The sequence below is a fragment of the Rhineura floridana genome, chromosome 2 (genome assembly GCF_030035675.1).
Source record: "Rhineura floridana isolate rRhiFlo1 chromosome 2, rRhiFlo1.hap2, whole genome shotgun sequence".
In the NCBI taxonomy this organism is placed as follows: domain Eukaryota; kingdom Metazoa; phylum Chordata; class Lepidosauria; order Squamata; family Rhineuridae; genus Rhineura; species Rhineura floridana.
Window position 1 is genome coordinate 232,409,935 of NC_084481.1, and position 125,540 is coordinate 232,535,474.

At 45.1% G+C, this 125,540-nt stretch overlaps 1 protein-coding gene across 1 annotated transcript; it reads left to right on the top strand.

The window, feature by feature from the left end:
• Positions 1-24,327: 24,327 nt before the first annotated feature.
• On the top strand, positions 24,328-106,839 carry LOC133378047 (maestro heat-like repeat-containing protein family member 2B). Its single transcript, XM_061612826.1, has 37 exons — positions 24,328-24,435; positions 26,382-26,474; positions 27,348-27,494; positions 29,642-29,711; positions 31,513-31,629; positions 33,405-33,478; positions 36,336-36,458; positions 37,497-37,610; positions 39,558-39,696; positions 41,065-41,105; positions 43,117-43,249; positions 45,628-45,689; positions 46,213-46,320; positions 48,028-48,147; positions 49,377-49,502; positions 50,980-51,132; positions 52,311-52,337; positions 56,296-56,418; positions 61,527-61,606; positions 63,157-63,292; positions 65,567-65,662; positions 68,402-68,503; positions 68,986-69,109; positions 71,355-71,464; positions 72,359-72,511; positions 75,216-75,370; positions 79,603-79,765; positions 83,463-83,653; positions 85,723-85,860; positions 89,723-89,834; positions 90,716-90,862; positions 98,530-98,703; positions 99,843-99,998; positions 101,065-101,196; positions 103,624-103,726; positions 105,524-105,589; positions 106,631-106,839. Exons 1-37 carry the CDS (start codon positions 24,328-24,330, stop codon positions 106,837-106,839), a joined length of 4,425 nt encoding a protein of 1,474 aa, XP_061468810.1.
• The last annotated feature ends 18,701 nt before the right edge of the window (positions 106,840-125,540 follow it).

Here is a 125,540-nt window from a genome sequence, read left to right on the forward strand (position 1 = left end):
TTGTCTGAATTTTGCAGTACGGTTCTCCAAGCAAACAATGTTTACCAAAGTGCACATATAAGTGGAAAATGTGTATAAAAGTGAATATATTCGTGGAAATAACATACAAAGTGCAACTTATATTAGGAGAAAATGTTTGCAGAAATCTGTGCATCTGCGCACAAAAATGTGCTTAGCAGGAAACATTCTCACCCAAATGCTGCAGAACTGAGTGTGAGGCTGGAAAAAATGAGAAACGGACAGACCCAAGATTGACAGAACTTTCCATCCCTGCTCACAAATCACTTTACTCAGTAGGGAAGGGAGCCTTCCGCTGGCTTCTGCACCATCTTCCCCTGAAGACATGGTTCGCCCGTCGCTCTTGGACCTGCTTCACAACCATACCAGAGCATAAGACTGCAAGATCAGGTACTGGTGCTTTAAGGATTGCAGACTCCTGTCCTGGGTGTGTGTGTGTGTGTGGAGCCACTGGAATGGAATGCCTTGTCAGCCTTCTTAAGCCTTCAGATGATTCTGGCCCTTGGTTGAAAGGACAGCTTCTACTCTTTACTCAGCAGGGCCAACTGGGCTGGGCTGGGCTGGGCTGAGCTGTTCCAGCCCTGTTGCCACCACTGCCTTAGCAAACGCCAGTAGTGTAGTGGCAAATTCAGAAGCGCAGGGTCCCTTCATGTTAGTCGCAGCCACATACCCTCCCCCTCCTTTTGCTGCTGGATTGAGAATGAGATCCTTGTTAATGCACTTTTCCACAACAACAGAACCAATAAGTATGAAAGAGGAGAGTTTTAGCTACTGAGAAGAGTCTTCTCAGTTGCTGCCTCGCTTCCTTTCACTCTGATTGGCTCCAGTCGGCAGGAAAGGAGAAAGAAACATGTTAGAAGACTCCTCTCAGTGGCTTAACACATTCACCTTTCATGTTGGTTGGCTCATAGGATGCTAGAGACATAGGGACCCTGCTGGGACTCTGCTCCTAAAAATGTAAGGGGTCTAAGATCCTCTGAGACCCTGGATGACTACACCTCTGGCAAACACTGAGCGCAAGCAGCACATCATAGATTTGGGGCGTTTATTTCCCGCCTTCCCATTAAAATAAGTCATGACCCAACCAATGCCATCACAATTTAGAATCTGGCAGCTGAGTGATGCACCCGAGCGCTTATAAACTCAGACAAAAGTGCTCTGAATCCTTGAACATGCACATGACGTTACCAAAGTGCCACAACAATCCCAGTGCTGGAGGACTCTGCAGGTAGCTTCGCTTCTGCCAGCCGTTGTCTCTGCTTCCAGCAGGAGGAGCCCACCTCTGGTAAATGTTGGAGAAGTCAGTTGCAAAGGTGCTAAGCTCTCCATCACAGAGGGAGTAGTCTTGTGCTCCATCCCAAGTGAAGTCTGAGGGGCCAGACATTATTGGGGAGTGGACCTTCCTTTCCACCAGCAGAGAGGGAGGTCCACAGCCAAAGAGGGAGGTCCACCACTAGAGGCTTCACCAGTGCAGTAGCGGAAAATTTTGCCGCCATTGCTGTTCTGCCGGTGGTGCTCTGCCAGCAGTGGGGCCAGAAACAGGGTGTGCTGAGGGAGGCATAAACCCACAGGATTGTAAGCCCCTACTACTTTCCCCAAATGCCTCCAAATCAGGCTAGGACCTATGCCAGCTCTGGAACTGGGGTAGCAAATTCCCTCCCATTGGAATCCCCCTTAAAGTTTAAGGGGCTTAAACTAGCAATGATAGTATGCCTCTGAATACCAGTTGCTGGTAACCACAAGTGGGGAGGGTCATTGTTGCTCTCAGGTCCTGCTTGCAGTCTTCCCATGGGCATCCGGTTGGCCACTGTGAGAACAGGATGCTGGACCAAATGGTCCTTTGACCAGCAGGCTCTTCTGATGTTAGGCTCTTCTGTTATGTCCCCAGCTTATTTGTTCATTTATTGTTTCCTGTGAGTCATTCTGACTTGTATGGTTATTGCATTGCCATATAATAACAACAACAGCACACATATAAAATAAATCGGTTCAAATCCAATACAGATACCAGCTGGGACTTTTGTGTACACAGATACACAGACTGTACATTTAGTGAATAACCATGGGCTGCGAAAAAGACAAATAATTGGGTGTTAGAACAAATTAAACCAGAACTGTCACTGGAAGCTAAAATGATGAAACTGAGGTTATCATACTTTGGACACATCATGAGAAGACATGAGTCACTAGAAAAGACAATAATGCTGGGAAAGACAGAAGGGAGTAGAAAAAGAGGAAGGCCGAACAAGAGATGGATTGATTCCATAAAGGAAGCCACAGACCTGAACTTACAAGATCTGAACAGGGTGGTTCATGACAGATGCTCTTGGAGGTCACTGATTCATAGGGTCACCATAAGTCGTAATCGACTTGAAGGCACATAACAACAACAAATACAGCTGAACTATTTGTGTACACAGATACACAGATCCCTTAAATAATATACAGGCACCATCTCTGTTATCTTTTCGGCGCCTATTGAAGACTTTCCTCTTTCAACAAGCCTTTTAAGTAGAGACCTCATCCCAGTCTGCGTCTGTGTTGGAATTGCTTTTTAAGATGTTCTTAAACTTTCTTTTTAAAAATGTTTTTAATCTTAGAAGACGTTTTCATACCTTTTTTTAAGCAACATTTTTGAAGACGTTTTGTTTTAATGTGTTTTAAAGTTTGCTTTTATGATGTTTTAATGTTTTTAGTGCTTTTGTTTGCCGCCCTGGGCTCCTGCTGGGAGGAAGGGCGGGATATAAATCAAGCAACAACAACAACAATAATAATACACAGATTGTATTTTTCTTGGATGAAATGTGTGAATGCCTCTTTTGTGAATGCCAGACAACAATATGAGATCTTTTTCATGGCTTGCCTTTACCTGAATTATATAAATTCCAGGATTATTAATATCAAACCAAGGCTGGTTAGTAGCTATAGAATGGTGTACAGGATAGCAAACGAAGATATCAAAATGTATTTGATATACAGAATATCATGGTTTAGATTATCTAGAAAAGAGTACGTTTTTCTGGTTATCAAACAGAGGCTCTGAAATCCTGATCTCTCAAGTATGAAATAAAGAAGAAGAAGCTCATGACATTTACAATATTGGGTTGTGTATCCAGTGTTACCTATAGAAAAGACCCATTGAGATTAATGGACATGACTTTGTTGTTATGTGGCTTCAAGTCGACTATGACTTATGGCGACTCTGAATAAAACCTAGCTGGATACAACCCCAAAAAATGTGTTGACAGAGAGACGTGACTGATATTTGACACTGGCATTTTCAGTGGAGGTAGGTCACTGGCTATGGGGGCAAAATAGCTGTCTGATTGCTCCGCCACATGGCTAGATCAAATTTTCAGTCTGTGATGTAGTTTGTGGGAGAAAATCTAAACTTGTCATAGGATAGGAATCAATCTGGGTCTGTGACGCATATGGATGGGGGAGAAATTTGATCAAGTTTGCATTTAAAGCTGAAATCTATCAAACTCGCACTTTCCAAAAGAATAAGAGAACCGAAAACACAGCCAACCTTTGAAATTTGCAGTTATCTGAATTTTGTGATGCAGTTCTCTAACCAATGTTTACAAAAATGCATATATTAGGGGAAAGTGTGCATAGAAATGGATGTATCAGTGAAAGAACATTCAACCTCATTTTATATTAGGAGAAACGGCTTGCAAAAATGTGTATAAATCAAAACTGCATACAAACAATTGTCTAGTAGGAGAAATTTGCACTAAAATCCTGAAGAATCTTCATGGAGATTTTTTTTTAAAAAAAAAAATCACAAATTTCTTCAGAAATGTGGAGATTGGAAAAATGGGGAACTGATGCAGCAGTTGCAGAGTGGCTTTACAACTGGATTGTGCATGAGGAGTCATTGTGAGATTGTGAGCAGAATGAAACACCCAGTTGTGTCGACTGGCCCTTAGTTCAAAGGAGGCTAAGCTGTGACTCTCCAGATGGACTTCAACTCCGATCATTCCCAGCTAGCATGGCCGGTGGTCAGACAGGGATGATGGGAGATGTATTCCAGCAACATTACAAGAGCCTCAGGTCCCCTCCCTTGGCATCCATCAGATCACACAAATAAGGTCTCTTTCGGATCTCTTCCTAACAAAGACCCAGACGTTCAGCAGAAGTTGGTCTGAGACTTTCTCTCTCTTATTGCATGGTGGCATCTTCTGTAATCTGAGTCTGGGCACACCTTTGTTTGAATGCCAAGGGTTGTAATTCGGAAAATAACAAAGAGAGCGCATTACAGCATGTTCAGATTGCTCCTCTAAATAACCGTAGCTGAGCTCTCAAAAAAACATTTGGATAATATCACCAGTCCTTGCTCCTGGTTGGGTGCATTGACATACATTGGAAATGTAGGGACTGAGCCAAATGAAGACCAAGAGTAAGCAAGTGCCCCTTCGCCTGTTCTATATTTCTGAATCCAACCATATACATTTGTTTTATACTTACTTAGAACTGTGGTCCACCTAGGATGGATCTGCCTGCTTTGATTGGACGTGACTTTTCCAAGAAGAACAAAAAACTTGGAAATGTTAGGGACTGAAGCTGAGTAGAGATCTGAAGTCCTGAGGGGAAAAAGGACTTTTTTCTGAATGTTTCATAAGAACATAAGAAGAGCCTGCTGGATCAGGCCAGTGGCCCATCTAGTCCAGCATCCTGTTCTCACAGTGGCCAACCAGGTGCCTGGGGGAAGCCCGCAAGCAGGACCCGAGTGCAAGAACACTCTCCCCTCCTGAGGCTTCCGGCAACTGGTTTTCAGAAGCATGCTGCCTCTGACTAGGGTGGCAGAGCACAGCCATCACGGCTAGTAGCCATTGATAGCCCTGTCCTCCATGAATTTGTCTAATCTTCTTTTAAAGCCGTCCAAGCTGGTGGTCATTACTGCATCTTGTGGGAGCAAATTCCATAGTTTAACTATGCGCTGAGTAAAGAAGTACTTCCTTTTGTCTGTCCTGAATCTTCCAACATTCAGCTGCTTTGAATGTCCACGAGTTCTAGTATTATGAGAGAGGGAGAACTTTTCTCTATCCACTTTCTCAATGCCATGCATAATTTTATACACTTCTATCATGTCTCCTCTGACCCGCCTTTTCTCTAAACTAAAAAGCCCCAAATGCTGCAACCTTTCCTTGTAAGGGAGTCGCTCCATCCCCTTGATCATTCTGGTTGCCCTCTTCTGAACCTTTTCCAACTCTATAATATCCTTTTTGAGATGAGGCGACCAGAACTGTACACAGTATTCCAAATGCGGCCGCACCATAGATTTATACAACGGCATTATGATATTGGCTGTTTTATTTTCAATACCTTTCCTAATTATTGCTAGCATGGAATTTGCCTTTTTCACAGCTGCCGCACACTTTAAACTTTAAACTTTCCATTTTAAAAAAAAAATGGGAGGGGAGAAAAGAACAAAACAGGAGAGGGGTTTCAATTTTTTCCATTTTCCCCCCACTTCTATATTTTCTCTATCACTAGAAGCTAAAATGATGAAACTGAGGTTATCATACTTTGGACACATAATAAGAGGACACGATTCACTAGAAAAGACAATAATGCTGAGAAAAACAGAAGGGAGTAGAAAAAGAGGAAGGCCAAACAAGAGATGGATTGAGTCCATAAAGGAAGCCACAGACCTGAACTTACAAGATCTGAACAGGGTGGTTCATGACAGATGCTCTTGGAGGTCGCTGATTCATAGGGTCGCCATAAGTCGCAGTCAACTTGGAGGCACATAGCAACAACAACAACATATTTTCACATCTCTAAAGCTGGGACCTTATTCATGCAAAGTAGGTGCTCAGCCACTGGACTTTGGCCTGACCCCGAATCTGGTTTCCAATCTGCATCTCATAAGAACAAAATACAAGCCAGGCAAGGTCAGACCAAAAGGCCTTATCTAGTCCAACATCCTGATTCCCACCATGGCTAACCAGATGCCTTCTGGGAAGCCCGCAAGCAAGAAATCAGCACAACAGCAGTCTCCTGCTCTGCTTTCCCAGTGACTGACATTCAGACTCATAATGTCTCTGCTCCCCTGTGCAGAAAGGTTACAACATCTGGAGCTTTTTAGTTTAGAGAGAAGGTGAGCAAGGGGTGACGTGATGGAACTGTATAAAATTATGCATGGAGAATGTGGATCGAGAGAAGTTGTCCTCCCTCTCGCATAACACTAGAACGTTGATGCAGCGACATTGGAGGCAGGTGGGGTGGGCGGGCCTATTTGAACTCACGCTGCCTGCATCGGGAGGCGGTGTTGGGGAGCATGATGACGCAAACTGGGAGGTAGTCTGATGCCCAAGGGCCCAGTCATGCCTGGTGCCTGCCCTAGGAGGCTGTATGCTTCTGAACACCAGTTGCTGGAAAGTGCAGGAAGGGAGAGTGCACTTGCGCTCAGCTCCTGCTTGAAGCTTCCCACAGGTATTTGGTTGGCCACTTTGAGAACAAGGTCCAGCAGGTTCTTCTTATGTCCTTATGTTCTTAAGGATTTCCACTTGCAGAATGGATCTTTTCCCCCCATCCTCCCCCCCTCTAAATCTATTCTAGGGGTTCTCCCAATCCTCCAGAGCAGATTGGGGAAGGGTGGGGTGCACACAGGGAGAGAAGAGGTGGGGGGAAGTCTCATTGTGCAAGTGGAAATCCTTGTGCTGATACTGCCAGTGCTTTTTTGTGATGGTACGCACCTCTTTTTCCCCCCTATTTTGCTGCCATCTCATTTTTACACACACACCCCAAAAAAACACTGGATACTGCCCATAATATTGTACTGTTATAAACAGATTCATGTTTATATTATTCATACTGCTGGTTTTTGCTTTTGATTGTAAATCCTTTGTGTTTTTGTGGTTGGTTTGTTTTTTTAGTGGAAAGCAATGTATAAATTTGAATTAACTTAAACCTAGCCTAATTCACAACTTTTTTGATCCTTTTCAATGTCATTGTTTCTCCTGACAGCTGTTTCCTCCTGCTTCCTGAATTAATCCCATGACAGGCATACAGAATAGGGCCTTTTCAGCTGTGGTCCCACAAATGTGGGATTCAGTCCCTTGGGAGATCAGGCAGCCCCCATTCTGCAATAGTTTCAAATGTTCCATAAAGACTCATCCATTTCCTATGGCCTTCAGTAGCTGTTGGTACCTTGAGCTGTAGACGTGGTTCTGTGGTCTGGTTTTGTTTGTGCATGTGTTTTGAACCCCTATGGTGGGTTATTATCTTTAGGTTGGCTCTATTATTATTATTATTATTATTATTATTATTATTATATCCTGCTGTCCCTCCCAGAAGGAGCCCAAGGTGGCAAAGAAAACCCTAAAAAAATCTTAAAAACAGACTTTAAAATATTTCAACGTAGATCTTTAAAATGGTTTAAATGGATGCATTATTGATTTATGTTTTAACAAGTGTTTTCTAAGCTGCTTTGAGAAGTTTTTTTCCTTGAAAAGCAGTTTATAAATCTGTTAAAATAAGCGGCACAGATGGTCCCACTCCATCAGGAATTACACTGTGAATGCTATGATGTCGTGACGACACTGCAATTGGCATGATGATGTCACCAGAAGTCAGTGAATAAAAGCATGTGAATCAACACAAGCAATCAGATTTAGCTATGGGATGTCATTACTGAAGGTAATGGAGGGCACATGCTAATTTTGAAAGGAGCCCCCCCCCCCAAAAAAAAATTGCACCAAAATAAGGTCAAGGTGTTTTTAGGCAGTGTCAAAAAAACACTAACAAAAATCATTCCATTAACTTTGGCTCCTACTTGATATTGATCATATGCTTTAAAAAACTGCCCCCATCCCTGCAACACCACCCCACAGATGTGGCCTCGGCACTTTATTTGCTCTGTCCCATCTGTTTTATTTCTCTTTGTGTGTGAGCGCACGTGCAGCAACCCCCAACTGCGCTTTCGAAGCATGGCATCAAGCCAACATCTTCCTATTTTGTAGCTCGCTTCCAATTTCCATCTTATTAAAGACATGTCCTAACTTTAATGTGTGTAACATAAACAGCATCGCAAAGAGGAAGAATTAAAGGAGCCTGGGACTGAGTGTAGCTGCGAGGGCTGGGAGGTGGGGGGAGCGAGAAAGAGAGAGGAATTTCACCACATACTTATTTCATTTGGGGGGGGCAGAGGGGGCTGTCTGATGTTCGAGCCGAAGATGAACTGCACGATGCTTTTCCGCAATACTGCTTTTGGACCCTTTTGGCCTGAGCCCTTTGGGAATTTCCACTTGTGTTATCCTTCTTGGCAAGTTTGTGATATGATATCCCCCTCCCCTAGTAATCCTCTTTGTCAAGCCCGTCATGTCCATTGAAAGAGAAAGTTGGAGCAGAGCTGTGGCGGACATCTGGAGAAGGTTCATTTGCTTGAAACTGTGAGCCTCTCTCCATCATGTACCCCTGAGAAAGAGGCTGGCGGACCGCATACTTCTGCAAACTGTTCCCAGAAAGACCTAATTTCCTGATGTCCATGTGGTGTCAATAATGGAGGCCTGAGATGGAGCAGCACTTATGAAATATTAAATCTCCGCTCAGGTCTACCGAAATTCAGACCACCTGTGAGCGAGCGGCTTGCGCGGGAACTAGCACTTAGGAAACTTGTGGCATATGTAGCTGATAAGGCATAATCAATGTCTTTTGGCATGTTTGGCACAAAAACTTCCTGACAGTAGTGTAGCGGGGATCCAAAGAGAGGTGGGGTAGAGGGCAGGGCATTGCAGGAGCTTTTGAACACATTGCTTCATTTTTAGGATTCATACAGTATCAGATCACAACATTATTAAATTTACTGTCCTTGGCTGCTAAAAGGTCATTATTATTCATCTATCCATCGAGGAGGGAACAGAAATGGCTGAAGTTTCATGGCATTTGAATTAGATCATGTTGGCCCACGCCAATAAAAACAGCCTCTCAATGTTGTCATGTAATGATTTAATTCCTTCATTGATACTGGGAGGCAAAAGCACAGAACTCTGCAAAAAGTCTTCAGTCAGGACTGGTGGGCCATTAAATCACTCGGCTGCCCCCCCGCCCCCGTTGAACAGCAGATATTACAAGTCCACCACATTTCAAGTAGGGGTCTATACACATCAATGTTTTCAAGTTGCCAGATCTCCAATAACTTAAAAAAAAAAAATAGAGAGAGTTTGCCTAAGTAAATAGAAAAACATCTGGGATCTTTTCTGCCAGTGGACGTTTGACCTCAGAGTGGATTCCAAGATCTGAGGGTTAATTAGCAAGGCTGTTTTACAGTTTGCCAATGTTTGGACAAGTGGGAAGGGCACTTCCTGGAAGACGGAGGGGTTGATGCAGCATTTGGGGGAAAGCTTATGCACTTAAGAAATGTTAAGATGGAACCCTGCTCAGCCACAAGTGGTTAGGGGATGTTGCTTTCCCAGCCACCTTTGCAACAGCAGGTCTGCCTCACTGCCAACCAGTATTCTGTCTCCAACAATGCTACTCAAATGCCTTGAGAAGCTTAAGAACGTGTGAAGAGCCTACTGGATCAGGCCAATGGCCCATCTAGTCCAGCATCCTAGTCTCACAATGGCCAACTAGATGCCTGTGGGAAGCCTGTAAGCAGGACCTGAGCACCAGAGCACCTTCCCCCCACGCAGTTTCCAGCAACTGGTATTCAGAAGCATACTGTGTCCAACTGTGGAGGCAGAGCAAGGCTATCATGGCTAGTAGTCTTTGGTAGCCTTATCCTCCCTGAATTTGTCTAATACTCTTGTAAAGTCCTCCAAGTTGGTGGTCATCACTGCCTCCTGTGGGACCGAGTTCCATAGCTTAACTATGCGCTGCGTGAAGAAGTAATGCACTTGCCCTGAAGAACTTTAGAGAAAATATATGATATAATTGCACCTTTTGTTTGCCCTCAGCATCCAACAACAGGAGTAGCTGATGGGGAAGAGCAGCTGTGCACACTGGGCCTCTCAGGTACCAGCATTGCTGTGGCTTACTGGGAGGGTGGGCGCAAGGTGGCAGGGAGGTCATCGCTGTGCAGATGCTTTGTTGAGAGCACCAGATTGGCTTCACTGTTGCGTCTACACAGTGCTGACCTCCCTGCCACCTTGCCCCTCTCCTTTCCAGTAAGCCACAGTGGGGTTGCACTCCCCCTGAAGGAGCAAGTTCATAACTTGGGGGTTCTCCTAGAACCGTCTCTATCACTTGAGGCTCAGGTAGCCTCGGTGGCATGGAGTGCCTTCTACCAACTTCGGTTGGTGGCCCAGCTACGCCCCTACCTGGCTTCAGTTGTCCATGCTCTGGTAACCTCCAAATTAGATTACTGCAATGCACTCTACGTGGGGCTGCCTTTGAAGACGGTTCGGAAACTGCAGCTTGTGCAAAATGCAGTGGCCAGATTGGTAACAGGGACCAGACGGTTCAAACATATAAAATCGATTCTGGCCTGCTTGCATTGGCTGCCTGTATGTTTCCAAGCTCGATTCAAGGTGCTGGTTTTAAACTATAAAGCCTTACATGGCTTAGGACCACAATACCTGATGGAACGCCTCTCCCGACACGAACCCACCCGTACACTACGCTCAACATCAAAGGCCCTCCTCCAAGTGCCTACTCTGAGTGAAGCTGGGAGTCTGGCAACAAGGGAGAGGGCCTTCTCAGTGGTGGCCCTCAAATTATGGAATGATCTTCCTGATGAGGTGCACCTGCTGCCAACACTGTTATCTTTTCGGCAGCAGGTCAAGACTTTCCTCTTCTCCCAGGCATTTTAGCATGTGTTTTAAATTGCTTTTTAAAAATGTGTTTTTAAATTTGTATATTTGTTTTTAATGTTTTAATTGTTGTAAACCACCCAAAGAGCTTCGGCTATGGGGCGGTATATAAATGCAATAATAATAATAATAATAATGATAATAATAAGCTCTGACCAGGGTGGTGGAGCTGTATTCTTCTCAGATGCAACAGTTTTAGAGATGGGCAGGCAGCTGAAGCTGGCTTTGCCAGCTCCAAACCCAAACCATGATCCCTCACACCACGCTGGCTCTCTGCTACTCTAATAAAATCAGCACCTTGGACAGCTTTTTGAAAGTTCAGACTAAAACCAGGTGCAGATTCCACTACCCTGCTGACAACGCAGCCACCAGCCTCTACTAGTTGAGCTATAGCGCAAGCGTGTCTTTCCACATATCAATAATGCAGTAAGTTTGGGGAAACAGAGCAACTAATAAAGTGGAACAACTTGTGGATGGTCCAGTATAAATGCACTAGTGCATCAGTGACATGGTGCAGAAGACACCCACAAGAAGACACCAGTCTGGAGGGGGGCTATGGAGATCCTCTGCCCCCCTGAACTGACAGGCAGTTTCCTTAGAAGAGGGACTGGCTGTTAAGCCAGTTAATGTCTGTAACATAATGGCAAACTACATGTGACCTACAGAAATGTATGTAACGAAGCACCAATTGCGTTTTTCACAGAAAGGTGCCTTAGGAAGCGCATTCTTTGCCATCAGCCAAGCCAACTCCACTCAAAATTGCAGCCTCCAAAGGCTCCTTTTCCATTTTAAAAGGAGATGTTTGGGCTTTGTCATAGACCAGGAATGGGAAATCTCTGGACTACAACTCCCATCATCCCTGACCATTGGCAATGCTGACTGGCGCTGATGGGAGTCAGAGTTGAACAGCATCTGTATGTAAGAACACAAGGACGTTAAGAAGAGTCCTGCTGGATCAGGCTAGTGGACCATCTACTCCAGCACTCTGTCCTCACAGTGGCCAGCAGGATGCCCCAGCAAGAAATCTGCAAGCAGGACCTGAGTGTCCCAGCAGTCTCCCCTCCTGCAGTTCCCAGCAACTGCTCCTCAGAAGCATACTGCCTCCAACAGTGGAGGCAGAGCATAGTCATCGGGGTTAGTAGCCACGGATAGCTTTATCCTCCACGAATTCGTCAAATCCATTTTGTCTACTAATGTGTGTATATTCAAGTGTATATGGCTGGTAGCTTCAGGACAGCCACTCTGAGGCAGTAATCTCTGCATCATAGAATTATAGAATAGTAGAGTTGGAAGGGGCCTGTAAGGCCATCAAGTCCAACCCCCTGCTCTATGCAGGAATCCAAATCAAAGCATTCCCAACAGATGGCTGTCCAGCTGCCTCTTGAAGGCCCCCAGTGTCAGAGAGCCCACTACCTTTCTAGGTAGTTGGCTCCATTGTCGTATGGCTCTAACAGTTAGGAGGTTTTTCCTGATGTCCAGTCAAAATCTGGCTTCCTGCAACTTGAGCCCATTATTCCATGTCCTGCACTCTGGGACGATCAGGAAGAGATCCCAGCCCTCCTCTATGTGACAACCTTTCATGTACATGAAGAGTGCTATCATATCTTCCCTCAGTCTTCTCTTCTGCAGGCTAAACATGCCCAGTTCTTTCAGTGTGCCTAGTTCTTAATGGTGTCAACAATGCCTGGGTGACTGAAAGGTCCCCATTGGTCAAGGTTAGGTTGCTGTAGTAAAGTAAGATGTCATCATCACCCATATCACAATGAAACACCTGGCTGTGCTTGCTTTTCACTTAGGCTGCAGTCCTCTGCACACTTACTTAGGAGTAAGCACCACTGAACTCAGTGGGACTTACTTCCAAGTAAACATGGGCAGGCTTACTCGTTACTTTGATCAAAACTCTTAGCCAGATGGCCTGTGAATTCAAGTGGCAGTTGACTGGCCGCATTCATCATGGATCCATCTATGGATTTAAAGACAAAGAGAGGTAGGTCACTCTAAATCATCCTTCCACAAGCTGGGGCCCCTCCAGCTAGTTTGGCCTACAACTCCCATTAGCCCCGGCCAGTGGTAGCTCCTTGCATAAGGAACAGCTGTTGAGGTATATCTGGCCTCTCTCTCTTCCTGTTGTGGTACATCTGGCCTCATGTCTTTTCATCTTCAGGCAGCTGGTCAAGACATATCTTTTTTGGAGGAGAAGAGACCTGACTACTGCTGCTGCTATTAGCAACTGTCATTCCGTTATTTGTTTTTGTGCACATTTAGTGGATTTATGGGTTTTATGTACTTTCGTCTACTTGCTTTAATTGGGAGGCATTCAATGCTAGTCCTTCCCAAACCCATTAAGGTTAATAGACATGACTCACTTAGGTTCATTGATTTCAATAGGTCTACTCTGAGTGGGGGCAGTGCATAAATCATCTAAATAAACAAATATTATTAGGTCATAGAATCATAGAATAGTAGAGTTGGAAGGGGCCTATAAGGCCATCAAGTCCAACCCCCTGCTCAATGCAGGAATCCAAATCAAAGCATTTCCAACAGATGGCTGTCCTGCTGCCTCTTGAATGCCTCGTCAGAGAGCCCACTACCTCTCTAGGTAATTGGTTCCATTGTCATATGGCTCTAACAGTTACCAAGTTTTTCCTGATGTCCAGTCAAAATCTGGCTTCCTGCAACTTGAGCCCATTATTCCGTGTCCAGAACTCTGGGACGATCGAGAAGAGATCCCGGCCCTCCTCTATGTGACAACCTTTCATGTACTTGAACAGTGCTATCATATCTCCCCTCAGTCTTCTCATCTCCAGGCTAAACATGCCCAGTTTTTTCAGTCTCTCCTCATAGGGATTGGTTTCCAGTCCCCTGATCATCCTTGTTGCCCTCCTCTGAACCTGTTCCAGTTTGTCTGCATCCTTCTTGAAGTGCTGAGTCCAGAACTGGATGCAGTATTCAAGATGAGGCCTAACCAGTGCCGAATAGAGGGGAACTAATACTTCATGCGATTTGGAAACTATACTTCTGTTAATGCAGCCTAACATAGCAGTTGCCTTTTTTGCAGCTACATCGCACTATTGGCTCATATTCAGCTTGTGATCAACAACAATTCCAAGATCCTTCTCACATGTCGTATTGCTGAGCCAAACATTCCCCATCTTATAACTGTGCATTTGGTTTCTTTTTCCTAAGTGTAGAACTTTGCATTTATCCCTGTTGAATTTCATTCTGTTGTTTTCAGCCCAATGCTCCAGCCTATCAAGGTCCCTTTGAATTTTGTTTCTGTCTTCCAAATTCCATGTGACGTTGAATGTGCCTTTGCATCTAAAACAAACAGGTTTTTGTAAATGCAAGTTACTTCCGCTGGAAGGAGGGGGCTCTGATAATGAATGGGATCCAAACAGGCATGGGAGGGGGAGAGATTTAACACTTTCCTCCCCTGTGATGGTCCTGAGGAAAATCTCCTGAATCTCCGAGTATTTGCTCGGGAATTTGCCTTGTATTGGCCCTAAGAGGAATGATTTTGTAAAAATGCTTTCAACAAACATGTATCACTAAACCTTGCCATTTTGTCTCCTGACCCTTTCTGCTGCTGGCATATGAATGGCATTTATAACATCAGAGAAAATGGATGCATAAAGTGATGCCTGGCACAGAGGAAGCAGACAGTGGAGATGCTTTTCACCCTTTCTCATAATACTAGAACTGGGGTGGGGTGGGGTGGGGTCAACCAATGAAGCTGAATGTCGGAAGACGCAGGCCAGACAAAAGTAGGTGCTTCTTTGTGCAACACAGAGTTTGCTTATTTAAGGTATTTATATGCCACTTAATCATTACAATTTCTAAGCTGCTAAACTAGGGAACTTGCTTCCACAAGATGGCAACCAACCCTGGGGGATTTAAAAGGTAATTAAACAAATTCATGGAGGGCTCAGGGGTGTAGTCATCCAGGGTCTCAGGGGGTCTTAGACCCCTATTTTGGGGGGAGCAGGGTCCCTGTGTCTCCAGATCCTATGAACCAATCAGCATGAACGGGGAGTGTATTAGCCACTGAGAACGGTCTTTTCACTAGCTAACACTCTCCCCATTCATGCATATTGGCTCCTACGGACGTCTTGTTGTGAGAGATGGCATTAACAAGGATCTCATTCTCAACCCAGCATCAAAACAAAAAAAGGAGGGGAAGCTGTGACTACCATGAAGGGACCCTGCTCTTCTGAATTTGCCACTACACTGCTGGTTTATATTTGGCTGGTCTCCACAGGGCTCCAAATCTATCCCAAATATAAATGCAGCTGGGTCAAAAGTGGCCCTGTGCAGTGATAGCTTATTGCTGCGAATCCACAGAGAGAGAGAGAGAGAGAGAGAGAGAGATGACGTTGAGTGGGGGCACAGTCATAGGAGGGGAGACACCTGAGGAAAGAAGGCAGTGGTATCAGGAGAGTGCACAGTTCAATTCCTGGAGAAGCCACCTACCATGAGTCAAGTCCACTAGGGACAAGGGAGAAATTCAACTCAGTTCACATTTCAAGCTGAATCTACCAAATTCGCACTTTCCAAAACAATATGACCACTGAGACACGGTTGTCCTTCAATATTCACACTTCTCTGAATTTTGCGATGCAGTTTCTCCAACCAAAATGCATATGTTAGTGGAAATAGCATACAAAAACTGCATTAGGGGGGGAATGCTTGGGAAAATGTGTACGTTAATCCAAACTGCATATAAAAGTGTGTTTATTGGGAGAAATCTATGCTAAAATGCTGAAGAATTCTCATGAGGATTTAAAAAAATGGAAATGGACTGCCTTCAAGTCAATCCTGACGTATGGCGACCCTCTGAATAGGGTTTTCATGGCAAGTGGTATTCAGAGGGGGTTTACCATTGCCTTCCTCTGAGGCTGAGAGGCAGTGACTGGCCCAGGGTCACCCAGTGAGCTTCATGGCTGTGTGGGGATTCGAGCCCTGGTCTCCCAGGTCGTAAACAAACCCATAAATTGCTGGAGAGCTGAATTTAAGATTGGAAAAATGAAAGTCTGAGAGAAATGGACAGATCCTTCTATCCCTAGTTGCCACCCCTTTGCAACAGACCCGTAGGGTTTGGGGCAATGAGGGAATTCCAGCGCTGACATCCCCTCCCCCAACTCCTAACAGCTATTAATCACTTCCGGCCATGTGAAGTACCTCCAGCGTATAAGTCTCTTAATACCAGTTGCTGGGAATGACAAGCCCTCCTGTACTCATGCCCTGCTAGTGGGCTTCTGCCATTACCTGGTTGGCCACTGTGAGATCAGGATGCTGGACTAGATGGGCATCTGCCCTGTTCCCACAAATGAATTGAATTGAATTGAAACTTTATTTTTACCCCGCCCTTTTTCCAAACTGGAACTCAGGGCGGCTTACAAATAAAACTACATGTAGTTAAAAACATAGAAAAACATACAATTAAAATACAATTAAACTATGCACAACCTTAAAACCGTAAAAGGCACTTAAAAATCTAAAAACAATTTAAAATAATACAGATAATAATATAAAACAATAAAACAAGCCTTGTAAAGCCCAATCCTAAACACCTTCTATCCCAAAAGCCTGTCGGAATAAAAAAGTCTTTACTTGCCGACGGAAGGATGGCAAGGAGGGGGCCATTTGTGCCTCCCTAGGAAGGGAGTTCCAGAACCTAGGAGCAGCCACCAAGAAGGCCCTATCTCGCATCCCCACCAATCGCACTTGTGAGGGTGTTGGGACTGAGAGAAGGGCCTCTCCTGAAGATCTCAGGGCCCGGGCAGGCTCGTATAGGGAGATATGGTCTGACAAATAGCCTGGACCTGGGCCATATAGGGCTTTAAAGGTCAAAACCAGCACTTTGAATTGTGACCGGAAACAAACTGGCAGCCAGTGGAGTGGTTGTAACAAGAGAGTTGTATGGTCCCTGAAACCAGCCCGTTAACACTGGCTGCAGCTCTTTGTACCAGTTTAAGTTTCCGAACAGTCTTCAAAGGCAGCCCCACATAGAGCGTGTTACAGTAGGCTGTTCTTATGTTAAGAAACACAGGGAGGTGTGGAGTTGCTTGTTGCATTATAAAGGGCATCTGTAACTTGGTCTGCCAAGTTTTGCAATGAGGAATGCCTCGGATAATGATCATCCCTGTCCAGGGGGTGGCATCTGACAGCTTGAAGAAGAGGCACTATTATTTATGGCTCTTCAATACAGAACCCCATCAGCAACTACCAACAGAGTTACTTTGTTGCCTTTCAGAGATTTACGACTATATCGGCTTCCATTTGGAATGCATGCAAAATGCCAACCTGGTGGCTCAAGGCATCTTTAGGTTGGTTGGACAGCTGAACATTAAAGCAGCCATCAGTGCTTTGGTGGAGATCCTGAAGGAGGTAAGAGGAATCCAGGACACAAAATCAACAGCATGGGGTGTCCAAAGGCTTTATTCTGAATCCCACTGCAAGAGTTTTTAGCGCTATCTGGACTGACCTTTCTGGCTGGTTAAAACTGACAATTGTGCAAAATGCTATTTCTTAGTGTAGGACCACTCATCACAAAGAACACCTAAAAATGTCAGTTCTGTGTCAGAATGTCCCTCCTGGTTAGTTAGGTCCTACTATGTAGTTCTATGGAAGTGCGTATGATGCTTTTATCCAGGGCCGGCACCAGGCATGACTGGACCTCTGGGCACCAGCCTGCCCTGGGTGCACAGCTCCTGCCTGTTCCACCTACCTCTCTCCTGTGTTCTGCTGCTGCGTGCCATCAACCAAGATGGCGGTAGGGGCATCAGCCCCTGAAAAAAGCCTCTACTGCCATCTTGATTGATGGCAGCCCTGCGTGCACAGCGCATGCAGCAGTAGAACACAGGAGAGAGATAGGTGGAGTGAGTGAACGGGCAGGCAGCCTGGAAGCTCCGTCCCTGTGATCCATGGCAGGGACCCTGCCGTGGATTGCAGCAGGGGAGCGCTACTCTCCCACCCTAACAAGGGGCCCTTCAGGGGCCACTCTGGGCTGCAGGGGCCCTCGGCCAAGGCCCGACTTGGCCACCCTTTGGCACCGGCCCTGCCTTCATCATTGAGGTTTCAGCATTGCCTTAAAATCCATCTTTTCACCTAGGGTTTTAGGGTAAATTAGGCTGGATGGCGAGACCAGCTAAAATTGACATTTTCCATTGCTGTAGCAATATAGTCATTTCATGGGATAGTGCTTTAGTTGGTTTTATCATTGTCCTGTGATTAGTTTTACTGTTGTTTATTGATCTTGATGGACAAAGGACAGTGTTGAAATGTAGCAAAGAAATAAACAGACTTGCCCCCATGCACTTGTGCCTCTAGGGGTGTTTACATGTTACATTAAACAAACGTGCGCCCTGTGAACGAATAGCTGAGCTTGTATACTGGTACATTTATTCACATGTAAGATTCAATGAGTGAACAGTCTGTTTACCTGCGTGCACAATACCTGAGCTGTACATATAATCAGTTGCACACTCCTTCACAGAAACACTTGTACGTGTGTAGAGAAAGATATTAAAAGCCTGCTTAAATAATTTTAAAAACTCAACAGGAAGGGGGCCAAGCAAATTTTCCCTGAGAGGGTATTCCAAAACCTTGGTGCCAACCCCAAGAATGCCTTGTCTCTCATGATCACTCACTTGGCCTGTCGCAAGGAAGGCGCAGAGACCGGGGCCTCCGGGGCATATCATAATGCCTGTGCAGGCTAATATGGAACTAGGCTCTCCCTGAGACACCTGGGGTCCAAAATTGTTTAGGCGGTGCAGTTTCATAGCATTCAGGTTCCTGAAATGAATGACTGGGGGTTTGCCGGCATAAACCACAGGCTTTTCTGAGTTGTGCATGCCCAATCTGGGGTGGGGACCTCCAGTTCCTCTTTCTGGCCCTTGGGATACTACCCAGGCCACCTACTGGCCCTGCTCTGCTCTGTCCTCAAGTGCTTTATCCTGGCTTAAACGTGTTCTTAAACTGTAGCAATGCCTCTTGCTTACTCTAATGGAGCTCTCTCTCTCTCTCTCTCTCTCTCTCTCTCTCTCTCTGTGTGTGTGTGTGTGTGTGTGTGTGTGTGTGTGAGAGAGAGAGAGAGAGAGAGAGAGAATTCTGGCTTTTGCATGGCTGGGTTGAAGCTCACTGCCGAAGGAAAGCATCAAACCTATCACTCTGCCCACTTTTGCCTCTGGACCTGCCCACCACAGCCCTAGAAAGTTATCCATGGAGGAAGTTGCCCTTTGGGTTGAAAATGTTTCCCTTCTCCTACCCTGGATAAAAAGCAAAGCCTCTTCTCAAGTCACCCATGGATAGAAAGACAAGACTTCACGAAAATAGCATTCGCAGACAAACCGACCGGCGATCATTCCTTTATACTTCCTGCTTTCTTAGGAAGCGCCCGAGAGAATCAGCCGACAAGCCAGGGCAGTCCTCCTCTCCCTGGCAAGCTGTCATTTCAACGATGTGATGTACGAGCTTCAACGGAATGTCAGGACAGGGACGCTCCCTCACCGAATGGTGTTTCGGACCCTAGCAAGCCTGGCTTCTCGCTATGGTATGGATCCCTCCTTGCTCTTCATTCATTCATTCTTCAAGGATGCTCTTGTTATTGTTTAAAGCCCTAAACAACTTAGGCCCCCAAAACATGAAAGACCACCTCCTTCCCTGCAGACCCCCTCAGATGTCAAGATCAGCAGAGTGGGGTCTCTTGGTAGTTCCACTGCCCTCAGAAGTTTGGAGGGTGGCACCAGAGAGGGTGTTCTCCCTGGGAGCCCCTAAGCACCTCCTTCCCTACGGACGCTCTCGGGTGTTGAGATCAGCAAGGGGGCACTTTTGGTAGTTCCGCCACCCTTGGAAGCTCGGGGGTTGGTGGCCTGGGAGAGGGCCTTCTCTGTGGTAGCCCCTAAGTTGTGGAACTCCTTCCCCACCTAGATGCGTCTGGCCACTTCATTGTATATATTTCGGTGAATGCTGAAGACGCACCTCTTTAACTTGGCCTTTGACACCCAAGATGTATATTTTTAGGACCCACCCTATTCTCTGTGACGTAGTTTAGGTTGTTTTTAACTGTTTTAATTGTGTGTTTTAAAACTGTTGTAACCTAGAAGCTAAAATGATGAAACTGAGGTTATCATACTTTGGACACATCATGAGAAGACATGATTCACTAGAAATGACAATAATGCTGGGAAAAACAGAAGGGAGTAGAAAAAGAGGAAGGCCAAACAAGAGATGGATTGATTCCATAAAGGAAGTCACAGACCTGAACTTGCAAGATCTGAACAGGGTGGCTCATGACAGATGCTCTTGGAGGTCGCCGATTCATAGGGTCACCATCAGTCGTAATCAACTTGAAGGCATATAACAACAAACCCTGGGACCTCTGGATAATGAATTCTAATAACAATAATAAGTCAGGGGACACCAACCTTTCTGGACCAGACAGCACATTTCAAATTCTGAGAGAGTGTGGGGGGCACCAGTCACAAAATGGCTGCCGTGGGTGCGGTGGCATAATACAAATGGCTGTCATGGGAAGTGTGACTTAACACATAATTAGAGAATAGTCATAGTGAAGCTTTTCCCATAATTGTATTTCCATACTAGAAAAGGCTTGACCTGCTGAGTTTCTGCCATCGTACAGCTGTTAACAGCACAAGAATCTCATTTTTCCGCAATGCCAAACCTAAACCAAAACCCAGGCTGCCATCCTATACCCACTTAACTGGGAGAATGCCACATTAAACACAATGATACTTACTTCTGAGTAGACGTGTATACCATTGTATTGTCAGTTAACTATACAGTGAATTCTTAATGAGTCCTTGGTCTTTAGCTCCTGCAAGGCAGGAAACATGCCTAAGCCTCTTTGCAAAGTTTTCGTATTTGCATTTGGGGGGGAGACAGAGGGATTCTTTAACCCACACTTATTGTGTGGTAGTATTTGCTGCCCTGGGCTCCCTGTGGGAGGAAGGGTGGGATATAACAACAACAACTTCTAGGCACTACCTGATCTCAGGTGAACCCAGCACAGGAAAGATTCATCTTGGTTGCTAGGGAAAAAGAAAGGGCAAACTATAGAGATTCTAAGGACTAGGAAAAAAACACAGAATCGGGAAAAGTGCACTGAAAGGAAGGGCAAAAGAGCAACTCTTTAGGACCCCAAGGATTCTTATGCCTGGTGTCTAAATAATTCAGTTATTAATCACAGCTCTGACTTCACACACTGAACATAAGAAAAGCTTGCTGGATCAGGCCACTGGCCCATCTAGTCCAGCATCCTGTTCTCACAGAGGCCAACCAGATTCCCCTATTGAAAGCCCCAAAGCAGGACCTGGTCACAAGAGCACTCTCCCCTCCTGTGGTTTCCAGCAACTGGTATTTGGAAGCATATTGCATCTGTTTATGGTGGCACGGCACAGCCATCATGGCTAGTAGCCACTGATAGCCTTTTCCTCTGGACAGGCAAGAGCAGCCAGGCTGGCTCAGTTCACAGATATCACGTAGAAAGGTACCTGCACAGTTTGCTCCGTAACTTTCTTTCTAGGCAGGCTAGGAACTAATTTTTTTTAACATGAAAACTCATATCCTGGGCTACCTGCTGGGAGCACCATTAAAGGCACCCATGGATAATGGCTTGGTGACCGCGTCCTAAGTAGCAGAATTCCCTCCCCACAGAGATGCATGTGGAAACAGTTTTTGTTGTGTGCTGAAGACACACCTCTTTACACTGGCCTTTGACAAGTGAGAAACATGCATGTTCTTGGACTCACCCTATTCTGATTATAATTTGTTTTGAACCAAAGTCAGGATCATTCAGACCATGGTATTCCCGATTTCTATGTATGGATGTGAAAGTTGGACAGGGAAAAAAGCGGATAAGAGAAAAATCAACTCATTTGAAATGTGCTGTTGGAGGAGAGCTTTGCGCATACCATGGGCTGCGAAAAAGTCATATAATTGGGTGTCAGAACAAATTAAACCAGAACTGTCACTAGAAGCTAAAATGATGAAACTGGTTATCATACTTTGGACACCATAATGAGAAGACATGATTCACTAGAAAAGACAATAATGCTGGGAAAAACAGAAGGGAGTAGAAAAAGAGGAAGGCCAAACAAGAGATGGATTGAATCCATCAAGGAAGCCACAGACCTGAACTTACAAGATCTGAACAGGGTGATTTATAACAGATGCTACTGGAAGTCACTGATTCATAGGGTTGCCATAAGTCGTAATCGACTTGAAGGTACATAACAACACGTGTTGTAATTGTTGTGACTCGCCCTGGCACCTTATGGTGAAGGGCAGGCAAATCCTCCTCCTCATTTAACTAAACATTGCACGTGTTCTCTTCACTCCTGCAGAGCTCAAGTGTATCCCATTTTTGTCTCTGACCCTTGTATATATAAGGCTGATCGTCAGGTGGCCCGTGATAAGTCACATGAAAGAAGAGATCTGTTATGGTGAGTGGCCAGGGGTGGAGGTGGGAGGAGGATATTCCAGTTTATCCAGTACAATTTCTGACCTACAACTCCTAATTGTACCTTAAATATGCTTTCATTTGGATTCCTGCATTGAGCAGGGGGTTGGACTCAAAGGCCTTATAGGACCCTTCCTGTTCTACGATTCTATGATGCCATGATTTTAAGAAATATCAGCATCTGTTTGGAGGGAGGCAATGAGAGAACAGCCCTTCCCTGTGGGGGCCCCTCTGGTTGCAGAATGCTCTCCCCAGGGAGGCTCGCCTGGCACCGATACATCCTTCTTCCACTGCCAGACAAAGACGTTTTTCTTCTCTTATTGGGGCAACACCAGCAGTCAGTCTTCGCTCATGGTCAAGCTTACACTCACATTAAGTTGGTCCAGTCTGAAGTAATCACTCGTTCTTGTTTTTACTTTTGTTCAGTTATGGAAAATTTCTGTGTGGCAATAAACTATTACTACAAAAACTGGAGAGAATGTTCATTCCCAAGAGAGACGGAATCTCAGCTTTGCAGTCCTGTCATTCCCATCTATCAGCGTCTGGTCAGTGATTGGCTGAATGATGAGGAACCAAAGGTGAGATCTGGGACAGCTTCATCTTACATCCACACTTTACATTTAAAGCAGTATTATACTACTTTGGCTTCCCTCTAAGAATCCTGGGAATTGGAGTTTGTGAAAGTTGCTGAGAGTTGTTAGGAGATGCCTATTCCCCTCACAGAGCTACAATTTCCAGAGTGGTTTTACACCCTCTTCCCAGGGAACTCTGGGAATTGTAGCTCTGTGAGAATAGGCATAAGATGAAATGTGTAGCACCAGGACCCATAGGAGGGCCTTTTCAGTGGTGGCTCTATTCTGTGGAATTTTTCCCACTGAGGTGCATCCAGCCACATTATTGCTTCCTTTAGGAAACAGGTGAAGTCATACCTCTTCTGGCAGGCTTGCAGATAAAGGTATCAGTGACTGAAATAACGTATGAATAATGTGATGATGATGATGCTTATTATGAATTGTATTGATATAACTGTTCTTAACTTTTACAATTTATGGATATTATGTTTTGTATGTTGTCTGTTATTTGTAAACCACTTTGTGGCCATTGGCAAAAGGTAGTATGTAAGATTCTTAATAAACAAAGAAACACCAAGTAGCCAATCACATTTGGTTTTGTGGCGATGGCACAAAGCCAATTCAGAATGAGGGCAGGAAGCCTTGTTTCCACTCTGAATAGGTATCAGGGTGCCAGCTGCGCTGTGAACACTTCTGCCCATCTTTACAGTGCTCTAAAAAGGGTGAGTTCATTTCATAGGAGATGAAAATGTTCATAAAACACAAACACACACAACCTCCGTGTCATAGGTCAGTGTGGATTAGTAAAATGAGCAGAGGATGGTGAACGGTTTAGCCACACACCAGGACACAAGCAAACTATAGACAGAATGGTTTCATTTCACTTCGTTCAGCATTTAAGGCCCTCCTCCGGGTACCAACCCATCGTGAAGCCCGGAGGGTGGTTACTAGATCTAGGGCCTTTTCTGTGGTGGCCCCTGAGTTGTGGAACAGCCTCCCCGAAGAGGTACGCCTGGCGCCTACACTTCTATCTTTCCGGCGCCAGGTAAAAACCTTTTTATGCTCCCAGGCATTTTAATCTTTTAATTTTCTTAATCTTTTTAATCTTGTAATACTAATCCTTTTATCATCTTATATTTTGTTTAATTGTATTTTGTTTTCATTGTGTCTTATATGTGATTTTATTATGATGATGTATGTATTTTATCCTATTATGTTTACCGCCCTGAGAGCTACTTGCTATGGGCGGTATATAAATGCAACAAAATAAATAAAATAAATAAATAAATAAAATTCATCTTAGGACCGCAGTCTTCCTGTTGGAAGCATGGCAACAGGGCTTCTCCTGCTATGGGTCCAGATGATTTTCCTATTAGGATTCTTTTCTGTTAGGGGATAGCTGTTGCACATCCTTGAAAGAGGCACTCCGCTATAAGGAAAATATTTCCATTTGTCTCCTCTGCAGGTTAAGGAGGCACTGCTGAAAGCTCAGTGGCCCATGCTAGGAGTTCTGGTTCGTCATAGACGGAAGCAAGATGAAATAATCAGAAAGATACCACAGGTCCTCCGGGAAAGCAGGATTTTGGACTCGTTACTTGTCGCCAAAGTAAGGGGCCTGTTGTTACTATAACACGGCCTTAACCCACCTGATACCCTCCAGTTGTTTGGCCTGATGGAGTGCCATCAGCCCCAGCCAACACAGCCGCTGGAGAGCTGCTGCTAGCCAGTGTGGACAATACAGAGCTAGATAGGCCAATGGTCTGACTTGGTATAAGGCAGATTCCTATCTTCCTAATAGGGATCTGCTAGAATTGTGCTCAATTCGGATTTGGTACCAAATTTTCCATTAATTTGCTTATTCTCAGTAGCTGAGGATTGGGTTTCAATTTATTTATGTATTTATTTATTGCATTTGTATACCGCCCCATAGCCGAAGCTCTCTGGGTGGTTTACAACAATTAAAAACATTAAAAAGCAATTTAAAAACACATTTTTAAAAAGCAATTTAAAAACACATTTTTAAAAAGCAATTTAAAAACACATTTTTAAAAAGCAATTTAAAAACACATGCTAAAATGTCTGGGAGAAGAGAAAGGTTTTGACCTGGCACCGAAAAGATAACAGTGTGGGCACCAGGCACACCTCATCAGGGAGATCATTCCATAGTTTGGGGGCCACCACTGAGAAGGCTCTCTCCCTTGTTGCCAGACTCCCAGCTTCCCTCCCAGTAGGCACCCGGAGGAGGGCCTTGGATGTGGAGCATAGTGTACGGGTGGGTTCGTGTTGGGAGAGGCGTTCCATCAGGTATTGTGGTCCCAAGCCATGTAAGGCTTTATAGGTCAAAACCAGCACCTTGAATCGAGCTCGGAAACATACAGGCAGCCAATGCAAGCAGGACAGAATTGGTTTTATATGTTCGAACCGTCTGGTCCCTGTTACCAATCTGACCGCTGCATTTTGCACAAGCTGCAGTTTCCAAACCATCTTCAAAGGCAGCCCCATGTAGAGTGCATTGCAGTAATCTAATTTGGAGGTTACCAGAGCATGGACAACTGAAGCCAGGTTATCCCTGTCCAGATAGGGACGTAGTTGGGCCACCAACCGTGGTTGGTAGAAGGCACTCTGTGCCACCGAGGCTACCTGAGCCTCAGGTGACAGAGATGGTTCTAGGAGAACCCCCAAGCTACTAACCTGCTCCTTCAGGGGGAGTACAACCCCATCCAGGACAGGTTAGACATCCACCATCTGGTCAGAAGAACCACCCACTAGCAGCATCTCAGTCTTGTCTGGATTGAGCCTCAGTTTACTAGCCCTCATCCAGTCCATTGTCGCAGCCAGGCACCAGTTCAGCACATTGACAGCCTCACCTGAAGAAGATGAAAAGGAGAAATAGAGCTGCGTGTCATCAGCATACTGATGGCAATGCACTCCAAAGCTCCGGATGACCACACCCAATGGTTTCATGTAGATGTTGAACAGCATGGGGAACAGAACTGACCCCTGCGGAACCCCATACTGGAGAGTCCAGGGTGCCGAGCAATGTTCCCCAAGCACCACCTTCTGGAGGCGACCTGCCAAGTAGGAGTGGAACCACCGCAATGCAGTACCTCCCACTCCCAACTCAGCCAGTCTTCCCAGAAGACTGTAGTGAATGCAGTGAATTTCCACAGCTATTTTTGAAAATGGACTTTTAAAAAAAATCCACCTCTAAAACATGAATTGTAAGAATGATCATTTATCGATATTTCCTTTCAAAACATTGATATTTTGAAAGGAGACAATATTTCCTTCAAAATATCGATATTTCCTTGAAAAATATTGATTTTAATATCAATTTTTTTCCGAGCGAAAAAGAATGACTCTGTAAAAGCAGCGGCTAGCGGATACAGAACGAACTCAAATGAATGCCAGCCTGTTAGGTCAATGGGATGCTTTTGAACCGGCACCAGCCAAGAGGTCCCATCCCTAGGTCCTAATAGTAATAAGGAAACAGGGACTGTTCCACTGAGCCTTTGCTTCTAATCTGTGCAGATGTTGACTCCTTTTTTTTAGAGCCTTAATCTTTTTTTGGATGTCTGCGAGGAGTATCAAACCTCAATACCAAAGAAGATATTCCAGGATGTTTGTGACTTTGTATTCCAGCAGGTAAGATATCAGGGAGCTTGCGATTTCTCTGACCCTAATCTTGGTAAATGGTAGCCCCGCAGGCCCAGGTCAAGCAGGACACCAGCTCTGATATTACCTTTGAAAACATGATGGCTTCTTCATGTAGCGTGTTTCAGAGCTTGGAAAAGTTACTTTTTTGAACTACAACTCCCATCAGCCCAATCCAGTGGCCATGCTGGCTGGGGCTGATGGGAGTTGTAGTTCAAAAAAGTAACTTTTCCAAGCTCTGCGTGTTGTTTGCACAAAGCACCTCCTGTTTGTCTGGGGCCCAATTGAAACCCACCTCAGAGCCCTCGGAAAAAGAGTTGACTTGCCCTACAGTTCCATTGATGGACAGCCCAAGAGCTCCCTCTACTGGCAACCTCTCTAGCCACATACCAGGCTGCAGAAGGATTGCAAGCTACCTCTCACAGGAAAGTTAGGGATGATTTCAAAGCAACCTTCCAAAGGATGGGCAAATCTGTCCATTTTGGTTTCTCTCAGTTTCCCAACTTTAAGTTCAGTTTGCCACATTTCCACACGTGTTTGCAATACATTTTATTTAAAGTCCTCGTGAAAGGTCATCAGCATTTGAGTGCAAATTTCTCCTAAAATCCACATTTGTATGCATTTTTGCAAGCAATTTTTCCCAATAGAACGCAATTTTCATATTATTTTCACTAAGCATTCCTGACAGATGTCTGTCCAACTGGAGAAGTGCACTTCCAGATTTGGAGAAGAGAAAGTATAGAAGGTTTGCTGTTCCTATATTGTTTTGGAAAGTGCAAATTAGATAAGTTTGTATTTAAATATGAACTGAATCAAATTTCTCCGCAGTCCCTATACCTACCTAAATTTCTTTATCTGTTCTAGGCTGTACCACGTGATACTTCAGTACAACAATTAAAGATGCCCCAGAAGGTTATGGAAAAGTTCATCCACCAGGGTTGGAACCAAGGAACCCAAAAGACCACAGCAGAAAGAGACGTCCAAGAAGGAGAATCATCTTCATGTGATCTGGTAGCTTACATGGGAACACAGGAAAAGGCCTTATTTTGAGTCAGACCACTGGTCAGTCTAGCTCAGTACTGTCTGCACTGACTGGCAGCAGCTCTCCAATGTTTTAGGCAGGGGTCTTTCTCAGCCCCTACCTTGAGTCACCAGGGATTGAACCTGGATCCTTCTGCATGCAAAGCAGATGCTCTGACACTATGGTCTATGGTTCTTCCCCTACTTTGTATCTCACTTATTTATTTAATAGGCTTTTGGACCTTTTATTTAAACCTATGGGCCCGTCCATACACTGTATAATCTGCAGTGTTATAGCTTTGGTCCTCATTAATTCACTGTCATCCATATGACGTTGCAAGCTAGTATGGATTTTCAAGTTCACAAATCCGCATTAGAAATACCACAGAAAAAACGATATGCTTTCCTAAACCGATAATCAATCGCATGAACGTCCATGTGCAATGCCGAAGACTTTCCTGCAATAGGCAGTCCATGGGCATTCCTCCATCATATGCCAAGCCCCCTGTCTCCTTCCCATCCAAGAGCACATCCACAAACCTGCGCATGAGTGGGAATTTAAAAAAAAAGATATAAATTTCTGCGCTCTTCCAAAAAAGTGTGCAAAAAGCAAATCACCATTATGGCCCAATCGCTGAAAAGGGGTGGACTTAGGGGAGTGGCCAGTGCTAAAGCAATTTAGACAAAAAAAACCCCACACGTATAGATGCTTGATAATTGGGTTTTCACAATAATCCGATTATAAACAGGACATGTATGGATCTCGAGACCAGCAACCAAATATGGAAAACGTGGATGTTGTGCTTAGATGTGGATGGGCCCTTAGTTTATTTAAAGGAGTTTCATACAGCTCCAGAAGTTAACAAAGCAGTTCCCATTATAAGACCCATAAAATTCAATAAAACAAGATCACAGCAACCAAAGGCAACAGGAACTGACAACAGTGATCAGGGAAAGCTTGAGCTAACAGATAAGTTTCTAGTTTTATTTATTTTACTATTTGATTTATATCCTGCCCTTCCTCCCAGCAGGAGCCCAAGGCGGCAAACAAAAGCCCTAAAAACATCAAAACATCATAAAAACAAACTTTAAAACACATTAAAACAAAACATCTTTAAAAACGTTTCTTAAAAAAAGCTTTTAAAACATCATCTAAGATTAAAAACATTTTTTTAAAAAGAAGCTTTAAGAACATATTAAAAAGCAATTCCAATACAGATGCAGACTGGGATAAGGTCTCTACTGAAAAGGCTTGCTGAAAGAGGAAAGTCTTCAAAAGGCACCGAAAAGATAACAGAGATGGCGCCTGTCTAATATTTAAGGTTCTTCCTGTTGTTGTTGTTGTTACCTAAGGGGTCAATGGCTCACCTCCTCCTCCTGCCTGTCTTTGTTGTTTTGGGGGGCCATGGCAGCTCATTGGTGCCACTACCACTACCTCCTCCTCCACGCTCGCTCATCCTTCCAGCAGCTGGAGGCTGTGGCTCTGGGTGCTGCGCCACGAGCCCTTCCACAGCCACCATATCGTGGACTCACACAGCTGAAAAGGCCCTCTCTCTTGTCACCACCTTCCAAGCTTCCCTCAGAGGAACGACCTGGAGAAAGGTCTCAGAAGATCTACGGTTCTGGATAGGTTGATATTGTGAGAAGAGTATTGGTGTCCTGAGCCATAAAGAGCTTTTTAGGTCAAAACTAACACTTTGAATTGGGCTCAGAAGCATAGTTGATGGCAGAAACACCCTGCCATTGGTACCTGCCTGAGCATTCCACGTGCTAGGCACCATAGTCCCTGCTCTACACCTCCACCAGACAGACCTCAGATGTTACCCATTGTAGGGTCAGGAGGGCCCTGCTACACACTGAAGTGTCCTGGATGGTCTTTTTAAAAAATATTTTGAAATTGTTAACCACTTAGAAGCTGCAGCAAACCTTTCACTATACGATGACGAAACTCTGTAAGGGCCCAGATAAAATTGCTCTTGGGCAGAGCAGAAAAACAGATCCGCCCTGCAGGCCCCCAGTTAATGTACGTATTTTTGGAACTAAATCCCAGTTGGAGGGCCTTGTTAGTGATGGGCCCTTTCCTGATCTGAAAAGATGGCTCCTTCATGCTAACAGCTTCCTTTTCCTGCTTCCCACAGTCACCTTCTGAACATCAGCAGCTCTGCAAGGATCATCGGAACATACTCATGGATGCATTTGGCCACTTAAGTAAGGACCTGAGGAGTGAATCTGTGGCCCTCTAGTAGGGATGGGTGAGAATTTCAATTCAGTTCGCATTTCAAGCAGAATGTATCAAATTCGCAATTTCCAAAACGCAGCCATCCTTCAAAATTTGCACTTATTAGAATTTTAGGATGCAGTTCACCAACTAAGCAATATCTACAAAAAGGCATATGCTAGGGGCAAATGTGCATAAAAATGAATATATGAATGAAAATAAAAAGGCCTGATATGATGAAAAATGGCTTGCAAAAATCTGTAAAAACTGCCTACAAAATGTGTTTATTTGGAGAAATTCGCACTAAAATGGTGGAGAATTTTCATGAGGATTTTTTTTAAAAAAAATTGCAGATCGCTGCAGAAATGTAGAGAACTGAATTTAACATTAGAAGAGTGAGAAACTGAGAGAACCGAAATCGATAGATCTTTCCATACCTACCCTCTAGGCATTGCTGGACTACAGCTCCCAGCATCCCTAGCCACATTCACCATGTTGGGTGGGGCTGATGGGAGTTGGAGTCCAACAACGTCTAGAGCAGCCTTTCCCAACTAGTGGGCCACCAGATGTTGTTGGACCACAACTCCCATCTTTCCTGACCATTGGCAATGCTGGCTGAGGCTGATAGGAGTTGTGGTCCAACAACAACTGGTGGCCCACTAGTTGGGAAAGGCTGGGCTAGAGTGTCACAGGTCCCATATCCCCAGACCAGAAGCCTGAAAGGCAGACCTACAAGTCTCATTTCCTTCTTGGTTTTCCTCGGAAAATCAGTCAGTTTTGTTTTCTGTCAGTTTCTTGTTTTTTTCAGTCTTAAGTTCATCTCCACACATCTATTTGCATTTTTTAAAAAGTCCTCTCATCAGCATTTTAGTCCAAATTTCTCCTAATATACAGGGCCGACACCAAGCAGCAGCTAGCCCCTCCTTAGGGTGTGGGGGTAGCACTCCCCTTCCACGATCCTCGGCAAGGTTGACTTCTGACCCTGCCACAGATCACACAGACGGAGCTCCCAGCTCCCCTACAGATCGTGCAGGCCTGCAGCTCCTGCCTGCTCCACCTGCCTCTCTTCCCTTTCTGTGAATGCCCTGTGCACTCTGCGCACAGCTGCCATCAACCAAGATAGCAGCAGAGGCTTCTCTAAAGGCCTGATGCCCCTACTGCCATCTTGATTGATGGCGGGCATGTGCGCGCACACAGTATAGCGTACATGCATGCATGCCATCAATGAAGATGGTGGGGGGGGTATTAGCCCTTTAGAGAAGCGTCCACCACCATCTTGGTTGATGGCAGCGACCTGCACACCCAGCACACAGAGCATTCACAGAAAGAGAGAAGAGGTAGGTGGAGCGGTCCTGCACAGTCTGTGGGGGGTGCTGGGAGCGGGGGGCCCAGGGCAGGCTGGTGCCCAAGGACCCAGTCATCCCTGGCACCAGCCCTGCTAATATGCATATCTTTGGGTGCAGTTTGGCCTGATATAATGCACTTTCGTACGCTAGTTTCACTAATATATGCACTATCATTCACACTTTACCCTAACATGTGCACTTTTGTACATATTATGTGGCTGAAGAAATGGACTGCAAAATTCAGAGAAGGGCGACTTTCAAAGGATGGCTGCATTTCAGTTCATTTTGGGAAATGTGAATTAACCGGGTTCACCTTTAAATGCGTACTGAATTTCTCCCCATCTTAGGTCTTAGATACTTGCAAAATAATAATGAGGACTTGAAGTCAGTAATCAGGATTCTGAGAGGCTTGACTCCCCTGAAGATGTCCTGTCTTCCCTTGCAGTCTGCTGCTGTCCTGCTGATGCTCTGGACTTCTTGCAGACTCAGATGAAGGATGATACCGAACGGATTCGTGTGGGATTTTTAAGGAATCTAAACATGATTGTCAGCAGCGATGAGCGTAAGCAGCAAAGGCCACAATCCAAATCACCCTCATAGATGCATAGAAGAGTAACGCTTAGCATTCAGTACAGCCCTTTGGAGCAAGGCCGGGCAGGCTTCAGTCTTGGGGCTTTTACTTTGTTGTTTACGGGAATGCTCAAAGTCCATCAGTCAGTGCAAAATACTTGCTCCGCGGGACAGACACAGAGCTTGGAAAAGTTACTTTTTTGAACTACCGTCAGCCCCAGCCAGCATGGCCACTGGATTGGGCTGATGGGAGTTGTAGTTCAAAGAAGTAACTTTTCCAAGATCTGGACAGACACATACCTCACGGTGCAAGCCAGTGAAAGAGACCACCTGGGAAAGGGCCATGGGTCAGTGGTAGAGCAAATGCTTTGGTTGCAAAAGGTCCCAGCTCCAGTCCTTAGAATCTCCAGGTAGGGTCAGGAACGATCTCTTGGAGAGCTGTTGCCACTCAGTATAGACAATCCTGATCTGGATGCATCAGTGATCCGACTCAGTAATGAGAAACAACAGACAAAATGGCAGGAAACCCCCAAACAATGAAAATGGTATCAAAATGATTTCTGAGTAGACAAAGGCAAGACTGCATGTAAAATGTGTGTGTGTGGGGGTGGGGGTGTTAGGCAGCCTCTGTTGTGTAACAATGTTTTTTTTTAATAATATGTTTTTAACCCTTTTTTTAAAGATGTTTCTAAAGCTTTTTTAAAATGTTTTTAACATTGTTTTGTTTTAATGTATTTTAAGGTCTTTTTATGATGTTTTAAAGTGTTTTTAGCATTTCTGTTTGCTGCCCTGGGCTCCTGCTGGGAGGAAGGGGGGGATATAAATATAACGACAACAACAAACAACAACAATAATAATTGCAAACCATTTGTTCAAACGCTTCAGATTATTATGATGAGCAATTCTCCATTTTGTTCTGATGAAGCACGAAACGGGATGCAATCCCTGAGATCTTGTCATACAACATAATTTGGTGTAATGGTTACACAACACTGACTCCCATGTTCATTTTACATGCAATCACTTTTTATACCATTTTCATTGTTTTGGATTCCTGTTGTTTCATATACCCTTGGGGACCTTCTCCTTTTGCTTCTGGCCGCATCTGCGCTAATATTCAAAGCGGTATCATAGCACTTCAAACAGTCATGGCGTCCTCCAAAGAATCCTGGGAAGTGTCATTTGTGAATGGCACTGTTAGGAGACCCCCTCTTCCCCTCACAGAGCTACAGTTTTCAGAGTGGTTTAACAACCAATCCCTCCTCTTAAGGAACTCTGGGAATGGTAGCATTGTGAGAGGAATGGGCGTCTCCTAACAGCTCTCAGCAGGATCCTTTGGGGGAAAACATGACTATTCAAGTGGTATAAATGTATAGTGCAGACTGAGCCTCTGACTCAGTGTAAGACAGTCTCTCATGCTCCTGAGTTGGTGGACTCTCCTTTGTTAGAGCTTTGCAAGCAGAAGTTAGATGGGCACCTATCAGGGATGTTGTAATAGTAGTTTCCGGCATCAACAAGGGGGCTGGACTAGATGGCATTTGAGGTTCCTTCTGACTTGATGATTCTATGCCCCTAGCTCCAACTTAACATGAAGTTTGGCCTTTCGACAAAGAGAGAGAGAGAGACTTTTTTGAGAGCTGGAGACACTCTGAACCGGTTTTGTGGGGTGTGTGTGTATTGTTTCACAAACCTTAGTGTGAGATATATCTGGTGCCATTCATATCAGAGCCCCACTGAAATCCTCTGTGCCTCTCCGGTCTCTTCTAGCATGCGGGACCAGAAATAAGAAGCGCCCAATTGTGGAAGCAGTTAAATGTCTTCTGGATGACCACCGTGAAGGGGTAAGGCCAGGGAAGGGGCTCTTCTGGAGCACTGGAATCTCACCACCTTAACACACAGCTTTCTTGGCAAACAGTACTGGAAGCGAGGATTGCCACTTTTTTTTTTTTTTACTGACCCTCAGGGTGCTGGGGCCACTGCTTATATCTGCCCCGACACACATACTCTGCTACCTTTTTTTGACTGGAAGGATCTAGATTCCTTGGGCATCTAGCACCCTCCAAGCAGTGTCAGGGGCCATCCTTGGGCCATGGTTCAGCGGCAGAGTCTCTACTTTGCCCTCAGAAGGTCCCGGGTTCAATCCCTGACACCTCCTGACAGGGCTAGGAGAGACACCTGCCTGAAAACCTGGAGAGGCACTGCCAGTCAGTGTGAACAATCCTGAGCTAGATGAGACCAATGGTCTACAGCAGTATAAGCAGCTTCCCGTGTTCCCACAATGCCTCTGGCCTCATATTGTTCTGGGGCAGGAGTAGCCAATGTGGTGCCCTTCAGTTGAACAGCAACTCCCATCATCCTTTCCCATTGGCCAAGGTGGCTGGGGCTGATGGGAGTGGGAATCCAACATCTGGAAGGCACCACATTGGCTAATCCTGCTTTGGTGCATTGTGGGAAATTAAAAAAACAACTCAGCCCAGCTATCCGGTGTTACTTTGAGCATGGCTACCCGAACTAGGTAAGCCCATCAGAGGTCACCAACAGAGGTGGGGGCCTACCAGGAGACACTAATCCCAGCCACCACCCTCAAACATGGAACCAGCCTTCTGGCCCTGCTCTTATGCTGTCAAGTAGGTGAAGTTTCCTCCCCTTTTACCTCCAGGGCAGGAAAAAGCTTCACCAGTTGAATTTCTGCATAGGGTGCTACTAAGGGCAAAAAACACACCTGTGGATGAGGCAGCACAAATGAGGCCCAGAACTCAATGAAGTCCTAATGTACCTTTGTCTGGACTGTACGATTTCAGATTGCGACTGGAGGTTCACACTTCACCATGCTAAAAAAGAAAAAAGTTTCCTGCGTATTATACACTGTTATGATGATCAGGGAGAAGATTTCCAGGCAGCCCTTCTTTCCAACACAACGGTTGCCTGTCTATGTGCAGGGGCTTCATTGATGTTGTATGGAGAAGCACTGTGGCCCCCAACTACAGGCTGATGTGGTCCAGTCCAGCCACAGGTGGTGTACTTCATTTAGGCTAGAGTTACTTCCGGCAGATACTGTGGTTAGGTAGGCATCCCCTGGAGACAGCGATAGGGGAGAAATGTGATTGGCATTTTAATGAGAATGTACCTAATCAGCACTTCTTGATTCGACACATGACCTGAAACACAGCAAAACAGTGCAAAGTTTGAATTTTGCAATGCGGTTCTCCAACCAAATGACATGTACAAAAATGTGTCTATCAGGGGAAAGCATGCATAAAAGTGCATTTATTCATGAAAATGCATTATATTGAGGGAAATGGCTAGTTTAGCAAAAACTGCATGCAAAAAATGCATTATATTGGGGGAAATGGCTTGCACAAATGGCTTGCACAAATAGTGTAGATTAGTGAAAACTGCATGCAAATAATGTGTTCTTTAGGAGAAATCCACATTAAAATGCTGGCAAATTTTCATGAGGATTTTGTAACAAAAAAGAAAAAGCAGATCACTGTTGTGAAGGTGGGGAACGGAATTTAAAACTTGAAAAATGAGAAACGGACAGAAACCAAAATGGTCAGATTTGGCCATCCTTACCTGGAGGGATGAACAGTTCAACATCCCTGTCATCCCTGGTGTTGCAAGATGTGTCCTGACATCAAGAGAGCGGCACACGATGCCAGCTGGGCCTCACTTTCCGAAGAAGTAAAGGTGACATTTCTGGCGCCGCTTTCGAGAGATGCAGAGCTAAAGCTAATGGGCCAAGCAGCGGGCACAGCAAAGACAAACTTACTTGAATTGTGCGTTGCATCCTGCTAAACAGATATCCCTGACGCTAAACAACAAACGTTTTACCGTCTCAAATGTTAATTGTTCCACTTACTCCAACCATACGGTGGCAGGGGTGGTAGTGATGACACACTGAGCAAAGCAAGCGGCTAGCGCAAGGCACCTGATCTTGGTCAACATTCTTCAACCTCTGACTGGGAGGAAGGGCAGGATATACATTTAATCTATAAACAAACACAAACAAACCTTGGGGTCCCAGGTGTTACCGGACTACAACGCCCATCATTCTCAGCCAGCTAAGCTGAAGGGAGTTGTGGCCCAGGAACATGGGGGGATCCAAGATTGAAGAACACTGGAATAGATGACCATTGGGTGTCTCTCCCGCCATGAGTTCCAGTTTTGGAAAAATGGCGGGGTATAAATAAAGATAATAATAATAATAACAACTGTACACTTGTGTGATTTCTACAGGGCTCAAAACCAATGGTAATCAGGGCAATCCCTAGTGAATAGCCGATTGTGAGTCCAGCTGGTAAGATGGACTGAGACATTCTAGACTACATTTTGGCATGCTTCCCTACAGAAAAGGGAAGGACCAGTAGCTCAGTGGCAGAGCACCTTCTTTGCATGCAGAAGGCCCCAGGTTCAGTCCCCAGTGGCATCTCCAGGTAGGGCTGGGAGAGACCTCTGCCTGAAACCCTGGAGAGCCGCTGCCAGTCAGTGTAGACAATACTGAGCTAGGTGGACCAAGGGCCTGACTCGGCGTAAGGCAGCTTCCTCCATAGTGTTTCTTTTGTAAACCCGGGTGCAGAGCTAGAATCCTTCACCGGCATATGCTGAGTTTCAAAAAATGACCACCAATCATCTGAACGCAACCTTCAAATTTCTTTAATGTCTGGCAACATGACGTTACTTTCCCCGCTGCAACAGGTGAGAAAAGCGATCCTGTGCTTTATTAAAGAGCTTCTTCGTTCTCAAAACGTCGAGGGCTGTGCCGTGTGGGAGATGGTTGCCTATGTCTTCAAGCAGTTCACTGTGCCCATTGGCCAACCAGTAAGTGGGGAACTAGACCATTAAAAAGCCTTTAGGGAGGCAGTGCAGGGGCGTGGGTCTGTGGTCCCTTTTCAAGGTCATTGTTGCAAGGAGAGGCTTGACTCATTTGGGACACCCATAGGTCTGTGGCTGGCCTGCGTCTATGGCAGGTGTGGGGAACCTTTGGCCTTCCAGATGACTGAATGACAACTCCCATCAGCCCCAGCAGGCACAGTCAATGGCTAGGGGTGTAGTTCAGCAACATCTGGAAGGCCAAATGTTCCCCATGCCTAGGCATGGGAGGAGCTCAGGAGGACCAGCTGGCGAGAGGCTGGCTTCACCCTCCACCATTTGCCAAGTGAAGTAGTGTCTGGGAAACCAATGTGGATCAATGCCCCTGAATTCTGAGTAGTTTATTTGTTTCAGTGGCGGCTGCTAGCTCCATGTCTGTGGGGTAGTGGAATCCGCTCCAGGATTTAGTCTGAAGTTGTCCGGTTTGCTGAAGGACCTTGGACAGCTCCCTTACCATTCAGACTCAAACCTGCATCGTGTTCCACTGCACAACTGGCATGGAGCCACTGGCCACCACTGATTTGTTTGTTTGTTTACAAGCAATGGGAAGTCAATATTCAAGCTGGGTTTGTAGGAGACTCAAGATGTCAGGGGTGGGGAGCCTGTCCAGATGAACATCAGGAAAAACTTCCTAACTGTTAGAGTGGTACCACAATGGAACCAATGCCCTCGGGAGGTGGTGGGCTCTCCAATGCTGGAGACATTGCAGAGGCAGCTGGACAGTCACCTGGTGAGGATGCTTTAATTTGGATTTCTGCATTGAGCAGGGGGCTGGACTCAATGGCCTTGTAGACCCCTTCCAACTCTACTATTCTATGATTCTATATTGCTGGACCGCAGCACCCATCATCACTAACCATTGGCCATGCTGGCTGGGGCTGTTGGGAGTTGGAGTCCAACAACCTCTCGAGGATCACAAGTTCCCTGTCTCTGCTATAAATGCATCTTCTTCTTAGCTGAGCCATTCTCTTGCATCTCTTGCTCAAGCACGGGAAAAGCCCTGTCGCCAACCGGAAGGAAAAAGAAAAAGAAGAGCGCGTTCAAGAACTTTGCATTGATGTCTTGGAGCACTTGAACACTTCTGCGGAAGGGATGAGTAAAGTGAGTGATTTCTATGGGTTTTGTATCAAGAAGGTAAGAAGAGCCCTTCAGGATCTAGCCGCTGAGCCAAATCAGGCCTATTCAGAGGTTTGGGGGCTTCTGCCGAGTCAGGTTGAGACAATCATGGATAGCTATGGGTCATATTGGATGACCCAAAGCAGTCTGGGGCCCTCAGGGGATGGGGCATCAGGCAGGAAGAAGAGGTAGCCATCGCAGGCAGAAAACCCGTGAAAAGGCTGAGACCTAGAAGGTTGGTCCAAATGTCCTGCTTGAAGATAAGTTTTCCTTCCCGCCTGAGCACAAGATCAGTGCCTCCACTCAACAGTTATGAACAAAGGCATAGATCCTGTGGGATGCAGGTACTGGGAATCCACTTGCAAAAGAGCACCCCACAGAATTAATCCCTCTCCCAGCCATATGTTTAATTAGGATTTTGTTTCCCCCCATTAAACATTAGCTCTGCCCCCAAACTTATTCAGGAGTGGCTCTGAGGTGGGGTGAGTAGTTCTTGGATTGACCCAGGGTGGGTCAGCCTGATGACACCTTCCCGGATCAGAGCCATGGGTCAGCTCGGAACAGGAGGGTTGTGCACAGCCATAATAAACGTATTTTTGTACAAATTCATTGTCTGGAGTACTACGTGGCAAAATTTAGGGAAGTGCTTAACTTAATTTTGTTGTTGATATTTAACCAATTCGAATTGTCCGTTGTGAATTTAAATGTCTTTATATTTAAATGTATAGACCAAAAGCGAGAGTGAGGGCAGGAAGCATTCTCTTCACTCTGATTTAGCTTCATGCTGCCACTGCGAAACCTGTCTGACTTGGCTATATGCTTATGTCACAAAGCACCATCAGAGTGAAGGCAATGTTCCTCACCCTCACTCTGGGACAACCAAAGGAAAAATGGGACAAAGCACAACTTTGAATAGTGAAGAAGTGGAAAACTATGTGATCAGGGCATGAGGGGATTTTATGGAAACCTCTTCACCTGGTTCCTTTTTGAGCCAGAAATTGTAGTTTTAGAAAAGGGGCAGAGAACATTTTTCAGCCTCATTGAGAAAAGAAGGCTGAGGGGTGATGTGATAGCACTCTTCAAGTAACTTGAAAGGTTGCCACACAGAGGAGGGCCAGAATCTTCAATAGTCCCAGAGTTCATGACACAGAATAATGGGCTCAAGTTACAGGAAGCCAGACTTCGGCTGAGCATCAGGAAAAACTTTCCAACTGTTAGAGCTGTCCAACGATGAGACCAATGACCAATGGAAGTGGTGGGCTCTCCAACGCTGGAGGCAGCTGGACAGCCACCTCTCGGGGATGCTTTAAGTTGGCTTCCTGCATTGAGCAGGGGGTTGGACTTGATGACCTTAGAGGCCCCTTCCAACTCTACTCTTCTATGATTCCCTTTCGAAGAAGCTTCTGAGGGCCGCGTGCCAGTGTTGTGTGGGGCCAGATGCATAATTGGACAGAGGCACAGATGTACAGTGAGAGTCAGAGGTTCCCCTATACACCCACCGATATCTTTCCATCCTTAAGCAAGCAAGAGGCATTATCACCGTTCAAGGGCTTGTTCCAGCCAGGCAAAAATCACTCAAGGAGGGTGTGGACTCCTGTGGGGGGGGGAGGTCTAGAAAGAGCTCAGAGGGCCAAATAGTCCTGGAGGGCTGCATTTGGGCCCCAAGGCCTGAGACTTTCCACCCCTGTTTCTGAATATTCAGCTCAGCCCTATAGTGGGCCCATTATAAAGATTGTTCCAATGAAATGAAACACAGTGCCAATCAGGCCGTGGAGACTGGTGGCTCCAGAGTCAGTGGGGCAGTGAATCCACTCCAGGTTTTGGTCCAAACTTTCAAGTACCTTGAACAGCTGTGGCTCCGCCGACATCAGAGCCAGCAGCCTCCAGTGCAATCTGGGTAAGAACTGCATGGTGTCACCCTCCTCTTTGCAGGCTCTGTGGCCAAAGCTCCTCTTCTTTGTGGTGCCAGCTGTGTACACTCCGACTCTGACCCCGCTCTGCAGATGTTTGAAGGAGCTGGCCTTCATTCGGCAGGACGATTCAACCCTTTTCCTTGGATCCTGCAAAGGAGGTTTGTTGAAGGAGGTTATTAAAGGTCAGCCCACGTGTTGGAATGAGGGGGTGATACAGGTATGGCAGTGTGGAATCTACCCCTTTTGCTCTTCCCACCAGAGGGCCTCCTCAGTAGTAGAGGGATAAACTTAAACAGCCAAGCTTACTGATGAACAATTCTACAACAGTCCCAGCTGTCCAGAGGTTCCATCAGAATGATCCTATGGCAGAGTCAGCCAACCTTTGAGCACATTTGGAGTTCGGTGCGTCAGTCACATTTGGGTGTCAGTCACAAAATGGCTGCTGTGGAAGCACGGAATAGCACAAAATGGCTGCCATGGTGAACCTGGCAAAATGCAACTTAGCTGCCACATTATAAACAGCAGAAGAAGGCGCCAAATGATGCAGACATGCCCCTTCCATCAGCCCTCCATCTGTGGGGAAAAGTCACGTACATCAGCCACCGCTGTGCTCCCTAACAGAGAAGTTATTTTCACCTCTCATCTGTTAGAACAGAATGGAGGCTGGGTGTCCAGTCCTGGCATCCATTGAAATGTGTGGATGTTTACTGGGGCGTATTCTGTGTAAGAGAGTCCGAGCCAGTGCAAACAGGAACTGAGCAGGAAGAGCAAACAGTTCCTCATCCATTCTGGAATTCTGAGGGGATATTTGCCAAGTCCTTTCACAGGCACCATAGGAAGTATTGGCAGGCACATTGGTGCCTGTGAGTGCCACACTGGTGATCCCTGTTTGATGTTCTTCCTGACATGCTAGTTTTCTACATGTAGGGTAGGGAGAAGCATTTGTCTGGTGGGGAGGAGCATTTTGTTCAATGAGTCCTCACAGACAAACTGCAGTCATGTGACTCTGATGTGGTACACCCCAGATTTGGTCTCAATCTGCACTAGACACTTAAAGCAGTATCATACCACTTTAAACAGTCATGGCTTTCCTCAAAGAATTGTGGGAAGTGTAGTTTGTTAAGGGTGGTGAGAGTTGTTAGGAGACTCCCTGCTTCCCTCCCTGAACTACAATTCCCAGAATCCCCTGGGAAGAGGGATTGATTGTTAAACCACTCTGGGAAATATGGTCCCCCCCAGCTCTATGCTTCTATTTTTCTAAGCTTAACTCGGTATTTGGAGAGAATCACGTGTTATCTCTATTTTTCACCATTAGTAAAATGAGGAATTTATTAAATAGCTATTTTGTAAGTCATATGCAGTCAAATGTGTATGTCTGTTCACCAAGTGCTTTCAGAACACCTGCAATCATTTCTTGGAAACTATCTCATTGGGGAGATTTGGGAGGTATATGAACAGCAGAAAACCATCCCATCCTTCCAAGACTGCTGTAATGAGTTTTCTTCTCACTCCTCTTTCCTTTCTAGTGTGTCTTCCAAGTGCCCAAGGACTGGTGGCAAGGCTTCTGGTGAGGAATGCTTAGAAAAAGCCATTTTTCTTCCTTGAAAAAAAAATAAGCCTATGTGCTCAAGGTACATTTAAATACACTAAATCCCCTTCCACTGGGTCTTGTTGTTATGTGCCTTCAAGTCAATTATGACTCATGGCGACCCTATGAATCAGTGACCTCCAAGAGCATCTGTCGTGAACCACCCTGTTCAGATCTTATAAGTTCAGGTCTGTGGCTTCCTTGATGGAATCCATCCATCTCTTGTTTGGCCTTCCTCTTTTTCTACTCCCTGCTGTTTTTCCCAACATTATTGTCTTTTCTAGTGAATCACGTCTTCTCATGATGTGTCCAAAGTATGATAACCTCAGTTTCATCATCTTAGCTTCCAGTGATAGTTCTGGTTTAATTTGTTCTAACACCCAATTATTTGTCTTTTCCATGGTATGCGCAAAGCTCTCCTCCAACACCACATTTCAAATGAATTGATTTTTCTCTTATCCACTTTTTTCACTGTCCATCTTTCCCATCCATACAGAGATCAGAAATACCACTGTCTGAATGATCCTGACTTTAGTGTTCAGTGATACATCTTTGCATTTGAGGACCTTTTCTAGTTCTCTCACAGCTGCCCCCCCCCCCAGTCCTAGCCTTCTTCTGATTTAGTCTCCATTTTGGTTAATGACTGTGCCGAGGTATTGATAATCCTTGACAAATAAAGCATCAGAATCTCTGCCACAAAAGTGGTTCTGGATCCCAACTTTGCAATGAAACAACATTCCTGTTTATCTAAATTAACAATTAATTAAATCTCGCTGCTCCACCGGAATAAGCCATATGGACCTTTCCAGGACTGTGCTTAGTTGAAAATGGAAATGGGCTGCCTTCAAGTCGATTCTGGCTTACGGCGACCCTATGAACAGGGTTTTCATGAGGCTGAGAGGCAGTGACTGGCCCAAGGTCACCCAGTGAGCTTCATGGCTATGTGGGGTTTTGAACTCTGGTCTCCCAGGTCGTAGTCCGACACTTTAACCACTACACCACACTGACTCATGTAGAAATAGTTCCCTGGTCTTCAGAGAGGACACAGAGCAGAGTCTTCACTAACCTGGTGCTCTTCAGCTGCCATCAGCTACAGCCAGCAAGACCAATAGTCAGGGATGAAGGGAGCTGTAGTCCAAAACATATGGAGGGCACAGGTTCCTTCCCTTGTACAAAGGAATCTGATTTATACCTAGCTGGACCAAGTCAATATTGTCTACACTGACTGGCAGCAGCTCTCCAGGGTTTCCAACAGGGGACATTCCCAGCCCTACCTGGAGATGCTCTACGATTGAGCTACAGCCCTTCTCCCCCCCAAAAAAATACAAGCATAGGAAGGTGCTTTATTCTGAGTCAGATCATTGGCCCACCTAGTTGAGCACTAACTACACTAACTGGCAATGGCTCTCTGGTGTTCCAGACAGGAGTCTTTCCCAGTCCTTGCTGGAGGTGCCAGGGACTGAACCTCCAGATGTTCCAGGGTTGAGCCTGGGGCCTTCTGCATGCAGATCATATGCTCCACCACTGAGCTAAGTGTGCTGACAATGGTGGCCTTCATGAGTTTTAGATGTTGGCAGTCACAGATGGAAGGATGAGTGTTTGGATCCTGGTTCCAGAATAGAGTTGCCAGGTTCAGGGCCTGAGACTGATCCTGTATCTTTAGGAGAAGAGAAAGTCAGCCAAGTGCAGGTGTTCTTGTAACAGTGTAATGGGAAAAACCACAAGGTGGAATTCTCCCTTCCCCCTGCACAACTTTTAAAGGTACAGAAGACCTCTTGGAGGCTGGGCCTGGCAACCAAGAGGTCTTCTGTGTCTTTAAAAGTTGTGCAGGGGGAGAATTCCACCTTGTGGTTTTTCCCATTACAGGGTTGCAAGAACACCTGCACTTGGCTGACTTTCTCTTCTCCTAAAGATACAGAATCAGTCTCAGGCCAGGAACCTGGCAACCCTATTCCAGAGCCCTTTCTTGTGCTTCCTCTCCTGCCAACAGGTCCTGGCCTCCAATCCTACCCAGAGAGGGAGTTGGGCCTTGCAGCTCTTGCACGCCCTGCATGGCAACATCCACACAGCCATCACCAAGCTGTGGGCAAAACAAGTCCCGTTTCTTTGGGAATCCTTCCAAAGCAAGGCGATTGCACAGACAGGTAACCTTACACGTGCATGGTCGAGTGGACCCTGAGAAATGCGTCTTCCCAGCCAAATAGATGGAATCATCCCTTTTTTCTTTCTACCCAGCAGTAAAGTCCAACTGCTGGCTGTAGGGTGGTTGTGTGTCCTATTTTACAGAGGACAGTCCTCTGTCTGTTTGAAGGTGTCCTCCATTTCAAGGGCTGTCCAGTCCAAGAAAGCTTTAAAGGTAACAAATCCTATGAAGAGAGACCTGCAGGGCCCATGAAGTTGTTCCTTAAAGAGTTAGCACCTGGACAGTAAAGACACAGGTCCCTGGTCACAGTCTTCCCTACAATGGTGAGATGTATTGTAGGGTCATGCACAGACCCCCCTCCTCACCATAGCTCCAATCTTGGGGAGGGAATCAGGCCAACGTACCCTGGGGCCACCTGGGGGCCACCCGTCCTGCCTCAGAGCCACTCCTGAATAAATTCGGGGGTGAGGCTAATGTTTCATTAGGGCAGCCTTTCCCAACCAGTGTGCCTCCAGATGTTGTTGGACCATGTGACGATCCCACCTTTGGCTCCACCTGTCAGGTTCCCACCTGCTTGTGGCTACCGCCTTTCACTAGGCACCACCTCAGGACACCACCAGTCAGGATTGTCGTTTTTATTTTTTCTCACTCCGCTCTAGCACAGATCTCTCAAGATCCCACTGCTAGGCAGCACCACCAGCCACTCCCTGTAAACAGTACTGCTAGAGACTTCGCCTTAGTCTCCCTATGGCTTGTTACTTTGTGCCTGGGTGCCCTTGCTGTCCACAACCCCCTTGTATCTTTGTCTATAAAGCATGCAATCCTGGGTTGCTCTGGATACTTGACGTTGTTACAATTTCTCCCTTCACCGCTGCCACCCTTAGATACAATTTGCCTTCAGCCTTGGTAATTACCCTGCCCTCCCTTCTGGTCTGTGTATTAGCCGAGGATCAGGCTGTTGGTAAACCAATAAAAGTATTTATTTGATAACACTAGGAAATAACAAGATTACTTTAGGAATGTTTAACAAGCGTATGGCTTCATACAGTGTCACTCTTATGTTTCCAGTTATATATATTCTGTCCAAATATCAGCCTAATAGAATCCAAACCTCCCTGAGAACTCTGTCAACTCAATCCCAACTGCCTCCCACTTCAACTCCTTTCCAATCACTCTCCTCTCAACTCCCCTCACTTACCATATATCCCTATATAAACCCGCACTTACCATATTTACAGTTTTTAACATATAAGGACATCACAGACCACAACTCCCATCAGCCTCAGCCAGCATTGCCAACGGTCAGGAAAGATGGGAACTGTGGTCCAACAACATCTGGAGGCACACTGGTTGGGAAAGGCTGCATTAGGGTTTTAACAAACCTAATCACACATATGGCGAGGCAAGGAAGGAGATGTTGCTTTTCCTCCCTTCACCTCCTGACCGAGAGAGGGGTTCAGTTCTGTACAGGATTGCTCCCTCCGCACATGCGCATCCTGCAGCCCCCAGGATTATTCCCTCAGCTCACAGCACGGGGCTTCCGGCAGGAAAGCCATTTGCAAACCAGCACCTGCAGTGATCCTGTGGCAGGATGGAGAGCTGTGGCTGCCGCTTCTTCCTGCCTGATGCCCCGCCTCCTAACAGCCCTGGGTTGCTTTGTTCATGGCTGTCAGAACCCGACTCAGCCTAACTTATCGGATTTCTGTTTAAATTATAGAAATACAATACAAAAGGAGCCCAGCCCTGGGCTCCTGTTGGGAGGATGGGCAGGGTATAAATTTAAATATATAAAATATAGCAATTGCTTCTAGATTTGCACCTATAGATGTAAAATAGCATATGCACATTTTATGCAGATCATTGTCCTCTTTTGGGGGAATGTGTTTCCTCTTCCCAGTTGCTGGGAATCGCAGGGGGGAAGAGTAGGGTTGCCAGGTTCAGGGCCTGAGACTGTATCTTTAGGAGCAGAGAAAGTCAGCCAAGTGCAGGTGTTCTTGCAATTCTCCCTTCCCCCTGCACAACTTTGAAAGATACAGAAAACCTCTTGGAGGCAGGGCCTGGCAACCAAGAGGTCTTCTGTATCTTTAAAAGTTGTGCACTGAGAAGGGAGAATTCCACCTTGTGGTTTTTCCCAGTACAGTGTTGCAAGAAAACCTGCACTTGGCTGAATTTTCTCTTCTCTTAAAGATACAGAATCATTCTCAGGCCCTGAGCCTTGCGACCCTAAGGTTCTGAAAATAAACAGATTGCTGTCTTACTATTGTGATATACCCATTAGAAACAGGCTTGCTCTTGCTTTAGTAATTCTCTTTTTTGCCTTGTGGAGGCAAAATGTGTGTTCTAACTCAATTGGCACAGTCTCTTCCCCAACAGAAAGCACCGAGATCCAGAGAAAGAAATGGGAGCAAACGCTGCTGCAGGTAGGAGATTGCAGAGCTTTCACCTGGGACAAACTGGGGTGAGGGCATTTTTGGCAGTGCAGGTTGAACAGAAGAGCAGGCCTATACCCTGTCCTCTTATCCCTTTGGCAGCCATTAAAGAACACATAAAGTTCTTGGATCAAACTCAATATGGTCTGCTCCACGGGTAGCCAATGTGATGTTCTCCAGACGTTGCTGAGCTCCTAAATACCATCAGCCCAAGCCAGGGTAGCCAATGGCCTGAGGATGATGGGAATTTATAATCCAGCAAAATGTAGAAGGTCTGAGGTTCCCCATTCCTGATCTAGAAAATGGCCAGTGTATTCTTGATTTTCAAAAGTGCAGCCTCTGATGATACTCTTGGGAATTTTGCAGCTGCTAACCTGTGTCTTCCACCTGACAACTCCACAGTTTGCGGGGCACTTTCTGGCAGTTTCTTGAATCGCTACCCAGTTTTCCAGAAAAGAAGTAGAAAAATGGTTGTAGGCAAAATAATTTGTTCCTTCTTTTCCTTTCTCTATAGTTCCTGAGAAGGACCCTGGAAACCATCGATGACAACACTTGGACCCAGAATCTGAGCAGAGAGTTGGAAAGTCAGATGGCAAGCTATGCCCAGCAGTCCGCTGAAAGGGTGTGTTTCTCTCCAGACGCATAGTTTCTAACGAATTTGCTCAGGAGTTAACAAACAGCTTGAGGGCTGGATTAAGCAGAGTCCTGCTGGAGCAGGCCAAAGGTCTATCTAGTCTTGCATCTTGATGCTCTCACAATGGCCAACCAGATGCCTAAGGGATACCCACCAGCAGGACCTGAATGCATTAGCACTTTTCCCCCTTATGACTGTCAGCAACTGGTTTTCAGAAGCATACTGCCTCCAACAGTGGAGGTAGAACATAGCTGTTGGAGCTAGCAGCCATTGATGAATGTATCCTCCATGAATTTGTTTAATGATCTGTTAAAGCCACCCAAGTTGGTGGCCATCTCGGTCTCTTGTGGCAGCAAACACCAGACTCTAACTCTATACATGGTGTGAAGGAGAACTTACTTTAGTCTGCCCTGAATCTTCCAATGCTCGGCTTCATTCTTTGTCTCTGGGCCGATTCAGATGTTACTTCCCTTAATATGGAGGATAACAGTTGTGACTTGGGGTGGATGACTCTTTATCTCTCAACCGTATCACTTTCACACGTTTTATCCTTGATTCCAGTCCATTCATACTCTAATCTGCAATTTTTAACCCTCTCAAAATAATGTTTTTTAAAAATGATAATTGAATACGTACATCAGTGAATAGTTGCTGTTGTTATGTGCCTTCAAGTCAGCTATGAGTTATGGCGACCCTATGAATCAGCGACCTCCAACAGCATCTGTCATGAACCACCCTGTTCAGATCTTGTAAGTTCAGGTGTGTGGGTTCCTTTAGGGAATCAATGCATCTCTTGTTTGGCCTTCCTCTTTTTCTACTCCCTGCTGTTTTTCCCAGCATTATTGTCTTTGCTAGTGAATCATGACTTCTCAATATGTATCCAAACTATGGTAACCTCAGTTTCATCATTTTAGCTTCTAGTGGCAGTTCTGGTTTAATTTGTTCTAACACCCAATTACTTGTCTTTTTCGCAGTCCATGGTATGCGCAAAGTGCTCCTCCAACACCACCTTTCAAATGAGTTGATTTTTCTCTTATCCACTTTTTTCATTGTCCAACTTTCACATCCATACATAGAGATCGGGAATACCATGATCTGAATGATCCTGACTTTGGTGTTCAGTGATGCATCTTTGCATTTGAGGACCTGTTCTAGTTCTCTCACAGCTGCGCTCCCCAATCCTAGCCTTCTTCTGATTTCTTGACTATTGTCTCCATTTTGGTTAATGACTGTGCCGAGGTATTGATAATCTTTGACATGTTCAATGTCAGAACTATCGCTAGAAGCTAAAATGATGAAACTGTGATTATACTTTTTACACATCATGGGAAGACATGATTCACTAGCAAAGACAATAATGCTGGGAAAAACAGAAGGGAGTAGAAAAAGAGGAAGGCCAAACAAGAGATGGATTGATTCCATAAAGGAAGCCACAGACCTGAACTTACGAGACCTGAACAGGGTGGTTCACAACAGATGCTATTGGAGGTCGCTGATTCATAGGGTCGCCATAAGTCATGATCGACTTGAAGGCACATAACAACAATTTTCAATACCTTTCCAAATGATCCCTAGCATGGAATTTGCCTTTTTTCACACCTGCCACACCCTGGGTAGTCCTCCCTGTACTGATGTGCCTTCCATGAGCTGCCATATCAACAGCTTGCCTATCCTTTCCTTATTCTTCTCTTTCAGAATTTCCTCTATAAATCTCTGGGAGTTTCACTGACATGTTGTGTAGATCCAATCTTTGTTCAACGCCGGATGCAACACTTGGTCGAAAATGCTAATTATATGGAAGCGCTGGAGAGAGAGGTGAGCTGCTGGTAGGACCATCCTTCCACTTCTGCACTTTCTGGATAGTTTCTAGCTTTTTTATTTATTTGTTAGATGCCTAGCTTTTCACCCAAGAATGGCTCCCGAAACATCTCACAATGAGAATCCATGGAAAAATACAATATCATTAGGGGCATGTTGATGAGGGGGAGGCACCCCGGCCAGTTGGTGATATTGGTCATGCAGGTTCTCCTCCCCAGTGCTTACGTGGCTTTACATGGCCATGCTGGCCTGAGCTTGTGGTTCAAAATGGCTGTGTGCAGCCTGTTGGAAGTGGGGCAAGAGCAACTCCTGTTTTGTTCTTTTGTTCATGTTCCAGAAGGGAGATGGAGAGAGGGTCCTCCAGCTGGCTAGTCTCGCCTACCTTTACCTGTGCCGTTCTCTGCCTAACTTCCTTCCATTGTAGACTGATATGCTCAGGGCAGCTGACCTGCCCCTCCTTCCTTTGTCTTCTTCTTTGACTGTCCAAGGAGAGAGGAGACATCTCTGTCTTTGTTCTCTCTCCTGAGCGATGAGGGCAAGACCCACGTATGGGCATTGCACCTCCAACTTAGTTAGTTAAACTAGGCATGCCTTTCTTATCTACTATGTATTTCTATAAATAAAGTAGCTTTTTTAATTTTACTAAGTCTCAGTGATCTCAATGCAGAGTAAAAGCCTGCTACTTAGGTAAATATACACCCTGACACACACGCAGCTCAGACCACTGAGGATCTCTGCATATGTATACATATTTCCATAACACTGACTGGGGATCATGGGAATTGCAGTCCAAAACATCTGGAGGGCACCAGATTGGAGAAAGTAGCCTAACGGGGTTGCGTGAAGGCTAACCTGGACTGTGAACTTTTGGCACTGACCACAGCCCAGACAGTGTTTGTCTCTGGGATTTGTATGTATATTATTGTATTTAGAGCTTGGAAAAGTTACTTTTTTGAACTACAACTCCCATCAGCCCAATCCAGTGGCCATGCTGGCTGGGGCTGATGGGAGTTGTAGTTCAAAAAAGTAACTTTTCCAAGCTCTGGTCACACTTTGTTATTTATATACTGCTTGATTGCTGAAGTTTCTAAGCAGCGTACATAAAAATTACAAAAAGCATACACTGGATGAAATCAATTAAAATTAAGCATAAAAACAGAAACCCCTGGGGCCTGACAAAACTTACTGACTGGTCCTTTTGTTGTTGTTTTCATTCCACTTTACAGAAAGTCATCAAGATCCTTTCTTTTTCTGCCATGGGACATTTAGATCTAACCTTGGCCACATTGCATGCATTTGGAGCAGGGATGGGTCTGAAAATTAAAATATCCTCTATCGTCAGCCGCTACAAGGTAATGGAGCAGAGCCACCTCTTCTATATTATGCATAGCGGATTTAAGGGCTAGCTTCTCTTCTCAGATACATTGCTCTTATATTCACCCTGTGTTTATCCACCACCTACCACCTCAGCACCCTCACATTGCCAATTTGGGATGTTCTAGAATTCCACCCAATTCGGATTTGGTACCGAATTTTCCATTAATTCGCTGATTCGCTGTTGTCGTACACTGGATTTTAAAAATATCAGTGTATAGAATATTGATATGTTATTGTTATTTTCTTCAATTTATCAATATTTCCTTTCATTTATCAACATTTCTTTTCAAAATATATTTCCTTTAAAAATATCAATATGAATATCAATGTTTTTTCTGAGGGGGGAAAACGAATCAGTAAAAGCCGCCGCTAGCGGACAGAGAATGAAGTCGAATCGATACCAGCCTGTTAGGTTGACAGAATGTTTTTGAACCGGCACCGGCCAAAATATCCCATCCCTAGTGCCGATATACCCTCACTGCAGAGTATAAGGGATGGGGCCATTTCTGGTAGAGGAGCTCAGATGCACTTTTCATCACTAGATTCCGTCCCTGAGCTTGTCCATGCCTTATGTTCCACCAATCTCTTGTTACAGGTTTGTCTCTAGCACTTTTTAGCGTTCCTTTTATTATTTGTAAGTTTGATGGTTCACCCCTCCAAATCCCTTTTCTCCTCTGACCTTTCTTTGGATGCTCCATTAGACTGCTCACTCTCCAAGCAGGATGGAATTCATCCCAACAATTCCTCTCCTTCTGTTCATTCTGCTGCTCCTCTCAGCTTTCCTCTTTCTAATTCCTCATCAAGTCCATGCCTACCATTTGGCATGTCTACTTCATCTCTGCAAGCCGAAAAGAGAGGTGTGCCCTCCAGTCTGACCTGGTTTATTGTTGTTGGAGACTCCTGCAAGGACTTATGCAGACCTGACACCATCTCTGCTTCACCCCTCCCCAATCCAGACGAGTGAAGCTCCGCAAATAATCTTAAAATAAAAGCATGAGATTTTCGAAAGAGACAGGAAATGAATTATGAACACGCGTGCACATGCACACAAAGATAACAAGGAACGAGTAATTACGGAGCAATTAAGGGGCTCTTTGTCAGTACAGCCGCTGCTCTGCAAGCAATAAAAGCAACAGAAGCTATAAGGGAAAAGCTATTAATTAAAGGCACTATCTCTGAAAAGCATTAAAAACACTTTGAGAGTTAATAACACATTGAGCAGGCTGGTGCGTCAGTTGTGTGCTAGGTGGGAAAACGATAAGACGCTGATCAGGTCTCCAAAACTAAACGAGGACAATGCTGAAAATGCTGGATAGCAAGAATTTTGCAATGGTGTTGTCTGAATTCTCTGTAAAAAGTGAACGTGAGGCTGGTGATTCTAGGCTCCAGTTAAACAGGTAGTGTGGGATGGAAAAGAAGCGATCGTGCCTAATAACCCTTTCTGTTGCTCAGGACTACCAGCAAGGCAGACGGGGTCACGTCCACCAAATGTTGATGCTCGCATACGGCAAAGTGGCTCTCCATGCCCCAAAGGAGCTCCTCCTCCCTAGGGTGGAGGCCGACATAATGAAGAGAGTCCTCTACTATTACCGGAAGAGCTGCCAGGCAAGAAGTTTAAAAGGATGGGCGGTCTTTGCTGCAGAACCAGTTCCAAAGGGTGGCAAGGGTGGGCATTTGTCAGGGCCCCAATATCAGCAGGTGGGCCCATGTCCCTATGTCTTCCAAGAAGATTAGATGCAGCCTAGGAGAGCTCTCTGTGTATATGTCCCTCCTCTTCCAGGTTAAGGGAAGGCACCAAGGCCAAGGGTCTCCAAAATGCAGCCAGCACTGGGGGACTGACTTTGCCAATCAGGAACAGTCCTCTTGTGACCTTTCTGAAATTTCTTTCCTCTTGTCCAGGCCTTTGAAACCTTAAGACTTAACTAAAGGAGAGGAACTGTTGCTTAATGGTGGAACGCCGGCTTTGAGTGCAGAAGTGCCCCAGTTTGCTCTCAGGGCTTGAAGCAACACTTTGATGGGAACTGCCTGAGGCCCTGGAGAGTCGCTGATGGAGTAGATCATACTGGGCTAGATTCAGCAGCCAGATCGCTGCTGATGGTTCCATTTTGAGCAGGTGTGGGAAACATGTGGCCCTCCAGGTGTTGCTGAACTACACTTCCCATCATTCCTGGTCATTGGCCATGCTCTCTGGGGCTGATGGGAGTTGTCGTCCAGCAACATCTGGAGGGCCAAAGGTTCCCCAGCCCTGATTTAGAGCTCAAATGACCTCTATTTTGAAACAGCTGCACTGGTTGCCAGTTTATTTCCAGGCCCAATTCAAGGTGCTTACATTGTTGTTTAAAGCCCTAAATTATTTAGGTCCCAAACACCAGAAAGACTTGAAAGGTATACAGCAGCTTCCTATGTTCCTATACTGCTGCAAAACACTTTTGGTAGGAAGCCTTTGAGGTGTGCCTAGAAGGATCAATTCATGTAGAAGCCAGCAGCCTTCGTGTTAAATTGCAGGGGAGGGTTCGCTTTGTCTGTTCAAGCACATCTCGGGTGTGTGACCTGGATGGTCATGAGTCTGGAAACCATCTGGTGAGGAATGGTTGAAACAGCTCAGTATGTTGAGACTGGAGAAAGGAAGATCAAGGAGAGATGAGGGTCACCATGTTTAAAGGTGGATGGGGTGGAGGGGTGGATAGAAAGTTTCCATAAATGGAATGTGCTCACTGCTGTGGTCAGTTTGTATTTTGCAATTTATAAAAATACTGCTTGGGTTTTGCATTTCATTTGTCCAGGTGCTGGGTGTCAGCATTGAAAACAAGGTAAGTTGGGAATGATCTGGCGTTGAGCATTCTCTTGCTGCACCTATTCTTTTCAGACGCCAGACGGCTTCCTACCCCACTGCGGCCATGTCAGCATCTATGCTATCGATGGCTACGAGCCACGACAACTATGTTCGACCTCCACTGTCGGAGGCAATATGTCTCTGAATGCCAGTTGCTGGGAATCACATGTGGGGAGAGGTGCTCTTGCGCTCGGGTCCTGCTTGTGGGCTTCCCCAAAGAGGCATCTGGTTGGCCACTGTGAGAACAGGATGCTGGACTAGATGAGCCACTGGTCTGATCCAGCAGCCAAGCTCTTCTGATGTTCTTATTAGCTATCGTTCCCTTAAAACTGATTATGGAAACTGTAAAGGGTCATAATTAACCGGGTGTTTTTTGGGGGGTGGCACATTTGGAGGGAAGGAGAAAAAGCCTTCACTGATAGTGCTAGAGCATCTGCTTTGCATGCAGAAGGTCCCAGGTTCAATCTAGGTAGGGCTGAGAGAGACTCCCTGTCTGAAGCCCTGGAGAGCTGCTGCCAGTCAGTGTAGGCAATACTGAGCTAGGGGTCTGATTGGTATAAGACACCTTCCTATGTTCCTGTGTCCCAACACTTTCATATGGGGGATATTGATTAAGATGTCCAGAAATCCCCCCCTTTTAACTTTAAACAGAGCTAATCTCCAACTCAGCATCTTGGCTGCTTTGAAATTGGGGGCCAGGATGCCCCATAGGAATGAGCCTCTGCCATCGTTCTCAGGGACATTCAGCAGGAGGGAGATGGAATATTATCCCAGTTATTCACAGTTACAGCTGTTATTCACCAGTTAAACCAAGTTAACAAGTTAAACCAGTTAAACTGCAAAATTCAGTTAAACCAGTTAAACTACCAAGTTTAACCAGTTCAACACGTCAATATTCAAACCAGTTAAACCAGTTACAACTGGAATTCACTATATATGAAAAATGGCCAAGTATCACGGAACAACTTAAAAGCAGGATGGTGTGTGGACGTACGATCCAGTGTAAGGCCACCACTAATGCGCTGTTATTGCTTTGATGCCATGTTGCAGAATAAACCTGCAAAAAGGCACCAGTCTGAAGGGGCCCACAGTTCCCACTCCAACTTCCCCTGCAAGAACCTGTTGCCATTTCTCTGTGTATCGTCATCTGCCGTGAAAATGCTCTAAAACACAGTATAAGCAGATACATGACTGCAACTTGGAGGAAGCGGATTATCTGGATCCATTTCAATCGGGCTTCAGGCCTGGACATGGGACTGAAACAGCCTTGGTCGCCTTGGTAGATGATATGAGGAGGGCGTGGGATAGGGGCGAATGCACCTTCCTTGTCTTCCTTGATCTCTCAGCGGCTTTCGATACCGTTGACCACGTTATCCTCCTGGACCGCCTGAAGAGGTTAGGCATGGGGGGCACTGTATTGCAGTGGTTCCATTCCTTCCTCTCCGGTAGGTACCAAAGAGTGGCATTGGAGGATGAGGTCTCGGATCCTTGGCCTCTCACTTGTGGGGTGCCACAGGGTTCCATCCTCTCCCCAATGCTGTTCAACATCTATATAAAGCCGCTGGGGGCAATCATCAGGAGATTTGGGCTGCAATGTCATCAGTATGCAGATGACACGCAGCTCTATCTCTCATTTAAATCTTCACCGAAGTTGGCTGTAGAAACCCTGTCCAAGTGCCTGGAGTCGGTGAGTGGCTAGATGGGAAGGAATAAGCTGAAGCTGAACCCTGACAAAACCGAGGTACTGTTTGTGGGAGACAAGGGAAGGCTGGGGGATGTGGACCTGGTGCTCAATGGGGTACGATTGCCCCTGAAAGACCAGGTCCGCAGCCTGGGGTCATTCTTGACTCCCAGCTGTCCATGGAGGCTCAAGTCTCGGCTGTGAGCCAGGCAGCGCTGTATCAACTCCATCTGATACGGAGGCTGCGCCCCTACCTTCCCAACCATCTGCTCCCATCAGTGGTACACGCCCTGGTCACCTCTCGCCTAGACTACTGTAATGCGCTCTACGTGGGGTTACCCTTGAAAATGGTCCGGAAGCTGCAACTGGTACAGAATGCGGCGGCTCGTCTGATTAAAGGCAGCCGCCGGCAAGATCACATCACTCCAGTGCTGAAGGAGTTGCACTGGCTACCGGTTGTTTACCAGGCCCAATTCAAGGTGTTGGTTTTGACCTTTAAAACCCTACACGGTTTTAGCCCAGTCTATCTGAAGGAGCGCCTCCAGCATCGTCAGGGATGCCGCTCAACAACATCAGCCTCAGAAGACCTTCTCTCGATCCCACCGGTTAAAACAGCTAGACTGGTGAGGACTAGAGAGAGGGCTTTTTCAATAGTGGCCCCCACCCTGTGCAACTCTCTCCCAAATGATCTCCGCCATGCCCCTTCTATGATGAGCTTCCGCCGGGCCTTGAAGACCTGGCTCTTCAGGCAGGCTTTTGGGGTGGGTTAGGTTTTTACTGTTATGGTTTTAAATTTTAACGTTTTAATGTATTGTTTTTTATCTTGTACGTCGCCCAGAGTGGCTGGACAACCAGCCAGATGGGCAACTAATACATTTAATAAATAAATAAATAAACCCTGATCATCTAACTTGAGGGACAAATGGGGAGGGATTAATGGGAGGAAACGTTCCTTCAGGTACGCAGGCCTTGGGCTGTCTAGGACTTGCTGAACTCCTATGCATATTGAAAATGAAATGGACTGCCTTCAAGTTGATCCTGACTTATGGCGCCCCTATGAACAGGGTTTTCATGGTAAGTGGTATTCAGAGGTGGTTTACCATTGCCTTCCTCTGTGGCTGAGAGGCAGTGACTGGCCCAAAGTCATCCAGTGAGTTCGAACCCTGGTGTCCCAGGTTGTAGTCCCGCACTTTAACCACTACACCACACTGGCTCATATATATATGTCATATATATATATGGGCTACATCTCCCATCAGCCCCAGCTAGCATGCCTAGAGGCACCCCGTTTCATGCCAGCTGGTGGATCTTGGGGTTCTAGTATAACACAAAGTGGATCCCGCAGGCCTGAGGTCTGCCTGCCCCAACTGTAAAGAGCTGAAGGCAGCATATGTGGGTCACCCCCACCACCCAGAATTGTATCATTGCACAAATAGGGATGGATGAATCTGCCAAGTTTGGTTTTGTTCAGTTTTTCATTTTTCCAGTTGTAGGTTGTTCTCCACTTTTCCACATCACGTTCCTTTTAAAAAAGGTAAATCTTCATAAAGCCACGGTTCACAACAGGACTCTCTTCCAAGTTGCTGGAACAGAGCGGGGCAGGGGATAAGTGGGGAAGTGTGATGGAATTTGCTGTATTGGCATATTTACTTGTTAATAATTTGTAGTAAGTAAGAGTTATTTGTATTATGGCTTTATTGTGTACTCTTTACAATACTTCTTGTGGGTTTTTTCTGTACACCGCTTAGAGATATTATTTTATATTAAGTGGTATAGAAATAGTCTAAATAAATAAATAAATAAAAAATCATCAGCATTTTAGGGTGTCTCCAAATATACACAAGTTTGTATGCAATTTTTTGTCTAATACACACATATTTGCAAAGCAATTTTTCCTAACGTGAAATTATTACATCTTTTTGTGTTATTTTCACAAATATATGCATTTTCATGCACGCTTTTAGCCTAATGTGTGCATTTTTGCACATACTCCCTTGGCTGGAGAACTGCATTGCAAAATTGAGAGAAGTGTGACTTTCAAAGGACGGTTGTGTTTAGGTTTGCAAATGTCCAGTTTCAACTGAGTTAAATTTCTCCCCCATCCCCACACAAGAACTTGCTTAGGGATATTAGGGGGAGACCGGCCCATGATCACCAAGTGAGCTTCATGACTGAATGGGATCTGAAACCGGGTTTCCCCAATGCTAATCCAACACCCTAACCGCTACACCACACTGTTCTTTTGGCAATGCAGGATGCAAATCTCAAGCTGGCCCTTGTTCAGAGCACCACAGATATCTGCCAAGCTATCCATGAGACCCACAACTTCCAGAACTTCGAGTTAACTTCCAGGAAGGAACTTCTGGATATCTTGCTGGTGAGGAACAAGGATGGCACGAGGATGCAGTTTTCCTTCCCATCTTATTGCCACTTTCTTTAAAACATTGTTTTTTTGTTCCAAGAGTGTCTCAGGCTCCTATGCTGAAACCATTCTTAGGCTGCTAAGAGGGTGTGCGTTTATGCCACCTCACATTCTTAGAATCATAGAATAGTAGAGTTGGAAGGGGCCTATAAGGCCATCAAGTCCAACCCCCTGCTCAATGCAGGAATCCAAATCAAAGCATCCTCTTGAAGGCCTCCAGGGTCAGAGAACCCACTGCCTCTCTAGGTCATTGGTTCCATTGTCGTATGGTTCTAACAGTTAGGAAGTTTTTCCTGATGTCCAGTCAAAATCTGGCTTCCTGCAACTTGAGCCCATTATTCGGTGTCCTGCACTCTGGGACGACTGAGAAAAAATCCCGGCCCTCCTCTATGTGACAACCTTTCATGTACTTCATGCACTTTCTTCCTGTGGTTGCTTCAGACCTGATCTCCTAGAGAAGCCCTCCCCAACCTGGTGACCTCCAGATGTTGCTGGACTATAATTCCCATCGGCCCCTAACCATTAGCCACGTTGGCTGGGATTAATGGGAGTTAAGAGTCCGGCAGCCCCTGGAGGAATACAGGTTGGGAAAGTCTGCCCTAGAGGAACTGCTCCTGACTCTACTGGGCCGTAAGTGAGGCTCTGGGATAATAATTGCAAAATGTCCCACATAGATGTACATAGCTTGGACACATTCCATATGTCTGATGGTTAGGTACTCTCATTATCGCAGAGTGGCGAAATTGGGAATGAAGACACTGAGTGAGCTTTTGTGTGTTTGCATCTTTGCTAAAGATTACACCTTCCCTGCAAATTAGTCAGACAGAAACTTTAAGCTTTAAAATAAGAAACAACTACTTTAAGAACATAAGAACATAAGAAGAGCCTGCTGGATCAGGCCAGTGGCCCATCTAGTCCACCATCCTGTTCTCACAGTGGCCAACCAGGTGCCTGGGGGAAGCCCGCAAGCAGGACCCGAGTGCAAGAACACTCTCCCCTCCTGAGGCTTCCGGCAACTGGTTTTCAGAAGCATGCTGCCTCTGACTAGGGTGGCAGAGCACAGCCATCACGGCTAGTAGCCATTGATAGCCCTGTCCTCCATGAATTTGTCTAATCTTCTTTTAAAGCCGTCCAAGCTGGTGGCCATTACTGCGTCTTGTGGGAGCAAAATCCATAGTTTAGCTATGCACTGAGTAAAGAAGTACTTCCTTTTGTCTGTCCTGAATCTTCCAACATTCAGCTTCTTTGAATGTCCACGAGTTCTAGTATTATGAGAGAGGGAGAAGAACTTTTCTCTATCCACTTTCTCAATGCCATGCATAATTTTATACACTTCTATCATGTCTCCTCTGACCCGCCTTTCCTCTAAACTAAAAAGCCCCAAATGCTGCAACCTTTCCTTGTAAGTGAGTCGCTCCATCCCCTTGATCATTCTGGTTGCCCTCTTCTGAACCTTTTCCAACTCTATAATATCCTTTCTGAGATGAGGCGACCAGAACTGTACACAGTATTCCAAATGCGGCCGCACCATAGATTTATACAATGGCATTATGATATCGGCTGTTTTATTTTCAATACCTTTCCTAATTATTGCTAGCATGGAATTTGCCTTTTTCACAGCTGCCGCACACTGGGTCGACATTTTCATCGTGCTGTCCACCACAACCCCGAGGTCTCTCTCCTGGTCGGTCACCGCCAGTTCAGACCCCATGAGCGTATATGTGAAATTAAGATTTTTTGCTCCAATATGCATAATTTTACACTTGTTTATATTGAATTGCATTTGCCATTTTTCCGCCCATTCACTCAGTTTGGAGAGGTCTTTTTGGAGCTCTTCGCAATCCCTTTTTGTTTTAACAACCCTGAACAATTTAGTGTCGTCAGCAAACTTGGCCACTTCACTGCTCACTCCTAATTCTAGGTCATTAATGAGCAAGTTGAAAAGTACAGGTCCCAATACCGATCCTTGAGGGACTCCACTTTCTACAGCCCTCCATTGGGAGAACTGTCCGTTTATTTCTACTCTCTGCTTTCTGCTTCTTAACCAATTCCTTATCCACAAGAGGACCTCTCCTCTTATTCCATGACTGCTAAGCTTCCTCAGAAGCCTTTGGTGAGGTACCTTGTCAAACGCTTTTTGAAAGTCTAAGTACACTATGTCCACTGGATCACCTCTATATATGCTTGTTGACACTCTCAAAGAATTCTAATAGGTTACTGAGACAGGACTTTCCCTTGCAGAAGCCATGCTGGCTCTGCTTCAGCAAGGCTTGTTCTTCTATGTGCTTAGTTAATCTAGCTTTAATCATACTTTCTACCAGTTTTCCAGGGACAGAAGTTAAGCTAACTGGCCTGTAATTTCCAGGATCCCCTCTGGATCCCTTTTTGAAGATTGGCGTTACATTTGCCACTTTCCAGTCCTCAGGCACGGAGGAGGACCCAAGGGACAAGTTACATATTTTAGTTAGCAGATCAGCAATTTCACCTTTGAGTTCTTTGAGAACTCTCGGGTGGATGCCATCCGGGCCCGGTGATTTGTCAGTTTTTATATTGTCCATTAAGCTTAGAACTTCCTCTCTCGTTACCACTATTTGTCTTAGTTCCTCAGAATCCCTTCCTGCAAATGTTAGTTCAGGTTCAGGGATCTGCCCTATATCTTCCACTGTGAAGACAGATGCAAAGAATTCATTTAGCTTCTCTGCAATCTCCTTATCGTTCTTTAGTACACCTTTGACTCCCTTATCATCCAAGGGTCCAATTGTCTCCCTAGATGGTCTCCTGCTTTGAATGTATTTATAGAATTTTTTGTTGTTGGTTTTTATGTTCTTAGCAATGTGCTCCTCAAATTCTTTTTTAGCATCCCTTATTGTCTTCTTGCATTTCTTTTGCCAGAGTTTGTGTTCTTTTTTATTTTCTTCATTTGGACTAGACTTCCATTTTCTGAAGGAAGACTTTTTGCCTCTAAGAGCTTCCTTGACTTTGCTCGTTAACCATGCTGGCATCTTCTTGGCCCTGGCGGTACCTTTTCTGATCTGCGGTATGCACTCCAGTTGAGCTTCTAATATAGTGTTTTTAAACAACTTCCAAGCATTTTTGAGTGATGTGACCCTCTGGACTTTGTTTTTCAGCTTTCTTTTTACCAATCCCCTCATTTTTGTGAAGTTTCCTCTTTTGAAGTCAAATGTGACCTGGTGGATTTTCTTGTCAATTGGCCAGTTACATGTATGTTTAATTTAATAGCTCTGTGGTCACTGCTCCCAATCGGTTCAACAACACTTACATCTCGCACCAGGTCCCGGTCCCCACTGAGGATTAAGTCCAGGGTTGCCGTCCCTCTGGTCGGTTCCATGACCAACTGATCTAGGGAATAGTCATTTAGAATATCTAGAAACTTTGCTTCTTTGTCATGACTGGAACACATATGCAGCCAGTCTATGTCCGGGTAGTTGAAGTCACCCATTACTACCACATTTCCTAGTTTTGATGCTTCTTCAATTTCATATCTCATCTCAAGGTCTCCCTGAGCATTTTGATCAGGGGGACGATAGATCGTTCCCAGTATTAAGTCCCTCCTGGGGCATGGTATCACCACCCACAACGATTCTGTGGAGGAGTCTGCCTCTTTTGGGGTTTCGAGCTTGCTGGATTCAATGCCTTCTTTCACGTATAGAGCGACTCCGCCACCAATACGTCCTTCCCTGTCCTTCCGATATAGTTTATATCCAGGGATAACCGTATCCCACTGGTTTCCTCCATTCCACCAGGTCTCCGTTATGCTCACTATATCAATGCTCTTCTCTAAGACCAAGCACTCCAGTTCTCCCATCTTGGTTCGGAGGCTCCTAGCATTAGCGTACAGGCACTTGTAAGCAGTGTCTCTCTTGAAGTGTCTTTGGCACTTGTGGTTAGGCCTGTGGTAATTTTGCTCTTCTGAATTTATATCCTGTGCCCCTGCTCTCACAATGCCTACTTCTAGGCCTACCCCTTTTAAAATTTCATCATTTCTTTGGTTTTTATCCCAGGGGGGAGGTTTATTCCGAACCGGACCTTTCTCAGCTCCTGTCGGGTTTCCCCCCTCAGTCAGTTTAAAAGCTGCTCTGCTACCTTTTTAATTTTAAGTAAATTTAAGTACGTACTTGATAGGAAAGAGTTCTACATCTAGCTAACTAGCTAAGTTGGAGATGCAAACACTAAGCCTAGTGTTGCCCTCATGCTTGGAGGAGAAGGAGAGACAAAGAGAATATGTCTGCTCTCCCTCTCAAGAGAAAGAAGGAAGAAGGAAGGAGATGTGGTCAACATCCTATGCATATCAGTCTAGCAGGAAGGGAGAGTCAGCAGGAGATCAAAGGATAGCAATCCGGAGGTCTCCTCTCTAGCTATCCTTTTTAACCCCATGCAGCTTCAACCACAAGTTGGGGTTGAACCACATATTCCAACACTCATCACATCTCTAGACCAAGACAGGTCTACTATAAAAACAGAGCTCACAGCCATTTTTTCAGCTACCTGAAATGACATGCATGCATACCAGTGAGCTGAATGCTGCCTTTGCTGCACTCTTGTCCCTCCCTCCACCTTCAAGTGGGCTGACCACCCAATAAAACGCATGCATGCGCACACACAAATGTTTGTCCATTCATGTATCCATCCATCCATCCATTACTCATTACTAAAATGTGTGAACAAAAATGCACAACTGCTCCGAGGACTGGAGAGTTAGGTTTCCTGATGACGTTACAGGACCCAACCAATCAGCACTGTGCACAGCCACCTCCTGCTCTTTTTCCTAGAGCTCAGCCTTGTAGTACAGATCTGTGTTTTGGCTGAATGTAGTGAGGGCCCTTCCAGATCAGCCTCGTTGCTCTTAAAATATTACATCTGTGTTTTTCATCCTTGGTTTGAGTGCCCACTGCTGCCTTCAGGGTAAAAAAATCACTGGCTGCTTAATCCCTCCTTGGTATCTGCTTTGACCATTAAGGCCACAATGTGTCCCAGGAAGAAAACTCTCTGTCCCTGAAGGGTATTGTTGATTCTTTTTGTCCTTTTTCTTCTCATGTTCTTAGGATTTCATCAAAGAGGAGCCACTGGATTCTTTGAATACCCCACTTCGTTCCAAAGCCATAACTGCCCTTGCATTCCTGAGGTAGGCTGTTTCCTGACAATGGCAACAGTTTCTTAGCCCTGTCAACCTAACAGGCCGGTACAGATTCGAATTTGTGCTTTGTCCACTAGCTGCGATCTGGTTTTTATTCTCTTGCAAATAATATTGCTATAATCGGCGACAATTTTAAAGGAAATATCAGTAATTTTGAAAGGCAATGTCTATATTTGCCAGGAAATATCAATAAAATTATCATTCTTAATATTGATATGTTAGAGGCTGACTTTAAAAAAGTGTTTGAAAATAGCCGTGGAAAATCGCTACATAAAAATCCGATCTGCAAAATAGAGGATAAGCAAATGAATGGAAATTTTGGTACCAAAACCGAATTGGACAGAATTCTAGCACACCCCTAGCTGGAGGATAACCCTGTGCATTTCATGTATAGCCTGCCTGGTACCACCTTTGCCAGCTGCCTCTAAATGCAGTGCAGGACATTGCCCTGTTACAGGAGAAAGGAGAATAGCTCATTGTAAGTTCAGCTTAAAAAATGGAGTGAATTCCACTGCCCCACTGACATGGAGTCACTAGCCACCACTGCTCTCAAACTCACTCCTTCATACACCAGTCACGCGCAACCCAGCACAACTATCCTTCCAACATTAGTTCTGCCTCTGCAGGTCCCAAGACACTGATATTCACTAGCCACTCTATTTTTCTGTTACCCTCCCAAAGTGCCCTCCCCACTCCTTTTTCCTCGGGCCTGCCCCTCTTTTGTGGAATAGCATCCCTGTCAAGATACGGTAGGTGCCCACTCTCCTCAGTGCTTTCCGGAAACAATTGAAGATATTCTTGTTTGGCCAGCCTTTTCCAGTATTTATCAGAGCTTGGAAAAGTTACTTTTTTTGAACTACAACTCCTGGCTGGGGCTGATGGGAGTTGTAGTTCAAAAAAAGTAACTTTTCCAAGCTCTAGTATTTATATTGCTTGTAAACCACGTTTCAGTTGTTTTTCTGTACCGCTCCGAAAACTGTTTTTATTGTACGTTTGTCAATCACCGTGAGACGCAGGTAAAAGATGCAGCTAAAAGATCCATTAATAAAGCAACAATACATAATAATAATTCTCCCTTCCCTCCAAGCTAACAGCCTTATCATGCACAGTACCAAAAAACCAAAAAAACACACATGCACACAATAAGGACTTGGAGCAAATTAGAATCACAATGACCTCACATGGAAGATGCTCTTGATGGATCTCATCAGTTGGTTGGCTGGCCAACCTTCCATTACTGGAGCAAACAGGACACTTAGGAAGGATTAACACCAGCTACAATTGACCAGGCACGGTGATTGGAGAGCTTTGCTTCCATCTCCATTCTCTGCCTTTGGAGCTGCAGAGCTTCCAGTGATTCTTTGATTCATACTAGAGGTGAGCAGAAAGGATAAAGCCAGCCTTTATTCTTACCTGCCTGTACTGATGCTATAATTTGCAGATGGGGGTTGTAAATAAATGGCACACACAATGGTTCACATTACTATTCTTTAAGAGATGTCTGTGAGCCTCTGTTTATGTAACTTTGTCTTTGCCAGCAAAATGAAGCCATGTTTGACCATGGAGGAAATTCGCAGTCTCCTTGATCTTAGCATCAAAAGTTTGTTTTCCCTTCCTCCCCTGGAGCAGCTGAAAGAGAAAAGGGAGACAGCAAGAGATGCTGTAGACATAGAGGTACGTGGTAAGAGTTTCTTTCTAGATTCCCTTTTCAGGCATGCTTGTGGGTGTCCTGGATGCATTTAAGCTGGCTACTGTGTGGAACATTTGGATGCAGGAGAGCTCAGTTCAGCTGGCATTTTAATCCAACCCCCCCCCCAATTCCTGGAACAATACCATTTGAATTTTTTGGAAATTCTTTTGTCATTTTCACTTCTCTGTATTTTGCAGTGCAGTTCTTCAGCCAAGAAATGTGTACAAAAATGCACATGCTAGGGAAAGGTGTGCACAAAATGTGTATGCTTGTCACAATAACATACAAGAATGTATCGTATTAGGGAAGACTGCTTGCTAAAATGCAGGAATTGGGCAAATTTGCGTACCGAAATATTTCTACTTGGAAAATTATCTGCACAAAAAGGCATACATATTTTCATGCTGACTTTTCAAATAAATAACTGATAAATAAATTGCGGACTGATGCAGAAATGGGTGACCTGAACATAAGATTGGGAAAGTGGGGAAATGAGGGAAATATTTGACATAGCACTAAGTCAAACATTCCAAGGATTTGGAATCTACTTGGATTTTCCCTTGTGCAATGGAACTTTCTCTCCCTCCCACATGCCCCCTAAATCTGTTCTGAGGATTCCCTCAACCCTCCAGAGCATATTTGGGGATGGTGTGGTTGTGAGCAGGGAGGAGTGGGTGGGACATCCCCTTGCTCTAGTTGAAGTTGTTCTACAAGCACAAGAATTTAGTTAAGGAATACCGCCCACTGAAACTGACAGATTTGTCCATCCCTAGCGGAACAGAACACTGCACTAGATGGAGCCTGGAGCTTTAGTTCTGATGCAGCAAGGCTGTTCTTATTTCTACTTTTCATCCTGGACAATCTCTTTGTGCTCATATTTTCTGCTCCTGCATTTATGGATATAATTCATCGTTTCACACCTGACCTTTGAGGCCTCAGTCTTCCTCTGACTAATCCTGTATTTTTTACAGACTTTGGATCTCTGGAATGCCTCAAACTGAGCACAGCTCAGGGCAGAAGCAGTGATCTTTTTGCCCATTTCTTCCCCTCATTCAGTTATGAGGATATCTTTTTTTAAAAAAAACTGCATTCCACAGAATACAACAGAAAAGGCTATTGTATACACAATGCTGGCCACAGGCTTAACTGCAAAATGAGTTACCCGGGCAGGCTGTGAACTGAGGCAAAGGGACAGAAAAGGAGAATCCAGGAATGGGGCAGGTGCACTTTCCTCAGCATCTCTGCCACAGCAAGAGAGATATTCATCTCTGGTCCTGCTTAAGACCAAGTTAGACACAACTGAGGCAGCATGTGAACAGTCCCAGCATATTTGTTTGCTTGTTTATATTTATTTAAATCAAGTTCTTCCACAGCAGATTGCAGATTTGTTGAGAGTAGGGCAAGTTTGGTGGTTGTGCATTTTGCACACAAAAGGTCCCCAGCTCAAATCCAGGTATCTCCAGTTTAAAGAAGGATCAGGTAGCAGGTGACAGGAAAGGCCCTTCTCTGCCTGATGTGCTGGGGAGCCAGTAACAGCAGGCAGTATTGGGCTGGATGGACAAGCCATCTGTCCTGATATAAGGCAGCGTCCTAAACTCAGAATGCCCTTCCTCATGTTGCTGCTTTGCCTGTAGGGGAAAAGATCCCATATCTTTTCTCCTACAGAGGGAAAAGTAACTTGGAGTGGGCAGTTATGATTGGGGGAAATGGCCACTGGATTGGGCTGATGGGAGTTGTAGTTCAAAAAAGTAACTTTTCCAAGCTCTGGTGGGGAAAGAGTTAAACATCCTTCTTTCCCCAGCATGTGATAAATTTTCCCCAGTGGGATTAATACAGGATCTTTGGATGGAGCAATATTCGTTGGAGAAACGGCATCAAGGAAAAGGTCTAACCCCATCTCCCACCCCAGGGCTGTGCTCTGGCCTCTGGGAAAGGGCTGTAGCTGTCGCTCAGTGGCAGAACATCAGCTTTGCATGCAGAGGGCCCCAGGTTCAATCCCTGGCATCTCCAGGTAGAATTGGGAATGACCCATCAGAAACCCTCTGGAGAGCTGCTGCTAATCAGTGTCAACACTACTGAGCTAAATAGACCACAGGTCTGACTCGGTATAAGGCAGCCTCCTATGCGCTGACTGGGCCATATTGGACATCTGCTGCTGCTATTAAACTTTTAAAAAACTTCTCGCCATCCAGTGATGGATGATCTGATGTCACGTCTGGTTTGGCCCCTGGGACTCACGACTTACATTGTGGTTTCAGTTACTGTATGCTTGTTCCATGGATGCCCTTGGAAAACTCATGAAGAGCATCGTAGAGGAACACCCAACGTCTGAACTGATGGACGAAATGTTCCAGGTGAGCAGCCATGTGTATCCAGGAGGAAAACAGTCATTGGTGTTTGGAGGTCTGGACTAGGCAGCCCGTTTAAGGCCTTTTCAGGCAGCTGAGCATGCTGAAAAGCCTCCCTACGAATGGGACCCCCATCTTACCTAGGGAGATGGTGAGCTCTCCAACTCCGGAGGCCTTCAAGAGGCAGCTGGATGGATGAGTATGCTTTAAGTTGGATTCCTGCACCAAGCAGGGGGTTGGACTCGATGGCCTTATAGGGCCCTTCTCCAACTACAATTCTGTGATTGTCAGGTGATCCTCCTCTGTTAATCCACTCAGTAATAAGTGAATAAAGTGATGAAACTGAGGTTATCATACTTTGGACACATCATGAGAAGACATGATTCCCTAGAAAACATAATAATGCTGGGAAAAACAGAAAGGAGTAGAAAAAGAGGAAGGCCAAACAAGAGATGGATTGATTCCATAAAGGAAGCCACAGACCTGAACTTATAAGATCTGAACAGGGTGGTTTATAGTAGATGCTGTTGGAGGTCGCTGAATCATAGGGTCTCCATAAGTCGTAATTGACTTGTAGGCACATAACAATAAGTGAGCATGTTTTGCCCAAGCTGCAGCTTCTGGACTGTCTTCAAGGGCAGCCTCACATAAAGCCAGGGGTGTAGACATCTGGGGTTGCATGGAGTCATAGACCCCTTACTTTTTGGGGAACAGTGTCCCAGCCAGGTCTCTATGTACAAGCCAGTCAACACAAAAGTGGAGTGTGTTAGCCACTGAGATGAGTCCTTGTCCTTCTGTGCTGAATAGAGCCAATCAGAGTGAAAGGAGGTGAGTCAGCCACTGAGAAGACTCTTCTCAGTAGCTAACAAACACCCTCTCCTTTCATGCTGATTGGCTCTTAGGGATGTCTGTTGTAGTGGTGGACAGGAAGGGAGATGAAGGAAAGTGGAAAAGGGCGTGGCTGTGACTATCATGAAAAGACCCTGAACTTCTGAATCTGCCACTACACTATTGCATCCAGGTGGTTACCATCACATGAATCAGTGTGGCAAGGCTATCTCTGTCCAGGACTGGTTGTAGCTGGTGAAGCAGCCAAAGCAGGTAAAAGGCACTCCTTGCCACTGCGACAACTTGCAACTCCAGAGACAATGAAGGCAGGGACCTTTCCTATACTTTTTCGGCACCTGCTTAAAAACAATTTTTGGGCAAGTCTGTCCAGGCACATAGATGCTGATGTCTTTTAATCTCTTTTTAGTCTACTGCTGTTTTTAATCATTTTTTTAAAAATGTTTTAATTTCTTGTTTTTATTGATAATTTTAATTTTTTGTGTGTGATGCATTTAGGGGGTTTTCACAATCAAGTGGTAGATAAATTTTAATATATATATATATATATGATGGATCTTGGAGCACCCCAAACTATGAACTTGTTCTTCCAAGGGAAGGGCAACCCCATGCACAACATGCCTTCTGTCTAATTCCTGGAACCAGACACTTCCAATGCCAAACCAACAGGGTTTCTGTCTTGTCAGGATTCAACCTCAGCTTTTTGGCCCTTATCCAGCCCACCACTGTGCCCAAGCATAGTCTAGGACCTGCAGAGCCACACCTGATTCCAATGTCAAATAAAAAATAGCAGCAGTACAAAATTATCAGTAGCAAATTGTTGTTGTTGTTGTTGTTATTGTTGTCATTATCATTATTACTTACATTTATCCGTCGCTTTATCCATGGGTGGGGAACCTTTGACCCTCCAGATGTCGCTGAACTACATCTCCCATCAGCCCCAGCAAGTACGGCCAATGGTCAGGGATGATGGGAGTTGTAGTTCGGCAACATCTTTATACAAAGAAAGTGTCTCAAAGCAACTTGACAAAAATAAAACACACCGCATAAAAACAATTTAAAACCAGAAACACTGAAGAACAAACAATATAACATAAACTGCTTATCCGGCAGCATATTAATAAGGACAAGTCCTACCCACCCCACTAAAAGGTGAGCCCCGTCATAGGAGGCTTAATTACCAAATGCCCGAGAGAACAAAACGGTCTTAGCCTGGAGGATGGTGCCAAGTGTGTCTCTTTGGGGAGAGCATTTCACAGACAGGGTCGGGGACACCACTGAAAAGGCCTGTTCTCCTTTAGATCACATCATGGAGTGCAGCAGGCTCAGGTGAATGGAGATGTCAGGGACTGAACCTGGACCTTATATATACAAACAAGTGTGTTTTTGCATTGAGCAATGGCCTGTCCCAGTGAAGTCTGGCCTTGGCAACAAGAGATTAATTCTGCACAGTTTTCATTCTGAACACCTAAATGACTCCCCCTCTCTGCTCATCAGATGATCAATATGATGAGTGGGAAGGAGCCATATGCATCTTCATCAGGGCTCACCCATCCTAGCTCTGAGGGCTCTTTTTTTTCCCACCACCAAAATTGGTGGGGTCTTGGGGGCCCAGAATAATTAGGATCAGGCCCCTGAATTGCAGGCTAGCCTCCCATGCTGTAGAAGATTTTGCTGCCATCTGATGATGTCCGTTCCTTTAAAGATACTGCCATGTGCTTGCTGCCTTGGTCTCCTACTGGGAGGAAGGGCGGGATATAAATCTAATAAATGAATGAATAAATAGTAAATAAATAAGTCTTGAATAAAAGTGATTAAATTCCTAAGGGGGAGGGGAACGTTTCTCCTACAAGAGGTTTTCTCATTTCATCTATGCTTCTCTTCCTGCTTTGCCAACAGCTCATCGATCCCTGGTTTACTCAAACAGAGGGCAGCCGGGAGAAAGCCCTGCAGGCCAGCTTCCAGACCTTGACTGCCTTTCAAGAGAACTTTCACCTCCCTGTGAGTTTCCTGCTCTTTGCCTCTTTGCCGGCTGCTCAGCACATCTCAGCCCACAAGGTGCTAGGAGTATTCTGGAAAGCTCAGAAACGTTTTTTGCAATGAGGCAAAAAAAAAAAAAATCTGTCTATTGCTTTCCTTTTCCTTTTTATCCTTTAATCTAGATTAACTATTTCAGCTTCTAGTTAAATGTGCTTGAGGATTAAGCTGGATGGAGCAAACCTTAGCAAACTGGTATGTAAAAGCCTTTGTAAAAGGAATCATTCTGAGCTTGCTTCTGACATGCAGTAAGCGTACCATAGGGACCTCCTTTGCTTGCCTAGGAAAGGCGTTCCATAAACACCACCACAATAAAGGCAGGGCACTCACCACACCCATCTCACCTCCGACAGGAGGGACACCCCAAAAAGGTCATAAAGATCAGACAGGCTCATAAATACAGAGGTTATTTTTAATTCTTCGGGTTTTTCCCTTTGCTTTGGTAGGATGGAGAAAATTTCCAACAATTTGGGTCACTGGTTGCATTCCTTGCCCCCTACACCTGTGACAATTCCATCAGATGCCGGCAGTGGGCAGCCCAATGCATAATTTGCCTCATGCACATACAAGGTGAGAGCATTATGAAAGGGGACAGTGTGACTCCCCAATCTTTGTCCCCCTTTCTAAGAAACCACATTAACTATGGAATTCATTCCCGTGGGAGGCAATGATGGCCATCATCTTGGATGGCTTTAAAAGAGGGTTAAACAAATGTATAGAGGATAAGGCTATCAGTGGCTAGTAGCCATGATGGCTGTGTTCTGCCTTGTCAGTCAGAGGCAGTGTGCTTTTGAATACCAGTTGCTGGAACTTGTGGGAGGGGAGAGTGATATTATACTCAGGTCTTGCTTGTGGGCTTCCCAGAAGAGGAATCTGGTTGGCCATTGAGAGAACAGGATGCTGGACTAGATGGGCCCCCTTTGGCCTGAAGGTTGAAAGAGAAATAAACCACTATGATGTTGTTGCTTACTCTCCTCTTCCCCAACTGGTGAGAAGTTCAAGGAGTGGGCAGATCGGCCTAATTCCATTTCGTGTGTCTTCAGTCCCATTTTCTGTTCTTTTTTAACACACACACATACACACTCCACATTTAAATTTGTACACATTTTGTGAACTTTCCCCCAAAATATGTCTTTTGTACACGTTTAAAATGTGCACTTTTGCCTGCTTTCCCATGCTTTCCCCAGTACAATACACATTTTTGTATGCCCTTTTTTGGAAGCAAAACTGCTTGGGGGGAAACCTGAGCATTGCGTAGTCCAACTCAGGCTGCATTCTGATCCAGCCATAGGTTCAGCAAGTGTGAGTTAAGTGGGTTAGCTTTAAAAGATGGACAAAACCAAATTCCCTCCTGTCCCAAAAGGCAGCATTATTTGGATTTTGGATTCCTTTTGAGGAGAGAACATTGAGCACTGGGGAGATCTTTGTAATACTTGCTTTATTTATAATTTAACAAATAAACAGAGGCAGAGAGAAGCTCCTGCAACGCAAGAGATCTGCAACTCTACATCACATCCACAGAGAGAGAAAGACTATTACCTCTCAAGAAGGGATGGAAAGATCTGACCATTTTGGTTTCCTGATTCTCATTCTTCCCTACCTTAATTTCAGTTCTCTACATTTCTGCAAGAATTTGTGATTTTTCTTAAAAAAAAAAAAATCCAGCATTTTAGTTCAAATTTCTCCTGATAAACACATTTTTGTACACAGTTTTCACTCATTCACTAATTTCACTAATTATGTGTTGTAAACCGCACAGAGAGCTTCGGCTATGGGGTGGTATACAAATGCAATAACTAAATAAATAATGTGCATGGTTTTGCAAGCAATTTCTCATCATATAATGCATTCTTGTATGTTATTTTCTCTCATTTGTATCCACCCTTTCCCCTAACATATGCATTTTTGTAAACATTGTTTGGTTGACGAACTTCATGGCAAAATGTGAATCAGCGCAAATTTGGAAGGGTGCCTGTGCTTCAGTTCTCCTGTTGTTTCGGAAAGTGTGAATGTGATAGAGATGCAAACTGAATCAAATTTCTCACCCATCCCCACCCTCAAGGTACCTCAGGGAACATGGGGAACTGACTTGTACCAAGTGAGACCATTGGTCCATCTAGCTCAATATTGTCTACACTGACTGGCAGCAGGCTGCACTCCCAGGTTTCAGGCAGGAATCTCTCCCAGCCCTGCCTGGAGATGCCATTGAAGATTGAACCTGGGTCCTTTTGCATGCAAAGCAGGTGCCCTGCCACTGAGCCACAGCCCTTTCCTTCAGCCAACTCACAGCTCTGTCTCTTTCACTAGAAAAAACCACAATGCTGGGAAGAACTGAAGGAAGTAGAAAAAGAGGAAGGCCAAACAAGAGATGGATTGATTCCATAAAGGAAGCCACAGACCTGAACTTACAAGATCTGAACAGGGTGGTTCACCACAGATGCTCTTGGAGGTCACCGATTCATAGGGCCGCCATAAGTCATAATTGACTTGAAGGCATATAACAAGAACAACAGAAAGTCTGCACGGGCAATGTTTTTTGCATAGGGACACCTGCCTCCAACTGGCAGCTGGGTGGGAGGTGTCACATTCCCCAGGCTCTGATAAGTCAGTGCAATATTCTCAGCTTTCTCCTAGCATGAGCTGCCACTGAAGAAACATTCTGGGCTCTTGTCTTAACACATACCTGCCTGACAAAACTGCTATACGCAAGAGTTCGGTTCTTCCTTTTAGCAAAATCTAGCCAGCAGGAGATGAAATAGAAAATAGTTTACTAGTTCTTCCCTCTCCCCAATTTTCTGACTCTTTCCTTTTCCAGCTCAGTCAAGCTTGACAGCAAAGGAGGAAGAAGAAATGTCGTCCGCCTGTAACGAGCTCAGGGGCGACGTTCATGATGATCTATTCAGGGCATCATGCAGAATGGCTAAGGTGACCGTCTCCACTTGGGGAATATCCCAATAATTAGGGTAACATCCATGAGCCCAGATTTGTTTGGCTATACATTTTCTCAGTGGTCAAAGTGAACTGCAGCGCCGATACCCTCATTTTTTAGTGCAATTGTTTCTCAGATATCGTGACAAATGTTCAATGAGAACACGACGAACACAGCTCTTGCGATGGAAGTTGATGGCTCAGGCCAGCCATCTGTTTCTCCGGGGAAAGGCAGGATAGCCGCCTATCCTGCTGTACAGACCTCTAGTTGAAGGGCTGCCTAATCCAAGTCCAGTTTAAAGAAGCTCCCCATCAGTACGTCTGGTCATAGTCTTCCTCACTATAGTGAGATGGATTGACTTCTTTTTAAATCATAGTAACTGTTGCTAAAATTTCATCTATGGGTTGCATTCAGTACTTTGAGTAAACCCATTGAAATTAATGGCCCTAAGTCAGTCATACCCATTTTATTGCATTACAGTTTGAATTCTACGGAATGCAAATTGTCATAAAATATATGAGAAATAAAAGTTTCAATAAAATATAATTAAAAGCCATTAAGCATCTAGCACTGTACACTTCAATTGATACAACTGGCAGGAAAACCATTAAGTGGTCCGCCAAGATTGTCAGCAATTTTCAAGTGGTCGGTGGGGGGCAAGGTTTGGGAACCACAGCTATGGGACATCAGAAGAGCCTGCGGGATCAGGCCAAAGGCCCACGTAGTCCAGCACTCCGTTCTCAGAGTGGCCAACCAGTTGCCCCTATGGGAAGCCCACAAGCAGAGCGTGAACACAACAGCAATCTCCCCAAAGCATGTACAAAGCGTGTACGCTACCCCCTGTGGTGTAGGCATTCCTATCACATCCTTTATTTCTGATGTGTTTACAGGTGGTCAGTGCACATTTCCCACCAACTCAAGCCCTGGATTTCATAGAGGCTATCCTAGAAGACTTGGTGTCCGGAAACAAAATGTGTGCTGCTGCTGCTGGCCGCTGGCTGCTGACCATACTTCAAGACTCCGGAGATACTATGGAAGCACAGGTGACTGCTTGCCAGCACGGCGGGCTTTTTAAAGCTTTGCTTGATGTGCATTGGACAGATCTCCCAATGCAGCTCTGGATTCATTTATATGTGGCTTCCTGAACAGGGCCGGCATTTGCAAATGCGGGGCCCAATTTGGAACCTTATGGCAGGCACTGATTTCCATGAAGCAGTGGAAACAGAAACAAGCGCTGCGGCGGATAGCAGGGCAGGAGCTTCAGAGTCTCCCGCCATTCCCCCGCTTCACCTACCTTTCTCTCTGCTGTTTTTTGCAGCTGCACACTGTGTGCGCAGGTTTGCCATCAATGAAGATGGCAGCCGAGGTTTCCCTAAGGGGCTGAAGCCTCTGCCGCCATCTTGGTTGATGGCAGCAATGCACATGTGTAGCACACATGCGTACCATCAACCAAGATGGCGGCAGAGGCTTCAGCCCCTTAGGGAAACCTCAGCTGCCATCTTGATTGATGGCAAACCTGCGCGTGCAGTGTGCGCAGCCAAAAAAACAGCACAGAGAAAGGTAAGTAGAGTGGGGGAGTGGCGGGTGGTTTGGGATCTCCCGCCCTGCGATCTGCGGTACCAATCCTGCCATGAATTGCAGAAAGGGAGTGCCAGGGCCTGGGGCAGGCTGGTGTCCAAGGGCCCTGGCATGCCTGGAGCTGGCCCTGGCCCCCACTAAGCCTTTAAGGTGCAATTCCCCCACGAGCACGGGCCCCCCGCTAAGCGTGGGGCCTGATTGGGCCCAATCAGTCCAATTGGTATTTTGCCGGTCCTGTCCCTGAAGCACCACAGAGCCATTGCTTTCGCTTTAGAGCAGAGATGAGGAATGTGTTTCAGCCCAAGGGCAGCCATCCCTCCTTGGGACACTTCTGGGGGTTGTAGATGTGGCCAGAGGCAGAAGTGGGCTGGGCAATAGATGGGCCTCCTACCTTTGGACAGAAGACTGCATTCTGGCTATATGACAGTCACAACTTTCTGCGCATACCTGTCTCTTCATCCAGTCAAACAAAAGGTCCAGCTAGACAAATGCACTGGAGAAGAGTGCAGAGCAGGGCTGGGGAGTTGGAAACATGGGAGCATAGGACACTGCCTTATACTGAGGTGGACTAGGGCCACATTCTCACCATACATTGATTCCACTATTATTCCACTCTAAATGGTCGTGGCTTCCCCCCAAAGAATCCTGGGAAGTGTAGTTTGTGAAGAGTGCTGAGAGTTTGGAGATGCTATTAGGAGACCACTATTCTCCTCAGAGAGCTGCAGTTCCCAGAGTTCCCTGGGAAGTAGGACTGACCATTAAACCAATCAGGGAATTGTAGCTGTGAGGGAAATAGTGGTCTCCTAACAACTCTAGTTGTGTATCGCTGAACACTAAAGTCAGGATCATTCAGACTATGGTATTCCCAATCTCTATGTATGGATGTGAAAGTTGGACAGCAAAAAAAGCGGATAAGAGAAAAATCAGCTCATTTGAAATGTGGTGGAGGAGAGCTTTGTGCATACCATGGACTGTGAAAAAGACAAATAATTGGGTGTCAGAACAAATTAAACCAGAACTATCCCTAGAAGCTAAAATGATGAAACTGAGGTTATGATAGTTTGGACACATCATGAGAAGACATGATTCACTAGAAAAGACAATCATGCTGGGAAAAACAGAAGGGAGTAGAAAAAGAGGAAGGCCAAACAAGAGATGGATTGATTCCATAAAGGAAGCCACAGACCTGAACTTACAAGATCTGAAGAGGGTGGTTTATAGCAGATGCTCTTGGAGGTCACTGATTCACAGGGTCACCATAAGTCATAATCGACTTGGAGGCACATAACAGCAACAAACAACAACTCTAGGCACCCTTTAAAGTGGAATAACCGTGAAATAAATGTATAGTGTGAATGTATCCAAGCTCAGTAGTGTCTACACTAACTGGCAGCAGCTCTCCAAGGTCTCAGGCAGGGGACATTCCCAGTCCTACCTGGAGATGCTGCTGGGGATTGAACCCGCAGCCTTCTGCATGCAAAGCAGATGCTCTGCCACCAGGCTACGGCCCTTCCCCTAAAATTCTAGGTCCAGAGTAGGGTTGGGTTGGGTCAAGACTGCCAGTAGGAAGAAACATTGGAAGTTGCCTTACACCTAGTCAGACCATTGGTCCATCTGGCTAGGTTTTGTCTACACTGACTGGCAGCAGCTCTCCAGGCCTTCAGGCAGGGGACATTCCCAGTCCTACCTGGAGAAGCAAGATAAGAAGTAATGAAGCAATTCACCTGGACATCATTATGAATATTTACTGTGATGGGTGCGCTGTCGCCAACCACAGATCCACAAACATGCTGTGGACCACTGGAACGAAGCTTGCAGACTACAGTTTGGGGACTCCTGGTGTAGGTAATACTCTGGAGAAAGGGCCACAGCTCAGTGGCAGCGCATCTGCCTTGCATGCAGAAGGTCCCAGCTTTAGTCCTCAGTGTATCCAGGTCTGGCTGGGAAAAGATCCCTGGCTGAAACCTTGGGAAGCCACAGTGTGGATGAGACTGAGCAAGACAGACCAGTGGCCACCACTCGGCGTAAGGCAGCTTCGTAATGTTCCCATATACGGAGAAAGCAGTGCACCCTTAAATTGCTAGGAACACGTGGAATGGTTAAAATGTCATTTGCTCCGGAATGTGGGAAGATGCTGATCGCAATGTATGCTCATACTGTTCTGGGCAGGTATCTGAGATCTTGGACATATTCTACAGCCGCTTGCCTACCCTCAAGGAAGATGATCTGCGGCAGGTCCTGGTAGAAGCCGTGTCTGCTGTTGCCCATTATCATTTGGACACCGTGTTCAGCAGCCTCTTCCGGCGGCGCCTCCCAATGGACAGGTGCGTGCAAGAGTTAAGCTGAGGATTTAGGACACGGAATAATGGGCTCAAGTTGCAGGAAGCCAGATTTCGACTGAACATCAGGAAGAATTTCCTAACTGTTAGAGCCATACGACAATGGAACCAATTACCTAGAGGTAATGGGCTCTCCGACACTGGAGGCCTTCAAGAGGCAGCTGGACAGCCATCTAAAGAACGATAAGGAGATTGCAGAGAAGCTAAATGAATTCTTTGCATCTGTCTTCACAGTGGAAGATATAGGGCAGATCCCTGAACCTGAACTAACATTTGCAGGAAGGGATGCTGAGGAACTGAGACAAATAGTGGCAACGAGAGAGGAAGTTCTAGGCTAAATAGACAATATAAAAACTGACAAATCACCGGGCCCGCATGGCATCCACCCGAGAGTTCTCAAAGAACTCAAATGTGAAATTGCTGATCTGCTAACTAAAATATGTAACTTGTCCCTCGGGTCCTCCTCCGTGCCTGAGGACTGGAAAGTGGCAAATGTAACACCAATCTTCAAAAAGGGATCCAGAGGGGATCCCGGAAATTACAGGCCAGTTAGCTTAACCTGTCCCTGGAAAACTGGTAGAAAGTATTATTAAAGCTAGATTAACTAAGCACATAGAAGAACAAGCCTTGCTGAAGCAGAGCCAGCATGGCTTCTGCAAGGGAAAGTCCTGTCTCAGTAACCTATTAGAATTCTTTGAGAATGTCAACAAGCATATAGATAGAGGTGATCCAGTGGACATAGTGTACTTAGACTTTCAAAAAGCGTTTGACAAGGTACCTCACCAAAGACTTCTGAGGAATCTTAGCAGTCATGGAATAAGAGGAGAGGTCCTCTTGTGGATAAGGGATTGGTTAAGAAGCAGAAAGCAGAGAGTAGGAATAAATGGACAGTTCTCCCAATGGAGGGCTGTAGAAAGTGGAGTCCCTCAAGGATCGGTATTGGGACCTGTACTTTTCAACTTGTTCATTAATAACCTAGAATTAGGAGTGAGCAGTGAAGTGGCCAAGTTTGCTGACGACACTAAATTGTTCAGGGTTGTTAAAACAAAAAGGGATTGCGAAGAGCTCCAGAAAGACCTCTCCAAACTGAGTGAATGGGCGGAAAAATGGCAAATGCAATTCAATATAAACAAGTGTAAAATTATGCATATTGGAGCAAAAAATCTTAATTTCACATATACGCTCATGGGGTCTGAACTGGCGGTGACCGACCAGGAGAGAGACCTCGGGGTTGTAGTGGACAGCACGATGAAAATGTCGACCCAGTGTGTGGCAGCTGTGAAAAAGGCAGATTCCATGCTAGGCATAATTAGGAAAGGTATTGAAAATAAAACAGCCAATATCATAATGCCGTTGTATAAATCTATGGTGCGGCCGCATTTGGAATACTGTGTACAGTTCTGGTCGCCTCATCTCAAAAAGGATATTATAGAGTTAGAAAAGGTTCAGAAGAGGGCAACCAGAATGATCAAGGGGTTGGAGGGACTCCCTTACGAGGAAAGGTTGCAGCATTTGGGGCTTTTTAGTTTAGAGAAAAGGCGGGTCAGAGGAGACATGACAGAAGTGTATAAAATTATGCATGGCATTGAGAAAGTGGATAGAGAAAAGTTCTTCTCCCTCTCTCATAATACTAGAACTCGTGGACATTCAAAGAAGCTGAATGTTGGAAGATTCAGGACAGACAAAAGGAAATACTTCTTTACTCAGCGCATAGTTAAACTATGGAATTTGCTCCCACAAGATGCAGTAATGACCACCAGCTTGGATGGCTTTAAAAGATTAGACAAATTCATGGTGGACAGGGCTATCAATGGCTACTAGCCGTGATGGCTGTGCTCTGCCACCCTAGTCAGAGGCAGCATGCTTCTGAAAACCAGTTGCCGGAAGCCTCAGGGGGGGAGAGTGTTCTTGCACTCGGGTCCTGCTTGCGGGCTTCCCCCAGGCACCTGGTTGGCCACCGTGAGAACAGGATGGTGGAATAGATGGGCCACTGGCCTGATCCAGCAGGCTCTTCTTATGTTCTTATGTTCTTATCTGTTGGGAATGCTTTGAGTTGGATTCCTGCATTGAGCAGAGGGTTGGACTTGATGGCCTTATAGGTCCCTTCCAACTCTACTATTCTATGATTCTATGATTTTAGACTTTTGGGGAGAGGATTCCTCGACATTGGCACTGTATGCCAGAAACTGGACCCCCCCCCCGAATTTACATGAGTGGAATTCTAGGGAAAGAGAAAGTGACAAACAGCCCAATTGAAGAACTTGCTGCACAAGTGTCTGCGTCCACTGCATGCATAGTCCCTTGCACATCCCTTCACCACCTAGTAGTTGCGTATCTCTCATAAGAACCTAAAGAGAGCCTGGCTGCTGGATGAAGCCAGAGGCCCATCTAATCCAGCACTCTGATCTCAGAGGGGCTAACCAGATACCCCAATGGGAAGCCCGCAACCAGGACCTGGGTGCAAGAGCACTCTCCCCTCCTGTGGTTTCCAGCAAGTGGCATTCAGAGGTACCCTGCCTCTGACAGTGGAGGTAGAACATAGTCATTGTGGCTAGTAGCCACTGATAGTCATAGCCTCCATGAATTTGTCTAATCCTCTTCATGACGGAGCAAAAATATCAGAAACACGTCAGCCCTGTACAAATCACCTGTATCTGTGCACAATTAACCTCAGATAAGGACGTAAGAAGAGCCCTGATGACCCAACGCCATGTAGTCCAGTATCTGGTTCTCACTGTGGCCGAACAGGAAGCATGCAAGCAGGACCTGAGTGCAATAGCACAGGTTTTCCCTAGCAACTAATTTTCAGAGGCGGCGTATGTCTATCATGTCTACTGATAGCTTTATCCTCCATGAATTTGCCAAATCGCTATTTAAAGCGGAAACAGGCCGTACGTTTCTTGCGTAAATTGCCGTTGTGCACAGAGCCTACGCATGCGCAATCGGTGGCACATCAAGAGCAGTGGGCTACATCTAGCGTTCCCTGTAGGATAGCACAAGGGCTCTTGCACCAGCGGACGGGTGAGTTTTAATGAAGCACAAGAGAAGAATCCAATGCAACAGTTGCGCTAGCCTAGCGGAAACTTGTTGTGCAACAGCTGCTTATGCATTCTCTTGTGCAATAACATTCCACTCGTTGAAAATAATTTGCCAGCAGAACAAGCATACCGTTATATGACTTTAACTTGGTGCTACGTTGGATACAATCCACCAAGTTTAACCTTTAAAAGAGGAATAGACAGATTTTTGGAGGATGAAGCTGTCGCTGACTATTATGATGGCTATGCTCTGCGTCCACTGTCAGAAGCAGTATGCTTCTGAATACCAGTTGCTGGAAAACGCAGGGGAGACTGCTATTGTGCTCAGGTCCTGCTTGTGGGCTTTCCATTGGGGCATCTGGTTGGCCACAGTGAGACCAGGATGCTGGATGGGCCACTGGCCTGATCCAGAACGTTCTTCTTAGGTTCATATGTGGTGTCTTCTTCCTTGTCAGAAATTGTTTGCATTAACTTGGAGAAATCCTCTATATTTTGTTCTTGCACTCTTAAATTATATTCCTGTGGTGTGAGGACTAACAGATGAACAACAAAAGTGGATTTTGCAAGAGACTTATCCTGGAAGGCTGGCAGGACAAACGCCCATCATCTATTACTCAGCAGTGAGAAGACCTCATTGCCCTTTCTACATTTGAACATGCGGCTTATAATCGTCAATTTCACTTAGATACCTATTTGAACATATGGACAGCTTATCTTAATTTATATGTTTAAGTTAGGACTGATGGAATATTCTTACTGATAATGGCAGCCGGCAATGTTTTAATCTCTTTTTTCCCTGTTATATTTGCAAAATATTTTTTAAAAAGAAAAAGAAAATGATCAAAGCAAATTTTAAAACACAAAAAAACAATTAAAAAGACAATTTAGATAATAAAAACAATTTAAAGTTTACTGGAAAGAAAACCACCCACACACACCACGCTTGGCAACCTTGCAATGGTAAGTACAGCTCAAAACCCCACAACAACCAAAATTCTGAAGAAGTTCTAAAGAAATCCTCAAGTGCCCTGAGAATGAGGCAAAAAAATAATAATGGAAGCCTCTTTCTCAGAAGAAGAACACTTTCAAGAAAATGCAGGACAGATTTTGGTGCGGCTCTGCCAGTGAATGCAAAAAGTGTCGGATGAGGACTGCAACTTCTGTGTTGTTGAATTGCAGTGAAACAGGCGAGCTCTGGAGGTCTCTAGGCAAAGACCCTCCCCTTGCCGTGCTGATTCTGCACAAGTTAGCAGCCAGGGTTGCACAGCCTTCGAGTCTGGGAACCCCTTTGTCTTCCGACAGCGACGAGACTGTGGAATTTGCAGATGAAGAACCTCTGAAAGTAAGAGAGAAGGCGCAAGCCATCTTCTATCCTTTTTAGGAGAAACTGAGGAACAGGGACGAATTCTAAGGGCTGAGCAAAAATGGCCTCACAAAATTCTCCCTGGTATTTGTGGGCAGCAAAATTGGGGGGGGGGATTGCACTGAATATTAATTGAGGCAGAGCTTGAAAAAGTTACTTTTTTAAACTACAACTCCCATCAGCCCCAGCCAGCATGGCCACTGGATTGGGCTGATGGGAGTTGTAGTTCAAAAAAGTAACTTTTCCAAGCTCTGAATTGAGGAAAGTGGGATTCTCCAGCAGTATTTGGATGAGGGCAAAACGGGAATTTTCAGAATTTTTTTCAGAAAGCTCCCATCTGAGAAATGCTGACTCGCCTAATGTTGAATGGGACTAATGTTGAATAGGAAATGGACCTTTAGTGTGGCGGCACCTCCCCTGTGGAATTCCCTCCCCATAAATATTAGGCAGGCGCCATCCCTGCTATCTTTTTGGCGCCTTTTGAAGACTTTCCTCTTCCAACAAGCCTTTTAAGTTGACCTATCCCAGTCTGCATCTGTGTTAGTATTGCTTTTAATATGTCTTTTAATATCTTTAACCCTTTTTTAAAAGATGTTTTTAAAGTGTTTTTTAAAAACATTTTTAACATTGTTTTGTTTTAACGTATTTTAAGGTCTTTTTATGATGTTTTAAAGTGTTTTTAGTGTTTCTGTTTGCCGCCCTGGGCTCCTGCTGGGAGGAAGGGCGGGGTATAAATAAAATAATAAATAAATAAGAGCCTGGCTGCTCGATCAGGCCAAAGGCTCATCAGGTCTAGCATCTTGCTCTCTCAGTAGCTCACCAGAGGCCTATAGGAAGCCCTCAAGCAGGACCTGAGGGCAAAAGCACTTTCCCCACATATCGTTCTTTCCAGGAACTGGCATAGAGAGGCATATTGACAGAGCATAGCCATCATGGCTAGTAGCCACTGATAGCCTCACCCTCCATGAATTTTTCCAGTCCTCTTTTAAAGCCATCCAAGTCTGTGGCCATTGCTCCATTTTCTGTGAGTGCTCTGCCACCCTAGTCAGAGGCAGCATGCTTCTGAAAACCAGTTGCCGGAAGCTTCAGGAGGGGAGAGTGTTCTTGCACTCGGGTCCTGCTTGCGGGCTTCCCCCAGGCACCTGGTTGGCCACTGTGAGAACAGGATGCTGGATGAGATGGGCCACTGGCCTGATCCAGCAGGCTCTTCTTATGTTCTTATGAATTCCACAGTTTAACAATGTGCAGCATGAAAAAAGTACTTTCTTTTGTCTGTCCTGAATCTTCCAACATTCTGCCTTGTTGGATGGCCCCAAGTTCCAGCATTATGAGAGAGGGAGAGAATATTTTCTCTATCCACATTCTCCATGCCATGCTTAATTTTGTATGCTTCTATCATGTTGCCTCTGACCCGCTTTTTCTCTAAACTAAAAAGCCCCAAATGCTGCAACCTTTCCTCGTAGGGGAGCCGCTCCATCCCTTGATCACTCTGGTTTCCCTTTATGCATCCTTTGCCCCACTCACTTTTCCTTAAAACAAAAAAGCTGCAAATGTTTGTTTATTATTTATTATTTTTATTTATTACATTTATATCCCTCCCTTTCTCCCAGTAGGAGCCCAGAGCTGCATGTTGTAGCCTCATAAATGTTGTAGCCTTTCCTATGAGGAAATGGAAATCAAAATGATCAAGAGGTTGGAGCAACTCTCCTATGAGGAGTTGCTGCAACCCCTTGATCATTTTGATTTCCATTTTCTATTGTTTTTATCATTGCATCATATCAGCAGATGTGGGAAGTTAGGGGCTAAGAGAGAAGAACTGGTTCCTTCAGCAATACTGAAATCTACTGGGTTGGATCCACAGCCGCACTCAAACTTCCTCACTCTACACAGGTGCTGAAATTGCTTGTGGTGCTGTTTTGCCAAATATTCTCCAAGGCGTTGGGATATTCTCCAAGGGGCTACCTGAAAAAGGGCAAAAGATTTCTCAGAATATTCCTTCCTGAGAAATTTCATCTTGTCCCTAAGAATTCTCTAGTCTATGGATGTGCTAGAATTCCCCCTAATTCATATTTGGTACCAAATTTTCCATTAATTTACTTATTCCCTATTGTTGTGGATCAGATTTTTATATAGCCCCGCCTTTAAAATATCAATTTTTTATGAATAATTTTATCAATATTTGCTTTCAAAATATCAGTACAAATATCAAATTTTGGGGGGAAGGGGAAAATGGATTGGTAAAAGCAGCGGCTAGCAGACAAAGAACAAACTCAAATCTATCCCAGCCTATTAAGTTGACAGAATGCTTCTGAACTGGCACCAGCCAGTGAATCCCATCCCTGCTCAAGCCTTCTGTTTTCAAGGCCACCTCCTCGAACTGCATTAGCATAATGACACCTATAGAGTCTCGTAACAGAGGCGCGGCTCATCAGGTGCAGGCTGAGGCTGGGACTTAAGCAAAATAAAGAAGGGGGTAGGAGAAGAGTTTTGATGCACCTCAGCATTAACCAAAATGGAGACAATAGTCAAGAAATCAGAAGAAGGCTAATACTGGGGAGGGCAGCTGTGAGAGAACTAGAAAAGGTCCCCAAATGCAAAGCTGTATCACTGAACACCAAAGTCAGGATCATTCAGACCATGGTATTCCCGATCTCTATGTATGGATGTGAAAGGTGGACAGCGAAAGAAGCGGATAAGAGAAAAATCAACTCCTTTGAAATGTGGTGTTGGAGGAGAGCTTTGCGGATACCATGGACTGTGAAAAAGACAAATAATTGGGTGTTAGAACAAATTAAAGCAGAACTGTCACTAGAGAAGCTAAAATGATGAACCTGAGGCTATTCACTAGAAAAGTCAATAATGCTGGGAAAAACAGAAGGGAGTAGAAAAAGAGGAAGGCCAAATGAGATGGATTGATTCCATAAAGGAAGCCACAGACCTGAACTTGCAAGACCTGAACAGGGTGGTTTACAACAGATGCTATTTATCACTGATTTATAGGGTCACCATAAGTTGTGATCAACCTGAAGGCACATAACAACAGCATGATGGAAGCGCTGGCCTGAAGCTTCTCGCAAGAGTGCTCCCATTCCGGGCTTCCAGCTGAAACATCCACACTGACTGCCCATATGCTCACCATCCCCTCTGCTCCTGTGACCCTGGAGGCAGGGGAAGATGATGGAGCGTCTGAGAGCCACCAAGGAACTCGGGCAACTGGTGGAGGGACCTCCAGTCGTGGGTCAGGGATGTACAGATCCAAACTGGGTTCAGTTTTCTGAGTCCAATTCTGACCTGATGAGGAGAGTTCTCCCGTTGCTACCCAGCAGCGCTCCTCTGCTTTGCTCTCTAGAGAAGAGCATACCCTTCCCCAGAGGAGAGACTCCTCAAAGAGTCAGAGGAGGCAGTGTGCTTCTGAATGCCAGTTGCTGGAAACTGCAGGAAGGAAGAGAGCTCTTGCGCTCAGGTCCTGCTTGTGGGCTTCCCATTGGGGCATCTGGTTGGCCACTGTGAGAACAGGATGCTGGACTAGATGGGCCATTGGTCTGATCCAGCAGAGCTCTTCTGATGTTCTTAAGAGAGCTCCAGATTTGTTTTCTCTGCACTTCTGTGAGAATGGGCCGGTTTTAAAGGAAGTTCTCTCATACACATCTGGTGTGCCATCTCTTTCTCTGGTTAGGCCACTTGTGCCATCTATGAAGTCCTGTCCGTGCTGCAGACTGAGGAGGTTATCCAGGAGCTGTTCCCAGAGTTGTTCTGTGCCCTCCTGTGGCAGGTCAGCAAAACCCTGGAACAGAAGATGCCTATTTGCGAGGGCCGCCGGAGGCTGTTTCTGAGAGAACAGCAATTGTCTGAAGGCAACCCCTGCAGGTGAAACATATTTATTTATTTAACACAATTTATATGTAACGCAATCACTTTGTGCATCATCCTCAGGAGAACGGTGTCACCCGCTGTTGTTGTTACAGGTGATGCGTGGGGGTGGAATGATTGTGGGTGTTCCCTGGTGAGAGGAGGGAGCTCCAGGGGTGGGGAGGGTGCAGTTTTGCCCCACCTTTTGGTGAGAGCGTATGTTGGGGTGGTAGCGGCAGAAGCGGGAGTGATGCTGCTATCTGTACACACACACTCATGTGTGCGGTGGGTGAGGTGGCTTATCTTCCAGGTATATTCGTGTCTTGATCTGCCAGCAGTGATTGTAAAGTATTACATTTGTTATTTCAGGTTATATTGATGTTCAAGACGATCTTTTAAAATTCTTTGCATTGTCTTAAAATTTTAATTGGGTTTTTATGAAGTTTAATGTTAATGTCAAGATGTTAAGTTGGTTTCTTTTAAATGTTTTGTATTGTTTTAAATGTGTGCTTTGGTTTGATTTTTTATCAACACTGTAAACTGCTTGCATTCTTCTTTTCAAGTATGAAGCGGTGTACAAATTAATTAATTAATATGCTGCTTGAATGTAAGAAAACCTCTGAAGCAGTTTACAAAATCTCTCTTCCTCCCACGCCCTTTTGTGTGGACATTCTCTGGAAACATATAGATCTGATTTTCCTTGTGGCATCAGCCCTTCTCAAGAAGCAAAGGACTCTCTTCTTTGCAAGCAGGAACTAACAGTCCCAAAGCAGAGAGAGATGCACGCTTTGGGCATTCCACTTTTGCAGAGCCTTTCTTTTGGATTCCCTTCTGTGCAATACAGTCTGTATCTTTTTTTAATTATTTTGTTTGTTTCTTGGTTGGTTGGATTTTTATCTGAAAGGGACCCCTGGGTCTGGGCAGCAAACAAGAAAGTTAAAAAAAAAAAGAAATTTGAAAATAAAATGAAAACACATTTAAAACGTTAAGATCTAAAACATTTACCAACTTTAAAAAAAATATATTAAATTTTTACACAGCTAATAATCCCAAGGTTGGCAGGAACAATATCTCCCAGTCATCAAATGCCTGGGTGAACAGGAACGTTTTTTTTAAATCCCCCCTGAATGTTAATAATGGTGGGAACTGTTGTACCTCACCAGGGAGGGCATTCCACAAATGGGGGACCACCACCAAGAAGGCCCTGTCAGTAGGTTGGTGCCAACTGGGCAGCAATCACTGGCAGCACAGTCAAAAGGCCCTCCCCTGCTGATCATAAGCTCCAAAATGGGGGAAGGCACTCTTTTAGTTACTTCGGTCCCAAGTAGAGTTGCCAGGTTCCTGGCCTGAGACTGATCCTGTATCTTTAGGAGAAGAGAAAGTCAGCCAAGTGCAGGTGTCCCTGCAACTCTGTAATGGGAAAAACCACAAGGTGGAATTCTCCCTTCTGCCTGCACAACTTATACAGAAGACCTTGTGGTTCCCAGGCCCCACCTCCAAGAGGTCTTCTGTATCTTTAAAAGTTGTGCAGGGAGAAGGGAGAATTCCACCTTGTGGTTTTTCCCATTACAGTGTTGCAAGAACACCTGCACTTGGCTGACTTTCTCTTCTCCTAAAGATACAGGATCAGGCCAGGAACCTGGCAACCCTAGTCCGGAGTTTTTATTTTATTTTTATTTATTCATTGCATTTAGATCCCACCTTTCTTCCAAGAAGCTCAAGGTGGCATACATGGTTCTCCCCCTCCTGATTTTATCCTCACAAGCCTGTGAGGTAGGTTAGGCTGAGAGACTGAATGGCCCAAGGTCACCAATGAGCTTCATGGCTGAGTGGGGATTTGAACCCTGGTCTCCCACGTCCTACTGCAACACTCTAACCACTACACTACACTAGCTTTCTCAACATTCAAAGCTATGTCCACTAATACTAATACCTTGACAAATGTGTGATAGGTTACTGGTGCATACTTCAGTGCTTTTAGGACCAGTGACACATTTTAGGTCTGTTATAAGATATTTGCCAGCCCTACTTCAAGTATCTAATTGTGCCATTTTTTGTCCCATTGTTTTTGTAATTTTCATTCACAGACTTTCTGTGGCAAGTCTGAAGGCTCTTGTGTTGAAGCTTATCTGTGACTCATCAGTAGCAGAAATTGGAGAGGTGAATACCTGGACTTTACTTGGGGATGCTAGAACCCATCAGGACGGTGTTTCTCTATTGACCAGGTAAGAGACTTGAGACTTATTAGTGCAGAGGTCACCAACCTTTTTGAACCATTTTGAATTCTGACAGAGGGCCAAGGGCACCAGTCACAAAATGGCTGCCATAGTGGCATGGCATAACACAATATTAGAAAGAGTACAGTCATTGCTGTTTCTTTTCCTCCTCTCTCGAGCCTCCTTAGGTTTACCATTGGAAGTCAGCTATGTCCTTCTTTTCCTGATTGTGGAGATACAGCTGTTAAAGGCACAAGAACCCTATTTTCCCCTACCCCAATCCTAAAACTAAGCCTAGTCTGCCATCATGTCCCCACTTACCTGGGAGTAAGCCCCATTAAACACAAAGTCACTTACTTCTGAAGTAGATATGTATAACATCCACCTGCACTTAGTAGTAGTATTTGCAGAAAATAACTTCTAGGGAGTACCTGATCTCAGACGAACCCACCACAGGAAAGATGCATCCTGGTTGCTAGGGGGAAAGGAAGGGCAAACTATGGAGATTCCAAGGACTAATAAAAAATAAAACCAAAGCAAGAAATGTGACCAAAGGAGATGGGGAAACAGCAGCTTTTTAGGACCCCAGGGATTCCTATTGCTTGATGTCCAAACCATTCAGTTATCAGTCACAGCTCTGACTTCACTCATTGGCAGGAGCAACCAGGCCGGCTCATTTCACAGAAATTGCTTAGAAGGGTATCTGCACCTTCTGCTTCATAACTTTTTTTCTAGGAGGGCTAGGTAAATAAATACCTTTTTTAAAAAATAAATAAATCTCAAAGTCTGGGGCCCTGCCTAGGGACACCAATGACCCAGGTGCCAGGTTGGTGACCCCCAGATAAATGAATAAAATGCTTCATTTGATATTTACCACAATTCCCCTTACGTTCAGGAGCATTGGACTGTAAAACTGTGGGATTATCATGTTCTTTTTCCATTTCAATTGCCTTGAGGTACTTTGTTGATAGTGTTGATAGTTTGGAACAATGTTTGTCGGTGTCTGGACACCTCTTAAGATACTGTAACCAAATTTTGCACAATGGTTCCTGAGGGCAATGAGCCGGGGGTTTTTTGTCTGTGTTTGAATATAATTGGACGCGAGTTTGAATCACAAGGTCAGACTTAACCTTTCAAAACTGTACTGATTCTAACCAAATTTGGCACGATGGTTCATCAGCTCTTCACCTGTTTGGATACAACTGGACACCATTTTGAATCAGGATAGCAAACTAAACCTTTCAAAACTGTGCTGATTTTAACCGCTGATTTTGAAACTGCGTTGATTTTTTGGCTTCTTTGAATTCCTGAGCAACACTGGGCACAAGGCTTCAAGTAATAAATACTAATATGCTTGCAGTCTCTCCTTATGAGTGCCCAGCAGGGCTGTTTTTGGAGTGCTTGGTAGGAAAAAGAAAGAAAACAAGAAGACAATAAGGGATGCTAAAAAAGAATTTGAGGAGCACATTGCTAAGAACATAAAAACCAACAACAAAAAATTCTATAAATACATTCAAAGCAGGAGACCATCTAGGGAGACAATTGGACCCTTGGATGATAAGGGAGTCAAAGGTGTACTAAAGAACGATAAGGAGATTGCAGAGAAGCTAAATGAATTCTTTGCATCTGTCTTCACAGTGGAAGATATAGGGCAGATCCCTGAACCTGAACTAACATTTGCAGGAAGGGATTCTGAGGAACTAAGACAAATAGTGGTAACGAGAGAGGAAGTTCTAAGCTTAATGGACAATATAAAAACTGACAAATCACCGGGCCCGGATGGCATCCACCCGAGAGTTCTCAAAGAACTCAAAGGTGAAATTGCTGATCTGCTAACTAAAATATGTAACTTGTCCCTCGGGTCCTCCTCCGTGCCTGAGGACTGGAAAGTGGCAAATGTAACGCCAATCTTCAAAAAAGGATCCAGAGGGGATCCCGGAAATTACAGGCCAGTTAGCTTAACTTCTGTCCCTGGAAAACTGGTAGAAAGTATGATTAAAGCTAGATTAACTAAGCACATAGAAGAAGAAGCCTTGCTGAAGCAGAGCCAGCATGGCTTCTGCAAGGGAAAGTCCTGTCTCAGTAACCTATTAGAATTCTTTGAGAGTGTCAACAAGCATATAGATAGAGGTGATCCAGTGGACATAGTGTACTTAGACTTTCAAAAAGCGTTTGACAAGGTACCTCACCAAAGGCTTCTGAGGAAGCTTAGCAGTCATGGAATAAGAGGAGAGGTCCTCTTGTGGATAAGGAATTGGTTAAGAAGCAGAAAGCAGAGAGTAGGAATAAACGGACAGTTCTCCCAATGGAGGGCTGTAGAAAGTGGAGTCCCTCAAGGATCGGTATTGGGACCTGTACTTTTCAACTTGTTCATTAATGACCTAGAATTAGGAGTGAGCAGTGAAGTGGCCAAGTTTGCTGACGACACTAAATTGTTCAGGGTTGTTAAAACAAAAAGGGATTGCGAAGAGCTCCAAAAAGATCTCTCCAAACTGAGTGAATGGGCAGAAAAATGGCAAATGCAATTCAATATAAACAAGTGTAAAATTATGCATATTGGAGCAAACAATCTGAATTTCACATATACGCTCATGGGGTCTGAACTGGCGGTGACCGACCAGGAGAGAGACCTCGGGGTTGTGGTGGACAGCACGATGAAAATGTCGACCCAGTGTGCGGCAGCTGTGAAAAAGGCAAATTCCATGCTAGCAATAATTAGGAAAGGTATTGAAAATAAAACAGCCGATATCATAATGCCGTTGTATAAATCTATGGTGCGGCCGCATTTGGAATACTGTGTACAGTTCTGGTCGCCTCATCTCAGAAAGGATATTATAGAGTTGGAAAAGGTTCAGAAGAGGGCAACCAGAATGATCAAGGGGATGGAGCGACTCCCTTACGAGGAAAGGTTGCAGCATTTGGGGCTTTTTAGTTTAGAGAAAAGGCGGGTCAGAGGAGACATGATAGAAGTGTATAAAATTATGCATGGCATTGAGAAAGTGGATAGAGAAAAGTTCTTCTCCCTCTCTCATAATACTAGAACTCGTGGACATTCAAAGAAGCTGAATGTTGGAAGATTCAGGACAGACAAAAGGAAGTACTTCTTTACTCAGCGCATAGTTAAACTATGGAATTTGCTCCCACAAGATGCAGTAATGGCCACCAGCTTGAATGGCTTTAAAAGAAGATTAGACAAATTCATGGAGGACAGGGCTATCAATGGCTACTAGCCGTGATGGCTGTGCTGTGCCACCCTAGTCAGAGGCAGCATGCTTCTGAAAACCAGTTGCTGGAAGCCTCAGGAGGGGAGAGTGTTCTTGCACTTGGGTCCTGCTTGCGGGCTTCCCCCAGGCACCTGGTTGGCCACTGTGAGAACAGGATGCTGGACTAGATGGGCCACTGGCCTGATCCAGCAGGCTCTTCTTATGTTCTTATGAAAAGCCAAACCAAAATGGATTAAATTACTCCTTCCCTCTTGGCCATGATCCCTTCCGTTCTCCCACTGTTCCACCACCATCTCCTGCATTCCAGGAACAAGGATTCCTGGGAAATGTAATCCTCCACAGCTCCTGAGTCCAATGGCACCCTCACAAAAGGAAAGAGAGGTATGGGGAGAGGGAATGAGAAAGAGCTTGTTGCTAGCTCTGCAGTCGCTCTGCGCAACAGCTAGGTAAGTTTGAGAGAAAGGAAGGGGAGAGATGTACAAACCCAAGAGGAGGCAGCTTGAGTCCAGGTCTAAACTTTGGAGGGTCTTGCCTTGTATGGGGAGGAAGCTCTTCTGAACTAGGGGAGTTTCTATTTTGAATGACCCCACCAAGAACAACCCAGGCAACTGTGGAGATGAGCCTCTTCCATTGTTCTCTTCTTGCAGATGTCTGTTTCAGAATAGACTTCTCCACCACAAGATCATTCAGAATGCCCTCCCCTGGATGAATTCAGGGTCCGAGAAACTCCGGCTAACAGGAACCGCCTTCTTTACAGAGGTAAGACCTGGATAGGAAACAACGGGTCCTCATCTGGATTAAAATGAAGAGATGGCTTCTGGGCACAGTCCTGCTTGTTCTGCAAGGAGCTCAGTGGTAGAGCATCTGCACTGCATGCAGAAGGCCCAGGTTCAATCCCCGGCATCTCCAGCTATAAGAGACCCCTCCCCAAAACCCTGGAGAGCAGCTGCCAGTCCGTGTTGACAATACTGAACTACTACTAAGTTCCCCCTTTTTAGCAGCAGATCTCAGGTGTTGCTTTGAAATAGTGCAAAGGGGTTTGCTCATTTGAACTCAGAGAGGCGTTTCCTGGATTGGCTACGTTGGCCTTCAGTGTCGTTACTGCATCGGCAAATTGTTTGAACCGTAACTTTTTTTAGAATGTTTTTAATTGTTTTTAGAATACTTTTTGTTGTTAAATTGTTTTGTTTACCGCCCTGGGCACCTTTGGGAGGAAGGGTGGGATATAAATTAGATAGATAGATTAGATAGTTAGATTAGATTAGATTAGATTAGAGAGAGAGAGAGAGAGAGAGAGAGAGAGAGAGAGAGAGAGAGAAGGTTGGCTGAGAACTGCATCGTGATGTTGTCCCAGGCCAGGAATAAGAAGTGGCAGTTATTTGAACAATTCAAAGTAGCACCATAGAAACTGTAGCATCAGAAGAGAGGGGAAACAATAGCAATGAACATTTCTGTTTTGGCAGGAGGATAATCAGAAGTATATCACTCTTCCTGGATCCTCTTTGCCAAGCAAAACCATCTCCCCATATTCCAAATGATAAGCTCTGTTACTGGCACTCCAGTCCTGTAGAAGGCTAGTTTTAGAAATACAAAACCCAACTGTCTGTCTCATAATAACAGTCATATTGGCTTATTTGCAGGCAATTCGGGATCCCATGTTAGGAGAAAGGGAGCGACTGAAATCTATCCTTCCCCTCCTGATAGAGAGAGCGGGGGACCAGCATCCTGGCATCCGCCGGATGGCAATCAAAGGCCTTGGGAATGTTCTTCTTGTGGCTCCAGAGAAGGTCAGATCCTGCTCTTTAAAGCTGCTGTTATTGCCAAATGTGTGTGGAATGTGTTAAAGACATCAGTCATTCAATGCATCAGAGGCCTCATCTGCACTATTTAAAGCGGTATCATGCCACTTTAAACGGTCGTGGCTTTCCCCAAAGAATCCTGGGAAGTGTAGTTTGTGATGGGTGCTGAGATTTGTGAGGAGACCCCCTATTCCCCTCACAGAGCTACATTTCTCAGAGTTCCTTGGGAAGAGGGACTGACAAACTGCTCTGGGAATTGTAGCTCTTTGAGGGGAAGAAGGGCCTTCTAACTGCTCACAGCAACATTAACAAACTACAGTTCCCAGGGTTCTTTGGTGGATGCCATGGCTGCTTAAAGTGGTATAAGAGTGCTTTACATGTACAGTGCAGCTGGGGTCAGATTAGAGCAAAGGGAAAGAAACTTTTTCAACCCAGCAACTGCATTCCCTTGTGGGCGACCTTTCAAGGGCAGCATGCTGGTGGGGTGGGCGGGACCAAGGGAAAAGTGGGCTGAGCAATGGATAAGAAACTTACCCTTCTATGTTAGGCTACATTGCAGCCATTTATGATTGATTGATTGATTGATTGATTGATTGATTGATTGCATTTGAATATACCGCCCCATAGCCGAAGCTCTCTGGGCAGTTTACAACAATTAAAAACGTTAAAAACAAATATACAAATTTAAAAAACACATTTTTCAAAAGCAATTTAAAAACACATATATGCTACTTGATTGTTCAAAAAAACCACAACAACCTCTGAGCGGCTTGCAAAAGCCAGAGTTTTACACACACACACACACACACACACACTTCCATCCAAGTGAGCAAGAAGCATGATCATCATTCAGGGACAAATTCTAGGCAGGCAGAAACATCAGGGGGGAGGGAACTTTCCTCTTCCAACAAGCCTTTTAAGTTGAGACCTATCCCAGTCTGCGTCTGTGTTAGAATTGCTTGTTAATATGTTTTCTTTAATAATATGTTTTTAACCCCCCCTTTTTTTTTAAAAAAAAAGAAAAATATGTTTTTAAAGCTTTTTAAAAATGTTTTAACGTTGTTTTGTTTTAATGTATTTTGAGGTCTTTTTATGATGTTTTAGAGTGTTTTTAGCATTTCTGTTTGCCACCCTGGGCTCCTGCTGGGAGGAAGGACGGGATATAAATTAAATAATAAATAAATAAATAAACTTGGAGTGGATTTCGTGAGGGGTGTAGCCTGTGGAGATTCCCAAGGCCCTTGAAGGCCATGTTTGGCTCACAGACTGGAGGTTCCTGTGATGTTCCTATATTAATGTATATATGGTAAGTGTTGGTTGTTTAGAAGATACATGGTAAGTGGAGTGAAAGAGGAGGGGGAGTGAATGGGCAGTAGAATGCTAGATGATTGGCTGAGTGTTTAAAATGGCTGAACGTATAAAAGGAAGAGTGAGAGTGGAATCTGGGGGGAGAAGAGAAAGAGTGGGTTGTTTGGTGGGTTTGAGAGAGTAGTTTGCCAGGAGAGAGTGGAGAAGGAGGGGGGTGGAGTTCGGATTAGTATTGAGTAAAACCATATGCTTATGTGCCTTAAGAAGAAATCTTGTTAATCTTGTTAGCTTTGTTATCTTTAATAAATACTTAATTTGGTTTACCAAAGGCCTGATCCTTGGCTGGGGTTTCACAGACCAGAAGGGAGGGTAAGGTAATGACCAAGGCTGAAGAGGAACTGTAACAAATGGTGGCAGCGGTGAAGAGAATAACAATACCAGTATTCAGAGTCTCTGGGAATACTAGTATTAGGACGTGACTGGTGGTTGCCTAGCAGGGGGATCTGTTGAGATCTGTGCTAGAGCGGGGAGAGAAACAATAAAAAAGGACAGTCCGGACTGGTGGAGTCCCTGGTGGTGCCTAGTGACAGGCAGTAGCCATGCGCAGGTAGGAACCTGACAGGGAGAGCCAGGGAAGGGCGTCACAGGTGGTGGCAGTAGCGGTGGGATACGAACAACAGAGAATCCGGATACGAACCAAAGAGAGTCCCAAAGACACGTGGTGACAAAGGAGACTACGTCACAAGTGTTGGCTGTAGCAGTGAGATACGCATACTAGAGAATCCCTACCAGTGGTGTGGCAAACAGAAATAACAAAACAAGATTACTTGTGAGAGTGACTGGCAAAGAGTGTGTGGCAAAGAGTGAGTGACCATGGCTGAATATATAAAAATGAAAAGAGAGGAGCTGGTGGAGAAGTGCATAACATTCAATTTACCTCACGAGGGTAAAGGGGTAGATGAATTGAGGGTAGCACTTATAGGATTTGCAACTGCCCAGCAAAAACAACCTGTCAGGGAAGAGACCCCAGAAGGATATTTAAGCAATCCCACTTATATAGAGTACTTGAGAGAGAAGTTAAGATGGGAGGCTGATGGGAAAGACAAGCAGAGGGAGTTGGAAGCTGAGAGATTGAGGATGGAAGCTGATGGGAAAGACAAGCAGAGGGAGTTGGAAGCTGAGAGATTGAGGAGGGAGGCTGATGAGAAAGAAAAGCAGCGGGTCTTTGAGGCTGAGGAAAAAGATAAACAGCGAGAGTTGGAAACTGAGAGATTGCGGATGGAAACTGAGAGAATGAGAGTGGATGCGGAATTACAGGCAGAAAAGTTAAAATTTGAAAGAGAGAAGTTTCATTCTGATGAAACAAGAAAGGACTGAGATGGAGCAAAAATAAAAATTACTCCAAAGGACTTTGCTGTCTATGAGCCTGGTCAAGATCCTCAAATTTACCTCAGCACCTTTGAAAAAGCAGCTCAGTTGTGGGGGCTACCTGAAGATAAATACATGCAGTATTTATCAAACCTGATTAAAGGGGAATTGGCTGAGGTATACCAATATTTCCCCTCAGACAGGCCCGTCACCTATGCTGAATTCAAAGAAGCAGTGTTTAAAAGATTCAGACTGGGGCCTGATTATTTTAGAAAGCTTTTCAGAAACTGCCAGATACAGACAGGGAGGTCTTTTGTGGAGCTGGGGGCAAAACTGATGGACATATTTGGGAAATGGCTGACAAGTGCAAAGCTCAGTCTGTGGAGGAGGTGAAAAACCTCATGATATTGGATCAATTATACCATCAGTTACCACCAGAAATAAGGCTCCTGGTCAAAGACCGTTCCCCTACATCGGTGCAGGAGGCCGCAGAGATGACAGATCACTTCGCCTCCAACAGAACTGGCTGGGTGGGGAAAACATCAAGAGATTTTAAACCCAGACCATATAATGCTGGCAGAAGGGATGTGGTACCACAGAGAGTGAGTCCTCCAGTAAAATCTGAAGGGCACAGGACACCCCAGAGTGGATCTGTGTACCCTAAAAGTGAGGAGAAATTATGCTACAAATGTGGTAGACCGGGGCACCTACGTTTTCAATGTGAGGTTGCCAACCCCATTAGTAATCCTGCTCAGACAAGGGCAGTGATAACAGAGCCCAAGGCTTTAGAAACAGCGAAAAAGGTTCAGTTCTGCCAGATAAACTGGACAGAAGTAACAGACCTTGATTCAAGTCTGAGAGAGGAAGTGAGTGTACAAGGGGCAAATTATTGGGCATTGCTTGATACTGGTGCCGCTCAGACATTACTGAGGCCAGATTTAATAAAATCTGAGGTAATATTACCTCAGGAAACTGTGACTATCCAAGGAGTGAGGGGTCAACCAGAAAGTTTGCCTGTGGCCCTGGTGGAAATGACTTGGAGAGGCCGAGAGGGCCGATATAAAGTAGGCATTAATGCCCAGCAACAAGAACCAGTAATACTGGGAAGAGATGTAATGGGAGCCCAAGGAAAGATCTATGTAGTGACCAGACAGCAAATTGGCAGAGAAAAAGAAGCCATATTAAGGGGGGCTGAAACAAACAGGGTGGAATCTGTTAACCAGCCTCAGGTCACCATAGCAACCACTAGCAGGCCTGCTGAAGGAGACAAACTGTATCAAGTGGTCTCTGATAAGAAAGAAGCAGAGTAATTCAGGGAAGAGCTGCATAAAGATATAAGTTTGAAGCAGATAAAGGAACAAGCTCTGACCCAACAGATTCCTTTCACTGACAAACTGAGGAATCAAGTTGTGTGTGAGAATGGGATTTTATATAGACTGTGGATGCCTGCTGAGAGAAAGGATGAATGTGAACCAGTGAAGCAATTGATAGTACCTAGCAAATACAGAACCAGATTGCTAGAGGTAGCCCACGATGTCCCATGTGCAGGACATCTGGGAATAAAAAAGACCAAGAGGAGATTGGTGGCACACTATTATTGGTCAAACATCTCCAAAGATGTAAAACAACATTGTCTATCTTGTGGAATATGCCAAAAGGTGGGAAAAAGTGGAGTAAAGACTAAGGCACCCTTAAAGCCCCTTCCTATAATTGGACAACCCTTTTATAGAGTGGGAATAGATTTGGTGGGCCCTTTTTCCAAACCCACAAGGCATGGCAAGAAATATCTATTGGTGGTGGTGGATTTTGCCACCAGGTACCCAGACGCAGAAGCACTAAGATCCGTGGAAGCCCCTGTAGTGGCAGAGGCTTTATTAAAAATCTTTATGAGGCTGGGTTTTCCTCATGAAGTGCTGACGGATCAAGGCAGTGTATTCATGGGAGAAGTGATGCAATGTATGTGGAAATGTTGTGGTCTAAAACATCTAAAGACCACTACTTACCATCCCGCCACTAATGGGTTAACAGAGAGATTCAATGGCGTTTTGAAGGGCATGATCGGAAGCTATGTTCAAGATCACCCACAAGACTGGGATGAACGGTTGGGATGCTTCTTGTTTGCATACAGAGAAGTCCCTCAGGAGTCAACAGGCTTCTCACCCTTTGAACTCATGTTCACTAGAAAAGTGAGGGGACCTTTGGAACTATTAAAAAATTCATGGGAAGGAACCCTGGGAGAGTACAAAACATCTGTAGATTTTGTATTGGAATTCCTCAATAAATTAACATCAATGATGGAGGTGGTGGAAAAGAATTTGAGTCAAGCACAGGAGAAGCAACGTTACTGGTATGACAGAACAGCCAGGGAACGTGTGTATGATGTGGGAGATATGGTTATGGCGTTCATACCCAGGAAACATGACAAATTACAGGCTAACTGGGAAGGACCATATACCATCAGAGAAAGGCTTGACACAGTGACGTATGTGATCACCACAGACCAATTAAACAAAAGCAAAGTGGTTCATGTAAATATGTTGAAGCCTTACCATACCAGGGATGCACAGGTGTTGCAAGTTACCTTATTCCCTGAGGGAAGTGGGCCTGAACTTCCAGATTTGGTACAGGAAAGCAAAGACAAAGGAGGGGTAGATCAAGTGGAATGGTCAGAGGAGGTGAAGGAGGAAGTAAAAGAAGAGATTCTGAGAGTTTTGAAAACCTATAGGAATCTCTTTAGCAACAAACCTGGCCGAACCAGTATAGTTATACATTCCATTGATACTGGAGATCATGCCCCAATCAGATCTGTTCCGTACCATGTGAATGGGAAAGTTTTGAATGAGATCAAAAAGGAGGTAGAAGATATGCTGGAATTAGGAGTGATCAGGGAATCCATCAGTCCCTGGGCTTCAAGTATTGTCCTGGTTCCGAAAAAAGATGGAACGACCAGGTTTTGCATTGATTATCGGCTAATCAATAAAATTACTGTCCCAGATGCGTATCCTATGCCTAGGGTAGATGCAATCTTAGAGTTATTGGGGGCAGCAACCATTATCTCTACACTAGATCTCTGTAAAGGATTTTGGCAAATGGAACTAGACGAGCAATCCAGAGCCAAAACTGCCTTCAGTACACCAGATGGGTTATATGAGTTTGTGACCTTACCCATGGGACTAAGGAACTCACCAAGTTCATTTCAGAGGCTAATCAATACTGTGTTGCGAGGCATGTCAGATTTTGCAGTGGCCTATATCGATGACGTGGCCATTTTTAGCAAGTCGGTGCCTGAGCATGTCCAACACCTGATGGCAGTATTAGAGGCATTAAAGAAAGCAGGGCTAACAATAAAAGTGAAAAAGTGTCAATTTGGGTTGAATGAAGTAATCTATTTAGGACATAAGGTGGGGAGTGGGAAAATCACCCCCTTATGGAGCAAGGTGGAGGCAATACAAGCGTGGCCGATCCCCTTAACCAAAAAACAAGTAAGGGCATTTCTGGGTGTGGCTGGATTTTATAGGAAGTTTGTGAGAAATTTGGGGGAAATAGCAACCCCCTTGCATGAATTAACAAAGAAGAAGTGTTCTGAGCGTGTGGTATGGACGGATGAATGTCAGAAGGCTTTTGATCTACTGAAGCAAGCCTTGTGCCAAGGACCCATATTAATAGCACCAGACTATGAGAAACCATTCATCGTGGCTACAGATGCGTTGGACCTGGCGCTGGGAGTCGTCTTGCTGCAGGAGAGAGAAGGCACCAGACATTCAGTGGCGTACCTGAGTCGCAAGCTGACGCCGAGGGAGAAAAACTATTTGTCGGTCCAGAAGGAGTGCCTAGCGGTCGTGTGGGGACTGAACAAGTTGCGCCCATAAGTGTGGGGACGAAGATTCACAGTGACTACGGATCATCGGGCCTTGTTATGGTTGCAGACTATGAAAAACCATAACACTATGCTGCAGAGGTGGTCCTGGGCCCTACAGGACTATCAAGTGGACTTCAAGTTCATAAAAGGCAAGGACAATGTACTGGCCGATGGACTTTCCAGGCAAGTGGCTGGGACTGCAGTGACGTGACCAGACGGAGGGACAAAGAAAGACATTTTCCCCATAGAGACTTGTTTATATTGTTAACGCGACGTATAAATCCTGGAACAGGAATAATACTCTGCCATTGTTTAAGGGGGGGGGGGAAATGTGATGTTCCTATATTAATGTATATATGGTAAGTGTTGGTTGTTTAGAAGATACATGGTAAGTGGAGTGAAAGAGGAGGGGGAGTGAATGGGCAGTAGAATGCTAGATGATTGGCTGAGTGTTTAAAATGGCTGAACGTATAAAAGGAAGAGTGAGAGTGGAATCTGGGGGGAGAAGAGAAAGAGTGGGTTGTTTGGTGGGTTTGAGAGAGTGGTTTGCCAGGAGAGAGTGGAGAAGGAGGGGGGTGGAGTTCGGATTAGTATTGAGTAAAACCATATGCTTATGTGCCTTAAGAAGAAATCTTGTTAATCTTGTTAGCTTTGTTATCTTTAATAAATACTTAATTTGGTTTACCAAAGGCCTGATCCTTGGCTGGGGTTTCACAGACCAGAAGGGAGGGTAAGGTAATGACCAAGGCTGAAGGGGAACTGTAACAAATGGTGGCAGCGGTTAAGAGAATAACAATACCAGTATTCAGAGTCTCTGGGAATACTAGTATTAGGACGTGACTGGTGGTTGCCTAGCAGGGGGATCTGTTGAGATCTGTGCTAGAGCGGGGAGAGAAACAATAAAAAAGGACAGTCCGGACTGGTGGAGTCCCTGGTGGTGCCTCAGGCAGTAGCCACGCGCAGGTAGGAACCTGACAGGGAGAGCCAGGGAAGGGCGCTATGCCCTTTTCCATTTTGTTTATCGTTGCATATTTGATAACAATAAAATAGATATTTTTGTAGGGGGGGAAGACCCTCGTCCATCTTCAGCATCACTGGTGCTCCTTTTGTGTCCTTGCAGGTGAAAGAGCAGAAGAAGACAATCGTAGCTATTTTCCTTGGTGCTCTGTATGATGGGATTGTGGTGCTGGAGGGTCTCAGGGCACTTGCCTTGGTCTTTCCTCACCTAAAGAAGCGGGATGTAGGCTTCCTGTTCAAAGACATCTCCATGAAGACCTTCACCTACCTGAGTGATGTAAGCCGATGATGGAACCTCCCCCCCTTCCCTTCCCTCTGGGAGTCACTGAGAGAGTAGAGACCTCCACTTGCTTTGATTCACTCAAGATCTGGCTTTGTGTATCAGGTATCTCTCCCAGTCCTACTGGGAGACTCCAGGGATTGAATCTGGGACCTTCTGTGTGCAAGGCAGAAGCTCCACCACTGAGCCGCAGCCCTTCCACATTTAGCTTCTTGCCTATTCCTTTCTGCCAGAGACTGGCACAGGGAGGGGATTCGCTGCAGTCATGCTGCATAAAGAGGCCCCCAGGAAGCTGAGAAGTGGTCTCGGTAGGGATGGGTTCTGGTCCTCTTCTCCGTTTCTCATCCTTCCAATCAGAAGTTCAGTTTCCACATTGGTTTGTGATGGTGATGGTGATTTTCAAAGTCCTCCTGAAAATTAATTGGCATTTTACTGCACATTTCTCACAAAACACACAGGCTTGTATGCAATTTTGCCTAAGTTGGAAGTGTGGCAAGAGCAACTTCCATTAGGTTCTCTTTGCGTGCGTGAGGGGAGATAAAGAGAGGGTCCTCCAGCTGACTAGGCTGTCTATCCTAACCTGTCTTTCTTCTGTTGTAAACTGATACTCTCAGGGAGCTGACCTCACTTCCAAACTCTCCTTCCTTCCTTCTTCTCCATCCAGGCAAGGGAGAGGAGACTTTTTTATCCCTCTCTAGGATGGGGCGGATGACCAAGCCTGGTCATTGCACCTCCAACTTATTTAGAATTAAGTTATGCCTTTCCTATCAACGATGTAGTTCTATAAATAAAGTTGCTTTTCTTATTTTACAAAGTCTAAAGTCTCAATTATTTGAATGCAGGATGAAAACCTGCGTCTTTCAGTTTTGTTTGCCACCCTGGGCTCCTGCTGGGAGGAAGGGCAGGATATAAATCAAATAATAATAATAATAATAATAATAATAAATCACACAGCGCACGTAGCTTTACTTCGCTGCATCTTAGTTAAATTCTGCTAAAGAGTAACAATATACACATTCTTGAAAAGCAATTTTCCCTAAAAGAATGCATTTCTGTACGTTGCTTTCCCGCACATATGCATTTTAATACAAACTTTACCTTATTATATGCATTGTTGGTTTGTTTCCTGGCTATAGGATGATGTGGACATTCGGGAGGCTGCTCTCCATCTCTGTGGCATCCTGGCAGGTTTGACAAAATTCGGATCCAAAACTTTTTTTGCTGAGCAAGTTAGGAAGAGTTTGGTGCCACTTCTGATTCACCAGTGGGACCCCAGCCCTAAGGTGTCTGAGGTAAGAGCATGAGTCGAGCCCTGATGGATCACGCCGGTGACCCATCTAGTCCAGCGTCCAGTTCTCACAGCAGCCAACCAGATGCCCCCAATGGGAAGCAGCCAGCCTCTTTTAAAGCCATCCATCTTGATGGCCATCACTGTCTCCTCTGACAGTGAATTCCATAGTTAAACTCATGCACTGTGTGAAGAAGTCCTTTCTTTTGTCTGTCCTGAATCTTCCGACGTTCAGCTTCACTGAATGTTCACAAGATCTAGTGTTATGAGAGAGGGACAAAAGCTGTTCTCCATCCCAGGTAAGACCCACAGTAGTGGATGTGGGTCCCTGAATACCAAAGGAAAGTGATCCTTCCTTGGCTGGACATCATTCCTTCATGACAAAACACACCACAATGATGATGCCCCAGCTGGGGATTCTTGAATAATTTGGAAGATTTCTGATAAGAACTGACCTGATTGACACCTCCTGGACTTATGTGTGGATCAGAACTTGCAGTGCAATCCTAAATGTGTCTACTCAGAAGTAAGTCCTATTAAATTTAGTGGGGCTTATTTCCAAGTAAGGAAAATTAGGATTGCACTCTTGAGTATTCACTGGCTTCTGCAAATCTCAGCTCAAAAAAATATATCAAAACATGTTTCAAACAATGAAGGCTGGTCCATTAGGGCAAATGAGGCACTTCCCCATCAACATCAGCCAACTCCCACCTGCCTGCCACCTTACTTACATCCAGTCTGGGGGTGGCACTCAGTGGTATCTAGTGGCTCCATGTCAGTGGGGCAGTGGAATCCGCTCCGGGTTTTAGTCCAAACTTTCAAGGAGCTGTCCAAGGTGCTCTTGGACCAGATGACTCCTGAGGTATTTTGTGGGGAGGGAGGGAGACACTGGGATTTTTCCAGATCCTCAGCGAAGTCTAGCAGCACTCATTCTTACCTGACTTTGGTCATGCTATATATTTAGTTTGTGTAAATTAAAGAATTTCTTTCCTGCAACTCATTCACTTATTTGAGAGAGACTGACAATCATTATGAAATGGTGTCATTCTGCTTTTGCTTTTTTTTTTCAGGCTTGCAGAACTGCATTTCTGCAGTCGGTGAGGTTTTTGGCAAAAGGGAAGTTGAGGATGCATATTGAAGAACTTTACCGTACCACCAACTTGGGCCTCCCGAATTTACACATGCACATTTGCAAGCAGCTGGTGAGAGAGAAAGAGGGAGACTCTTGAATTAAGAGGCTATAATGCAAGGTCATTGCAGAAGAAGGGGGTGGCAGCAGAGGAGGAAAGTTTTGTCGCTGATTGGCTGGGATGGGATTGCCAATCAGTGGCCTGTCCCCAAAACATAGCCTTGTCAACTCAGATTGACTTGCCAACGTTTCATCAATAATAGTTTTCAAAAGTTGCCTGTACCTGTGTTTCAAAAGCTGCTTGTACCTGTGTCTGAAGCCCACCAACAAAGGAAGTTAGGCAGGCGATCACCTGGGCACCCAATATTAAGCAGGCACCAACTCTGGATCTTTTCAAACAGGCCTCTATTTACCTTGACTTACAGAAACTAACTGGGGTAGAGGATCCAATTGTCTGCTCTGGCCCTGGTTTGTTTTTGATGTTGGATTGCTAGTTTGCATAATAGGGAATTGTTTTATTGAGATTTTTTTTTAAATGTAACCTATTGTATTTTATGTGAACCTTGGGAAGAATTCTGTATTTGAAGGGTGGTATAGAAATGTAAATAAAATAAAGGAAAAAATAAAATAAAGTTGTAGGAGATAGACACTCTGCTAGCCTTCCAAAACCTGGTGCTGGACTACAACTCCGATCATCCCTGACCAGTGGCCATGCTGGATGATGCGGACAGAGCTGTAGCCCCAAACATATGGAGGGCACAAGACTGAGACAGGCTGCCCTACACTGTAATCAATATTTGGGTTTTGTATGAACATCCGAAGCTGCCTCATGATGAACCCAGTCCATTCTTCCCTCTAGCCCAGTATCGTCTGCTCTGGTTACTGGTGGTGCTGAGACAGAAGGAGTCTTTTCCAGTCCTGCTTCCTGAGGTCCTTTAACTGGAGATGCCAAGGACTGAACCTGCCACCTTCTGCACACAGAGCAAAATGCTTTTCCCTAAGAACAATCTCAGCTAAGGGTAGAAGTTTCTGAAACTCACGCAGTCGAGCTTATTCAATGAATTTTTTCTAATTTCCATTCCACTCCTTGATCTCAATGAGAAGCGAGATTTCTTTTTTACTGGTTCCGCTAAAAAAAAAACCCTCACATATTATATGCATTATTATATTATAACATTATACGCATATGCACTCCAGGTTTCCTAAAGAAATCAGCACATTCACAGATACTACATAACAATGCAGATAACTATATAAAAGAACTTTTGTTGTTGTTATGTGCCTTCAAGTCGATTACAACTTTTGGCGACCCTATGAATCAGTGACCTCCAAGAGTATCTGTCATAAACCACCCTGTTCAGATCTTGTAAGTTCAGGTCTGTGGCTTCCTTTAGGGAATCAATCCATCTCTTGTTTGGCCTTCCTCTTTTTCTATTCCCTTCTGTTTTTCCCAGCATTATTGTCTTTTCTAGTGAATCATGTCTTCTCATGATGTGTCCAAAGTATGATAACCTCAGTTTCATCATTTTAGCTTCTAGTGATAGTTCTGGTTTAATCTGTTCCAACACCCAATTATTTGTCTTTTTCGCAGTCCATGGGATGTGCAAAGCTCTCCTCCAGCACCACATTTCAAATGAGTTGATTTTTCTCTTATCCGCCTTTTTCATTGTCCAACTTTCACATCCATATATAGAGATCGGGAATACCATGGTCTGAATGATCCTGACTTTGGTGTTCAGTGATACATCTTTGCATTTGAATAAAAGAACTTATGTATTGATAATGAAATTATGCTGCAGAAATATAGTACTTCACCGGGCTTGAATCTATTGTGCATATAATATATGTATTTTATAACATAATTTTGTATGTAATTAATCGGGCTTTTCAAAAAGAAACATCAGTGCACAAGCACCCTGGATGTAAGTGGGCACTTGACAGAAGAGGAAGTTTGATGTGGGCAAAGCTTGCTGAGGTCAGAACCTCTAAATTAGTGGCAGCTGGTGGCTGCATGTCAGTGGGGCGATGTAACCCCCTCCAGATTTCGTCCAAACTTTCAAGGACTGTCCAATGTGCTGAAACCCAGAATATAGAAATTGGCCACTCCCCAGACTAATGTATTTGTATGTCTATTTTGTAGGTTGCCCAGAGTGGCTGGATAACCAGCCAGATGGGCGACTAATAAATAAATAAATAAATAAATAAATAAGATGGATGGATGGATGGATGGATGGATGGATGGATGGATGGATGGATGGATGCTGCAGGGGGGAAAGAGATTGGAAAGGTGTATTGATTTTATTTGTGCATTTCCTTTGCATCAAATGCACAACACGGTGCTTAGTAATAAAAATCACAAGAAGGAAATTAGCCATAAAAAGATCAACAGTGTGACCAACTGTTCATGACTTAAAAAATAAAAGCCATTTGCCTTATCATTTTTGCTTTTCTTTTGGCACCCCAGCAAATTAATGAGACTGCGATGTTTGGTACATTTTAGGTAAATATCCATCCAGAGATGAGGAGGGAGCTATTGAAAAAGACAGAGGTGTATTTCCTAAGCAGGTGGGAAGAGATCCGAATAAGAGCCCTTGAGTTGTCAGGTGAGAAACAAGGCGGGCTGGGGCTGACGGGTGCTGGAGTTCAAAATGTCTGGAGGGCACCAGGCCGGAGGGGACTGTTTGAGTCATATAGCTGTGCATACATTTATGTGGGAAGGAGAGGGAGAAAATGGCTTCTTCCACTGACATGAATATCTTCATGAAACCAGTGGAGGCTGGTGGCTCCATGTCAGTGGGACAATGGAATCCGCTCCGGGTTTTACTCCAAGCTCTGCACCTTGGACAGCTCGTTAAAAGTTCAGACTAAAATTTCCACTGCCCCACTGACTTTGGAGCCACCGGTCTCCACTGCATGAAACCTTTTTGCGGTTATTGTTAGGTAACTAAACTACTTCTTTTGCATCCCACCTGTAGAGGGTCCCCCAGTAGTCTCCTGTTCAGTTTTATGGCAAGACCAGGAGTCCCCCCATTCATGTTACAAGACCAGATGGTTAGTGAGGGCAGTGCTGCAACAGCAAGAGTGCCGAGATCATTCAGTGGCCCTTAAGGACTATTCTGTTTCTAAACACCAGCACCAGCAGGAAAGGTTTCGTCCAGGTCACGAGACCAGCACATACTGCGGCATACATTTAAAGTACTCTGAGACCACTTTAAATAGTCGTGGTTTCCCCTAAGGAACCCTGGGAACTGTAGTTTGTGAAGGGTGCTAAGAGTTCTTCGGAGGCCCCGGTTCCCATCACAGAGCTACAATTGCCATAGTGGTTTAACAATCAATCCTTCTCCCCAGGAAACTCCGGAGATTGTAGCTCTGTGAGGGGCACAGGGGGTCTCCTAACTCTCAGCACCCTTCACAAACTACAGCTCCCAGGATTCTTTGGGGGAAGCCATAACTCTTAAAGCGGTATAATACCGCTTTAAATGTATAGCGCAGATGGGACCCCAGTTTAGCTTCAAATTTCCCCATCCTGAACGCTGGCCTGTCAACTCCCCCTCCCTTGTAGGAGAACAGACTGTGCTGCAGGAACATACAAAGATGTCATGTCTACCGAGTTGATCCAGTGGCCTTTAGTGTCGACACTGAGTGGCAGCAAGGTGTCGGGCAGGAGTCTTTTGCACCCAGACATCGGACTGAACCTAGGCAAATGGGAGACATTTGATTCAGTTTGCATTGAATGGTGAACCTCTCTGATTTGCACTTCCCGAAACAATTCAAGAAAAAAAATTCGGTAGTCCTTTGAAATGTACATGTCTCTGAATTTTGCAATGCAGTTCTCCAGGGAACTAATGGGTACCAAAATGCATATAGTGGTAAACTGTGCATTAAAACACATGTATTAGTAAGAAATATCATGCAAAAATGCACTATAGTATAGGAAATTGCTTTGCAAACTTGTGTCTATTAGGCAAAAGTGCATATTAAAAAATTGGAATGTTAGCAGAAAGCCACCAAGATCTAACAGGGAGGTTTAGGACAGATGCTCTTGGAGGTCACTGATTCATAGGGTCGCCATAAGTCGTAATTGACTTGAAGGCGCAACAGAACAACAACAACAAAAAAATGTTAGCAGAAATTGGCAGTAAAATTCTGATTTTTTAAAAGCACACACTATCCGACATGAAAATGTGGAGAACTGAACTTATGACTGGAAAAATGAGAAATTGAGAAATTGAGGAGTAGGTCATCATCATGGACTCTTTCCTAGGCTCCAGCCAGCCAGCATTCTGACCCCGAGGGTGCTCCACCAGATGCCTCAGAAAAGTCATTGAGGAGAACAAGAGCAAGCCCCTACCGTGGCTTCAGACCACCTGACCTTTCCTTATTGAACTTCTTTTCTTTAGGAGTCATTCTGGAGAACATGCGGCTCACAGAGCTAGATGAGACATCTCGCCAGCTTCTGCTGATCTGTAAGTCATCAAAAACATACTTGCACACTGTTGCCAGGGAGGGCAGCAGCAGCTGCTGTGACTGCTAGGCCTAGCAAAGGGTTTTCTAACAATGCAAGCAGAGAATTGCACAGCAAATGGGTACAGACTTGAGAATAATTTGGACATCTCCACACATGAGGCTTAAAAGCCTACAATGGCCGGAATGTTCATTCACACGACAAATGTCTCTCCTCTGCTTTTACTCAGTCATGAACAATGACTGCATGTTAACATCAAGCAACATGCAAAAAGCTATAATATAATATAATATAATATAATATAATATAATATAATATAATATAATATAATATAATATAATATAATATAATATGAACCTCACAGGTGCAAATGCTCTTTGTAATATGGGAATGTCGAAGGCAAATCTGGAACCAGACTCCATTATAGAAAGGCCAGGATGAGAGGTCAACAGGGTCAGGCCCCTAGCTCACCGGCAGATTACCTGCTTTGCATACTCAAGATCCCAAGTCAAATGCCCAGCACCTCCAGTTCAAAAGATCTCAGATAGCAGGAAATGGGAGAGTCTTCTCTCGCCTGAGACCTTTGAGGGCAGCTGCCCATCAGAGCAGACGATAGTGGGCTAGATGAGGGGTGGGGAACTCAATCTAGCCAGTGGGCTGCATCCTTATCTTCTCCATCCCTGCAGGCCAAGCTTGAGAGATGAGTTACATGACAGCAAAATGACATTGGGTGACTTGTGACTTTTTTTGCCCATATGGATGATCTGAGAATTGTCAGGACTTGCAAAGTGCCATGGCACTAGGCAAGCCCTGAAAAGCAGGGCTTGCAGAGGTGTCCCTTTGGCCCAGCTGCATTCCTTACCTGCCCATGTGATATGAGCTATATAGCAGGTGAGTGCGGCTTGGCCAAAACAGCCACATGGGCCAGATGGGGAGGTCTGGGGGGGAGTAACTAGGCCCGTGGGCCGGAGGTTCCATTGAGGTATCTGCCCCTGCCGTCTGAAGAGTTGGCCCACTGACATATCTGCCTCTGTTATTTCAGCTCTTGAGATGCTTGAGGTGAGCCCCAGCTACAGCGTTCAACAGGCAGCGGCTGACGTGGCAGCCTACATCATCAAGAAGTGGGGCGGAGAGGTGCCCAGAACAAGACACCCCCCCACCAGGAGAAGCAGCAGAGCAAAGCCTGCCCCAATCTGGGTACAGCCTAGCAGAGCCCTAGAAGTTGCTTCGGTCGAAGACCTGTATGAGTAAATGTTTCTCCCGTAAGTATCAAATCAATCAATCAAATCTTTATTTACAGTCAACTGACCACAAATACAAAACATAATGTTAGATGTTATGAAGTAAAAGACTACAAAATAACACAAACTACAACCAACAGCATACTACATTGTAAAAACAACTCAGTTTAATTACCATTAACAATCATACGGGGTCTGGTCAAAATGGCCAAGTTCAAGAATTTTGCCACTTGCTCAGTAATTTCCTTATCTGAACCCTCAAGTAACATAATCAGAAGGGACTCAGAGGAATGGCCTAGGAAAAGCTGCGTAATAGGGTGTAAGATTTTTTCTGGCCCTTTTGTAATAACTACAATTGAACAAGACATGTGAAATAGACTCCCATATATCTTGCAACATTTGGCATCCAATGGATAGCTGCATTCTGAGCCACGCATGAGCCCAGGAGATAAGGGGGAGTTTGTATTAGATCCAGAATTTGAAGAGAACAGATTCCTCAAACATCCCTCTTTGGAAGAAAGACGGGGGTGTGGAGAGAGAGAGAGATTACAGAATTATTGTTGTTTCTCGATTGATTTGTTTGTTTATTTTTACAATATTCTAGAATCGCCCTTCAGATACAATGAAATTGACCCTGAAGGGACAGGCTACAGCAGGAGTGTTGATTTATTTAGAAAATTTCTTAATCGCTTTACATTCAAAGAATCTCAAAGCAGTGTATGGGGGAAAAATCAACCACAATAAAACATAGTTTCAAAGCATTGCACAAAGTAAAGCTTCAGTCCCAAAGAAAAGAATAACCATTTGCAAAAATACAAATCAATACCAAAAAAAGAAAAGAAAATCAATACACAATACAGCATATAAAAAATTCGATGCAATGCAAAAGAATCTCAAGAGCAGTATGCAAATATGGTCAACAGAAACCATAACTAGGATTTTGCAAGGCTCCAGCCAAGTAATGTGTATCAAAATGCATATTGTAAGGTAAACTGTGCGTAAAAAATGCATTGATTAGTGAAAATGTCATACAAAAATGCATTATGTTAGGCAAAACTGCACACAGACATGTATATATTAGAAGAAATTTGCTGATGAATTTTCGTAAGGTCTTTTTTAAAAAAAAATCACAGATGCGGAGAACTGAACTCAAGATTGGAAAAATGAGAAGCCAAGCGAAACCAAAACTGATAGATTGGCCAATTCTTATATTGGACTGCGACTCCCATTCGCTCCAACCAGGCTGGCCAAATATCTGGAGAGCATCAGACTTAGGAAGGCTCCTCTTTGGTGCCTGCCTGCTATATTAGCTCACCTGTGGCCCTGCAGGTGTTGCTGAACTATAACGGCCATCATCTGTGGCCAGTGACCATGCTGACTGAGGCTGATGGGAGTTGGAGTCCAACAAGATCCAGAGGACAAGCGCTCCCCACACCCCTGGGTTAGATGCACAGCAATCCTTCTACTGCAATATGTGTTTGACAAAACATACTCCTGCAGCTACAGTGTTTGAAATGGCATGATGCTTCCGTATTAACAGATATGCATCCGAAGTAAGTCTCACTGAGTGCACTGCTGCACACAGACAAGGAAATGCACATAAGAAAACAATTGCAAAATATATTTCTGAAGCTCTCTCACTTAACTTTTCCTCTGAAAAAGGAAAAAAATGCACGTTTACAATGCATGCTGTCAACTGCTGTAAAAACAAGTCACACAAGCATACCATGTAGAAGTTGAAAATGTAATTAAAAATTATGTAAATACACACTTTTTAATTAAAGGAAAAACAAGGGATTGGCAGATATAATATAAAAATGAAATTAACAGATCAGTTGCAGTAACACGTTCTCCTTTAAAAAAACCCAGTTATTCTCTCTCTCTCTCTCTCTCTCTCTCTCTCTCTCTCTCTCTCACACACACACACACACACACACACACACATATAGGTTAAAAAAATTAAATCAAAAACAAGATTGTTAATGTAAGGATTTTTCAGTTTGCACTTAAACAGAAAAAAGAACAAGATAAAAACTGTGTATACATACACGGATAATTTTTATTAATTGACACACACCATGTGTGATCATGGTGGTCTCTATAAACTTAGCTAAACTCAGCAGTGGTTCAGTTTTCAACTGTAAGAATCAAAAGTACTGCAAATAACTTCAAAATAACAAGCATAGTTTAATTTTGAGGGGTGTTGTTGACAGTCTTTGGTCAGCACAGCAGTGCTCTTGAGGCAACAGATTTGATGGGCAATTATCTGCCTACATTACATTTAAGTAGAAAAACAAAGAGACCTTTGGTAGAAAAAATGAAAAAGGCAGTAGAAATGTTGTAAACAGCGATGTCATTTTTCGAAAGGAAAAAACATGGATCAGGAATAGCAACAGAGGGGGGGGGTGGACAGGAACTTCCAGCCCATCCGGCGGAACCATATCAGACCCAAGATACAAACCCGATCCCTACCATGGGGAGGGGATTCCATTGCACAAAGAGAAATACTTGTGTTGATGGAATTATCTAATGAGTGCTGTGTTGAACACAACCGGGAGAGCCAGTGTGGCCTAGTGGTTAGAGTGTTCGACTAGGACCTGGGAGACCCGGGTTCGAATCCCCACACAGCCATGAGGCTCACTGGGTGGCCTTGGGCCAGTCACAGCCTCTCAGCCTCAGAGGAAGGCAATGGGAAACCATCTCTGAATACTGCTTGCCAGTTGAAGGCAGTCCATTTCCATTTTTTTGCACACAACCCATGGGCTTGTCTTCTTGGGATTTTAGGAAAATTAAAATAACAAAGTGTTGGTTTCTGTGCACTCTTTATAGCTATTCTTTCTTTCTCTCTGCTCCCAGACCATCTGGAGTGATGGGTGGCCTTGCCACTCACGAAAGAGGTGCCAGATTGGGCCACCGGCAGGAAAAAGAGACCTGATCATCCCTCCAGGAGTGAATTATTCTTAGCATTACCTGAATCAATATATTCACTACTGTTGTGGTTCTGTTGTCTTTATGTTGAACTTCTTTTTTTAAGTCGATATATATCTATCTCTGTTGTGTAATGGTTAAGATGTTGGACTATGACCTGGGAGACCAGGGTTCGAATCCCCACATAGCCATGAAGCTCACTGGGTGACCTTGAGCCAGTCACTGCCTCTCAGCCTCATGAAAACCCTATTCACAGGGTCGCCATAAGTTGGGATCGACTTGAAGGCAGTCCACTTAGGTTGCAAAGGTGGTGTGTTGTTCACACAGTTTGGAGCACAGCAGAAAACTGAGCCCATTTCAGAGCATGCCACATGCAAAATAAATGCCTGTCCAAAACGTTCCATTCTTGGTGTTGGCAACTGAATTGCAGGCAGTCCTGACAGGATCAGAGGCATGAGCTTTGAGAAGAGGTGAGTTTTGCTGAAGAATCACTCAAAAAAAGTGTGCAGTGTTGAAACGGCAGTCCATCCTTTCAGGCCAGAGTGATGAACATCAGTGCTAGCAAATCTGTTTTGAAGCTGTGGGAGAGGGAGGGGCTGAAGAAAACAACAGGGACGGGAGAAAAAGCTGTACCCTAGGCTTGGTATATCTGGCCCATGGGCCAAATTAAGACCAGCAGGAGTCCTAGAGCAGTATTCAACTAAATAATTGCACAAGCGGAAGAATGTCTGCTTGCACAATGGGACTGCCCTCCCCCTGCATGTGCTCTGTGCCATTCTCAAATCTGCTCCACAGGGTTGGGGGACTCCCAAGACAGATTTAGAGGAGGCATGTGGGCAACTGTTCTGTTTTGCAAGGAGAAATTCTTGCACTGATCAAATGAGAGACTTGGCGCTATGTTGAATACAACCTGTAATTTGGCCCGAAAGACCATTTCCCCAAGCTATGCCCACCTACCCCACACCTGACATCATACGGTATCATATGACATCATATGATATCAGGAGTGGTACAGGTGCAGCTGCAAAGAAGAAACAGGAAGCCATAAAGTGCATTCCTGATTGTTCCTTGGCAAGCAGGGCTTGCATTTGGTGCCAAAAACATGCTCTGCTGGGATGGTTTCCCCTCGGGAGCTCCCCATTGGAAACAAGCCCTGCCGAAAGAGGGATTTGTAGTCAGTCACTTTTTCTATACAAACCTCCCAAGAAAAGGAACACACCAGGAAAATGTAAGACTATAATAAAATCATGATGTCCGTGATGTGATCCCTGATTGTCTGGGATCATCATAGGGAAAAAAAGAGAAGACCCAACCAGGAGACAAGTGGTGCCAAAGCAGCTACAAAGAGGTGAAACAATAGATAACCACAATGCATTTCCTTGAAAGAATATGATTATTAAGAGATTACCACCACCCTTGCGAAAATATCCCCCACCCCTTCTCAAAAGTTCTAACTACTACTCTAATTAAAGCAGACAAATGTTCAACGCAGCACTACGTACTAGTCTTTAATATGCCACAGGAACCAGCAGATGGCAGCAGAGCTTTTACAACCATGGGACTAGTTCAGGGCTTGATTAGGGCTGGTTTCACAAATGGGGCTTATTGCATCAGTTTTGTGGATTAAACTGGTAGTGCTTCTGTTGTGATTTCTGAAATTCTTTTCACACTGCAATACCTGTTGCATTAAGGAACCATGGTTTTTTCAGACAATTTGCCAGCATTTCACGCAAATGTCTTTCACACAGCTTCAACGAACAACGCCTTGTTTTTGTCCCTTATGCATTAAGCACATGGACACTGTAGTTCCCTGCTGTGTGAAGGTCTAAGATCTCATCCCATCGCCACGCAATCCCTCTCCCTTTAGCACCCTTTATTTTTCTGGGGTGTCTGGACACAGGGGGGAATGTAGGACAAGAAGGAAGGGGAAGCTGGTACCCAATCCTACACCAGTATGATTTTTATCAGGCAAAAAAACCCTGACATGTGCCTGAAGGGCGGGAATGCATTGCATGCCAGGATGCCTGTCACGTGAACAGCTGCAGCTAATGCAAAACATCCACAATTTTCCAGGTTCCCAAGCTTGCAAACAGAGTATTTATGTAATCATTTATCATGGAAACGATGCTACATTTCCATTATATTCCACTACATTTCTGGAACTAGCTCTTACATTGTGCGCAAGATCAAATAAAACGAGCAAATTGCCAGGTAAGAAGTCATAAGAATAACGGAATAAAGTGCAATGTGAAAGTAGCCTCATTGAAAGGGGGAAATACCCACATCAATAAGTTTTAAATCTCTTGTAAACAGTGAATGAATGTGCAGCGAATGTCAAGGTGTTTGCATATCCTTCCTATGCCAATTAATGCTCCATTTCCACAAATAACTAACACGTTCACACACACACACACCCCTCACCAGATAAGTATGTGCCTTACTTTTACATTCCATAGCATTAGCCAAGGTCATTTTGGGCTGCAATTTGTGCTTACCTCCATTCAACCCAAGGGTCTTCCACGGGTATCTGATTGGCTACTATGAGACCACGATGCTGGACTAAATGGGCCACTGGCCTGATCCAGCGGGCTCTTCTTGTCGTCTTATGTTAGACTGCACAGAATTGCACTGTTGGACCTTTTCCTCAAGGTAAGGCTGGCCTCAGGAACAATGGAAATCCATCATTCTAACCATACCGACAGTGAACTCCATTCTCCAAGTGCCACTGCCTATGCAGCCAGAACTGCACCATCAACACACAAGAGTCTCAGGGAAACCCCTCAGTTTGCAGAATTCCAAAAAGTGTTGGGGAGGGGGACCCAAAGAGTGGGCAAAGCCCAAACACCCCCATTTGGACCGAACATGCTCAGTGGTCAAGGAATGCTGACGGAGGAGGAGGACAGACAGAAGACCACAGGGATGGAATGGAGTATCCTGGCAATGGGTGTAGCTGGCTGGCTGGCTGAGAGCCTGAACAGGAGCACTCCACACTTGTCTATCAACTAATTTCATTATCCAGGAATATTATGAAATGAAAACAGCACTATTCATGCAGGGTAATGTAACCCCAATGTGTGCAGACATTAGGGAAAGAACCCTAACATGGGACACTCTCTTTCTCTCTAATGGGAATTGACTGGGCATGCTCACTGACTGTTGGGTAGGGAACAAAAAGCTAGAGGAGAGTGGGGATGGAATGGAGTATCCTGGAAGGGTGTGGGGTTCCAGTCGGCTAGCCATAAACAGGAGAACCCAATAGGGCAAGGTCTTGATGCCAGGCCCCACTTGGATCGGCTAACCCAGGCAATTCTCCCCCATATTTATATAGCTAAATAGTATTGTCCATGTATAAGAGGGAGGTATCAGCATACTTGGGAAACCCTTGAGGGTCACAGAAGTACAACCAATCTGTAGAAAGAAGCCCTACAAATTGGAGACACACACACACGTACAAAAAAAAATGCCCATTGAGAACTAAGCATGATCGTTGAGTATTGCATGCTAGCTGACTGTTGGGGGAGGGGGAGAAATGGAAACTGCAGCGAAAAGGAAGTGGATGTTGCTGGGAGAGGGTGTAGCTGGGACAGCAGCACTCCATGCTGCAACTTTCTATTGCAGGTCTCACTTGCTCGGTTTCTAACATCAATGAAATCCCAATCGTAGAGTACTGTTATAGGATTGGGGGGTTGGTCCGGATGATGCCTTTGGGTCCCCTTCCAGCCTATGATTTTGAATCTGTAATGATGGAGTTGTCCTAAAGAAATCTGCTGCACTGGTTAAGCCAGTTTCTTTGTTAAATTAATGGGTTTGTCAAGTACCCAATCTACACGTCTAAAGACTTGATCATGAACAGATGTGTTGCCATAGGAACAAAGGAGATGATGCTCTTCCAAGAAGAGTAGTTCCCCCCCCTCCCCAGGGCAAAGAGATAGCTTGTGTGTTTGTAGTAGGGTTGCCAGGCTCAGGGCCTGAGAATGTCTTCTGTGTCTTTAAAAGTTGTGCAGGGGGAAGGGAGAATTCCACCTTGTGTTTTTTCCCATTACAATGTTGCAAGAAACCCTGCACTTGGCTGAATTTTCTCTTCTCTTAAAGATACAGAATCATTCTCAGGCCCTGAGCCTAGCAACCCTAGTTGTTAGGAGCTGGAAAGTCACAGAGAAGCTTAATTGCTCCCTGTGCTGAGTCCAAGGCCACAGCTTTGGGGCTTCTCCCTGGAAGCCTATTGGGGAAGCAAGCACCGTGGGAGTGTTCATGCTGTGAGCCCCTTCCATCTTACACCCAGGCTGTCTATATGGGTAAATACAACCATCTATCCTAAAGACACCACAATCTCCGCTGACCTTCATGCCAAGGAAACCAAACCCTGGGTAAGCACTGTAAACACTGGAAGCCTCTCACCTCTTGGAGATTGGGGAGCATGCAACAGTACTTTCCAATATGCTGAAGATCCCCACTCAGGCATTTAATTGTCCTCCTTCATGAGTAAAGGGTGTGTGTGTGTGTGTGTGTGTGTGTAAAACTTGAAAAAGTGTGTGGGTGAAGAGAGCTGAACCCTTCCTTTCCCTTCCGCTCTTTCTGAAGTCCTTTTTTTCCTTAGCCCAATCTCAACCCCAAAAGTGAGCATGCCTGGGACAACAGACCTTTGGGAGTTAAGCTACAGTGGGTGGGTGGAGGAGGGGAATTCAGCTCCCATCACCTGCACATGCTTTCCATTTTTTTTTTAAAAAAAATAGGCCCATTCCCACTGTGTACAATCATAAACGGGCTAGACAGACAATTAAACAAGTGCAGCTGCTCCCATTGCAGTTGGTTTGGCCCTCTGGATCCAGGAGGTTAAAAGTGTGGGAACATAAGATGAGTCCTGCTGGATCAGACCGAAGGTCTACCTTGTCCAGCATCCTTGCAGCGGAATGCTCAGTCACATGTTTCTGGGAAGTCCACACGCAGGGTGTCAAGGTAGTTGTTCTCTCTCTCATTCAGAAATGAAGCTCCTGGTCTGGGCTGACATTGTTTAAAGTAGTGCAACATCTCCGTCTGTAAAAATTGCCTTGTAATAAGTCTTGATGAACACGGCCTTCAATGACTCGGTTAACAGAAGCACAAGAAGTTCTGGAATGTCTGCTACAGGCTGTGAAAGTTGGCAATGTCTTCTGCAGGCTCTGAAATCGGTCAAATGAAAGGCAGATCTGCAAACAATGAGGCAACTTGAAATTTATCACAAATGGAGAGGGGAAGGAGCAGTGATCTTTACAGTTTACATTTTCTGTGCCAAGATCTAACAACCCTGCTCAAACCCACACATTTACCTGTAATCAGGGTGTGGTACTCATAATTTTCATACATAATGTTGGAAGTGGAGCAAGAGCAACTCCTGATTGGGTTCTTTTGTTTGCATTCCAGAAGGAAGATGGAGTGAGGGTCCTCCAGCTGGCCAGGCTTGTCTACCTTTCCCTGTGCTCTTCTCTGCCTCTTCCTTCCGTTGTAGACTGATATGCTTAGGGAAGCTGACCTGCCCCTCCTTCCTTTGCCTTCTTCTTCGACTGTCCAAGGAGAGAGGAGACATCTTTGCCTTTGCTCTCTCTCCTGAGCCATGAGGGCAAGACTCAAATCTGGGCATTGCGCCTCCAACTTAGTTAGAACTAGGTGTGCCTCTCCTATCTACTATGTATTTCTATAAATAAAGTAGTTTTTCTTATTTTACTAAGTCTTAAGTCTCAGTTATCTAAATGCAGGGCAAAAGCCTGCCACTTAGGTAAATACACACACCAGCACACACGCAGCTCAGACCGCTAAGGATCTCTGCATATATATAACAGATAACACAAGAGTACAAGTTATTTATCTGAGAGAGTTTCATACCAAAATGTGTTTTCCAGATGACAATTATCTTTCTACCCAGTGGATAACTGTGAGTACAGAACAGTTCACATAGATGCCAATCAAGCCATTGGGATAGTCCAGGAGGCTTTAGAGATGGTCCTCTTGGCCGCTCTGAGTGATGCCTTGCCCCTGAGTCCTGGAGTCACTGGAGTCCTCGGCCAAGCCATGCAGCAGGATTAAGCAATCCGCTTCAGATAGTATCCGGAAGTGGGGAGGGGGGGCTGTCAATGTAGGTAGGACTCTGTGTACAAATGGTATAGCGACTTTTTTAAAGTGTTGACCCTAACTGGGATGGGCTACAATTTGGTCTCCACTTCAACCAGCAAAGTGTCTTAGGGAAGCACTGGTTGTGGCTCAAGTATGGCCAACCTGTGGCCCTCCAGATATAGTTGGGCTATAAGTCCCACTATCCCTGGCCATTGGCCGTTCTGCCTAGGGCTGATGAGAGTCGGAGTCGAGCAACAACTCAACCCTTTTAGCTGGAGATGGCAGGAAGAGGAGGATGAGGATGTTGTGAGGCTCTTGACAGATCTGGATTATGAATTCTACCATGAATATTTTAATGAATAAGACAATTAGACCAACAGTAAAATTATTTTCAAATTTATTTGTATCCTTTTATACATATATATAAAACATTATCCACACAATAAAAATACAGTTAACTTTCTTTTCTCACTCATTAGATTCAGAACCAAGGCATATGCAACAGTTTCCAACAAGGCTAACATATGTGAGTAATATGGTTGTGGGGTTTTTTTTGCAATAAAATATTTTTTAAAAAGTAATGCTAACAAGGATGTGATGTCTCCAGTGAAGTTACCTCGTTTGTGCAAGGAATTCCGCTTCTGCAATGGAACTTCCCCTCCCTCTCCTCCCTCTGTGCCTCCCCCTGAAATCTATTATGGGTTTTCCCCCCCAACTGCTTGGAGCAGAATGGGGGGGAAGGGGAACAGGAGAGGGAGGGGGAGTGCCATTGCAGAAGCGGAAGTCCTTGCATGAAGGGGATGACTTCAAGATGGCTGGAACGCAAAGGAAATTATTTTCTCAAAGCACATCTCAGTCACGGATGCAACTTCATGCCCAGGCTGCCTTCTCTAACCAAGGGCAGACAGACTCACTCCATCCATCAGTGCTTACTTGATAGCCACATCTCAGCAACTTTGTGTGAGTGTGGCATCATTCCCAGCCATGACAATATACTCTTTGCCTTAATTCATCTGAGATTCATCTGAAATGGATCAACTGGCCCATAATTACTTGCCAAGGCACTTTTCACACCTTCACTCCCTCCTTCAGTTTGAACCAAAGCTTTTATCTCCTTCAGGAAACCATGAGCATCACAATGGGAATTGTCCACTGGAGCCATAGTGAAGCTACAACAGCCATTAGCAGTCACGGGCTGAGATCCAGAGAGTTACTTGGGGAAGCCCAGTGAGGTTTTCCACTCAGGGACTGATCCTGAGACCTCATGTGTGCATACTATGTGCTCCATCACCAATCTTTGCCTTGGCAGATTTCCTCCGCTTCAGAATGTGTTTGCCATGTACCACGGAGGACTGATGTTCAAGAAGCAATAGCTCACAATGGCATCCCTCAACCTGTTGCCCTCTAGATTTTTTTTTTTTACTACAAGTCCCATCATCCCTGACCTTGGTCATGCTGGTTGAGGCTGATAGGAGCTGTAGGATGAATCATCTAGAGGGCAATAGGTTGGGGAAGCATAGGGTGGCCACGGGTCCAACTTTAGAGACAGTCCAAGTCTGGTTTAAAGATTAAAAAAGACTCCTGTCCTATCCTGTGTTTGTCACAAACAGCGCTGTTCCTGTTCCACTGCAGTTTGGCTTCCGCTAATACAAACATTGTTCGCCTCGCCATCTCCTACAGCCAAAGCTAACTTAACTGATTATGTAATTAACTTCAATGCATTTCAGCAGAAGGGAAACATCAAATACAATGGAGAAAATAGAGTAATTATTTATGTAACATTTGTAGACTTAAACAACAATGATAGCTAACACAGCTCATATTCCCTTGCACAATTTCCATTCCTGACCTTGGGCAAACTTGCAAATTATAGAAATTTCCTCCCCCATTTCTGTTTTTAACAAAATTCTCTAACATCTCTAAGCAGGGATGAGACTGTGCTGGGTCCATCAAGGGGCAAGCTTTTCCACCAGCTTTGCCCCCCACCCCTGCTCTTAGTGACATTTTTCTGGGGACTGCCCTTTACCAGGAAGATGAATACTTTGTTTGCTGTTGTTGCTTTTTAGAAATGTTAGGATGTTGTTCGTTTGATTTTTTTAAAAAAAAAATTGTATTGTTTTTATTTGTATTTTGTGTTTGTATTTTTATTTGTGTGTAAGCCACCTCGTGGGCCTGTTTGGCCGAAAGGCGGCCTAGAAATAAAACGTAACATAACATCAACAGAGAGCACTTGGTCACAGATTTGTTCTCCACTATGGTGAGATGCATTGTACTTTTATAAAAAATATAGGTAATTATAATCTATACATATACATCAGCATATCTAGGGCTGGCTCCAGGCATGCGGGGGGGCCCCCACCCACCCCACGGCCCCCCTTACCTGTCTGGGCATTAGCATTGCCCTTAATGAAGATGGTGGGTGTGGCTTCCCTAAGGGGAATGAAACCTCTGCCGCCATCTTTGTTGATGGCACACGTGCGTGCTACTCACACACATCTCTGCCATCAACTAAGATGACGGCAGTGGCTTCAGTACCTTAGGGAAGCTGCGGTCGCCATCTTCATACATGGTGCTAAGCTGAACATTCCATCAGCACAAGGATTTTTCCTTGTCTTCTCCCCTTCTCCTTCCCCTGCACACTCCCTAAATCTGTCCTGGAGTTTCCCCCAACCCTCTGGAGCACATTTGGGGATGGTGCAGGGAACGTGGCAGGAGAGGAGAGAGGGGGAATCCCCTTGTGCTAGCTGAAGTCGTTCCACTGGCACAAGAGTTTCATTGAACACTGCCTGCCCTTCCCAGTTTTCATATGACAAATATTCTGAATTTTCTTCTAACAAGGAACACACACAAAAAGCCACCATCCTGGTCTGGGTTTAAAAGTAATTTTAAAACAGCCTCAGCTCTCACCACGCTGGGATACATTGAAGATTATCACACGCTATATCAAGGGCCCGCCTCCCTAGCGTCTTTTTGTAGTGCTTAATCCAGCCCAGCTGCCTCACGAACAGTCAAAGTTTCTCTGCTTTGTTGGCAGGACGGAAGTGTCTTGGCTCATCCTTTGTGTTTGCCAGGTGACTGGGTCAAGACAGACAGGTTTGGACTTCGTAAGAGGGCATGAGTCATGTTGTGTCATCTTCGAAGCATGTGAATGAATGCCTTTCTTTTCTTCTCTCTTTTTGGAGAACCACCAAGGCAAGGTAGAACTTGCTCTCTAGCAGACAGAACTGACAACGTAAGGGGTGGATTTATTGTCCTGGGTTATAAACTGGCTTGGTTCTCTGAGGATGCTCCCTCAATGGAGCCCGCCCCATGAAGTCAAGTCCTAGTTCCCCTCCCTTTCAGTAAACCTCCCTCTGGTGAGGGTGATACGCTATCACTTTCCACAGAAGATTTGAGTTTGGGAGTAGAAGACCAGAGGAAGAATGTCCATGTCCAACGTGGAGTAACTGTTCCTTTGGCATGGCATGGCATGGCCTAACGATCATAAGACCATCAGTAGCGCTCTGTTGGATCAACCCAAAGGCTAGTCTGCCTTCTTGTTCTTACAGTGGCCAGCCAGATGCTGGTGGGAAGCCAGCAAGTCAGACAAATGCATGCAAGGATCTTTCCACAGGTCCAAGTCATATTGGATCATGTTACAATGGAATCTGGACTGCCTTCAAGTCGATCCTGACTTTTGCTGACCCTATGAACAGGGTTTTCATGGTAAATGGTATTCAGAGGTGGTTTAGCATTGCCTTCCTCTGAGGCTGAGAGGCCGTGACTGGCCCAAGGTCACCCAGTGAGCTTCATGGCTGCATGGGAATTTGAACCCTGGTCTCCCAGGTCGTAGTCCAACACTCTAACCACTACACCACACTGTAGTGGCTAAGGTGTTGGACTACGACCTGGGAGACCAGGGTTTGAACCCCCACATAGCCATGAAGCTCACTGGGTGACCTTGGGCCAGTCACTGCCTCTCAGCCTCATGAAAACCCTATTCACAGGGTCGCCATAAGTTGGGATCGACTTGAAGAAGTACACACGTTACACACAATGGAATCTGCATTATATGCACCCCTTGGGTGACAAGGCAGGAACAGGAGGGCAAGGGGTCATAGAAAAAGAGGAGAGGGAGTCCAGGTTGCCCACTGCTGGCCTAATTCACAGGAATAAATATTTCCCAACAGTCCTTCCTGCAAACAGCCCATGCATGCAGCAATTTCTCCTACCAAGAGATCACCCCAAATGGCCAAACCACATGCTTTTCCTGAGCCTACCTCTGAGCAAAGCACACCCTAGTGAAAAGCCCCGTATCCAGAGACAGATAGACCCATTAAAGTCTGATCCATCCCAGTTCTCAGAGGGAATGAGACTGAAAGAAGTGGCATTATGTGTTCCAACCATATTGCCCCAGTCGGCAATCTGCACACTGAATTCAACACCAGCTGCAGTTTCCAAACCATCTTCAAGGGTAGCCCCACATATAACGCATTGCAGTAATCTAACCTAGTTTACTGGAGTGCAGGCAATAGAAGTTAGGCTAGTGGCCCAAATTGGGACACACAGTAGCTGGTCCACCAGCCAATGCTGATGGAAGACATTTCGCACCACCAAAACCATCTAGGCCTCAAATGACAACTGTGCATCCAGAAGTACCCCCAAGCTATGCACCTGTTCCTTCAGAGGGAGAATAACTCCATCCAGATCAGGCCATGCCCCATCCATCTGGTCTAGGGACCACCCACTAATAGTGCCTCAGTCTTATCTGGATTAAGTTTCAGTTTGTTGGCTCTCATCCAGTCCATTACCGAGACCAGCTGTGACAAAAAAGGATCTGGATTTGCAGCTTCTAAGAGTAAATAGAAAAGCTTTTAGGTCTCCCATCTATTTCCAGACAGACGGCACAATCTCACAACCGCTAGTCATACAGAATATCTATCATTGGGCTCTCAATGAATGGCTACATTTTCCTAAATTATTCTATGGTATGAAGTTTACGGTTGTCCATAGAACAGTGTGTTTACTGATTCCACCACAATGATGCCATTTTCGGTCCCAGCCACTCCTCCACTCCCTCAATGTCTTGATAAGGATGCCTGTAGGGTGTTTACTTAAGTACTTGTGCCCGTCAAGGGGAAAAATGAAGGCTTCTCCCTAGTTGGAAAGGTCTTTGGCAAACTGTCTCAAATCTCTTTCTTGAATGAGCACATACAGCTTCCAACTTGAGCATTTCTTCATTACCTGTACATTCAAACCCATTCTCTTCCACTCAACACTCACCTCTGATCCACAAAGTGGGCATGTGTCTTTCCAAAACCAAAAGGTCTGTGGTTATGGGAAACAAGCTTTTAAACAATACTGTAACTCAGCAGAGATGAAACTAGGACCACATTCACACCATACATTTATCCGACTATGATTCCACTTTGAACAGTCATGGCTTCCTCCAAAGAGTCCTGGGAAGTGTAGTTTGTGAAAGGTGCAAAGAGTTGTTAGGAGACCTGTATTCCCTTCACAGAGCTACAATTCCCAGAGGTCCCTGGGAAGATGGATTAATTCTTAAACCACTCTGGAAATGGTAGCTCTGTGGAGGGAATAGGGCTCTCCTAACAACTCTTTGCAGCCTTCACTAACTACAGTTCCCAGGATTCTTTGGCCATGACTGTTTAAAGTGGAATAATAAAGTGGAATAAACGTATGGCGTGAATGTGGCCTAGAAGTCTGCAGCCAAAGAACTGGCTGGTTACTCCAAACTAATACCTCCTCTTCATCATCAGGGTTGTAGTCATCTGGGTCACCATGCTACTAGCCATCATTACATGATGCTGAACACTGCAAGCTTATGCACTGCAGTGATGGGCAAATTCTCCCTCCTGTGCAACTTACTCAGATAGAGAAGACCTTGCAGGGTTAAAATTTGGCAATGTTACCTCCTCTCCAGTTCCATAGCTCACAGACCATTAGCCTTTTCTTCAGACTTTTATCCCTCCAATATGCCCTTCCCTCAGTTGCACAAATATGGAGATATTGATATCCATTCCAATGCATGTTCTGCCCCTTTCCTTCAGCTGCCCTGCCACTGAGCTCTTGAACCTTCAAGTTCCTCCCTGAAGGGCCCTCCTTGCCAATCCTTAGTCTTCCCTTAAAAACTCGTTCCCTAGGGCTTGTATAGGTTTTAATCATAGCCAAATTGACAGCTATCCCTTTTCATAAAATCTGGATGGGGAACCTTTCATTGCTGCCAACAGCTTTGTTCCCTGAGCAGCTCGAATGTTTGTGAGCGTTCCGTGCTCGGCACACCTGCTCTACCGATTAGTATCAGAGGCTTCAGAGCCACAAATAAAATGAAATATAGATGGGATTCCAGTCAGGGACTGCAGCCAGAAGAAGGTGCCTGCATGAGGCAGGTACTTTTATCAAAAAGGAAACGTTCTGTCAACTCGCTTCTGATAAGGAAGTGGGCACTTCAGAAGTGTGTGCCCTGCTCCTCTGCAATTTGGGCACCCTCTCTCCTGAAATATCCACCACAGCTTAGCACAGCTGGATGCACTTTTGGAGGTCGCAACATCAGAGCTTCAGTGTTATCACCCACAGTGATGATTCTTCGTTCATCACACCTCCTAAGAAGTTATTCGCTCTGTCCATCACGTCTGGACTTTACAGCAATTGGGCATACAAGTTCTTATCAGGCAGATGTTTCCAAACTCTGCCCTTCAAAGGATCCTGTCTACTGCCCATCTGCATTGTACATTTAAAGAACTCTTATACCACTTTAAACAGTCATGGCTTCTTCCCCCAAAGAATCCTGGGAACTGTAGTTTCTTAAGGCTGCTGAGAGTTGTTAGGAGACACCCATTTCTCTCATGGAGCTACAACTCCCAGAGCCGTTTAACTATCAATCCCAGGGGATTCTGGGAATTGTAGCTCTGGGAGGTGGGAATAGGAGCTTCCTAACAACTCTCAGCCGCCTTAACAAACTACAGTTCCCAGGATTCTAAGCCATGATTGTTAAAGTGGTTCAAGAGTGCTTTAAATGTATAATGCAGATGTGGCCTGAGATTCAACTGCCAACCAGTTGGCTTCTCTGCATGGAAATGGGAGGGGACACTATCTTGTCCTTTGCTTCCTGCAGCAAAATGTCTTGGATCAACCTTGCCCTGTGTCCATCCTTACCAGGGAACATGTGGATCCATTTCCCCGTAAGCACACTCCCACTTAACAGGAGGGGAAAGCAACGTCTTGGAGGGGGGCAAGGTTAAAACAAATCCTGCAGAGGTCAGAACAACAGCCTGGCAGTCTGATTAGCAGAAAACTCAGCGTTTCTTGCAGATGTGCCAAAACATCTTAAGAGCGCACTCTTTGGATGGTTCACTTTTGCGGCCCTCCTACTAAAAAATAAAAGGGAAAGAGTGCAGATGCTTTGAAGATGACCAGAGGCTCTGTAGCAAATCAGAGCCTATCCAAGGATTTGTTTTGATGTGGCATGAGCTTGGATAGGCCACCAGGAGGAGAGGCCTCCACCTTTTCCAGACTCAGGATCCATCTGCGCTAGAGGGCCAAGCTAGATTTTATGCAGGAGATTCATCCGTGATCAGTCCACCATTGTTTTTCTTAGCTGAAACGTAGCCACAAGAGGCTGCCAGTTTTGAGCAGATGCGTGTGTCTTGGGGAGAGGGCTGCTTAACCCTGTAACCTTCCAAACAGGTTGTCTGCTCAAAATCGCCACCCAGTCATTTTCTCATCCATGGGGGAAATACTGCATCTGTGCAGCCCCGCCTTCACCACCCTCCTGCCCCGCCCAAGCCCCACCCAGGTACCCGGTGTTGGGAGGGCAGCCTCGCCCCACCGCACTGCCATGTAAAGGTTAGCAGTTCCATGGTGAAGAGGGGAGGTGGCACTGCAGGTTCTGACCCGAGCCTTCAAGTGTCAAGGACCAGGAGTCAAGTGATGGAGATGAGGACTCTAAAGCAGAGGTGGAAGGGCATGCAGGGCCAGCCCCGGAGGCTGGTGACCAGAGGGCCAGTGACTCCCCTCCCGCCTCCTAGCCTGAGAAAGTGCCGCTGCCTTCGTCTAGCTTGAAGGACTGGTTGGAGAACTGCATTGCAAAATGCGGGGAAGTGCAAATTTTGTAGGATGGCTTTGCTTTAGTTTGTACCCTGTTAATGTCTGCATTCGAAAATGAATTCCAACCCATATAAAACCATGCAGTTGGGGCACCAGTACATGTGGGTCACCCTTAAGGGGAAGCCCCACATTTTCAATGTAATGTGCAAGCAGAGCTGTCTACAATTAAATAGAGCCCCCTAGTGACTATTTGATTGATTGATTGATTGATTGATTGATTGATTGATTGATTGATTGATTGATTGATTGATTGATTGCATTTGTATACCACCCCATAGCCAAAGCTCTCTGGGAGGTTTACAACAATTAAAAACAAATATACAAATTTAAAAACACATTTTAAAATAGCAATTTAAAAACACATGCTAAAATGCCTGGGAGAAGAGGAAAGTCTTGACCTGGTGCTGACAAGATAACAGTGTTGGCACCAGGCGCACCTCATCAGGGAGGTCATTCCATAATTTATATCCCACTCTTCCTCCCAGAAGAAGCCCAGGGCAACAAACAAGCTCTCCTCTCATTCTAAGTAAGGGCATTGTCAGCAGCAGCAGTGCAAAGAGATGGGAATCACTGATAGGCATCCCTTCTTCTTCCTGGTAGCCCCACCCTCAGCCTCCTTTGGCATTTGCCATGTATTTTATAGGCAGATGCCTGCCCTTGATGCGCCTGAAAGACACTCTGGCATTTCAGCAAAAGGCCTCCCCTCTCGTTTGGAGCAGGGAAAGGTGTCATCTGCAGCTGCAGTGGGAAGCAGACAGTGTCCAGGGAGTGAAGACTTTTTAACAAAAATTAATAAATAATTCATTTCTATACCGTTTGTGGCCCCCTCTGGATTACTTCATGGCCCCTCTGGGGATCCCGGCCCCCAGGTTGGGAACCACTGCAAGAGGGCAATAGCACTTTCCTGGTGGTTTTGCTCTGCACCTGACATTCAGGGACATGCAGCCTCTGATCCTGGCATTCAGGTGATCCTCTGCTGAAACGGTCTCAGTCGGTGGCCATCACAATATCCTGTGGCAGTTTCTCAGTTTGATTGTATGCTCTGTGAAGGAGTGCTTCCTTTTGTCTGACTGGAAATTCTCAACATTCAGCTTCATAGGATCACCTCTTTGGGTTATAATTTTATGGGGTGGAGGGAGGAAACCCTTCCCCACTTTCTCCAGACCGTGCATGATTTTATACATCTCTATCCTATCTCACCCTTATTCACTTTGTGTCTAAGCTAGGGGTTGCCAACCGTCTTAGGCCCATGGGCACATTTGGATTTTTGAGCAAGGGCTGTGGTTCCACCCATTCTGGTCACATCACTCTTCCAACTTCATCCTTTAGTTCCATACACTTTTCAAGGGAGGAATGGGTGGGTAGCCTTAAAGGACTTGTGGGCACCACACTGGTGACCCCTGTTCTAAGTGTGAAAGCTTCCAAGCAGGGCCGGCTCCAGGCATGCCGGGGCCCTTGGGCATCAGCTTGTCCTGGGCCCCGGTGTGTGACCACACGCACACGCTTGCAGGGGGCCCACCCCCACCTACCTTTCTCCTGGCTTTTACCATTGCCCTTAATGAAGATGGCAGCCGCGGTTTCCCTAAGGGG

Excerpts from the sequence above, each read along its gene's own strand:
- LOC133378047 (XM_061612826.1), top strand. The coding sequence starts at position 24,328 with ATGCTAGGAGTTCTGGTTCGTCATAGACGGAAGCAAGATGAAATAATC. Across the intron at positions 48,148-49,376 it reads TGGAAGCGCTGGAGAGAGAG|AAAGTCATCAAGATCCTTTC; the intron begins GTGAGCTGCTGG and ends TCCACTTTACAG. Across the intron at positions 98,704-99,842 it reads CCTTCACCTACCTGAGTGAT|GATGATGTGGACATTCGGGA; the intron begins GTAAGCCGATGA and ends TCCTGGCTATAG.